This window comes from Poecilia formosa, unplaced genomic scaffold (genome assembly GCF_000485575.1).
Source record: "Poecilia formosa unplaced genomic scaffold, Poecilia_formosa-5.1.2 Scaffold83, whole genome shotgun sequence".
NCBI classification, from domain to species: Eukaryota; Metazoa; Chordata; class Actinopteri; order Cyprinodontiformes; family Poeciliidae; genus Poecilia; species Poecilia formosa.
Genome location: NW_006800022.1, coordinates 1,770,127 through 1,914,305, shown reverse-complemented (window position 1 = coordinate 1,914,305; position 144,179 = coordinate 1,770,127). Strand labels below are relative to the sequence as shown.

The window sequence follows — 144,179 nt, the reverse complement described above, 5'->3', positions numbered from 1 at the left end:
GCTTATTGTATTCCAGCATTTATTTCCCTTTAATTATCACCACTCTTCTTCAGTGTTCGGGCTGCATTGTGCTGGATTTATTTACTTGATATATTTGCCTATTTCTCAATCTGTTGCAACCTGGAAGCATTAAAAAAAAACTGAGAAGGAAACATTTTCTAAAAAAAAAAAATGCATAAACTGTTGAAATAATTTACTATAGCTTCCAAGTTAAAGTTCCTTGAGGTGTAAATATTTGCCAAGCAAAGCCCGTTCCTTTCAGTACCCTCTTAATTTGTATTCCTTTAAGATTTCAGCCTCTAAAGCGTTCCTGTTTATATGTTTCTCCTCTTTTTGTCATTTCTGCTCTATTAGAGCTTGCGTCTCATGCTGAAAAGTAAGTGCTTCACCAAAGCCATGCCTTTGGCTTGATGGATTGAACTTGCTGTGCGACACATGGAGGAATTCAGGTTTCTCTTGATTTTTGCCTTTTTTGACCTCACGGTTTCTCAAAAGCTTCCTGTCATGCTCCGAAATACAGTTTTTGAACAAGAAGAAGAAAAAAAGAGGCACATGAAGGGAGGTTTTTCGAGACCTAATATTTGGCGACGCAAACGATGCATTCGGGCGCTGCAGATTAAAGAAGGGAAACCTTTTGATCCGTTTTAGTCTGAGGTAAGCTGCTTCTTCTTCTGTGACTAAAGAAAGCATCTTTGATTTAACCTCCACTACCAACTATTCCCTTTGTGATTCTGGGAGAAAATCTTTGGTATCTCAAAGTACGTCGAGTGCTCATTTCAGGTTTCTTGGAGACCTTTTTGTGATTAAAACTTCCAGCGTCACGTCGAATTTGTCAGTGGTGCGTCGGAAATGTTGGCGACAAAGCTGAGAAATAAGGAGCTCAATCGGTGTTGGCGATGCCGCACGGTTCTGGTTCACTGAACATTTTGGAGGGGGGATATTTTAAAACGAAGCAGCAGAACGTTGTAGCGTTGAAACGATGTGATCAGATACTTACTGCTAGAAATGTCTGGGGGAAAAAAACAGCTTTGAACCATTATCTCTTCACATAGAAAACTCCAAACTCTGGCGCCGGGCCCCTGATCAATACGAAGTGACATCCATGTTGTCAGTGTTTTGCAGAGAGCCTGTCAGAAGCGCTGCCTCACCAGCACAGACGAGGTCACGTGACGCGCTGACTTGTGGCCAATTTGTCATCGCCAGAGTGACGGGGTCACAGGGCCGCGGCGTCCAACGGCCCACGCTCTCGCTTGTGCAGCTGGGATTGCCGAATGTCGCCTTGGTGAACACGAGTTCCTTGACAGGAAACAAGAAGCTGAATTTGCATGCTCTTTTTTTTTTTTTTTTTTTTTCCAACAGCAACAAGGCTTTGCTTCTACATGGATGTTTGGACAGGGAACTTGCGAGAGTTGGATCAAGTTCATCCGTTGTGAAATGTCCTGCTTGTGTTTAGGCTCCAATCTACAAAACATGACTTTATGCTTTGAACAAGTAATTGGGATGCAGTTGCTTCGTATTGAAACGGTAACATTGCCCGCATTGTCATTATAAATGTCTGCAAATCTTTGTCAATTTTGCTAATGTCAAATAAAAACACAATTTTGTACTTTCAGTTTCTGTAATTTTTTAGTGAAATGAAACACTAACACTTAATTTCTCCAAACCAGATTGAGTTTCTCATATTTCTCGTACCGTAGCTTGTTTTCCTTTCCGATTACTTTCTGCTCTCACCAGAGGAGAAATTGATATCAACAACATACGCATTTCTCCAGGTAGAGGAACTCCCCCCAATCACACTCCTTTTTCACTTTTTTTTTTTTTTTTCTTGCACGCAAAGTGTCCCTCTCAGCGTTAAAATGTGCCACTTCTAAGATTTATTTCATTCTGTCGGGATATTTTATACATAATTAGAATTTACAAGGGTTCCCTAACATTAATTATTTCTTTCTACAAGAGTGCGTTAAGTGGAGCTTAATTTTCTAATGAATGGGACTGAAATGGATTCAAAATTTAAAACAGCTTTTTAAGTCTTGTGAAGCAACAGAAAATGTGCAGTGTTTCAGAAGTGGCTTGGAGGATTAATTTCATCCAAATAAATTGATGTTTTCCTTTTTTGTTAACGGAGCTGCTGGAAAATTAGTTGTAGAGTTGCAGAAGACAGTTTTTTTTTTTTTTTTTCTTAAGCGTTAACTTCCGATGTCTGTCCAGGTTTTCACACCGGGGTGAATTCTCATCCAACTCCAAGAAACTTTGGCTCTCCAAAGGTCGCCCACCAACCTGCAACACATCAATTCCCACTCACACCTCCCCACTTAACCACCCAACCCCGTTTGTCCTCCTGATCTACTCATCTTGTTGCAAACGTCCATGCGGCAACCGTCTTCCCATGCGGTCAATTCTCTCTGCCGCCCAGGGAGGAAGTTGTCGTCTAAATTGTTATTGTCACCAGTCAGGAAGCCAAAAAACAACATATCCCAGGTCTGGTCAAAGTACCCCATGTAATGAACTTTGTCTGCTTATTCCTTTGTTTTTTGTTTTTTTGGGGGGGCTGTGAAGCTCAGTCGAGTTGTAGCAGAGAGGACAAATTGTTCCCTTTCCCAGAGAGAGGAGGTGGTTACTGCTAAGAATGTGGGATAAAACTTTTTTTCAAAGCACCTCATTTCGTCCCCGCTTTTCCTCTGGCATGAGCTATCCTTTGTAGGTATTATGCACTTGCGAGCCATAATGACCGAGGCATAAAACCTGCCTTTTTTGGAAGACGGATTGAGTATAATTAAGGTCCATTTATGAGGTGCTTCATTATTAAGCTTTTGTCTTCTTTCTGGCACTCCTGGAAACAACTTGATTGAAAAAAAATAAATAAAAAAAAAAAAATAAAAGCCAATGCCAAACTTACAGCGGCTGTGGATGGAGGTGCAATCAATAACGGGTGACACGTGTGAATGTTCACATTTCCATTTTTGATTTTTGAATTTTTTTTTTAAAGCAGTGTTTTGACACTTGCCTCGCTGTAATAAAGGTTAAGATGACTGATAGCACTTGGCGGCGATCGGAGTAAACATGTCCTCGGTGTCGTAAATATGATTACTTATTGATCAGTCGTGTATGGATAATGAGATTCAAAGTTGTTTTGATTGAGGCGCGTTAAGAGCTTACGGCATTAACAGTGACAGTGCATTAGGTGCTCCTCACGTTTGTTTTGGCTGCACATGCAGGATTCCAATTTTCTACTCAATGCATTCAGCATAGTGAGCTTCCTCCCATATTCCAGAAGACAATTCCACATGAGCAATCCTAAAAATTTTTTGGTGTGTTATCCTGAAGATACCATACCATACCATACCAACTTTATTTATAAAGCACTTTAAAACAACCACAGTTGATACAAAGTGCTGTACAATTTAAGAACACAACACAAGATGTGTACAATGAGGGCATGAAGGGATGGGCACGGTTGACAACAACCCTCAGGTTGACTGTGGCGTTTACATGAATCTCAAGTTGCCCAAACTGTGCCAAGAAATCCATCATCCTATTACGCTACAACCGGGAGCCTGAATTGGTGGCACCAGCAAGTGTTGATCATTGCTTTTGATTTTTAATGTCAAAATCTCTATATATTATTGAAATGTAGCAGCTGAAATAAGTCAGAGCAGGTAAATGATTTGCTGTTGGTAGATTTTGATGAGCCTGGACAAATTGTAGCCTCAGTTTCCAGTCGACAGCAGTGGCACCCAGCAGCCTTTCACTCATCTCAAACCAGTCTGGCCACTCTTCCTTTGATTTCAACAGGATTTTTTTATTTTTTTTTTACTCTTTTTTGTTTTAACTATTATTTTAGAAACAAAGTTGAGACGGTTTTGTGTGAAAATCCCGGTAGATCAACAGTTTCATGGCGCCAAGTGCCAGGCCACTTTCAAAGTCACTGAAATCCAGTTTCATTCTCATGCTGATGCGTGGTTTGAACTTGAACAAGTTGTCCTCAACATGTCTAGACATCATAATGTGTTGAGTTGTCGATATGTCATTGGTTATTTAGCTTCTTCTTTTTTTGTCCTCTCTCAAACAATCAAACTTGTAATAAAATGTCCAGGGTGTAAATTCAAGTTGTTGTTTTTATCTTTATCTTATTTACACAAGTTCTTCAACACTTTGCATGTTATACTTTTTATTTCATTCACTGAAGTTATTGAACTCACGTAAGGACTTTTAGTGCGTCTCTGCCGTTTGCATTCGATTAACAGAAAAAAGCCATCGTTCTTAAGAGACATTATTTGTGAACTTTAAGAACTCTTTAAAAAAATACATTTATGTTCTATTATTGACCAGCTTCCAACACCATTGCATAGATAATTAGTTTGAAAAAAAAAACTATATATATTTTAAAAATGTAGCCAAAGAAAACATTTATTTATTAGTTGTTTAACTTTGATTTTGTGACTAACATGAACCCACTATAAACAAATATGCAATTTTAATTAAAAAATAAATAAAAATAATCCTTATTGCGATGTTTGGATAGTGGATAGATGAATATGATGCAGGTCAGGAAGGTATTGAGTGTTTTTCAATTAAGGCTGACTGCTGTTGGACAAGGTGAGTTGTTGGAACAACAGCAATCAAAGCCACAACGTCATCATCCAAACTTCTCCTCATTGCTAAAAGGCATGTTAGTCTTTTGTGAACCTCTGAAGTTGAAGAAAGTAACAGAAGAGTCTCTCTCTCTCTCTCTCTCTCGTGGTTCTGGCAGTCATCCCCGCTGACTTCAAATGGGAAAAGTTTAGCCTCATTCAATGTCAGACAGTGAGAAATCAAATTGAAAATAATTGCCCACCTCAATTTTTTCAAGCTTTGATAGAAACAAGTCTTAATAGAAGTGTTTTGGGGTTTATCGGACGTCTCGCACCACTTACCCTCGACCCCAAACTAATCCCCAACAACAGATCAAAGCCTCCTAACGAAGCAGAACGTCCATCTTGTTGGATCTGTCTGAGGTTTACCACTGATGAACCTCTGAGAGGCAGCATACAGATAGATTTCAAGGCATGAGTGTCGTCTGACCTAATAGAATTAAACAAAAACTTAAGTGAAATCACACGACAGGGACAGGGAAATTCTTATAAATGCCCATCGTAACTTTCAGAACATGACAAACATGTGGAATTTCAAAATTTGAGTTCCTCATTGAAATGCATCGAGCTTTAAATGCCCAGGATCGCTTTCCAAAAATAGCAAAATGATGATCACCAAAAAAAAGAAAAAAGAAAAAAAAAAAAAACGCTGTAACTTACAGTTGGAATAATGAGCACAACACACAGGGGGGAAAAAAAGCCCAAATTTCTCGGCTGAACAGACTGAGAACCTCGCTGGAAGCAGAGTCATTTCCTTTCCGTTTTTCTCGAGATTTATGATTACCTGTATGAATACGTATTTCATCAGGAACTTTTTTTTCAGCTCATCAGAGCTTGGAAAAGGCCTTGATTTGTGACTGGCTGCGCATAATGACACCAGCGGAAGATGAAGTTGCATTATAGCTGTCTGCCGGGCTCGTTTGTCATCAAAATGGTGCCATTAACAAAATCTGGGCAGGTATCAGTCACCTGGCAAAGGCGCTTTCATTGTCCATGTGACGCTGGTGCATCTATGTCTGTCTGATGTGTTTGTGGTTCAAAACCAGGATGGAGTTCTGCTAGGTAAAAAAAAAAAAAAGAAATAAAATGAAGAGACAGACAAAGTGCTTGGGTCTTTAACTTCATAAAAACACACATTTTAAAACTGTAGCTCTGGTATTGATGTTCCTGGTTATGAAATCCCACTTCACCACATCACAAGAAAAAAAACACACGTTGTTCCTATCATTAATTAATGCCTCCCGCTGCATCTACCTCCACCTTTCTGCGGTATCCTTCAGGTGCTCGCTCAAAGTTGAAACACCGTGCATCTCTGAATAAATCATGCCGGCTTTAAAAAAGCGGGAGCAGCTCTCGTCGTTGCGCAATTTATCTTGCGCGGGGTAGCGGGGACGGCGGCACCGGATGGAATTATTCATGTAGCCATATGCGCCGGTTCTTTTCCTCCCCCAAGAAGACATCGGTATGATCTGTGCAGGTATCAGTCACTCGCTCGTGGCATTTTCATCTTCAGCGTGACAAGAGATTGTGTGGGTGTCACACCAGACTGATGCATTAGCAGCGATTGCAGCTGGGCTCCGGCACTCGCCAGCCAGTTTGGAAGGAGATCAATTTTAAGCAAATGCTCAATTTTTGTTTCCTTTAAGCTACAAAAGGCTCAAGGAGGTCGCCTTGTTGCCCGTGGAAATGTTGTGCCTGTAAATGCAGTGTGGTGGAAACGGCGTTTTGCATCAGTGTTGCTTCAAATGTGAGAATTCAGCTTTTTGTCCTTCATGAATTCTGACTTGAAGTGAGGCAGGTGAGGCCCGACGTGCGTTAAAGTTTGCGCCGGGCTCTTTGGCGACCTCCTGCGTGAATTGTCAGTGAATTTTTGGTTGGCCAGCAACTCTTTAGTTCCGTGTTTCCTCCAATTGGGAAGATGGAGAAGCCTTTGAAATTCCTTTGTTTCTGCACAGATGGACTTTGGTTGTGATGACTGAAACTTTGCATAGTTTTCCAAAAAGGTGGATAATCAAAGGTGTAAGGCTGTGTGTGTCAGAGGGAGACTTTTTAAGTTCTACTCTGATCGAGATAATCTAAAATTAGACCATTTCCATCAGTGTTCTTGCTTTAGTGTTTAATTTTTATTCTTTCTTTTCTCTCCACTTAGATTCTGTAGGTATAAAGAATTAAGTTACGTTAGGATTTCGACAGGTGAGTTAAGCAACTTAACAGTGTTCACTCTATTTTCCTGATTATCTATAGTTTTAGCCGCAGTTTCGAGTGTGTTAGTTAGCAGGGAGTTTGTTCTCCCTTTCAAATTATAAATAAAAAGAAAAAGAAAAACATTCTCGTATGCGTGTAATTTTGGGTTCTATCATTTTAGATTACGCAACCATTCCTTTAAAGGTTGTTGTAGTTGAAAGTCAGAAGAGCGAAACTCCTTTTTATTTCCTCCTTCACACACATTTATATCCCCATGTCGGATGCTTCATTACCAACAACGCAACCCAACACTGACAGCCGGGTTAGAGGCTGGTGTGATGCTTGTTGCACATGATGTAGCCTGGGGGCACTTAACTCAGGACATTTTTTTTCTTCTTTTTTTAAATATTGAAACATACATTCTCCCTTCAAACTACACAGCAACTCAGGTGGTATTGTGTCACCTGAGTGACATAATGCCACCTGATTATGTCACTTAAGAAAATCTCTTAAGAAAATCCCAGTCCAGGGATTTTCTTAAGAAATCACATGACAATTTCTGAACATTTTAAATGGGGAAAGGTCCTTTTTAAACCCAAGAGTCCAAAATGCCAGAATGTCTATTCAACCATCTAACTTGCTATACCATAGTGAGTCATAACACAGCATAATAAATGTTTTTTTTTTTTTACTCCTAATGAATGTGACTTGCACAAAATTCAGTTTCTCAGAAATTTTGAATATCACAGAAAATCAATACGCAACTTTTTATGTCTGAGTCCTTGGAGGGGGGCGTTAATGACCGTCTGCTGGAAGACCGTCAACGTAACAAATCTCTCCCATTATTTTGTAGGTCAAAAACATTTCTTTATTAAAGTGTTTTTGGTCTTGCATAATATCCGTATTTTCCGGCAGAACTGGATATTGGGTTTTCGTGAGCCATAAACCACGATAATCCCAGAAGACGCATTGCTCTTGCACCCACCAGTTCCTCACTGTGCCTCTCCGTAGCTCCAGGGTGCAAACCTGACACGTGGACTTGCCCGTCAGGGATAAGTGGATTGTCACCAGCCTCACTGTGGTGTAAAAACAGTGTGATGACCCGTCTCACACTGACCGAAGGACAGGAGTGTCAACAAAACCGCCTTTTTCTTAATCTGGCAACTAAGTATCACTGCGTCCCTGCTGTCATGCTGCCCATTCGCTTGTGTATTATTAACTAAAGATGTTTGCGTTTGATATAAAAAGAATCATTAGCATTTAATAATGTTTCAGGGAACACTGACTCACTCTGAGCAAAAACAAGCAGTTAGTGTAATTTCCTTATAAAATTGTTTACGTCTTCTGTTTTGTTTTTTCAGCCTGTGCTTGCAAAATGGATAATGAAGCATTTAAGCCAACAGAGGTTATCCAATCTGAGGAGGTAGATGACACACTAGGAGGAAAAAAAAAAAGTCTCTGTAATTTGATTACACGGTTCAAGTAAGTGGGACAAGACTTTTCGGGGTGATTAGAGGTGTTAATTTTGATGATTAGGACTTACTGCAAAGGGAAAACCTAATTTTGCTTCTCAGAAAATGTGAATGCTATGCAGCACCCATAAAAAAAAACACACACAGTCAATAACAGCCTTGTAAGAACTGTGAAGTAAAGTCTAATTTGGAGTTTCAAAATAAACCTTTAAGAACCAATAAAGAGATGTGCATCAGACTATTGGCCAGATGGATTAAAATTTTCTGACAACGTGACTCTTAGGTTTTCTTTACTTGTAAGCCGTAATCCTTTAATCCACAGAAATAAACACTTGAAATATATCACTCTGTTTGTCATTCATCAATGAGTCTCTGTTTTGGAACCTGGTCACTGAAATAATTCCATTTTTCATTTGTCTGATTTATTGAGATGTTCACAAGAGTGCCAGAAGGTAATGAAGTCGTGGCGCAGCATTAAATACCAACCAGGAAACCGGGGGTATTTCTAAACCATCTGCAGCAAAACTTAAGACCAAATGTTTTCTGCAGGACAGGTTGGTCCAGTTGCTGGAAATATGAGGAGAAAAGGAAAAGGTGTGAGCAGAAAAGCCAGTAGCACAAAACAAGCCAGACATGATGCAAAGAGGCCAGTGTAGAAATCGATGTGTTTCCTTTGCACTGGTCAATAATGACAAATGAGACTCTTTGATAACCATTTTCTTGTGTTTGTGTGTGTTTTTATCATTACTTCACAGCTCTGATGGCACCCACAGATCGGTGAGTGGAACTCTACTCACTGTAAAGTTAGCCAGAAAAGAAAACAAAGACTGCAACCGTTGTATTATTATTATTTTGTACCAGTCCCCAAGGGTCCTGCAGGTCCCTCCACTGCACACAGTGTGAAGCCCAAACATTTGTAACCATGCAAACTAAGCACTCAGAGTGTGTTTATCTTTTGATCAAACATTTGTCTAGAAAACTTTAAAAAAAAAAAAACACTAGGTAGAGTGAGCAACAGTTTTAGGATAGGACTAAAATCTGATTACATCCCAGCAGTAAGTTTCGGCAACAAATTGAGCTGCCAATAAGGTTACAATGCGTCAGTGTTCACAAACTGGCCCCTAAAAAGAAAAATGATGCTTCATTATTTATTTCCACCCTCGTTTCATCACCATTGCACCCCAGCATCTATGCTCTAAATACAGCTCCAGCTCTTTAGTCATGTGATGCACAACCTGGAACCGTCTAAGTTGCACTTGCCATTTGGCTGAAAGGAAGGGAACTCATCTATTTTCTGCTTGGAGTATGTCTGCATCCGGACATCCATCATAGCCGAGGCTATTGTCTGTGAACGAGCGTGTCTGTGTGCGTGCCGTTTTTTATTTTTTGTTGTTGTTGTTGTTGTGTGTGTGTGTGCGCGTGTGTGTGCTGTTGCCATCTTATCATCCCCCAACATCATAATATGGGCCAAAGCACATCCGTGAGTGTAATTGCACTTCTATCTGACTCCCCCGAAACCTCTTCCCTTCCATTCCCCCTGCTCGCTCGCAAGCACGGCGAAAGGCGCTGCCTCCACGCGTGTGTGCGTGCGCACGCGAGTGTGCCGCCAACTTTCTCTATGATGATATCACATCTGTGTCTGACATCTGTGTAATGGCAGTCTCCAGGCTGCGGGCATAGCGAGTGAGGTTCAGGGTGACACGGTGTCAGATATTTTATGGAGAGATCCCAACAAACAAAGAGAGAGATAGCGGCAGGCGGGAGATGGTGGGGGCGCAGTGGGGGGAGTTGGTGTCAGAGCATGAGTCAATGAGTAAGAAAAAGCAATCCCCTCACTTTATGCCGTGATTGGCAGATACATGACCGCTTTCCTAGCTGTCATTTTCCTGCGCCGCCTTCCTCTTCCTATCACACTGGGACTGACGTTGGCCCTTTGTAGGAAACTCTTCTGCATTATCATCACTAAAATGTACAACTGCAGCCGTTGAGCGGCGTGTGGCCATATCTCGCTTACGTATGCAGGCTTTCAGGATGCCACCTGGACAATCAACTGGTTCCAAAGACACTCGCGACGTGCAAATATGATATTCGAAAGGCGATAGCTTCATAAAGGGAAAAGTATTTAAGCTTTTATCCATTTCTGTCATAATAACACAGAAGCTGTAGAGATCCGGGAACACATCGACCTTGATAGATTTCATTTCTGCGGCATTCAAATCTCATTACTGCAGTTTCCCTTTTTCCACTGCGTTGCCCTTCAAAAATAACTAAACTTTAAAACTCTGGTATTTATTTATCGCAAAACTGTTTACAATGTTTCATATACCCCATTCTTCAAATTGACTGTCATGCAGGGAGTATCCGAGAAAGCATTGCACAGTGGTTCGCATTGTTTTTATTCATGTTCTGTTTAGTTATTATTGGTAACAGTTGCCACATGGTGTTATACAAAGTTGGATTCCAAAGATACAAACAGATTTAGTTTGAGTAGCTTTAAGAATCTGCTAAAGCAGGACTCCTGTTTAGCTAGCTGTTTGCCTTTAAATGCTTTCAGGTTTGTTTGTTTTTTTCCACTTAACATAAATTCGTAGATACTTCAAAGCGTGAGTTTTTCTTGCAGTTTTGTAAGTTACCCTCTCCAGTTCAATGTTACTCTGATTGACAGAGTTGAATTATTAAGAGACAGAAAACAAAGTTTACTGAAGTTCAGGTATTGACATTTTTATGAATTGTACTGGTTTCATCAGAAAAGAATCAGAATCATCTATGTTGGTCAAGATTGTGTGCGTAAACAAGAATTGTGACTTTGTTTTCAAAGGGTAACTGCACAAACATACTTTACAGGAAATATAAGATGAAAAGAACAATATGTACATAGATGTTTGTTTTGTTTTTTGTTTTTTTTATGAATAGATTGGGTGGTTTTCCGAGAGGTTTTGACTGGGCCATTTCCTAAGGATAACTCATCGCTCAAAGGCCACATCTCCATTTCCTTGTGAATAAAACTGCCAGATGGAGGACAACAGTCGCGTTGCGCTGCATGATAACGAGTGTGTACTTGAACGTCTGGGTGAATGTGTTTGAGTCGCTGAGAGAGATAAAGGGAGCACCCAAAGGAGACGGAGAATTTCGTCAAGCACGTCTGAATATCTTGATGTCTGCAGCAGAAAATGTGAGTCAAGAGAGAGATCTGTCTTGTCCATGACCTCCTTTAAGTAATTAACATCTAAAACTTCTACAGCACGTAGCGTGTAAGTGAAGGTATGTGCCTTTGACGTGAAGCCAAACACGTGATTGATGCTCTGCTTGTACTCACCGCTCGGAGAATGCATGCGGCCCTCCACTTGTCTTCAATGCAATTAGGTTAAATAATGATCCCACATAAATTCCCAGAGCAGGAAAAAGGCTCCCCTGCCCTTGTCGCCCCCTGATATATGGCTGAATCCTTCATGAATGGAGGCTAAGTAGAAGTTTGTTTCTGAACAGAGGGCAGAATTAGCAAAACAAAGAGCAAAGAAAATTGCTTAACAAACTGTACTGCATGTATCAGCACAAAAAAAAAGAAAGAAAGAAAATTGGCTCTTGGTCAATTTGACTCTTAACCAATTTTTATTTTTATCCCCTATTTGTACCAACGCATTCCCATTTCATCCTTTCCTATTGCTATTGTGACCCATAAACAAAGTACTGCACACCCATATACTTCAACCATGATGTAGAGGTTTAGATGTATTGTGTTTTTTATGAATTATTAGCATAAGCGGCTAAAAAAAAAGGAGCAAATTCCACATATAATTTAATGCATTCTGTACCATCTTTAAGCTTTACATAACCCTACTTTCACATTCAGGTCGTCTTAACCCAGTCGAAATGCCTAAATGCATTGACTACTCAGTAAAGTGGCCAGTGAGTTCAGGAGTTTAATACAGGCTTCGAAATATTTTATTATCTTAAAAGCACCACTTCAACACCTTTAAAATGACAATAAGTCATCATTCAGTCCAATTTTTTTTTTTTTTGTCAAAATAATAAAAGCACTACGTCAGTAAGTTGGTCCTGGTACCAACATTTTTATGAACTTGGTCTGTAACTTTGCAGGCTACAAATTTTGTATATCTGGTGTCAAATTTCTCTATTTTTCCATCAGGAAAACTTGTGAAAAATTACAATTAACTTTTAACGGATAAGTAATGAGTGTATTTTTTTGTGTTTTTACATTTAAGAAAAAAAAAAAAAACTCATAAAGGCATAAAAAAAAACACACCAAACATTATGATAGCATTAATGTGAATATTGCGTATTTAATGTTGCCCTAATGACATTTACCACAGCCCTAAATTTTGCCTCTGACAGGATGAGGCTGAAGCTCTAAATAACAGATTTAGAGATTTACTATTTGTACTTAAAGTGAGGTAACACAGCTTTGCATGGAGAAAAAGCATGCTTGTTTTTATATGTAAGCTCAATGTCGTTAGCTCTTTAATGCCTTCATTCCTATAAATTGGGTCACGTATGCGCGGACCTATAAATATTTATCCTTTTATCTATATCTGTTTCGCCCAGAAATAGAAATTAGGTGCTTTCAAAATTGAGAGCCCTGAGGTTGACGCTGTAGTTTGCCCAATGATTAATCCAGCTGCTTTGCTTGCAGAGGGGCACTTACAATTTATCCCCCCCCCCACCCCACACACACACACAACCCTCCATGAAAGGATTGCGATACAGGGAGAAGGTGATGAAGCGGGGAAAAAAGACAAAAAGAGACAGAAAGAGGGAGAGATAAAGCAGAAAAGAGAGATGGAGGACACGGAAAAAAAAGGGGTGGGGGCAGAGAGACAGAGTAGATGCTGTGATGAGGTCGGTTACCGTGGCAACAAGAGGAGCCGGCCTGTGATATATATTGTTCCCCATGAGAGAAGAGGAAGGGAGAGCAAGTTTAAGACGGAGGAGAGGAGGGGAAGAGACAAGGGGAGTTAGTGGGGCGGATTGAGGACAGAGTGCAGGACTATTGGGGAGGGGGAGCAAAAAAAATTATGGAAAAAATAGAAAGGAGAAAACAAGACATAAAAGGAGAGACTCACACTGGCTGAGAGGGATAGCTATTACTGGGACAGTAAAGGAGGGGGGTGGGGGGGAACTGGATTAAATAAGTCACGGTCTCTCCGGTACTTTATTTTCTGGACCGTTCATGTGATACAGCCTCATGCTGCCCCGGCTCATCCCTATTATGACAAATCTGTCTCGTTCCCGTATTATTAGGGAGAGCCGCTAGCTTAGCGGGACAGCATAAAATGAGTTGCAGGTTAATGCCCTCGCGCTGCACAAACACGCTCGCGCTTACACAAACCGACATGCGAGCGTACGCCGACGTAGACACGCCTGGCGGGATCAAGCGGACGGCTCCTAATTAGCGGTTTGTCTCTGAGCAGTGATATTAAAACGCCGGCGGAGAGACACCTTGCACTAAATTTAGCTGCGGACAAATGGGGATATCTGAGCCGCTCTGGTTTTAAGGCACATCAATAATGACCTTAAACGTCATCCGTTTCATTTGCTCCCTTGTCATGGTTTGCCAAAAATCGCAAGTTGACTAGTCAAGCATTTCTTCTTTTGTCTGTTAGCGAATTAACATATTCCGCCTTCACATCACAGCCACTTTCTCTTAAGATAGAAGATGAAGGGGTCGGATTTTATTTCAAGGTAATTGCGTGTTATCAGATGCATTTAACTGTGTCATCTGGAGGTGAATGGAGGACGGAGCTAGATGGAAAATGCATTTTAATGCATTTTTCCTTTCACCTTGTATTGCCCTCACTTGCGTATGTCATGCCTCACTATGTGGTCATCGGCTGAATTATTGAGCCTGCTCGACAGAACAGTGAATCCAAAAACAAAAAAAAAAAAATAAAAATAAAAATAACATTACATCACTCATTTGGAAACACACGAACTGCATAATAATCTTTTTTTTTTCCCTTGGGTGCAAACTCTCATCCGTAAATCATCAGTCACTATATTAGAATATAATGGAAGAATTGATTTATTAAAGCAATTCATTTTATAATCTGAATCCACAATATAGTTTAACTGTTTGATTATTTTTATTCAAATGAATGTAATAAAAGCTCCAAATTTGGGTTTTATGGAAACGATAATAACACAGAAAACCAATTAAAGTAAAGGATTTTAATGGAGAAAAGAAGATCCTTGCATTTCATAGTACATGAGAACCCAAGTTTCCTTAACACCTGCATTGTCTCCCATCATCCTCTTCATACCCCAATACTCCATTGACAACTAAGCCCAGGCAAGATGGCTGTCGCTATCCAAATGACTATCCAAACACAGATTATTATTACACTAATGTGGCCTTCTTATTTGTATGCTGGATGTAGTTTTGGTTTGATAAAGTCAGTCACACAGATGGTTTCTCCAGGTATACTTTTAGTAGAGCAATTCTATATTGGCACATGACGGCAGCCGTCCTCCCATATGAAATGTTGAAGACAGGACACATTGTCTCTTGCCCTCATTTTTAGCTTTGACCTTTTGTAGCTTACCCTCCTGATGGAGAATGTCAGATGCTGTCAAATGCCCAGCTGTCATGTTAGTAATTTCATAATTTTACAGGTTATGACTCGACCAAAGACATGTTAAAACATGAATGAATCATTCGTAGCTGAAGCCGTCTTGTCACACAACCTGTCTGATATGTGTTAACGGCCCTCTGTGACTGCTGCTACAAAGCCAGCTAACCTTTACATGTGTTAGCTGATGACGCTGTGACTAACTATCTTTTGATAGAGTAGTAAGAGAAAAGCTTCACCTCAATAGTCCGTGTCACCCCAGTCCTTTTTAGACCAACACACAAGTTAGCACGTAAGCGTTAGCTTGAATAGTTCTGTCAAAGTAGTGAGTTGTGTTAGTCTCCAGATGCTAGAAAAAAAAATGTATTGACAATATATAAAACAGATGATTTCACCTTCATTGTAGACATTACATTGTACAAATGAGGTTGAAAAGTGAAGTGAGCTAACCAGGCTTGACTTTCAAAATCTTTAAGACTAATATTAGACTGGGCCTACCAGGATTGGCCAATCTCAGTGTGTCATAAAATTGCTTCTGTAAATGTTCAGCATTTGGAGGGTCTGTTCAGATTCATCCTCAAGTCATATTTAAAAAAAGAAAATGGTCGTAAGAGCTGCTAAATATTTTTGAAAAAGTGATTAAGAAAAGTAACTTTATCCAGCTATCTGATATAAACCAAATTGCAATAAAGTGTATAACATCTTGAAACTGAGAAGAAGAGGCAAATCCCAGAAAGCCAAAGTGAGTCATGCATTTTGTAATGCCTACCAAACAAGGGCAAGAATGTGGGTCAGAAATATAACAGGATTCAACGATAGCCTCCGAGATGTGGCGTATCATCAATCAGCATGGTGCGGTATGAGCTGCCAGGAGATGCAACACGCCCGTTAGAATGCTAAAAAGCAAACAGAGAAAGTAAAAGATGCAAAAAAGAAAAGATGCATCAGTGCAATAAAGAACAGCTGGACAATATCGCCGAATGTCTGCAAAGCAACAAATTGATGCAAATGCTTGCGTCGTTTCCCTCTCATCTTTGAAGGAAAAACATTAAAATACTCTTTCCTCTTTCGTCTGTTTGTTTTTTGTTTTTGTTTTTTTCTCCCCTCTTGAACACAATTGCTTCTAGGCACAGAAATGACATGATTTATCATTTAATGACTGCTCAGGTTTGGCTCATTTAACTCCTCATCTGTATGGAAAACCTCTTGGTTAGCAATATCACCGCTCATATAATCCATCATCCGTGGCCTGAAAGATAGGCAGCCATTGCTGTGCAGCGCTGGTGCTGCTCTGGGCCATGCCTGAAATACGAACGAGTTTAAAACCTTTGGATCATCCCAGGAATATTTCATTAATTCATCTATTATCATTTTCTATATTGACTTTCGGACTGTACACTCAGTGCCCCCCCCATCCCCTCCCTCCATTTTCACTGATAATGTATGCATATGGCTTATCGGCGTATTTGCTTTAGGATATCTTCAAGCATGAAGTCTGGTGGAACTGCTCTTTTAGTGCAAAATATTAGAAGAAGTCCAAATGCTGCCCCCTGAACCTTATACCAGACCAAGAAATGGGAATTAAAAATCGAGAAACACAGTCCCTCCTTTTCCCAGGTCTCCTCTCCACCCAAAGGGACATGGGTGTTCCCACCAAAAATTTCAGTACAAATAGTTTGCTTATATCCTTGGATTACTTGTTAAATAAATCAGTACTCTTCAAAAGTTTAGCTTAATTGTTTTTGTCTTTGGAAATGAACAAACGCCCCTGCTCAGAATTCAATCAGGTACTTCAAGACATAAAAAAAAGTTTACACACCCACAAATCTCATTTTTTTTGTGCTTTAGCTAGGACTTTATGTTTTCCATCTCTTTTGTCTGCTCCATCATTCATTTCTTCCATAATGGCACCACGAGTGCAATTTTCACCCCTGCCTCCGAGGTCACGACTTCTCCCCTCCCGATGGATCACACCGTGGAATTATAAAGACGGTGTCACAACCTTCCTCGCCAAACCGTCAACAGTTGCAGGAGGAACATTAGTCAATATTAGCAGGAGGAACCTCAAACAAAATGCCGGCTGCCCTCGGCGGCTGGGTGCACAGGTAATGTCCGCCATTTAAAGAGAGTATAATGGTGGAAAAAAAGCTTGGTGTGACTGTCCCTCTCCATCCCGACCCTTTAAACACGTCCCCGTTGTGATTGCTTGATGCAAATGCAGAGCGCCATGCTCGTTTCACTTTGGTTTCCATTGCACTGAGCAAAGATTGGTTGGCTTGTCGGAATGGGAAATCGGCCTTTAATCATTTATGATGACCGTGTCTAAGTCGGGTATGCCCTGAAGTGGTCTGTCTCTCCGTCTGATGGTGACTTTCTGCTTCTGCCTATGACAGTCGGTGTCTTCCCTTGTTTCTCACAGTGTAGTTAACTCACAAGGGAATAAAAAAAAGAAGGATTCACCTGCGAACCATCCAAAATAACTGAGTTCTCTTCTTAAGGGAAGAGAATAATGCTTGAGCCGTGTCAACATGACAGCCAGAGAAGAAGGCGATGTGTAAACACCTTGACGCTGAACTTCTAGAGTCTGAACCGGCGAAATGCTACTTATGAGCAATCGGGGAGGAAAGCTTTAAGGCACTTTTCACTTTGGTTTCGTAAATGTTGCAGCCAGGTGTGAGCATGCTAAGCCTATTCGGCGAGGAGCTCTCTGCTTTCCTCTCAAGCCAAAATCAAAGCGGGAGTCGGGCAGGTGGGAAAGCTGGGATTGCGTGTGGAGCTTTTTAGATATCACATGCAAAAACCTTCCTTTTTGACAACAGGCGGAGAAGGAAACACACATCTGTTCTCTCCTCTGTCTTTTTCTCCTTCACACACACACATACACAGACTCAAATATTTCTGAAACAATAACTCGGTGGATGACATTGTTTTGCATGCCATTTGAGATTGTTTTCCTCCTGCCAAGTCAGACCGCCGTTTGACAATTTTCTATTTCCACATCTTTTTGTCTCCTCAATATTGACTTAGTTTTTTGTTTGTTTGTTTGTTTGTTTTGTTAACGCTGAAGCCACTGTCCTCTTTAACACGATGGCATTTCCATTACTGCGTTTTATCTTCCGTCTTCAGGAGCGGCGGCGCCGGAGATGGCGTGCCAGAAAGTGAGATCCTGGTGTGACTGGGAAGCCGAGATACTCCACCAGTCTGTGCGAATTTGAATGCCGGGCCGTAAGTGTTTCTCAGGATTTAAAATTAGATATATATATATATACGCTGATTCTTAAATGTTTGTGATACATTTTGGATTTTCTCTAATCCTCATTATTGCTTAGAGGAATAAGATCAAAACTAATCAGTAAAAAAAAAGTTAGTTTCTGCTAACTAAAAGTGTATATTTTTATCTTGTTTTGTTAATTTTCCACTTGCTGTACAATCTCTTGTTCTTCTTCTGACATAAAACCAGGTGAAATTGAATTTCAGAAAAAGAACATCTCATCAAGATATGAGCAAGGTGTTGGTGGTATGATGGTCTGTGGCTGCATCGCTGCTTTGGGACCTGGAAGACTTGGGGTACAAAACAGAACAACTATTTTTTTTTTCCAATGTATGAGCTCCCTGGGCAGTGAGGCCGACGACATCAACAAAACTGTTTGGTGAGAAACTCAAGGCTTTTTGCAGTGTGAACTTGGGCTTTCTTTTGAGTTAGTTCCAGGTCCCAAAGGAATCCAGTCAAAGGTTCAAGTACAATCAAAGACTCGTTTACACTCTCGATGTTGGGTTCATATGTCCACCTGTACTAGGCAGTAACAACACTATGAATAAAAGGCTGAAAAAAGCCACTGCTTCTATGATATCCATAACTCACGAAGGTGGTAATATCATGATTGGGATTTGACTTGCTGTACCTTGGCGCGTCGTCGATGGCGCGTATTTCCACGTACGTACAACAACTTGACCCGACGGAGGATATTAATTCCCTTCTGTCGCACTGTATTCCAAGCATTTTGTTACCACCAACTGGAAACGGTTCTCAATAATTTATCGCCAACTGATGGCTTGTCTGGGTTTTCTGCAGCCTAGTTTATGGAGACACCTTAGACTCAAGAGGTTTTCCTAGGTGAGAGAAAGGAAAGGGCAGTGGGAGGGCACGGGAATAAATAAGACGAGTAAGAGACGGTGTCAGTGAGACAGAGAGAATCTGTTGGAGGAGCAGAGAGAGGGAGGGAGAGACGGTGGGAAGGGAAGCAAGCTTCCTGTTCACAATGGAGCCCAGGGTCAATAAAGTGCAGTCTGGTTTGGAAGAACGAGCCCTGCTGCAATTTTTATGAGCGTTCCTTTCTGCCCAATCATAAGGGGGTGGCCTCTCATAACAGAAGGAAAACAACTAATCAATAATTGAGGAGAGCAGTAAACACCGTGTACACAGCAACTCTCCAAGGGAATTCCTTTGCTGTGAATATGTTTGCCTTGTGCATGCATGTCCATGCGTGCAGGTGTATTTATTTATTCATTTGTTTTCTTGCCCCATGCTGACAAACAAGGGATACTTTGTGGCGTAATGCAAGAAAAGTACAGTCTGTCATACTCTGTGGTACTATTTGGGCATCAGTCATTCCTATCAATCCGGCTGCTTTTTAAAGAGAACCCTTACTTGTACGAATAGCGTATTTAAAATTAATGCCAGCTCATACAGAGAAGAGTCCCAACCCTGACTCTCTTGGCATTTGGAAAAGCAGCTTGTTTGAGGAGTCTCAGAGCAAAGCCAGCCGAACAATTACATCAAGATCCAAATGAAATCCTTTGTCTACTTCGACTTGATGCGTTAAAGTCAGTTTGATGCGTGACACATCATATGTAGCTCTCGGGGCTCCCTAAGAACCTCCAAGGGCATTTCTACATTCTGCAACTTGCACAAGCTTCCATGTGGTAATGCAACATCCTTTCTTTTCCACATAATTATTTTGAAATGGATTACATTGTGTATGGAGCCATTTAAGCAGGATTCCAACCAGACGAATGAGAGAAATTTTGTTCAATGACAGACTGCGGAGAGCTTTTCATCCATCCTACATCTTTTGGTAAAGGTTCGTCTGGGTTTTATCTGTGGCAGCCTGTTGAACTTAAAAAAAAAAAAATCCTTTTATAGTGTCTTAAAGATAATGCTTCAGAGAGAGCGTTTGCCAAACTTTACCCATATTGAGCAACTAAAAGGTTGATGGTACTGTCCCTCAAGGCATTTTTTTTTTTTGGGGGGGGCAGGGGACTATAGAATCATGCAGTGCTAGCAATGCTTCTGAAGTCTCTGTGGATCTTTTACAATCAAAGCAAAAGCTGTGCTTGGATTCTCAGCATAGAGTTGGACTCTCACTGGTTATGTGATGTTGGTGATCTGAAGTGGTGGTGGTGGATGGGAGCCTGTCTAGTTTGGGCTTCTCCCAATCCCGTTTTTGCTTTGTGCTGGCAGTGACTTTTTTTTTTTTTATTGCATATTGAACCAATAACTTTCAATATGTTTCAGAAATCTTTTAAATTCTCATTGTAAATCATTCAGCTGTGCCAAACACATGGTTGGACTTTGCACCGCCTTTGAGGTGCAACTCCTCCTCAGAGTTTCACTTTCAAAGACTTGGAGCTTCTCTCAGAGCTGAGCAGCTAAACGACTTATCTCCTTCAGACTAGCCCGCAGCAATTAGCAAATACCTGGTGTGCCCTTCTGATCTAAGATAGAGCACAACAGCTTTGCTTTTATTTAAAGTCAACCTTATATGAGGTTCAAGTTAATGATAAGTTGTAAGTTGCAGCCCTTTGATTCCCATGATTTCTTAACACATATATAGTATGAATAGAGTACATATTCTGCAATGGGACACTTTTGAGGGTCAGTTAATGTATGCTGGACAACACACAAGTCAAGAGAGATGAACTATTTTGGTCTTTCGTAACGTTCTTAGTCTTTTCTCTGAATTTAATTACAGATATAAACGATTATTTCACTGCGATGCACCTGTGTATGGGTGGGCATGCACACAAAATGCTTGAAGGAACAAGCATTCTGGGTAACAACAGAAAAAAAATGGGAGTATTTAATTTATGTGTCATTGTTTGTGGGCAAGCTATAAAAGCTGTGGAGTCACAGCTTCGGGTCAGCTGAGCTTTGTTGGGGGGGGGATTAGTCGCCTATTGGCAAAGTCACAGCCTCAGAATCGCTTTACCCCCTCAGGCTTTTTTTTTTTTCCCCGCTGCATTGCAGAAACAGACACAGCGGCAGCAAGACGGTGTGTCTGTTTTGTTCAGGACCATTTCCGCTTGCACCCCTCTTTCTCAGCTCAGCGGTGCTGGTTTAAAACGCCTGCTGTATGTAAAGCTCCCCAACTCCATGTTTGCTGTATTTGTTTTGCAGTTTACATCATGTGCTGAATAGATTTTCCAAAAAAATAAAAAATCCACTTCTTGGAAAATAAACTGTGAAAATAGAGTTTTTGCACATTTTGACCTCCCAAAAGTATAAACTCATATGGTTTATTCACATATAATTCGCCAATTAATGGCAAACTAAAATAAATAAAAAAAAGAAACGGCACACAAATTGACAATGCCGGCATTTTCAAAACTAAAGATAGTTACTAGATGTGTCCAATTAACTCTACAGATAAAGCATTGCTAATGACCATGGCGACCTTTAGCGTATAAAACAAACACCTCTGCACAGAGGTCAGAGTTCAGTGTGTGGCGTAGTTGGTTAAAGTTCCATGGAAAGCATTCATGTGCACTCGCCGCCGAGTAGCTCACATGGTGTTTATGTGGAATAGGACCAGGAACTTGTCAATTAGCCGCCGAAAACAATCCCTCACTGCCGGTGGGGTTTTAGCAGCTAACTATGAGGGCAGAGCCAGTTGGAGGGAAATTGGACGCTCCGCTAGGCTGCATGATGATGTTCAGGTGCAGCGCAGAAATGCTCATTAATTCCTGGTACCTGCAGCTAGAGAGCATTCCTGATGAGGCCAACATTTGAGGCTTGTGCATGAAATTCCCTCATGTGAAAACAGGAGAGTTGTAATCTCTGTATGTGTGTTTGTATATTTGCTCATACTGACTGCTGCGCTCCAAAAAAAGTGGAGTTCTTCAAGTTTGTAAGGTTCTGCTTCACTGTCCCTGTTCTTGATTAACCGCAGTCATGGACTGTGTCCATTTATTGAGTGTTTTTTTTTTTTTTTAGTGGTAATAGAGCAACAATTTCAAACATCTCATATTCTGGCACACTTCATGCTAACCAACCAAACCACAATAACCCGGAACGCAATGGATTGTCCCAATGGACTCGACTGCTACCATCAGCTTGCAACTAACAAATATGCAAAAATGAAAGAATTGGAAAGGGTGCAAATACTTTCTTCACAACACAAGAGAACTTCAAAAAGACAAAAAAAATATACTATTTTATTTAATATTATTTAATTTATAGTGATATAAATTTGTTATAAAAGTATTACTGATTGCACTTTAAAAATGAGGTAACTTTATGTTATTAAAGCTAAAGTTTAATCAGTAATGATTTATTAGTTAATGTCAAGTTGTCATAACAACGGCATTTTGAATAATGTCAACTTTGTATTAAAAGTGTCATAATTTACCGAATGACACTTTATGACAACAGTCATAAATATTCATGAAGACTTATTCATGTTCATGACAGGTGTTATGTCATGTTTATGACAGTGTCATGACAGTCTTATTCAACCCCCTTCAAATAAAGTGTTACCCCTTTATAACTGTGGCTAGCAGTGTGTAGGATTACCGCCTCCTAGTGGTGACAGTGGTGCATCACAAACAGCTGCAGAGGGAAGCCATTTTTAATAAAGAAGGGTACTTTGACATGGACTAAGCTAATGTCCATCCATCCATCCATCCATCCATTTTCTAGACACCCTTGTCCCTAGTGGGGTCGGGAGGGTTGCTGGTGCCTACTAAGCTAATGTAAGCTAAATAATTTCTTTCTTAAAAATGTACCACATTGAAGTAAAGCCAACTATTGTGCTGTAAGTCTAGCTTGAGTTCTCCAGACTGTCAGTCTGGACTCTAGAGCAACTAAAGGTTTGACCGTCGTTTTGCAAGGGCTTTCTGCTACAATGGAGGCTTCAAGTCCCCCGAAGACTGAACAAGATCGCATCCCCACGCTGGCATAAATAAAGGTCACTGTGGCTGTTTGACACTGGAGGAAGCAATAGAGGCTCCAGGACAGCCTGATAAGAGGACAGCGTTGGGCCCTCAGAAGAAAGGTAAAGGTCACATTTGTGCTATTAAGAACCTGGCAGGGTCACGGGGGAGTGGCATCCATCCACATGAGACAAAAACACTGGTCCAGGTCTGATGGAGGAGGATTTTTATTTTTTTTGTATTTGGGGGTGGGGGGTCTTTTGCAAAAAAGGAAAAAAAAAAAAGGTGAAATGACTAGTAAAGTGCTTTTCTTATGTGCTTCAAGTGAGTTTTGCTTCCTGTGTTTTTCCCCTCATCTTTTTTTTAAACCCAGAGACGGAATGAGTGATGAGAGAAGAAAAAAAATGAATCCTCTCCCCTCCGTCTTCCTCTCACGCTGTTTTGGTAATCTATCTCATGCCGCACGGAGTGACTATACAAGGATGAATTAATTATGTTTCGGAAATGACTCATCTGCATGGAAACATAAAGTCAGCGAAGGGCAGCTGAAGTGGTAAAATACTTGAACTGTTCATAATCCATTAAACATGGGCATATCTGGGTGTGTTTGGTCAGAAATGTTTTTTTTTTTTTAATCATTCAAATTGAGAGGAGGCAGTTCCACTCTCCAGATTCGCTCAGTTGTTACATGTTTCAGCTCGTCAAGCGAACTTTAGTATGTGAGAGTCGTAGCTTGAGTAAAATGATCAAGGGAATAAAGCTCTCCACACAAACGTCTTGCATCTCCTCAGGATTTCATTTTCTGGTATTTAAATTTGCTTGATGATCTGGGAAAAAAAAAAAATGGTAGAAACCTGGGAATATTAAAGCTCTGTTTTTTTTATATTTATTCCTAGTGTTTGGATTGAACCTTTGTACCAAAGATGAGAATAAATCTACACAATTTAAGGAGTAAAAACAACTCTGCTTTTTTTTTTTCTCTCTCTCTCCTGCTAGTAAACACATTCTTGTTCCCACAGAGAGCTACTCATCCTTGTAAAGGTCTTCTACAGATGAGCCTAATTGCTGCTTGGCCATTTAACTCTGGGAACAGGACAGTGGCATGAAATATTAACAGAAGCTCTTGGGATGCAGGAAAAGCAGCCTAAGACAGTCGGGAGACATTTATAATTAAGCAAGTGAGGATTCAAGAAGCGCGTGCACACACACATACACGCACGCACGCACGCACGCACGCACACGCACACGCACGCACACACACACACACTCCCGTCTCTCTGTACCTTCTACCTTTTTCCGCTTCGTCTTTAAAACACTCAGAGGTGGGCATGGAACAACGCAAGGACACAAGTGTGTGTGAAGACGAAAAGCGCAGCAGGCAGAGCTGAAAAAAGCCAAACTGTACAGTCAGGAGTCATTAACGCCCCTCACGCTCCTCGGCGTGTGACGAGCCCCCGGCCTGCACAGACACAATAGAGGTCAAGGGTCATAAATTCTTTGAATGTTGTCCTCACTGACAGTTTAATGTGGCCCCGTGTCCTTTGTGCTCGCTGGGCTGTGATGCGGCAGCGGGGGCCTCCCTTCGGCCTCTTTGTTTTTTGTTTGCTTTTGGGGAGCTTGTGGGGGAAACGATCCATGCAGTCGACAAAGTTTATTCAACTTGAAGAGATTGCTATCATCTAAAGAAGAGGGACTTTAGGCACATTTGTCACGTTGCTGTATATGTCGCAGACAGAAATCTGGTTTGTGAGGTGTGTTTACCAGACGGTGCAAAGATAAAGTGCACAAAGAACAAAATGTTTTTATTATAAGCCATATCGATATAAAAGAAATCTGTTATAGGTACATCCAACATAGGGCTCTGGAAATAAAGTATGCATGTTTTCCTTTTACACTTTTATTTAAACAACATATTTCACTCCTTAAACGGTAAATCATTTAGTGAATTCTGCATTTTCTTTAGTTGTATTTAGAGTCTATTTGAGCTGCTGTTGCATTTCTGCGCCTCGCTCCAGCCTCCTCTGACACAAACGAGACGTTTTCCTCCACACGTTGGACATTTTCTCTTCCTTGAGCGGGTTGTAAACCCAGGAGATGTTGTTGCGTGAAAATCCAAGTTGTTCAGCGGTTTCGGGACGTACACAGACCAGCCTGTTTGGCGATAACAACCGCGAGCAAGCGGACGTTCTTGATTCAGCTCAGGTGGGGCTAATCCTCATGTACCGCCTGCCGTGAAGGTGGACGTCAACAGATGTGGCGGGAAAACACGAAACATTTCCTCCTTTTTCACTTAAGCTACATAACAATCAGAGGCAGAGGAGATATTTTCATGCAATGTGGCTTGAAAGTCCGGATAACAGTCACAGCTCAACTAGCAGAATAACAATATTTGCATTAGTATTTAAATAATTACCTTTTGTTGTTATAGGAGATCAAAACTACATGTAGACTTTGATTGTATTAATAATTCATGGTGACTTCCTCATAATCTGTAGATATTTTCTGACAGAAAAGAATCATGACAACGAGAAAAATAACTAAGGTGAAGTTATTTTGATTGGACGTTTGATATGCGACTGATTGATTAGCTACATAGCAGTGTAGCATAGCATAGCACAGCGCTGAATTCCAGCCTCTAAAGCTTCCACCAGTATTCCAGTTGACACGACAAATTCAATCCCACTTTCTGCGTTTAAACCCAAAGTCAGCCATGCATAAATTGTCTCATTTAAATTCTTTGTTTCATAAGCTGCCGAACTGTTTGTCCGAAAGCAGCAGAAAAATGCAATCCCTGGAGCAAAATGTAGCACGTGACAAAGGCCGCATTCCAAAATGGGAGCAGAAAACGTTCCAGGGGTTTGTAGTAAATGGAACATTTTACGTCACACTCTGAGCCACTTTGGATCACGAGCTTTAGCGACGGCTCCGGCGAATCCCTCCGCTCGGTAAGGAGGACTATCATCATTTCTGTTTTGTTGTCTGAGTGCAGATTATGCCTTTAAACTCCGCTGCCAACAGACTCGCTGCCTCTTGCAAAGTTTACGACTTATTTGAAAAGAGAAATCAATCCTGCAGAAAGGAGGCAAAAAAAAAATAAATAAATAAAAAAAAGGAAAAGAAATGAGCATTGTGCTGTACGTTCAGCCTGCGGGGCACAGAGCTGTGAAACACAACATATTAGCTTGTCAAAGTGGATGAAGTAATTTGTTTCTTTTTATTACAAGATTAAAGGCCTCGCAGTGGAGCTGTGCCGCACCTGTTCATGCTGCGCATGTTCATGTAGTTTGTATTTTTTATACGTAAATGTTATGCTGACATATGCGTGGACTTACTTCTGTGCCTACTGTCTGCTGCTTGCTCATTCTTGTGCAACTTCTCCAACTGTACACATGATTGATGGCGTACTTATTATACATAAAGAGAGAAACTGAAATCTATTCTCGCCCATTATGCGAGTGTAATGAAACTATATCTCCACAGGCTTTTGCGGACAGTTTACTCTCACTTCTCAGAGAGAGAGAGAGAGAGAGAGAGAGAGAAATAAAAATAATAAATAAAATGTATGTGCTGCTGAGATGAGCACATTCTGCATATTTACAGGAGGAACTCTGCAATATCTCTCAGGATTCCAGGGAACATTTCCTCCCCCACCTCCACCGTAACACACTCTTAGAAAACAATTCAACTCAATGGTGATGGGAAAAATATCGACGTTTTTATTCCGGAAACTGAGCGGTGAAGAACTCCTTTAGATTTCTTCTGGAGAATTTAACTCGTGTCTGCATAAATCAGCGATTCAGACGTTTCTGCTGAACTGATATTGAAACTTTTTTTTCTCTCACTTTTTGATTGTGAACAATATTGAACATTTCCTGCTTTAAATCAGTCCAGAATTGTTTGCAAAATATCCCAATACGTGTTTTAATGATGATTATTTTTTCCACGGATTTCATAAAATTCAGACTTTTCCATGTTTTTTTTTACCTGATAGTGGGAGGTCTTCCCTTTTCAGAGGATCTTTTTGGAGAGCTGCAGCTTCCACACCTGACAGCAGCCCCCTCCCTGGTTTGCTGGAGTTCATAAGGAGCTGCAGGACGACCAGTCAGTGCCTGATGTCCAACCGTCACATGCAGAAACAAGCCAAACTGTATAAGAACATCTTTTGACCTTAGTCAAAAGATGGAATTGCAAAAATAAAAATAAAAAAAACATTCACAATCTTTCACATTTTCAGCAACTTTCATGGCCTAATAAGGCCACCGATGCCGTCTGATGTCGTAACTCCCAAAAAAAGGATTTGCTGCACGCTGGGAAGTAATGGGGAGAAATATGAGGAATTTGACTGGTATGAAAAAAAAAAATGTCAGAATACACTGATTAGGATTTTAATTTGTTCGCAAATCCACGTCGGGGACAGGCGGCTCTCAGGAGGGGGTGTCATTCTGTTTGAATTGTAACAAAGCGGAAAAATAATTTCTGTTTAATCTGTTTTAAGGAAAAAAAACATTCTCAGAGTTAGATTTTTTTTTTTTCCATGTTAACCTGGGATTTGTTTTGCTTTCAGTCACACTGTGTGTGTGTGTGTGTGTGTGGGTGGGTGTTCGCACTTAAACTCTGCATTCGCACAAAGTCAAAGGACCAACTTTCCCCAAAGTTCTGACCCACTTCGCACACTGGTAAACATATTTATGAACATCTAACTTTTTGTATAATCAGCTCCCTGAGTTTCACCAGCTTAAGGTCATTTGCTTCGTTGCCCATCTCATTTCTATCTTGTAGAACAAAGCGGGTGATGAGAGGGACTGATTAGGGCCCTCGGTTGCCTGTGGTTGTGTGTGTGAGTGTCCTCATCAGTATTTGTGGACGGGAGCCTTCAAAACTTTTCCTTTTTTTTTTTTTTGTCTTTTTTTTGTTGTTTGGTGTGCATGTTCTCTCTTATGGACCTCTGAGCCTTGGGTTTGTGTCAGCCTTGGACCAGAAACATGAAATTTGCATTCTTTAATTAACATCCAAGCGTTCACTGGTGGTTGTAATTCCAAAGTCGAGCCGACGCCACTTTTGGAATCACAAAGGAAAAAAAAAAAAAAAAAAAGCAACAACCCTGGAGGGAGATTTTCTGTTTAAAGCGGTGAAGAGCTGGACTTGATTGGTTGACATTTGGCTATACGAGTCGACAATAAGAGTTAGAAGTGATTTTATTGGGAAGAAGAAAACAAAAAAGTCGACGTAGATGACTTGCCTTTAGGTTTTTTGTTTTGTTGGCGTCTGTTAAATGACGAAAAATAAAAGACTTGTCCTGCAGAATAAAGTGTCTCTGGTTTACAAAAAGTTGTTAGATTTGACTTGTATGCCTAAAACTGTGTGTGCTGTCAATCCTTAGTAATTACAAAAAGAGCTGGAGTTACTGCAGTTCCAATTTAATTTCCCGAGCTTTGATAAAATGCTGGCATTTCTGTCCTTTCTGTCCAGAAGAAAACAAAACTTTTTAATTGCAATTTTTAGTAGAAAAGCTTTTGACAAATGTGGACACTTCCAACCAGGACAAAAGTTATGTTTGTGTAATTTTTTTTTTTTTTTTTTCATACTCGAGTCGAGCCGTACTCAAAGTCGGTAGTTGGTAAGCTATGTAGCTTACCAACAAATGTACCAAAGATAATATAAAGAAGTTCAGGAAGTGTACAAAATCTGACAAATGTGGAAAAGTATCAATTATATTCTGCAAAACCTCTGCGCTCAGTGGAAAGTACTAACACAGAATCGTGGGTCAAAGTTGACATTTAGCATTTGTACTCGCTGTAACGGGCCTGAGATAAAAGGGTAAACTGGGATTATGGGATATGTGCGAGATCACGCTGATCGATGAACAGGTTGTAAATAACATTTTGAGGATAAAGCCCAGCGCCTTTAGATGGGAACAAGGGTTCTGTGCTACCACACTCTTCTACTTGTTTGCAAGAATGAAAACATCATCAAAACATTTTTTTCTTTCATTTCAAAATGTCCTCACCAGATTGTTTATGAAATATTGGTCTACGGAAACCACTAACAAGGTCAGGATAGCCAACACTGATTTTTTATTTTATTTTTTTTTTTACTTTCAAGAAAGCCACAAAAAAAAAAAAAAAAAAAAAAAAAGAGAACTAAAGTCATCCTGGAATTCCGCAAATGTGGATCTCATATTTGATGACAATGGCTTGAGGGTCCTGACCTTTGGCTGTTTCCATTTCTCCATCATGTTCCCTCTCAACCTCGGCCATTATAAACATGCCCATGGGACTGTGTGTGTTCCCACGGAGCTTATTACCATCATTCGTCTTCTGGGGTTCGCCTTTGGGGCCAAGTCAGCTCGGCATCGTCCGACATAATCAGCACGAGCGGATGTGACAGCATGAGCGCCTCATTTCCATTGGGTGACAGTTTGCTCAAGTAAATAACTTCCAGTGCAGTGGTCGGGACTCATTTGCTTTAGTTTTAATTTTAAATGGTCCCGTGGGAATGTAAATAAATTCTCACAGTGGCAATGGAAACAGCTAAACGTGGCGTCTTTTCATTTCTGCAGATTGAATCGGATTTTGTACTGTAATTCTAAGACCTTATGGGCCTCTGATACTTTCACTGACTTAATATGAGCATTCCCTGACGGTCATATTGTGCTAAACAATGGCTTTCTCTGCATGTGATTTGTAAAAGTCTTGCAAAAATGGAGGCAAGTGTCTTGCAAAAACGTTTTTGGAGCATTTGTTTGGACCTAAGACCCAAAATATGACTAACTGGAAAGCTGCAGTCTTCCTTTGGAGCCTCATTAGGAGGCATTCTAGCTGCCTGTGTCCCAAACCTCAAATTACCACCAAACAAGCTGGTAAAACTTTTTTTTTTTTTTAGCAATTTGCTTCAGTGTGAAGCCTTAAACCCAGAAACTCTCCAAATAAATAAGAGTGCAAAGTTATTTCGCATGCCATTTATTAGGCATCTGACACACAGAGATGTGAAAAAGTGTTTGCGTCCTTACAGACTTCTTCTGTTTTGGTTTCTTTCCGTGAAACGGATGCTGCTGGGTGGCATAGGGGTAAAGTGTGTGACCATCGCACAGAGGCTTCTGTCCTCTTTGCGATGGTCACCGGGTCGAGTCCTGGCCCCTTGACCTTTGCAGCATGACTTGCCCTTCTCGCACAACCCGCTTTCCTCTCACTTCACTGTCAAATAAAATCCACTAGAGCCAAAAATTAAAAAATAAACAGTTCTTCTGTCTCCTCTTTTGGGCTCACATTTCCAGCTTTTCCCACAAAACAGCATCGTTTTTCACCTTCTTAGTCGACTGACCTTACGAGAAAGTCGAGAAGGTTGAAGAAGCCTCTGGAGATGTTTCTTCAACTTGCTTCCGACTCCCCTGGCGGCGACTTCGCAGACGTACCATAACCCCCGTTTCGCTTCTCCTTGACCTTTTCATTTTGTCCTGCTTGACCCATACCTCCTCAGATCTACTCTTTATTAATTGACCTGCACCTTACAGTCTTGGGCTTTTTTCTTTTTCATTCTACCTTGGACTAATTTCTATTAAACCCGACTGGACCTACATATGCACCGTGTTTGATTTCAGCGCTGATAGTGATCCGTCATCTGGAGACTGGGGTGAAACTTGTCTCCTTGTTCAGGTTTTCCCTCGGCTTATGCTCTTCTTCTGCTCTCTGCCTTGTCTGTAAAATCAGGAAGCACTCTGGACGGAGCGTATTCCCACAAGGGGCCTGCAGATTCCAGCTCTAAGGCACTACTTGGCACAGCGTAGCGGTACATTGATATGTGGGTAGTAGCCTGCTGCTACTTTTCACTCATTTCACAGCGTGACAGTGATACAAAAGGCCACAATGAACTACTGTTCCATTGACAAAACCAGGCCAGTCTCTGCCCAGCTTGCTGGCTAATCTTTTTTTTACCAAAGAGTCTATTAGAATAAAGCAGTGTTCACTCTTTAAGGCATCTTTGATTATCACTTTTTTTTATTATATCCTGGTACAGAATGATACTCTGCTCTGTTGTTTATTGCTGGATCCACTCATTTGTTGACTTACAAGCATCATGAACAGAGAATGGCCATTTAAAATGTAAGACGACGTACCATAATCTTTTATTGCAGTACCATAATCTTGAACTGAACATTTTCGTTTTAAACCATTCTTGACTTCCTGTTCTTCTGGCATACAAGTACGACATGAGCGAGAACACCAAGTCTCTTAGCTAATCTTCAAAAATAGAAAAGGAACAGTCAGTTGATTTTCATACAAAAGAACCATTGAGAAACCAAGGATGATGATGTGGGAAAAGCACATCTTGTCCATAAAGTGTAAGAAATCGGATGAAACTAGAGAATATGTTGACCTAAAGTACATAAATACAACATTTAAATGTTGACTTTCATTGTTATTTTTAAATGTTTTAAGTAGGATAAAGATTTTAGCTTTGAAATTGGCCAAGTCTGTAAAAGGGATGTTTTTTTTTTCTTCTTTTTTGTAACAAAACGGAATCTCTAAAAATATACAATGCCTTAAAATAACATTATCTTTGTTGATATTTTTTCATTCATGAATTTGCAGTAAAAGAAAAAAAAATCAGAGTATGATTTTTTTTATTTATTTATTTTTTTAGCTAAAATGCCTTGTTCGCAAAAGCACAAACAATCAAAAAGGGGAAAAAAAAGGATTCAACAATTGAAGTTCCCCTCTCCTTGTTGTAAAGTGTGTTGCAACATCACGACAGAAACAAATCTTTCCACAGTAAACTGCTGTTGGCACTGAAGTTCCTTAATGGGCAAGTCTGCAGAGATCCAACTTGAAACCCCACTGCTTTTGCTGTTTTCGTTTGACACGTCTTCAGCAATTCCATTTTACTCAGGGGAATGGGCATTTAGAAGAACAATAAAACTAAAAGAAATAAGAATCTACAGCATACTTTGGTTGAAAGATGATGTTATCGGCATGCAACAAATAACATGTTTTAAACAACGAGCAGCCAGATCATCTCCACACACGCATCTTTCAGTGGCTTCAAAGCGAAAGCCGAGCAGTTTGTCTTCGCACAACTGCTGTTGTTCAACAGTAACTTGACACTCAAATCATTTGACAGGAAAAAAAAATGACAGTAAAGCTTTACCAAAATAAAAAAGCTTTAGAAATGAGTCGGTGGGAAAAAAAAAAAAAAGTTCAGTAAAAGAGATGAAAAATGGGGAGTAGTGTTTTGCGTGCGTGTGTGTGTGTGTGAGTGCGTGTGCGTGTTTATGACAAAGTGGGAGCAGCAGGGGAGATTGATGAGGAAGGGCAGAATCAGCCTCAGCATGGAGTGACGCACAACTCATGATGTAATATGTGCTCGCAGCTGATTCTAGCTTCAGGAGGCACAGAAAAGTCTGTGCGTCTTAATCCCCAAACATGTTTGAAGTTTCTCATGTCTGCTTTGGATTTTGTTAAAAAAAAAAAAAAAAAAATCCTTGTTAGCTCTAGGAGTTTTTGATGGGTGTGCTAAAAGTTAGCGTTAGCATTCGGCAATCCTGGTTTACGAAGCTGAGAAATGACATCAGACTTGAAATATTACCATTTATTATCATTATTCTCTTTGCGTTAAACTGTCAGCTGAATTCTTTGGTGTGTCTCTGGATCTCAAACGCTGGTTTATTCTGAGATTTGAAAGAACTGGAGTGTTCTGACAATGATCTGAACTGAATATGAGTCAGTGTAATGGAATATGAATTGGGCTTGTAATGAACAACAACAAGATCCACAGCAAATGAATTAGACCGTATCTCATTATGTTGTTGGTACATTTTCCATTTCTGAGTTACTGTTAAAGCATTGCGCCCGATGAGCTTTCATCCAAATGATATTTTGTTTCGTGTCTACACACCGCTAGTTTGCTACTTGAGTTTGGGTTGATTTATACGCCCATGCTAAGTGGCTTTAAAAGATGAGAGAAGTGGAAAAATCTGCCAAAGTCCAAATAAAAACTGTGATCTCTATGATGACAAAAATCTTCACAGGATCAAAGGAAAACAAAATATAAAGTAAGGGTCGAGTCTGCATTACTCTGGACGTCGTGCACCATTATTCTGTGTTTTTAAGCTCAGTTGGATCTGATGGTGTGGTTGTAATATCAAGGATAACAGACATTTTTATTGATTCTCACTTTTTTTCCCACACATATTTACTTTCTCTTGAGTCATCCATTCTTGTTTTACTTGTGGATACCTGTTATGCAAAAAAAAAAAAAAAAGTATTACACTTTTTGATTTTTTTAAATATTTTTTAATCTATAAGCTAATCTTTGATCTTTGCGTCTGTGCACAGCGATAACCGCCGGTTCTGAAGGTCAGAGCTTGGATTCAGGATTTCACAGTCCCCCAGTTGAGACGTAATCAATACTCGGAGGCATCGGCAGACTCCTGTCTGTAATTTTCCTTCGTCGCTTTTCAAATATATCATGCCTCCCCGGTGGCGATATGACTTAAAGAGAAAACTCAAATTGATGAAAGCTGTTTTTTCATCGCCGTCTTACACCGGCAGAGACTCTGATTAGCCGTTTGTATTGTAACACTGTCGTTTCTTACAAGTGCGAGGAAAACATTGCAAAGTGTTGGGCACTTACAAGTTATAGAGCCAAATAGTCGCACACAAAAAGAAAAAAATAACTCAGACAATAGTGATGCAACAGTAGTTATTACTTACACTTATTGTAGTCCATGTATTAAACACTGATTTCTGAATGAAACCAAACAATAACAAGCTGCTATCTTTGTGTATTCAATGGTCCTTGGATTTAATGGCTGAGATTCTAAAAGGCAAATCCTGTTACGCTTAGGATATTCAAGTCATAAAACATAAATAAATCGGGTTGTGCTTTTTCAAGCAGACAAATAAATATGAAAGACAGTTTTTGGAGTTTAATCTTGAGCTCATTCTGAGCAGAACAAGTTAACGTTTTGCAAGTGGAGCGGCATGAGTACTTCCCACAAGTCTTGCTTTTTCAGTTCTGAGTAATTTTGATTTCAGAATAATTAGCATGAGGTAACACAACTGAAAAGAGATCATAAAAAATAAAAAATAAAAATAAGCGCACCTTTTGGCTGGATTGCTATAAATGACAGCTGTCACTTGGCTGCATTGACATTCGTAGTCAAACTGTGGAGAATGGTAAAAAAAGAGAGAGAGAGAGAGAGAGAGAGAAGGATTTGCTAAAGGTTTTCAGTGGAAATCTAGAGGTAAAGCTTTTCAATCTGGGGATTTGGCCCGCAAAGCCTTTGGGTTTGGCACTTTGTAGGGGCCAGATTAAAAAGAGGGCCTGACTGAAGGAGGCCACTCTGCTTAAACATGTCTGTTATTTGACTTTGGCTCAACACGTCTCAGCTTTAAAGCCCAGGGCAAGCCTGCGCAGCTGACACCTTTCTCAAAAGCAAATGATTTTAGCGTTAAATAATTATCCTCAACCATGACGAAAAGGACTATTCCACACACAAATAATACAAAAAGTTTTGTTTTTTTTCAATGTAGGTACATGATACTAGAAGAAAAACACTCCTGGGAAAAAAAAGAAGTAATAATATGTATTCATAAAGTGCTTTTAAACTATGAATGGAAGATACTGTAGCTTGATGTTCACTCAAGGACACACGAAGGGTAGGGAGAATTGTTGTGTTAGACATGTCTGTCACCCCCCGTTTTTACACAATTACTGCTCCATTTTCCAGCTGTTGCTAGGATACCCAAATCCAGTAGCTTCATGAGGTCATCTCGCACACGTCTCATTCAGAAACAGATGCAACGAGCGCTTCTGAGTCAAAACTCCACTCCCCAAATCCCTGATGACAGGGTTTTTATTGACTATCTGTTAATCCCTGGTTATCACAGTCGAGGTAGATCAAAGTACTTGTCAGGAAGTTTTGCAAATTGGCAGGGATGTAACTAGAGGGGGCCAAAGGGGGCCTGAATGATCCTCAGAACAAAATGATAACTTTGAAGAAACTCGTTTGCAGAGTTTTCATCTATGAAAAAAATTTATATTTACAAAATAATCTCTTGATTTCTTTAAGTTGCTACCAGCATTCTGTGTCTTGCTTGTTGTGGCTAGCCATCCGATCAACCGTGGCTATAGGAAATATGAGAAGTTCACACCAAAAAGAGAAGCTAAATGCTGGATGCAGTTAGTTTCTCCCATCTAAAAGCAACTCAGAAGTTCTAAACAGCTAATGAAAGTTATTTTATGAACGTTTACAGTGATTTTTATTTATTTACTATACTTGGATTGCGATTTAACACGAAAACAAAAGCGTAAGTTGTTATAATAACTCATGTTTCTGGAGTTTTCATGTCATGTCTTCCTTGTTTCTTTGCTACACTCTCTACTCTTGAATGCTCAATCACTTAATCGTGCAAAGCTGTGCTCTTCAGAATAAAAGCCTCCGCCAGTAACAGTATAGGTGTCAGATAATCTGAAGTTTCATGCAGACAAAATTCAATCTTTTCAAACCAAACCAAGTCATTGACTACATAACCCTGTTTCTGCCTCCTGAACCCCGACTTTTTGCCTTTGCCTGCCTGAGTTTTATTACAGACTCTGATTTAATGTTTTTTGACCCTTGCCTGACTTCTGTCTCGTCTCCACCTGCCAGATTTCTGAAACTGTAAAACAGTGTATCCCACATCATCAAACCCAGACCGTTTCTTTGTCCACATCTCCCTTGGATTTTCCCCTTTACAGCTGCAGTAACCCCAGACAGGTTGGTCGTTGCCGTTCTGAACAACATCGTCCAACCGTGTCATATCTCAGCCGCTCACTCACCGATTTCTCCTTCGAGAAACGACCTGGCAAATGTTCCTGCAATAAAAACGACATTCTGTGTGTTACAGTATTTCCAGGTCAAAAGAAACCCAGCTTATTACAACGGTGAAGCGTCTGATGGAAACAGCTAGTTCTTTTCCCCACAAATGTTCAAGAACTCACTATGTACTTTCTGGAATTGTCATCTAAGCTTCCAATGGTTTGGTGGGTGCTTTCTGAAACTCTCAAGAAATTTAAACTGACACACACAAGTACAAGTTCATTTTTAAGAATCATACAAAGGTTATTTATTTATTTATTTATTTATATTTGTTAACCAACATGTCTACTCTAATGCCAGATGCTCCATACGATCTTTTTGAGGAGCAAAACTGCTCTGGCACCAGCTGTAGGCAACCAGCTTCTTCATATGGTTTGCCTGAAATGTTTGCAACACAAGACCACAAAAAAAAAGGAATAAATAAAAGAAAAAATCACTCACCAGCTTTAATCTCTAAATGTGTGTGCGGTCCTAAAAATCAGAACTCATTTAGGACGTGGTAATCTTGCAACCTTGTCATCAAGCTAAACTTTGAATATGTGCACATTGAGGCTTGATTAGTCTTTGTGATTGCAATTTGAAATGCTGTGATTCTGTCAGCCTTTTGATGTCTACAGGTGTAATGATATCACCTGCTCAGTACTTGCACGAACAGTCAGACTGCTCATTAAGACCGCGAACATATGGCTTGTCGCTGATTGCAGGAAGCACAGAAATTTCCTGCGCACGTAAAAAAAAAAAAAAAAAAAAACTTGAAGAAAATAAAAAATAAAATAAATGTTGGAAGAAGACTTCTCATCATCACAGTCCCGGTTTAATAGATTCCTTGTGTTGGTCAGCATGTGCTTTAATCAGTTAGTAGCACTTCATGTGCACCTTATGTGTACCCTTATTTCCTTTCATATCCTCTATAAAACTGAAGAAGTTCTTTGTACGGCTCCACAATAATCTCCTCTCAAGGAACATAAAAAATGGAGATAACAAAACCTGGCCATTGCCATAAATCATCCGCAGTTCTTTTACTGTCTGTGGTTATGGCTGTGAATGTCATAACAGTATTTGCATGAAAATGGCAAACAGTGAAATCAACTCGCAGACTGAAAATAGTTCTTTCTTTATTACAGTACTTTGACTCTGACCCTTTGGACCCTTTTTTTGACATGATAGCGAAGAACAAAGTTCATTTTTTATGTAAAACATCGGTCTGCTAAGTTCGTAGTTCACCATTAAAGTATTTTGAATATTACAATATTGATTTAGAGTTGATTGTGGTGAAAAAATGATTTTAAAATAAGAACTCTTAGGTGGCAGGAAAAAACTAAAGATGCTTTCTAGGGACAAACTCTTAGTTTTGAAAGGGATACCTTCATATGTTTTCACTTCAAAGTATATAAGTAAGCACTATAAGTCCTCCCACTGGCTTAATTTTGTAAAATTTGGCCTTGTTTTGTGAAAGGGTTGACAACCACCGTCAGATACATATACAAGAGAAAAGGTTAAAGAATAACCTAATGCTTAATGATGAACATGAAACGGAAACTCAAGAAAAGTATCTCATGGAAAGGTAGAAAGTAATCCCCTTTTTCACAAACTAAGAAGATAAGACCTGTTTAAAAGTAATCAGGTGACGTGATATGCTTCGACAGGATCTTGAAGACATTTTATGGGGTACATTACATTGTATTAGATGACGAGGAGAAAGGAGGAACGAAGGGGAAGGAAGCAAAAATGCAAGCGGCGGGTCGTAGAGCAATAACTTTCTCAGATTTATCAGAGAAAAACACACTTTGCGTTTTGTGTGAGTAATTCTTTCTGACTTCACTCACAGATTCATGCGCCAGATGGGAATTAATGCACAGGATGGCACGCTTGACATCATGCGGCATTTTTTTATTTATTTAGTTTTTTTTTTTACTAAACCCCACATTACCTGTATCGTCTAATTCTTCTGCTGTGTGCAGAAATCTTCCGTTTACGGAGGAAAATCATATTGAATATCAGGGAATATCCTCATGCAGATGCAATGCCTGCAGTAATAGCTTTGCAGTAAGACGCAGCAAAAGCAGCAGGCAAAAAGCCTGTTTAGGAAAAACCAGGAGAACAGTACAGTCATGCTTGCCTTCACGCTGAGATGAAAAGTTTTGTAAATTTGCTGCGAACTTGCAACAATACATGTTTGTCTTATTTAAAGACCTTTTTTAAGGATTGAAAGGCAAAACAAAAGAGCTAAGATCTTTTCCCAGATATGAACTTTCTGTCTTTTTTCATCCTTATCCTTCCCATTATTTTTATGTGGCCTTTTTTTTATGCAAAATACAAAAAAATCCAGTCATTTGTGCAGAACTTTTCCCACTGGACTTGAAATCATTACCATTACACGTCTTCTAAAACATAATTGTATTTTGTTCCATGCTCTCAATATCTCTTTGTTGTTGCGTTTTCAAGAAAATTTTGTTTTGTTCTGCTCTCTGGAGAGTTCAAGCGAGAGCACAACATGAAAACAATACAAAAAAGGGAAATGGAAAAAGGACAGTAAGTAATAAGAAAATTATTCTCCTTTATTACCAAATGTCACCAGAAAGGTTGTACTTGTTAAAGGGAGCATATTGGATTAGAATGTATTGTCATGTCTTTCTTGTCATCTGTCCCAAAACCAATTTGGTTCCCACTGACCATCAAAGACGTGCAAACAGAGAACAAGGATTTCCATGTCAACTGCAAATGAAAGAAAGCAATCATCTTAACCCATATATACATATATATATATATATTTAAAAAAAACATTTCCTCTCGGCGCCCTCTGAGGGAACGGATCTGTGCAGGCGTAGCAGTTACTGCTACTTTGTGCATGTGCGTGCGTATTGACCTCCTAAAAGCCCAATGGATTTGGGTATCTTGGGAAATTTCCTCCAAATTGGACTTTAAGCGGACATGAGGGTGCTTAATGAGGTGTTGATCAGGAGTACGGCACCGGCGCCCTCAGAAATGGGGGTGGGGGAGTGAAATAGTTTTCCAGCGTGGACGATATTTACACAGAGGATTATTCTGCCCTGGTCTCGTTTTGCCATGGCGATAAAGAGGTCAGGACCCCTGTGAGGTGAAAAATTAGACTTTGCAATGTTACGGATTAAATTAAAGCTCAAGATACTCGATTTGTGATCGAGATGTCGCACTAAATGTAAATTATGCGTCAAAACACCTGCTGTTTCTTGTTATATTCTGTATCAATTCACGATTGAATCGATGTTGCTTACATTTAAACATAGCAGATACGCTTGAGGTCAGGGGCTTATGTTAAAATCCACTACAGCATGCTCTCTACACCAATAGGAATAAGGCGGCGCCTCTACACCCATGTTGCTGTGACTCCTGAATGTTTGTGCTCCTGCAACAATTTCTGCCCTGCAGGTTTTCTCCATCAGGCACGGTCAGACGGGCGCCAGCGCTCACACCTGACCGCAATCTTCTCATCAGTCTGCTACGGGACAAAGAAAGCTGCCGGATGACCGTTCTTGGCCCGATGATCAACCTTTGAGGCACAGCCAAGCGTCAAGGGAATATTTACCTCTGAGACAAAGGAGCCTTCTGAAGAATACAACGCTTGTCTTTTGTTTTGTTGTTTTTTTGGGGGGGAAAAAAAAAGAACTAATTACTGGAAGCATCCCAGTCAAGCGCAGTCTTCTTCATCTATTGACTCAAAGAATGAAGAACAGCTTGATTGGACGATTTGAAATGAGCTGCTTCATTCTGATTGCACTCTCCACAGAGCTGCTCAGTTATCATGTGACTGTTCTGTTTGCTATTAAGCTATCGTCATGGAGCTTTAGATATGTGAAGCTGTTTTTTATGGTGAAAAATATTGTTTTTTTTATTTTGATGAATAACACTTTCTTGTTTGATCATCCTCTACGGTGTAATCTAGTAAACAATCCTGGGATTATGAGGTTCCGGCTTCCATGTGCTTCTGTGGTTGACCAATGGACAGACACACTGTTAATATTTTACCTATTCCCTGTTTGCTGCATCAGAAACAGATAAATTAAGATAAATACAACATGCAGTTCAAATTATTTAAGGGAATAAAGTCTTCCAGATCAACCTGATCCCATGTGGAAAATGTAATTGTCATCCTTTTTAAATGCCAGATAAATTGTGACAAGCGCTTTTTCAGTTCAGTTTCATTACTGCTAATGTCAAAAAATGACTAAAGTAGCACCTGAAAATAGACTCAAACATCTGAAACATTTAATCAGGTCAAAAAGCCATGAAACAGTAAAGAAAATCTATAAAGTATCAAGTCTTTTTTCCATCTCTATGTTCATTAGAAACGGTCTGATTTAAAATCTACTTTGATTTTGCAGCTTCTGTGTCTGAAATATTACACATCTGTTCTGTCAGCACAAGATTTAAAACAAATACTTATTCAGTGAATACAATCAGTGCCTACAGAAAAACGCCTTTAGTTTTTGGTTTTTTTGCTTCTTTTTTTTCCATGGTTATTTGGAAACTTCAAGGGGGACATTAGCGTCGCCAAAGCCATATTTTACTCCTTGGGGATTGAGATTCCATTCACTAATATTTAATCACGGATTCTGGCATGCGATCCTTTGATCTGTTATTTTTGCTCCGACAAAGAAATCTTGTTGGCATTCTGTAAAAGTGGCGAGGGACAGGATTAGCCTAGAAGTGAACCGGACTTCAGAGGCCCAGATGGCCAGTCTTGACCACTCAATCAGGCCATTCGGGGAAAATTGCCCGCGTCGAATGTAAGGGTGTCACATGCCTTTTTTTCCCCCTTCCATCAAAGTCCTGACATTCATTTCCACTCAATCTATGCCACTTTCCTTACTTTTTCCCTCTCCTTTTTCTGTTGTGCATTAAAGTCATTAAAGTCACTCTGTGTCTGGTCTCTCAAAGACAGTTGTTTGCTACAATTCGAGACTCTTCGCAGTGTCCAAGATGAAATAGGAAACAAAATGTTCCCAATTTTCCTCTGTCACCAATCCTGTTTCCCTTTCTGCCTTAGATTCATATCATACATGTCCGTCTCCTTCACACGCAGCGACTTGGATTTTAACATGCAAAGAAACATACTCACTTCTTTTGTGCACTGGGACGCAAGGGGTTGGTGTTGCTAACTCCATTGGGAAATCGTGGGATTGATTTTTGGCTGCAGTAATTGTGGTTTCATGCAGATGAAAATGTGTTAAAATACGGAGGCCTTGCGAACGAATTCGCAGTCGATACGAAAAGAAACGGTGTGTTTTATAGGGATTGTACAAAATGGATTGAGAAAAGTTCAGGTATTTATTTTGTAGAGAATCTGTAAAACTTGCCACAAATATGGTTTCACGCCAATTTGACTTATCTTGAGATATCTCAATAAACAGAGTTTCAGTTTCTAGACACAAATGGAGAAAGAAGTGACTCTCAGTTTCATGCCAAACTTTCTAGATTTTTAATCAGGAAAAAAATGATTTCAATCATACCTTTTCATTCCACTGACATCTACTTTGTCCATTACATGATATTAATAAAACACACTAAGGTTTGAGGTGGCCATGTGACAAAACATAGAAAATAATTATTTACTTTTGCAAGTTGCTGTATGCAATCTACATAAAACGACACTGCGAGCGCATCACCCAGGTTCAGGCGTTTCCTCATGCAAAATACGATCCGAAAGTACCAGAATGGACTTCTACACAGACTCCACTCACTCTGGGAGCCCAACAATTAGTTTGGCTGCAGCTCAACAATCCATTATGCGTGGACCGACCCCGGGGGCTGAAGCGCCCTTTTTTTTTTTTTTTTTTTTTTTCTTCTCCTCAGCAGTGGGCCTGTTTCCCACCGCCTGAGCTGAACTATGAAGCTGCAAGACTTCACAGAGGGGAGAAAGAGTGACTTCAAAGGTTGGGGATGATTGGCTAAGATCTATGCAGAGTGTGACACAGCGACACACACACACACACACACACAAGGTGCACATTTGTGGATTTAGATCTTCCACACCATGGAGCGGAAGAAGGAAATGCAGATAGTCTTCATTTATTTTCAGATGATTATGGATTACATCTCTGAATATTACAGATGTATGTTTAAAAACTCCCCAAATGCTTACATCTCTAAGGAGAAAAAAAGGTTTTGACTGGGCAAACTCATGTTTACAATTGTGATGGTAGGACATAAGGACAACGGGGGTTAAATAGCCAAACGCGTTGTGCAAATTGATGCATAAGGAGCAAGTGTACAAACTTAAACCTTTCAACTTAATGTTGTGAGGAAATGATCCGACACACAGTTACGTTCATGCTTTAAAATAAAGTGGCTACAGCTGCGATAAAGTCGGTCATGCAAATCATTTGAATAGTAAGATGAGTCCAGCAAAGCAAGAAAGCCGTTCAGGATGCTTTTCTTTGTAACTTACAGCTTTGTGCGTCTTTTCTCCTATGGTTTAGCTCAAGGTTTCAGCCATTAGAGATTACTGGGAAACACTGGAAAGCAGATAATCCATTTTGTTTGTTGTTGTTTTTTTTGTTTTTTTTTATCTGCGGATAAGTGCTAATCTCCCGAGGTAAAAACAATTTCACAGAAAAAAATATTTATAGATGTTACAGGGCCTCGCAGAAACAAATACCACTCATTTTTATTAAACGTTTTATCAGATTACAACCACAAATTTCAATCTATGTATGTATGTTCACTTGTTGCACCAACACAGAGTGCGACATTTCGCAGAGGAAGGAGAGTCGCACATGGATTTCTGACTGTTTTGCAAATCAAAAAATCAAAAAATTGTTGTCTGAAACATTCATGCATATAAATATTTATTTTATTTGCTTTTTTTTCTAAGGCTTTTCTTTAACTTCCCACCACCTCTGAGCCACTTATCTGTTGCTATGGAAGCAAAGAATCCCCACAGCATGATGCGACCGTCACCGTGTTTCACTATGGGGTTAATGTCAAGCATTTGCAAGCGTTTTGTCTTTTGCATTGGGTCCAAATCTTCATTTACTTCATTATTTTAGAAATGAAACCTTGATAAACAAATATATAAAAATGCTGAATATTTTTTTATTTTAAAAAGTGAAAAAAATCTTTAAAAATGATGCACAGAATGGTAAACGTGGACTGTGAGACTCTAAAGTTGCTTTGAATTGGCAAAGCTAAAAACAAATGCGTTCAAAGGTAAAACGTTTCAACATATGGAAATAAATTTTCCCCGTTGTATGAGACCGTAAAAAATCAATTTCTCCGTGCCTTGATGTTTTATTTGACTCGAGTTGAAGGGAGCAGGAATACCTTAGCAAAACGCCGCAGCAAGACTTTCTGCCAATGTGCTCCTTTCTTTTACTGGATTGCTGTAAACACTTTTAAGCAGCCTTTCTATTGCCTCCTGTCACCGTTTTGTTCAAGCTCGCCTTGGAGTCCTTTCAGAATCATTTGTTGCAGTCTCTTTGTATATTTTCTCTCTTTTTTTGTTCTGCGATATTTGAACCTTGGCACTGTGTTTTTGCTGAAAGCTGCTGATTGTTCTTTGCACGGGGTCACGGAGGTAAATCACACAAGAAGCAGAATTACATTATAGCTTATTTGGAGGCCACAAGGTTTCACGGGAGCCATCCATCAAATGTTTGAGGGGCTTTTGGAGCCCACGAGGAGAGGTGATTCTGCAAACACTGCATAGCGCACCCCAGGTAAATTCCGCTGAGCAAATCAGGAATGGATCACAAGCGCTCACCTCTCTGGAAACAGACATGGCCAGAAGGCAGGGAAAAGGTGGATCAAATAATCCAACCTGGTTTTGTTTTGTTTGTTTGTTTTTTTCCGGTAAGATGCAACTGCAGCTTTTCGGCATAGATAAACAATACTTAGAAAGCATTTTTATAACTCTGAAAGGTCCAAAATTAAGTATTGAAAGTACTTTTTTGTGAGTTTTTGAGCTTGTGGGCAAAAATGCTGATTTAAAAGGAAAGTTTCACTTTTTTTTTTGTTTTGTTTAGCTGATTATTATGAAAGCTACAGAAAATCAACCTTCCCTCTCTTTCAAAGCCGGAACATTAAAGGAATAGTTTACATTTTTGAAGTTTTCGCAATTAAAACAAAAAATATATATATCTTTGTATAAAAGTAAACAGATCAGAGTTTGTTCACAACACAGCGGTGATAGACTGACAGTAAACTAGCTTAAATATAATTACGTAAAAAGTAGATGATATATTAGTAGACATAAGAACTACAAACTCACAAAAACCAAACAACTTCTTTGTTGCTGTTTTGCAACGATAGGCAATTAATAACTTGTCACATTACTTTGTATTTCACTGAAAAAAAACATTCAAATGTTGGAGTTTGTACAGCAGCTCACCTACATTATAAACTGATGGGATTTGCTTAACAAACTCTTTAAGGCTTTACAGATCCCTTTTCAATTTTGTTCTTTTTTTCTTTTTTAACAGTTTTTCCTTCCACTTAATTCTCCAATATGCTCATATCCCTCTACGTGCGATTCATAAAGTCAAAATTTAGCTTAAACTATCTAAATGAATGACATTTTTTGATGACATTTTGATTTATTGAGATGATCTAATCTCAGCTTCAATCATCTTTAGGTGTACATTATTTTTTAACATAAAAATATGGAAAATAGAAGCATAATATTTGTGTTTGTATCATTAATCATTATGTTTTTGGTTATGTTTTACTTTTCTGTTAATGTTGATATCTAAGCACTGCAGTATCGCATTCTCTATTCTCCATCATCAGCACTTTTCACAAGCGCTTAATTGCAATCGCACAAACGTCTTGGCACACGCTGCCTTATAAGATTTGCATGGGCTGGCGACCTGCACGTACATTGCCTTTTAAAAGTTATGAAGACAGGCTTTTAGAGAGCCGCAACCCGAGCGGAAAGAGTGGAGCCTGGTGTTTGGGGGGGCTGCTTGTTAATTACGAGGTTTGTCCTCGACTGCACTCGCCTTTCCAGACGCTGTCTGAGCCATCCGCCCCGCCAGGCCCAGTCATGAGTGGCCTAATGGCACCCCGTGATACATGACACAGGAGTCGGCGTGCGTTTCACACTTTGGGCTGCTTTATGCCTCCGGATGGTTCTACATCATGTCCGGGGTGCGAGGCGCCAAGTTTAGCACATTTACAACTATTATCCCGTTCATCTCAATAAAAGTTTCAATTACGAGACGTAGATGGGACCTGATAAATGGGCCGTGCTGGTGAAATACTGTACTCATACACAGGCAACGGGAGGGAAGGAAGATGCAGAGGGCGAAGAGGGGAAAGTGATTCACATGGAATCGGGACACGATGACTGCGAGTTAGAATTTGTTCATTAGGCGGCGTGTTGCTGCTAGTCCTGAGACACATGTGGGCTAAAACCACTCGAAAAATTGAAGAAATATTATATATGTAAAGGTAGGATTTTGTGTTATGTGTCAGCTCAGGCAGATTCAAAATGAGCCACAAAACTCTCATCACTGATGTTGAAGAAAAAAAAGACATATCTATATGTTTCTGATTAGTTTTTTTTTTTAGCTCTATTGACCTTTATTTGATAGTTAATTGACAGGAAAGTGGGCAATGAGAGAAGGGGGAAGACATGCAGCAAAGGTCGCCAAGGCCGGGAATAGTACCTGCGACAGCTGCGTCGAGGACTAAGGCCTCCATATGTGGGTTGTGCTTAACCCCTGCGCCAACATAGCACACCCTCTGATGAGTTACTACTTAAATTTTGCATGAAAAGGTAAGAAAGCGGGGCTAATAAACCATGATTTTGACTGTTTCTTTTTGTTTTTTGTTAATGCTATAACAACTGCCCAGGTCATATCATGTGTTTTTGGTGTCTTTTATTGTGATAAATCAGCAGGTGTGTAAATAAAGCCAGTAATGTTTGGCACCCGCTTCCACTCAGTCCATCTGAGCATTCCCACAGCATGACGGTGCCACCACCATGTTTCACAGTGGAGATGTTGCGCTCAGGGCGATGAGGAGTGTTTCGCAAATCCCACTAAAAGTAGATTTTTAATCTTACCTGGCGTTTCCTTCAACAGTGGCTAAATCAATTCAGGTTCTCTGAATAATGTTTTAAGTACAGTTTTCCTGTACTTTACAAGAGAAAACAACACTTTGTATAACTATATCACTTAAAATACAAGTAAAATACACTAAAATGCAAGTACTTGCAGAGGAGGGGTTAGGGGTGTTGAGCACCTGCCCCTTTTGTTCCTTGCCCCCAAGTGCCCTTTTGGTCAATTTTTATTTTATTTTTATTTTATTATTATTTCCTAAACCCTCTGACACATAATAACATGTGCTAAAATTTGTATTATTATTAGTATTATTATTTTGTATTTTTCAAGAAAAACAACATAATAAGCCCTCCAGTCACCTTGTTACCTTTGACCTTTTGCCCATGACGCACATCACAGTTGCCTCTCGCGCAGTGAGATAAGGCGGCTAACTGCGGAGCTGAACGTAGCGAACGTTCCAGATTACTGAACAGGTTTAGGTGAATTAAAAATAAAGTTTTTGGTGAATAAAGTGGAGTAGACTTGCTACTTGTCAGATGACGGAAAACGTTGAAGTATTGTTTCTGCTTCAGCGGTTTAAGCAGAGAGGTAATGAAATACAACAGACACTGACAGGCCTCTGCGTCTGCCTTTCTCTGAAGAACTACTGAGCGGGAGGAGACAGCCAGGTGAGGAAAAACTGTTCTTATCTATCGATTCAGTATTTTTATCATACAGACATTAGGCTGTTGTTGTTGTGCTATTAGCTAGCTGCTAGCTAACGACTTTGCTAGCAAAGTAAGATAACTGAAAAGCTTCTTCCCTGTAATGACTGTATTCCCAGTCATTCTTCAGTATCGCTTATTCAATAAGGGCACATCGCCCGTCCAAAACCGATCATCTCCATAATGGATATATGTCCGATCTTCTAATTTCCTTTCCTGCATAATGTACATTGCATTTATTCTAGCGTTAGGTAAATGTATCTTGAAGGAGAATAGCACTTAAATAAAAGTCCAATAAGGATATTAATTCAGAATTAAAAATAACTCACTCATGATAGATATAATGTATGTAATAATCAATCAAGCTGTTCCTGTCCAATAAAAGTGTGTCATTAATGAAGGGGAGAAAAATCCAGACTTTAAGTAATATTATGTTGTGCTATGGACTCAAAAACATATTGGTTTAAACACAAGGGTAAATTATTGGTAGTGCGGTTTAATACAGTGTTCTGATCAGAATTCATTATGTTTTGCTTTTTTCAGTTCAAAGATGCCACGTAAAGAAAGACGTCAGAAACAAAAAAGAAAGGATCTGCTAGAAGCAGCCAAAAGTAGTGGAATGTTGACCAACTGGGTCAGAACGAGTACCACAGGTAAGAACAAAAAAATAAAAATAAAGGTTCTTACCATGATCAACATGCAGTTTTTGGTAGTGAACAATAATATTACAAGGCAGCTATTATGTTTTTATTATGTTGAGATGTACTAAGTCTGGTTGTATATCTCACAATTTGTAATTTATCATTGTTTATTAGACTCTGAAAGCTGTGGCTTTGTTAATATTCTGCCCTAAAATGCAGTTAGATGTGTCCTTTTTTTTGTATGAGCACCTGCATCTTTAATGGTCTCTACACGGCCCTGCTAAAATGGTTTAGAAAAAAGTTTTTAAAACCTTGGCAAAGCACATATCGAACATCCGCAGATAGGATTTGGTCCTCTTGCAGATGTCTCTTTTCCCCCAGAGACATGGAGGAGTGATATTTGATCTAAAAGAGGGATGTTAGCCAGGAGTAAACTTTAAAGAGCGTTGGCAAATGAGAATTTTGTGTCAACATGGTTTCCAAAGATAGAGCTTCAGATTCTGGTGTTAAACTTCAACAGCAAAAAAAGGAATCAAACGCAGAAGTTTATTCTGATATTATAATTTCCTCTGTCTCCTGTGATTTACAGTCGCACATATTTAAAACTAGAATTTCTTCGACTGAAAAAAAGAACGGCAATACATATGATTTCAACATCGAGACTCAATTCGGAGGTCGAGACACTAATGCGGCTTTTTACTCAACATTCCTGCAGCATTGTGTCACACTTCCTGTTCGCAAATGAGTAAAATGTCATGAATGCCTTTGCCAAAAGACGGGCCAAAGAAAAGAGCAGGAATCGAGTCCTGACAGGATTATTGGAAGAAGACGACGGTCTATAAACTCTGTCAACTTTTTAATGGGACTAAACCGCCTTTCTACGAATCCCTCTGTCGCGTCCTTTCACAGTCTTTCCCTCTTTTGAGCAAGTGGCCGCGCACTTCCAGGTCAGCTTCCTGGCCCATGCAACATGCACCAAACTCTTCCACGAGGGAGACGACAACTCCGGCATTATGAAAAGACGGTGGCCCCTGCTTTCATAGTGATGCTAATGGATTTCTACAGCTCTCCAAGCACAGAGACGTCCCTGTGGTCTTAATTCAAACAGAGAACATCAACAAGTTAGGGCTGGCCTTTAAAGAAAGGGAGAAGATGAGGTAAAAAAAAAAAAAAAAGTAGCTTAAGGGAGGCTGGAGAGTTGAATCAGACTATATTTTAGGGTAAAACAGTTTTAAAACCTTAGCTTAAGTTTTATAGGCTGAAAAAAACAACACTTTGGGGGCCTTTCCGCAAGTCTGTTTGGTTTATTGCAAACAAAACACAATGAAGAATATTCACACAGCTCTGTAAAAAGTGATTATACTCCTAAGATCTTGTTGGCCTCAGCTCTAAGTCTACGGAGAGCAACATGTTTTAAAAAGTTTTGCAGTATCTCTCGATTTGACTGGGCCATTCTACCATTCTACCACCTCAATCCAAACAACTCGATTTTTAGCTTCGGCTGTATGTTTGGAGTGGTTGTTGTGGTTGTCCTGGTTCAATGTTTGTGGATTCACCAGTTGATGAAGAATCTCTTTTGAATCTTATTTCCGGGAAATTTGCTTTTTGTAGCTCTCTTTTCCACAGAACACGTCTAAAACATTCAAAAGAGGATGCAGCTCGGGAAGCTGCAAGACGCAGGATACGTTGATTCATGAGACATTTACAAAAAAATAAATAAATAAAAAAATAAATCCCCTTTTGCTTTATTAATTTTTATATTGATAATATGTATATTAGAAGATCAACTCCCTCTCAGTTCTCCTCATGCTTGATCATCAGGTGGTGGTGATTCAGTGGCACACGTGTCGAGTCAAAGTGGATTTTCTCGTCCTCGCTACCGTCTGGCTTTCTGCGCAACTTTTGCTGCAAACAGCCTTTGATGTATGAAATTTATTTAAGATAAACTCAACCAGACATGCAATTTGCCCTTATATATGAGCAGCAGGGAAAATTCAGAGAAGACGCCTCATCGATGCTCGCGTCAACCGCTCACACACGAGCAGCAGCCGGATGCCTGCATGTTATATTTACACTGACTGCTGAAAATCGGAGTTGATGAGCACATTATCTAAATGTGAAAGATAGAACATGAGGTTTGTGTGTGCGTGCGTGCGTGCGTGTGTGTGTGTGCGTTGAGGGGGTTGCTTTTGCAGCCGTGCCCATGCGGTTTGCAGATAAAATTATTCGGCGCGAGTTGTTGATGTCTGCGATAATTGCGCGTTGCCGTGGCGACGGAGCCGCTGAGTATGTGGCCTTCTCTCCGAGTGGACATGGGAGAGATGGGAGACGGCGGAGGTGAGTTTAGAGCACAGGAGGACTCTGGGAATAAAACTTTGCACAGCTGTCTCTGTGATTGCACGTTATCGGGGTCGCTGCCTTCGGACAAACAACCGTGCAATGTGTGACTTTGAGATTGCACATTATTTCTTGCTCGCCTGGATGCGCTGTGCGTCACATGCTGATATGTGGGCTAATCCAGCGAAATACAACACAGAGTACGATTCACCCACATAATGAGGGTACAGTAGCAGGGAGGAGAGAACAGAAACAAGCGGCTGGCAGAGTCCGACTGTCTTCATTTGACATGGAGCTGAGTTGTATCCACTGGATTATATTAAATTTGACAGAATTCTGATGGTAAATTTGATACTAATTCAATTTGTGGCTTCATGGAAAATTCAAAAGAACAACAAGAAATCCATTTGAGACTTCTGGAAGTCTGACTCAACCTTGGGTACAATTTCCTGTTACGACAGTTCTGTGGGACAAAACCCAAGGAGTATATAATGGCTTTTTCAAAGATAGTCTAAATATCTGACCCAATTCATAAAGCTGAATGGGGGAATTATACAAAAGGAATGAATTCAAAGAAAGTTGTATTATTTTTAACATTTTGACATGAAATTGAAAATCCTTGATGAAATAAATTAAACTGTTTTCTGGTTTATGAGGTGGGTAAAACATCCATTGTGGGTAATATTTGGTTAGATGACTGGATAATTATGTTGTATGTCTGTTAAATCTCCTCATCACACTGTAATATTGAAAAAAAAAACACACAAATAGAATCAGAGCTCTTTTTTGATTGTAGGAAAAAACAAACTGTTAGGTCTGACATTGGCAGCAGATGTGAGCTCTTTGTACCTTCAAAGTGAAAATTATTTCCAAAGAGCCATTGTGATAGTTTGAATGTGAAACATGGAGAGCACAAAGGATTACCTTGAACACGAGACAACCCAGACACAGAGCGGCCCACGAGAGTATCGAGATCTGACCTGGAAATTAAGAATTATTGCCTGATAAACAAAACCCTTTAAAAAAAAAACAACTCTGATATTAATACTTTTGCAAAAGAAAAAAAAAAGCAGGTGGGAAACTGAAGGTTTAAAAATAGCAGTGTAGTCAGAAACTGAATGTGATATTTTTTTCAGAATAGTACATTGTTACTTTCTTTGTATAACCAAGAAAGTACTATTTACATTCTTATTTCCAACCTTAAGGCGTATGTCCTTTCCATTTCCACCCACTTCCCTGCTGATGCACAGAATTTCCTTATTCTGCATACAAAAATGTTTATGTGCATGTATTACAAGTGAAAGTGTTTCCAATGTTTGTACTTTTATATATTTTCTTTTAATCTTAGATCTGATCTTACACGCACAAGAAACCATAATAAGAGACAAGTGTAAATCCTTAGACTCCCAATTCCAAAGACAATGACACAGAAGACTCAGAAAGTTTCACAGCATAAAAGTGCTATTTGGACAAATTACATTTAAAACCAATGGATACACTTTCATTGTTATAATTGACTGGTGGTGTAAACCTTCGAGTTGTTTCTCCCTTTTTTCGAACGCTTTTCTGAGTGGATAACAAGTAGTTGCCATTGACATCAAAATCCCTGATTCATCTATTTCACCCAAAGAAGTGAAAGACATTGTAGAGCACTGAATGGAACATGAGTTTTAAATAAAAGAAAAATAAAGCGATACAGAATGGGAAGGGCAGAGGAATACGCCTCCGAGAGCAGTTGTTAGTTCAGAAGGCATCAATGGACTCTTCTTTGACTCTGGCAGTAAATTAAGGGGAAAGGCCCATTTTCCTCGGTGGGAGCCTTAACAGGAAAGCTCTCATGCATGGAACTGCGAGTCCTGATGGGGTTTTCAGCCTCAAACTGTCAAAACACTGAACTGTGGCAGACCTGGAGGGGGGTAACCTTTATTGGTGCATTGTAAATTGAACCAGGAAGAAAAGTACAGTACACGTGGAGAACATCTCTTAGGGAAAAACGAGATTTTGTGTTGCTTTTGGATGCTTCCACTTAAACCGTGGCGACATTGTTTCAATAAAAATGTTTTAAGGTGTGATATGACCGACTCCAAAAGTGAAATTTCACACAAAATTGTCTGGGTCTCTCACGGCATCTGGTGGCTGTGGATTTTCCCCGTCAGCCGGAGAACTGGAGACTAAAACCGGCGAGGACTCATTTGGGTGGAATATCAATTCAATGCTCAAATGCATTTCTGAAAGTGGAGGCAATTAACGGGCTAATTATCAGCACCGTGGAGAACATTCTAATCACCAGAAAAAAAAAAGAAAAAAAAGCTTAAGTGAAATAATGTCATCAACACAAGGCTGAGTGGTGAGCAGTGGAGGGAAAACGTTACCCTGCTGCAACCAGGACATGACCTTCTGTCTGAAACTTGAGGTGTTTTAGGTGGATTTTTATGTCTCCTTGTGACCCAAATAAAGAGCGACTTATTGATCTGTTCAGTCCTAAAAGTCACAAACAATGTGGACGATGTATAGCACAATTATAGCACAAAAGCTAATAAATAATGGTTTCTACTTTTGATCAAATCTGATCTTGGTGGTGATTACCATTTAGTTCATGGACTCGCAGCAACAGCACCCGGCGTCTCTCATTAACTGCGCCCATCTCTTTTGATCTTCCACCAGATGATACTGAGGCAAGGTGAAAAGTTTACTTGAGGGAGGAGACTGCATCTATTAAGGCTTTAATGAAAACACTTGACCATTTCAGGGGAGAAAACCAGCAGCAAACAGAGTAAAATAATATGTACCTGAAGGGAAAATGGAAAGTTTTACTTCCCTGTAGGATTAGTTCCGGTTCAAGGCTACGGAATATATACAGAGGCCTTATGCAAATTGGTCTCATGAGGACAAACAATGAATTATTGCATGTTTAAAGCCTGAAGCAATGCAGTTATGTATTCGTATATCTCGGCCGTTAAGTAGCTGCATTGGTATGGTCACACAGGGAGACATTTACCAAGCTCTTGGCACTATCCCATCCCATTCTGTTGTAAATTGAGTTAAGTTCGGAAGACTTGATCGTTTTTTGTTTTTTTTTACCATAATAAACCCTGGAGAAGTGGTTAAACATGAGCCCCAGTTTCACTACAGGGTGTCATCCATGTTCATTTCGGTTTGCGATCATGAATAACTAGAAATCGGATGTCAGCATACATCTCCGTATTATCTCATTATAAACCCTGTGTGAGTGACTCACTGCAGTTTCTCCAGATTGCATTCACTGTTCAAACATAATGTAAACCGATTAACGTGTGGGACGATTGAGACTAATGTCAAATGTTGGAGCAGTTCCCCACTACGACAATCTTAAGGTATGTTTAATGAAAATTCTTGCTAAGTGCAGGCATAACTTCTCGTAAGTATTATAGCATGGCATCAGTTGTTGTGACAATGTATACTGTGGGCTGGTGAGATGGTAAAGCATTAAACACAACAGCAAAAAAAGAAAAAAAAAAGACTAAAGAGATTCCAAGGTTGTGTAAAATACATGTTAATTGGCATACAGTGCTTTGCAAAAATATCAATCCTCCTTAAATGTTCCCACATTTTGTCACCTACATAGACGAGAGTAATCTGTATTCTTAGCATTTCATGTGGTACACCAGCATCAAGTAGAGCAGACAGAAATGTATGAAAAAAAGTGAAATCCACCTGAATTTTGCTCTTTTATAGTCTTCAACTGATGGTAGTGGAATATTGTTGAGTGCTGATCCCTAACAATGTCTTTTAGGTACTACAAATCTGGGCGTATGTAGTTGCTGCAATACCTTTAAATATTTTTTGACCCATGTACTATTTTATAATAAGCACACACTTTTATTGACTGCGAGGAACTGTGGTCATGTGTTCCAACATGACCACATTTTGAACACACTTTTGTGCTACTGTAATCGTTGCAGTAGCACAAAAGTGGCTCCAGACTAGAGCCGTGAGGAACTCCTCATGTGATCTGTGTTCACTTAAACTGTAAAGAAGGAATAGCATGTAAACAATGCCCCATGTTAAGAAGGGACTGTGGTCAGATAAAACTTTCTGACCCACTCTTGTGCCTCTAAAAACTCTCCATCTATCCCTCTGACCAAACGTGGTGGAGGCGGAATCGTGCTCTGGGTATCATTTCATTAGAATGGCCAAGATAGCTTTATAGAACTGATAGGAAAATGACTGAAGCTCTATACCTGGATGAAAATCAGTTAGTCTACACAAGATCTGTGACAGGAGAGGTTCCTCTTGTGGCAGGATGATCCTAATTGTGCATCCAGGCTACAAAATTAAATAGTTTACATCAAATCTAATTGGCAATTTTTAGTAACACCTGAATTTTGATGACACTCTTATGACTGTCCTTGGTGTAAGAAGAAAAGTCCTATAATCATGATGATCTTGCTACCTGGCTGCATCGGGAGACATACTAGTCTTAAATTCTCTGATTAGCTGCATCACTGACACACTGGATTGATTTCTTCTTGCAATTTAATATTTCGAACCTTCCTTATCTATCAGTTTCGTATCACCAACAAACCGCAGCGGTATTGTACAACCCCTCCCATCCCAACCCCTTCATTCCCTCTTCTGACAGATTTAGGCTTCATCTTCTTACAGTTCTTGCAGATAATTAAGCACTGGGGACACAATTATGTAGACAGGTACGTGAGTGCCTTTGAGTTAATTGACTGATTCAGAGAGGGGTAAGAGTACAGAATGATGTTATTTGCTTGGCTACCCATACTTGGTAGCAGAGGATGTCCGCGAGGGGACCATCATTTATCTTTTGACAGCACATGCGCTGACCTGTTGTGGTGCGGATAAGTAAACAAAAGTTAGAAACATTGAGGCAAACAGACATTAAACACCAGATTAAGAAAATAATCTTTATTAGGTTCAACCTTGGTCTGTGTTAAGTTGTTGTTTCCATGTGACGAAGTTTTTCGAGGCATCTTAAGCTTTTGTTTAAGATTGTTTTATCTACAGAAAAATTAAATCTCAAAAAGGACCCTAAATTTCATTTGACAGTATCTACATTTTTTTAAAGTAATTTTTGCTGGAAACTAAGTGTAGGTCTTCACAGAATAGCACAAGCTAGTCTGCCTTAGCACGGACAGCCCTCGGATCATTATTTACTGCATGTCACCGATTATTCTGTAATGCCCACGTGGACAGAGTCCTGATTATGTTTGGTTCTGAATATAGAATCGCATTTTAGTGGCATACCCTGTGATAAAGTACTTTCCCTTGTCGGGATCGATAGAATTATGCCAATAAATCTCGCAGATGAAATATGTCTGCTTTTCCTTGTGATTTTATTATAAATAAGCCCAGACTGAAGTCTGATGCTGCACTTTGTACATTTAAAGCATCGGCGAAGCTTGAACAGTGACAGAAATTGTCCACCCACAAGAGATAAAAAAATACAAAAATAAATAAACAAATCAGATATTTTTGATAGCAGTAGTGTCTACATCTGGAAATAAAGATACTTTTTTTTTCTATTCGTCTTGGTTAAACAGCAGTTGCATGCTAATTTAGCTTGACATGCACTCCGTGTTGTCTCCTAATGCTTGATAATATTGATTGTGAATTTTTAATAAGCCCAGATAAGAACAGTGTAAACAAACACAGTTTTCGGCAGTGGAAATACAATTACAAGTCCATCATGGAGCCCTCTTCCTTGTTTGTTTCTATCTACAAATCCCCAAGTCATTAGAAGACTGCAGGGAGGTTTGGAGAGTTGTGAGGGGAAGGGGGGGAAGATGCACTTTGTTTGACTAAAGTCGCTATCTGGGCTGCATATGAATAAGTCCCTTTCTATCCCGATCAGCATGCGACTTGGACGCCCCCAATGCTGTCTCATCAGCATTCAGACAAAGTGAGTCAGACACTTCCTCGTGAAGAAAACTGTCTGTAGCACTTAATGTCATTAAGAAGCTCACATCTGACTCAGAGTGGATGTTTTGCACGATGAGGATATGGCGCTGTTGGATTTTGTTTATTCCAAAAATCTTATTACGTCTCCGTCTCCGCGCTTATCGATACTGACGTATTGGCCGTCCACTATTTGGGATTGCATGAACAGCTAATTGTCATATTGTTGGCATGTGGACATATTGTTTATCTTTTCAGCTGGAGCGCGAGCCACAGTCACACACACACACACACACACACACACACACGCAATACACACGTTGTAAGGTTGGCTTCCCACTGTGGCACATTCGGCGTTTATGAGGTAAAACCAGTAGCCTTGCGCTTGTCTGATAATCGCATAAATTTATGCCTGTTACCACAATTTGGTAGTAATAAATCTGGCTTGCCATGATTTTTACTACCGTCTAGTCCAAAAATGGACAAATTTTTATATAAAATATGTACATTTTCACAATTTCTTGAATATGAAAGCATTTCTTATTTTTTTGTATTATTATTATTAGTGGTGGAACCCAATTAAAAAGTGTTTTAATCAAGTTAATTGCAGGGTATGTCATTAATTAATTGCAAGTAATCACACTTTAATCAAATCACGAATCCACAAAACAAACAACATTTTGATTTCAAAAATCCTCTTTGCTGCCAAATTGTTGAATAAATGCCCATGTGAGCTCAACAACAGGGATATTTATTGTTTTTAATCTTCCAGGTTATTCAACCATCTGATAGCCAGAATTAATTCAGCTCATGATGAAATTCTGATTGAGGGGAAGTACAAATAAGATTCCCTGCTTGCTTTGAACTTAGAAACTTCACAGAGAAAAGGGGCCAGCGTTGGGGACATTTCTAATGTGTTCTTTTTTTTTCATACCAGTTGTGTCAAGAACTTTGGCATTTTATTTCTTTACAGAAATCACGGTCTTGGCTTTTCTTAGTATTTTTTTTGAGGCCAAGTAAACAATAAGAGAACAGCCTCAAAGAATGAATGATGTTTCTAATCGAAAGGAGAAGAATGACTTCTGAATTAAAAAAAATGCACTCATGGACATGAAGGGCAGCATGTTCAAGACGGCCCTTATGGATTTTCTGACTCCGGCCTTTTGTTCATGTCTATAAGTTGTGGAAACTTTTGCGACTTCCCTCGGTACTTACCGCCTGAGGCTCTGGAGCAATCTCGCTGAGAATACCTGTGCAGCCTTGACATTTTCAAACAGTGTCTAAAAACCCGACTTATTTTGAACCTTGCTTTCAACTATTAAGCAATAGTAGTGTGTCTAAAATGTCTTTGAATCTTCTTTAAATGCTTTATTTTTTTTGTAGTCTTCATCTTGCCTTCAGCTCCACCTTTCCTTTTTTTTTTCTTCTTTCATTCAAAGCTATATGTTTAGGGTGGGACATTGTTTTTAGAGTTGAAGCTCCAACAGAAACTTAACCTCAGACTGTATTTCCCACAAAACACACAATTTGGACAGTAATGATTTTTTTTATTCCACCTAAATAAATAAAAAAGTTATTTTTATATGTTTTGAATTCGTTATAATCATAATCATCATATTACATATCTAACACAAATTCCTAATGAATCCATTTTGTCATTTCCATCTGTGTTTCAAACCTTTTGTTGAGATTTATATTCTGCCATTTTAACATCTTCTCTGCTTTACTTCCATCTTAGTTGATCACAATCTTTACACTCAGCCGACTCTTTTATTTCACATTCCATGTTGATTTACCTTTTTATATGTTTTGCAAAGCCCTCCGTTGTTGCAACTTGCAGTTTTTTGTCTCACAATTAGAACTCTACGATTTCATATTTTTTTACTTTATAGTTAATCTATTACATTTGTTCCTGTCCATTTATCCATAAATCAGTTTTTTACCCATCGCAACATTTCACATCTACTAATCAGATTGCAGGTGGTGAGTGCACTGACTGCAGGTTGGGTTTTATTTTTGCCTTGAGGGTCAGTTCTGAATGAAACATTTGCAATTCAAACTGTTTCGCTTTGATTACCTAAATATGTCAAAAAACACTCGGCACTTTCGAGTTTTAACGGGAAGCAACCAAAGGTGGTTGAACCTAATTTGAAGGCAGCACATGCGCTTTATATTTGTAACCTATATTAAACCCTTCCAGGGCCACGCTTCAGCTTGCACATTGACTGAACTGAATGAAAACCGGAGAATAAAACGATGCACCATAATCTCATTTTACGACTCGCATTACACTGCGCGTTTACAAGATTTAGCACTGAATTTTATTTCTGTCATGTAAAGCCTGTTCACCGGGGTCCAGGGGCATGACTTGGGGGGCTGGCATAAAGCTGCTCTGCATGTGCCTGTGGTTTTTATTCAGCTTATTTCTAAAGCCTCACACAGACGGTGATTATTTGCAGACCAAATATGATTACTTGGGAGAATGTGAACTTCTATGTAGCTTGAGGAAGTGCTGAATCATCTGTAATTGGATGTTTTTACTCCCAAGATTTGTGCATAAATCTGCCTCAATGTACTCCCAGAATGAGGTCGAAAGAGAGAGAGAGGGAGAGAGAGAGAGAGAAAGCTTACATTTGTATGGCTTACTTTTATTAACTATGCTAGGAGGGAAAAGAGAAGTGCTTCGTTATTTTCTACTTGTGTAATGGCTTTCCTAAATTTCAGCAAATGTTTGTCATTGACATTAATGTGCTGTTCTGCACCGGAGAGATTAACTTGGTTTTAACCCAATAAACCCCACAGGGTGACCTTACTCAGATATAGCCAGCACTATTTTCTGTTTTTTTTTTTTTTTTACTTTTCTGAAATGGTCTCTATTTATACATATATATCTAAATATAGAGAAATAGTCGGAAATGAGAGTTATGCCACCAAAATGAGGAAACAAAGTGAAAACTAAATGATTTATTGCGTTCACTTCATGTCGTATTTGCCTTTGTTGCCATTAGGGGCTTGCAAACTGGAGCCTGTTGTTAGTCATCTGGAGACGTGGGGGAAAAAAAATGCAAAGTATTTGATGATTCTGTTCTTACAAGCACCTCCATTTGCCCCTAGATCCAGTTAACTAGACGCGAGACAGAGGGGTCCCATGCAACACACAGGGGACTGGATATGATGGAAAGTGTATGTTGCAGAAATCAATGTTTTTTTTTTGCAAAACATCAAGAAAACCAAATTAGGTCCCTTGATGCTTATTCTTTGCTGCCATTGATACCGCTTGGATCAGAATGCTTCCAAAGTCCTGGGGCAAATGTAGATAGTAGATAGTAGATAGTTTGAGAAGCAACTGTTATCAGCAAACTCACTGTTGGACTAAATGGTGAAAGATTTCCAGCCACCTTTGCACATCAAATTTAAGGGATGTGAACAACTAGAAGATTGACATGTTTAATCTCAACCAGGCCCTTTCCATCGGGGGTTCCATGTTCCAAATGCAAGAAGCCATGTTACTCCCAGGGGTACTCCTACTTAGAGACATGCTAAGCTACTCTGGAAAATGAAATCAACATTTAAAGTTAGTGTGCATGTGGATTGGATTATTTTTCTGCTACTTTCTATTTGGTGGCTTCTAGAACGCCCTCTATTTAACTTGCAATTAAAAAATGTTTCACTTATTAGCTGGTTTAGCGTAAATGAATAAGCACATGGATTTGACAACTGTAAAAAAAAAATGCAGTAGATTCGCCCCTTTTCCAGACCTGACCAAAAAGAAAAATAAACAAAAAAAACTTCCAAGTTTTGCGTTGACAGGTTTGCACAAACAGCTAAGTTCTTCAGACACCGCCAGCTTTTTGCTCTATTTGAACTGCATTACAGAAACGCTAAACCTTCAGTGCCGGTTGTCACACCTTGCCAACTCACCCTAGTGTGTGACAGGGCTTGCTCTGCTTTTAGCAACCTCCTTTTTTTTTTTTTTTTTTTTCCAACTTCCTGAGTTTTCTTTACACACACACTTGAGTCAACAATTTGCAGGCTCTGCAAATGTGTACGAGCACAGAAGGGATACCATTTTGTCCTTGTAATCGGTTAGGGTCTCGTATTTCCTGAAATAGAATTTATATGCACCATTGCCTGCTGTTTTAGGAGCATCCAGTAAACATGGATTCAGAGCTTGGGAAACGGACAACTGGGAGCTACTGGACCAGAAAATCCACCTTACTGAAAGCTATTATTTCCTGTTTCTACTACTGTCAGAACTTCTTTTTTCTAGAATCGACTGTTTTATCACTTATAAGAAGATTTTTTTTTTTTTTGATATTCCCATCATATTTCAGTGGGCATGCAACAGTTTTCTCTCTGGTTCCTCAGTGTTCTTTCTTCCATCTGCTTCTCCTTTCCATTTTATCATGACACGTTATGGGTCACTGCAGTACTGCTACACTGAGCTGCCAACAAGCATATCATTTTCCATTAAGATCCCGCTCAATGGTTGCAGTGGCATTATTGGAAGAGCGAGCAGACAGAGAGTAATGGACCTCAAGTGATAGCTCTGTCAAATAGATAGTGGAGGAAAGAGCCCATACAGCCCTAATAGACCCAAGTCTCCCCGACTGGAAATTTGCTCAATTGTAACGCCGGGTCAGTCAGTCTTGGCTTGGACATCCTTGACCCTAACCTAAAACACTGAAGTGACTACTTCTTCTTTTTATTGGCTCAGTTTTAATATTTTTCTTATATCACATGATCTATATATTTAAAGGGATACAAATAAGACTCCCGCATGAGAAATTAATTTAGCTATAATTCTCTTGTGAGTTTTGTGCCTGCAGAGGATTTACACCACACCGTTACCTCAAGCTTGTCCACAGTATCCATCAGTGATTGATCCCATCCATCATCCCTTATGGGGGAAATCAGTTTTAATTTACATCTTGCTAGTCTTTTATTAGCCTGCCGTTGAGGCCACGGTAGTGTTTCATGGACTTGACACTGAAAGTGCAGAAATTAGCCCAGTGTTTCATTTTTGGCGAGAGTTCAGTTGACACATAATCTGAAAATTTGGAATGTATGAAAAAGTTTTTTTTAAAAAAAACACAGAGGCGCGAAAACAAAAGAGATATCTATACACACAAAAGGAAAAGAAAAAACACCCCATAATAGACAAAACAAAAGGCGAGAGAGCAAAAAACCAAAAAACGGAACTCATTTTTACGGAAAAGAAAAATGAAGAGCATAAATATATTGGGGCTCTTTGCAGGAACAAAAAATATAACATAGCTGAACACATAGGCACGGGGGCGAGGAGTACTTTCTATGGAGAAAGAAAAACAAAGGAATCTGTCAATGTCTCCTTTAAGGAAAGAATCACAGCTTGCCACAGAACCTGGGGAATTTTCCACAGGAAAGAGGGAAAAAAATAATGGTAACCATCGCTCAAGATTTTTACATTAACTTAAAATGAAGCCCATGACTCTGACAGAGCTCTTGTTTTTTGACGAAGCCTGCATGTCAGTTATTCTTGCGTATTTCTTGCTGAGGTGGACTGCTGCGATTCCAGAAGCAATGAAATAGATTAAACATTTCAGTTTGTTCTAATTACAGAAACACAGAATCAGAAATTAGATACTGATGCTCAACAGTCTTGTTGACCATCAGTATCAATTCAAAAATACCTTATTAATCTCCAAAGGGAAATTTAATATCGTTGTACCTAATATTCAGGATTTTTTTTTTTTTTTTATAAGTTGTAGATCCACAATTTCAGCACTCACCTCAGTCATCACATGTTTTGAATGAACTGCAAACGTTCACTCATCCTACAAGTTGTGACCCAGTCGAGTATAAGTGACAATGATTTTAGGTTACAGTTTGATCCATTATGCATTTGTCTGAGTGTGGCACATGGAGCGTGTAAAGAAAGTGGGGTATGATGTGGAAAGAGCGAGTGAGCACACATAGGACAAACGGGGCTGTAATTAACAGCGAGGATTTGAAGACATGCAGTCATACCCTAATTACCGAAAAACACCATTGATCAAACGGACACGCACACATGCTGCGTGGGTCTATATGTATAAAACACACACACACAAACACACACGCAGAGGGCACTCACTCTGCTTAGTGAAAAAGAAATGAGTCTGGGACAAATGGATCGACAGCATCTGCTTCTCAGTGTCAGGCGGCAGCCGGGTACTAATTACAAATGCCAGAAGACACAAAACCGTGGCAAAGGTCCTCTGCAAACTCCCCTCCTCTGTTCTTCTCTTTTTTTTCCTCTTTTCTTTTTTTTTTTTCCTTTCTGCCTTCATGCTTCAGGGGTAAACAAGCAGGAAAGTCCAGTAGCGAGAAGAAAACGTTCTATGTGAAGCAATTCTTGCCATCGCTTGTGTGTGTGCGTGTGTGTGCGTGTGCGTTGTGTTCATTGAATCATAGCCAATAGGCTTTTTATTACACAGTCAGTCTTCAACGTCTCAGATGGAAGCCATCGTGTTTGGAAGCATGTGGGGGAGGGATTTACCAAATCGTAAACAGAAACTTCACCGGCCATGTCGTTCGTACCGAGTCGGACTCCCTTCTGAGCTTCAGAACTGCCCTAATTATTTTTTGGCATAGATTCAACAAGGAGTCTGACATATTCTTTTTTATTACATATTGAATTCAAAGTATTGCACTTCTGCTGCAGATTTGGTAACTGCAAATCTCTAATGCACATCTCTGGTGCCACCATTTAGCTTTATTAGATCGAGATCTGGTGAGTGTGGAAGGCATTGGAGTACAAAAGGACACATTGCTATGTTTTAGAACCTTGGTGGAATGTTTCATTTTCCACATAGAAGAAGCCATTTTCCATTGTGGTCTTTGTGCTTGGAAATTTGCATGATCTTCTTCTATATGCATGGTTCTCACGGGGTTATCTGGCTTCCTCCCATGGTCTAAAAATGTGGCTGTTGGGTTAATCAGTTGCTCTAAATTGCCCTTAGGTATTATTGTTTGTGGTCATGGTTATTTGTCTTTGTCAACCTGTCCAGGGTGACAGGTTGACAGTCCAGTAGCCATTGGACTTCTCGTCCAATGGCTACTGGAGATCGGTACCAGGACCCCCACACCCCTACACACACCCACAACCCTGCACAGATAAATAAGCATTGTCAATGGAGATTAAATCATTTATTTTTATTTTTGAAATTCTCCTTGCTGTAAAAGTTTCACTCTTTGAGACCTCGGAAACCTTGTGTTGTTTGAAGTCGCGCAACGAAACACCACTTCCAAATTTACTGATCTCACCTCAGAAAGCAGGTGCGTTCGTTTTGAATAATTGTTGTGTAAATTACATGTTCATTATTCCCGATATCCCAGGAGATAAGCAATCATCCACGATACCCTCTGTGTTCACTTGCTGTTTAATTTGATGCAAGCCATTTATCAACCAGCTGTTTCCAATGAGGCCTACGATTAAGTACCTGCGGTAATAAATGAGACTTTATCATTCATGAGAAGAATTGTGTGGCGAGGGGAAAACGCTGACTGCAAGGTAGATTAATTATAGGTCAAAAGAAAAGTCAAGATCATGAAGAAATTATTGAGGTCAATCAAGCATGAAAGAGAAATTAGAGAGAGGTTGTGTATTTTTAAACAAAACTGAAATATATTCTCTTGACAAGCTCATTTTGACTATTGGACAATTTGTAGGTACAACTTGCATTTTGGAACAGTAAGAATCTATTTTTTGGTGATAAGAAAGCGTATTAGATTTAGAGCTTTGCAAAAGAGTTACTTGAACATTTTGGTCTATCATGTAAACTCACAATAAAATAAAATATATAGAAGTTGGAAGTTACATAACAAAGCAATTGACTGATGCTTTGTATGTTCAGTCAAAAATGACGGAATCAAATTGTTGCTCCTCTTCTTGTGACTTAAATGGAATCTGTGTACACAACACCAGCAGATGTTTCTTAAACAGATACATGTGAGATGACCTTGTGAATAAGCTTCAAGAACACAGAGGAATGCCAAACGCCAGCTAAGTAAAATTATGCATGGATCTAAGAACCATTGGGAAATATTCTGACAGATTCAATGTACTGTGAATACATTAAGACCCAGCTTAAGTCTGATGAGGTGCAATAGGAATGTGAAAACACGCGACCAAGAAATCAGGTGTTAAAGGGACGACAGATTTCACTATGGTGTCAATAGAGATCTGCAACCAAACGCCTTAGGCAATCCAGTGTGGAGGGGAAACTGAGCTGTCAACTTATCACTGCCTGTTGGCAAGTTGAGCTGATAGCATGAAAGAATGCCAGATGGGAGTGGTGCACCCAATCACCACAAAGGACAGAGGGTCCTTTCCATGACTCTGTGCCCACTCAGGCAGAGCTTTACTGGCATGCTAAGGTTAGGGATACTGTTAAATTGTACAAACCTGTGGCTGTGAATCAGTTATATTTACACTGAGCAACTGACAGGTGAATTTAGACCAATCAGAACATGGCTTAGGTGATTGCAGGAGCAAAACACCTCTGGGAGGATTTTGGTAAATCTCTACCCCACTGGGTTTTTTTGGTTTCACTTTGACATAGGCCAACTGGCATGTAGAGCGAATATGTGCTGACATTGGCTATAGAGAGTGAACATTTTTCTTGACAAGTACTTCCACTGACTCACTTAAGGTCCTTCACCGTTAGTGTAATGTGAAACTAATTTGCTTTTGTTTTCCTGACATCCAGAAGGAGACCAAGTTTGAGGTTTAAAAGCAGTGTGCCATGCCTCTCGATTGTAGATTGCCTTTTGAAACTATGCACCGTCTCAAAAGGCACTGTCTCCGTGTTCAAGACCGTAACTCAGTACATTGTCAGTTATGAGTGGTCAACTGTAAGCTTTAGGTAGAATAATTTAAGAATTGTTACGTGTTAATGGCTCACATGCACTCAGGAGACCAGTCAAAATTAATGTTTATTACAAAAATAGTGAATGTCTTTGGTTCAGGGTGGAACTGGAAACCAGGAGCTACACAAAGTCAGAGGTGAGAGGAGGAAGTGAACATGATGTATAACAGAGCTTACTGAGGATTATTGTCAGGGAGAGGTGCGTGGAATGTGGCCGATGGTCTTCCTGGTCTTAAACGGCGGTGGGCTGTATGAGCAGGGTTGTAGGTGTTCTTGGCTTCTGACCTTATCCTCCTTTTTACAGGTGTGACCGATCTGTTGAGTTGGAGCACAGAGTGTTTAAACCTGGCCGTTTCCATCTTTGGGGTTACCTTCGGTGTCCACTCTGCCTCCTGTGGGCCTCAGTTCCACTCATACACATTTGAGTTTGTCCTTTGCGCCTCAACATTTCCATATGCACTCAAACGCATCCAAGCATTACGCCACTGATTTTTACAATATTCATTTGTAAAATTTGTTATCATGACAGGCCTAATCCCACCTGACATGATTTTCAGCTTTCCCAAGGAGAGTACTGTAGTCATCCTGAAAGAAACCCATTTATTTTAATCAGTCAAGCCATAAACTAAATGCAACTTATTCAAAAAAAAAAAAAAAAAAAAAAAAAAAAAAAAAAAAAAAAGAAAGAAAAGTTCGGATTGCTTAATCCACATGTTCAGATTCAGGATGCCTGGAACTTTATGGCTGGCTACATTCTGGAAGAAACATGAACATTAGAGGAAAACTGAACAGGAACGACTGAAAACAATGGGGTATAACAGTTCCTGTTGCATGGAGAAACTGGGTCTTGGAGGGGGAAGGTAAACAGTCCTGGTCACAATCTAGTAGGGTGTTTGTTGGGGAATGTAGACCTAGTACCGGAGGACTTGTGAGAGGATGGGATGAGAGTTGGCAAGAGGTTGCAGAGTTGCAGTGAAGATTAAAAGTGGACAATGGCTTCCAGGAAAAAAAAAATAGTTGTAGCATCAAAATTTAGACTCCGTTCCTCTAAAGACAGGCAAAGACACACCCAGGGTGACAGAACATTAGGTGAAAAAAGATCATCCAGCAGCTCCTTAAATCCTCCAAAGTTAATGAGTTGATTGAAGCCAGGTGTGGAAGTTGCAATCAGGTAGCCACACCAAAGAGTCTCACAAGAACACACACATCCCAAACAGGATTCTGACATCATATATTTTTTTTCCCATTTATGTCTAGTGACTTGGCATTGATAGGTTTGTGTTGGTTGTAACTAACCTGCTTGCTTGATGTAACAGAACAAATAATCCCTTGTCGAGGGGATGGGAAAATTAATTCTGATCAGTCCAGATTTTTTCAAAAAAATAAGCTAATTTTTTGATGGAACTATCATTTGTATTTCGCTGACACACATTTTTTTAAGTTAACCATGTGCATAAAAAGAACAGCTTGTAATACATTCATCTCTGAAATGCATATTACCAGAGTAATTCAACCAAAATCTGTTCAGCCATTGTTTTAGTTAACCTGGGAGAAGGAGCAATATGTTCTTGCCATCAGTGGGATGAGTCAAAGCGAAACCCCAATTTCATCTTCTCGGTTTTATTTCCACGCTGAAGTTCTAATAAGTCAAACTGATGGACTCATTTTCATTGCGGTAATAGAAAAATAAAAAGATCTTTTACGGCTTCTCTGAACTTTACAACCTTCTTTCATATCTTCCTGGAGTGAAATATCAGTGGACTGTGCTGTGTCTCATTGAGGTGAGCTGCACGGTGAAGTGGAAACAACTTGATCGAGGGGTGACTTTTGCCATTAAAAAAAAAAAATAAAATAAGCTGCAGTCTTGATAACGTTCTAAAAAACAGGCAGTTTGGAAGAGTGATGATTAAAATTTGAACAGAGATGCAAAAGGCAGAGCAGTAGTGGGAGAAAAATAATTGGAGCAGGGAGCAATGGGTCATATGCAGTGACTAATTCACCCGGCAACCAAAATTTTTCACCTACGTTTAGACTGATGTTGATTATAAATGTAGTTCAAAGATGCATGAATCCTTAAGAAGGTTCTTGATGAGAAACCTTGATTAACTGGTTTGAAAAAAAAAATCAAGGGACTTCAGGTTATAGTAGCATTTAAATAAAGATTTCTATTTTTTCCTCCACATAACATGAACAAAACGATATTACTCAAGACATTTACATTAAGATATTAAACCCTGCAAAGAAAAACTAAACATTCTTACCCATTTTTTAACCCTAACCCCTTTTGGAAGATAGGCAAGTGAAAGGCACTTTTTGTTTAAGAATTTTCTTTGATTTGTCTTTTTATATCTGGAAAAACCTGGCAATGTAATGTCTGAATTATATTAGACTGTTAACAGGCCTTGACATGTCACCATAGTAGTAAGATTGTTACCTGTTGTATTGCAGTTATGACAGTTATGGCCTTTGTACTCCAATGTCGTTGTAGTTGGAGTTGAAAGTCGTCTTAAAAATGTTAAACATTTCTTTAAAATTGTTTATTTTGACCACAGATGCTATTTGATCACTGACATTACCATTGCTGCAGGCAAACCTGGACATTTTATGTCCATGTATCCTGCAATTACTGACATGAAAGGGCTTTGGACGCCCCATGCATCGCTGTTCAAAGGTGAGCCATTCACAGTTTGACATCAGGAGGTTATTACAGATCCAAACCGGAGCACAGCAGCCAACAGCTATGAATTTAAAGAAGGTAATATGAGATAAATGATGATTAATCCAGGAAACATTACTGCAAAAATCATATATAAATCGATACAATGATCTTAAAATCCCAGACATTTCTCTTGTTCTTAAAAAACAAACTGCCAGAAAAAAATGAAATGTTTAGTACTTTTCATTAAATAGCTGAAAACAACCTCGGGTCATAAACTGGAGTATAAAGAATCCATGTAATTTGAATTTATGTACCTGTATAATAAATCTCAGAGTTGCTTCTAATTCCAACATTAAACTCCTATTGAAAACACAAAAGCTGACTTAAGCCAGGCTAATGTGAGTAGGGAAAAGAGGCCTTGCCTCTGTGAGTATCCATAATTCATTTTCCAGTTTTACTACACATAGCAGTGCACATTGTATTATGGAGTAAGCAGCGTGCTCATGAATGATTGACAAGCTACCAGCTTCAACATGGCCAAACACAAGGATAGCATGGCGTTGCATAAGCATGGAGAACACAACTTTGCTCTTTATCCCGAGGCAATGTGAATGCCTTCGGTTTGGTTGAGAAAGAAATAAAATAGTTGACACCGCTACACAATTTATGCTTTAGAGATTCCTGTTGCGATTTGTAGGTGTTTGTAGTTTGGTTGTTGTTTAGTTTTTTGTATTTTTTTATTTTTTATTTTTATTTTTTTTGAGATTTTGTCACTGATGGAGTTCCATACAATTCATTCCTTTGTGTTGAAATTCTCCAGCATTCTGCTTTCGTGTATTGTTTTAGATTCGTATTCAAACATTAGTTTTGTTCTCTTGTGCTTGGTTTTATCTCCTCTTAATTTGATTTTATTTTGTAACTCGTCAGAATATCTTGTTCCTGCACTGCATTTCCTGATTAGTGACACCTGTTTCTCATCCACCAGGAAGTGAGTGTTTCTTGTTCCTCACTGGATGATGTGCCGTGCATTTGAGATTCCAAATTATTATTTTATGGTTTTCATTGATGTGAGTACATAACCTTTTTTGTGTGCATCATTACATTTTTTTTACTGCCTTTTCATCGCTGACTGTTGAAACTTCATATTGGACTTCAAGCATCATGGATTACAAGCCTTCCCACTCTTCTTCCAGACTTGAACTTAAAATGAAATACAAACTGAGGACTTTGGACCACGGAGGAACAGTCCAATTTTCACTTTGGCCCTGGTAAGACATTATATTTGAGGCAGAAACATATTTCAAATGCTTTTGTGGCTTTAGGAACGCCTTAGAACTAATGGCCATATCTTGACTGGAATGTTTCACACCAGTTAGGGAGACTTAATGATGCAATGCACAATTTACAAACCCGTGTTGCCTATGCGACACCACCAATATGAGAACTCTTGGTCACACTAAAATTATTTTGAAAATATTGTTTTCTTAATAATTCCTTACTGTAGCTTGATGTTAACCCTCTACATAACTAATTTTTTTGAGATGGTTAGATGGACATTACCATTAATTTTTATTAACAGCTTCTCCGTGTCGTTCCCACATTGCTTGAAGTTTGACGTGAACGTGTTCTCGCCTTACACTACTTGTGCTGATGGAAGCGCTTTAACAATCCTTTCCACACTCTTTTTCCAAGCTGCTCGTTTCAACCCCACAGCCCCCCCTCAGGTAGGTCCTTAATACCTTCACTGTCTCTCGTTACAGATGATTTTATGCCGTTATGTTCTGCCGGTGGGAGGGTTTCTGTGGAGCAATTCTTCTCAAAGGATTCCCACTCGTTCACATGATGTGTTTCAACACAGTGTTTGAGATGGGAATTGCCCTGCGATGTGATGTACGGCGGTCATAGAGCAGCTGGTGAAGCCTCACTATGTGTGAGTACAGTACATGGTGAATGTTGGAAGTTTTTCTTTTTTTTTTTCCCTGTAGATAATAATTTGAGTCTGCTTTTGATTGAAATTTGAGTCAAAGTGGTAACTCTAGATAATGCTTTTTTGTTTTCGAGTGAGCAGAACTAAGCTTGAACAGTAACTGTGGATAATTAAGGCAGGGGGAAAGAAAAAAAAAAGAAAAAATCAAATTGTGTTCCTCACAAATGGATCTTTTGGCACGTGAGGCTACAGGCCGCTGTGTTTGGTGGGTGGGCCAGCATTGTTCATTCATGATAAATGAGCATTACGCCTGAGCAGCTCTGAACCGAATGAACATGCGTAGAAAATGGTTTGCTGGCTCCAATAGTTGTGTTCTGCCAGGGAAACAAATAAGACTAAAGAGGCGACGCACTAGTTGGAGCATATCGTGATTTGTTTTGATGCTAAAAGCCATTTTTGTGAGGCTCCCATTTGTTCACCGTGAAGATGCTCTTGTTGCATCAACAGTTACTCCTTAAAGTTTTCCTTTAAAAAAAAAAACAGCACTTTTTAAACAACTGGCTTTTCCCTCCTCCTTCCTTCTCCCCCTCTCACTGTGTTATATGCAGCTAAGCACGCATTCAGTGAAATGAAGTCGTATATGAATATATATTTTTGAGATGTAATAAAATATTCCTTGCATGCATCTCTTGATGATGTACAATAATAGCAAACAGGTTGTGTGTTCTTATTTATATTTCATTAGGTTTTGTCACTTTAATGGATTTTATGTCACTACAGTGTATGGCAAAAATATGTATGCCATTTGAATTATGTTGACATTTTGTTGCAAATTTTAATCTATTCAAATCCATTCAAGTTTGTGACAAAAGTATATGTGGAGGTTTTCTGCTTCTTTAAGGAATTACATCATGTTGGCACGGACTCATCTGATAGATTTACAGCTAATGGAAGAACTTTATGCAACCTTACAATCTGTAATGGGAATTTTCTAAAACAGCTTTTTTTTTTTAATTAATACAAAGACTGACAAAACGAACAACTTAAAACTATAAAAAAGTCTTGCAGCAGGTTTTGTTATCACTACCCATATAGTATACAAGCAGTGGTTTAAACTGATCCAAGTTCACAGGCCTTGTCCTGCTGAAGGCTTTGTTGTTACACAGCAAAAAAATAAATAAAAGAAGCATGAAAGTGGGTCAAACTTGCCAAGGCAAAACCAATTTCACTGTAAGATTCAACAAAGAGCAAACAATTGATTTCAAATTCAGTTATCCTTTCTTTTTTTTCCCGTTGCGTGGATCTCGAGCCGTGACAGTACATGCTAAGTTAAGAGATCACAAGATGATTCAACAAAGCAACGGGACAATCCTGAGCTGTAACCACTGGACATAGAAATTCTTCTACAGAAGCCATTTTAACCCAAAGCAATTCAGTTTAACCCCTGAGGAAGATGCTTTTTTTTTTCAGCTTTTCTGTCAAACAAATCGTTATATGCATTTCCCATTAAAAAAAAAAAAAGTGTTAACATTGTAAGTCAGTTACTGGATTTGTGAATTTAAAAATGGGTGATGATGCAGAATAATAATTTAAGCAAACATTGCACCTACAGATGAATATTATACTAATAAAAACACAGTTACATACAATCTGAAATTTCATTATGTTTTTTTTTCCCCTCTGTTGAATTGTATTTTTGAGTGTTAATAGTCAGAAACATACACTGTAAAAGGAAAACTGAGTGGAAAGCAAGATGCCAACACTGGGAGATCGAAAACATGTACATTTCCTTTGAAAAGCAACAGATTTCCGTTAAATGTACACTTAAACTTTCAAAAATCTGATTTCAAATTAATTCGTTTATTAGTGAAAAGCAGCAGTCTAAAGCAACCAGTAATTGCTCCCCTTGGGGTTTTAATAATTACTGATGATTAATCAACTTTTTTTGGACTTTTTATTTAAGCTGGATTCAATTAGCAAGCCAAACCCCTCCAGGCCAGATGACTGCCATTCCTTTATAATCAATAAATCACTTAATAGGAGTCAAACTCAAACCAGGGTGGCCTAGTCAAACTCAAGAATTGAATCTGAAACTGATCTAGGTGCTGCTGTATGACCGTAACGGGCATTTGAGAAGAAGATAACCAAATCAGAAATCCTCCAATCCGGCTGTAATAATAAAACGCCACCACCACAGTAGGCACAAAATTACCCGCAGCGCATTATGAATCTCATTCGCAGTTCTGATAAATGCTTGATGGTGGCAGTTACTGCAAATGTTGGCCAAACCGTTTATTAGGTTTAGGGAGCAATATGACCGGTCTGGTTTCCAAAGCTGTTTTTAATACACAAGATGAGCGTTTGAAAAATGAATTTTGTATTCATTATTTTTCGAGATTTTCTTTGAGGGTCTAGCAGCCCTAATTTAACTGGAAATGGGGAGAGAGAAAGGAAAAGCTTGTCACAAATTTCAGGACAATGGCATACAGCGAAACGGTCTTTCCGCACTGTTGCAAAAGCTGCTAATAATCAAAGCTAGCCGATGAGTTTGATACGCTGGTTGGCTAAACGTTAAAGAAAACACTCTGCTACAAATGACATGTTCCATCTGTAATCTTGTTTAAAGGTTTCATTCTGTCCATCTGGCCGTCCAAGCCTGGCCCTTTCTCTGATTACTTCAGGTACACGTTTGTCACATTGTTCAGAGTTTATCTTTTGTTGTTGATGTAGCTCGATCAGGTTTTTTTCCACATAGAGGTTTCAAAGTGCAGACACCTTCATAGTACTTGCATTGTAATGCTGAACGGCTTTTTTTCGCCCCATTTTGCTGAACAGTCTTTACAATGGGGGGAAACAAAAGGCTTCCCTGAAGCTATACAACCTTATAGTTTCTTCGAATATATAATCTTTTCTTTTGAGATGTACTTTCTTTGTGCGAGACAGCGAAGACATGGAGTCGTGCTGAGATGTCTCGCTATAGCGTCTCTTCTACAATGCAGAGATCATCTTTGAGATCACTGATATTTTCACGGATTGATGGCACTACATTTCTTTTTTTTTCTTTCATCTTTACGCATTCCTATTAGTTGTTATCCAAGAAATGGAAGGGATTAAATAAATTAACTGAACAAACACTGAAAAAGCAGAAATCTTACCATGTATTTTTGCTGCAACACAAAACTATCTTACAAGTACATTTTCATGTAAATAATATATCCACAAATAAAAAATGTAGCACTCTTTACAGTTGGTAGACATGCCTTACAACAATATGGCGCTGCAACGGAACGGCAGCTTGTGAAATGGAGGAACTGTCACACCCCAATCCAACACTTGTAATCAAATGCATGAGATTTTCAACCAAGCTTAAGGTTTAGCAGGCATCTTTGGTGCTTTGTTCTGCAGGACGGGAGCAGTGACAAATCTGGGGGTACAGCAAGAATCAATAAAGTCATTTACAATGGCGGAACCATCATTGTTCCACGCTCAAGGATGTTTGAGTCAATAAGGTCCAGGAGGTTGGTGACCAAACTCAATCATCCCTTCCGTGATACTTCAAACGGGCACTGGAGCTCATCATTCAGCAGGATTCATTTCCTGGTGCGATGCGCCCCATTTCTTTAGTCGGTCTGAAAGCCAGTCAGACTCGGACGAAGGAGATTGGTGCAGAGCGCGTCAGAAGAGTAGCAGAGTGTGTGGATTTAACAAGCGGGAGTTTGAGTGTCTTCAACACCTCTCATAATCAGTTGCTGGAGAAGCAAGAGGTTGACGATATCACACCTACATGGCGTCTTTTTCTTATACTCAACACTGGAATATTGAAATACAGATTTTTTTTTTCCTTTTATGATACTCAAATTCAGATTCTCTAAAGGGTTAATATTAGATAAAGATACTGAGATAAAGTACTAAGTAATTCCCGTAAGCTAGCCACACTTGAGTTTCACCTCTGCTCCATATTCTCTTTTTTTGTGCATGGGTTTATGACCATTGGGGACCTAAAGCCATAGAAATGGCTTTGTGTGTCATTGAATTAGTTTAGCCTGGGACAAATGTGGTGGTCTATGAAATCTTTTAACCTATTTTATGTCAACAGACAAGTTTGCAGTGATGTTTGGTCAGTAAAGCTGACCGCAGTTGTCATGATTTAATAAGAGGCGTTGCTTTTCTTTACATTGTGTCCAGTTGATTTGGATAGGCTTTTTTTTTTTTTTTTTTGACATTTCAAAATCAGGGTATTTGTGCTTCTAATTTGCAACAGTTTAATAGAATGGAGGAAAAAATTCTGAACCCTCCAGCTTGGACCTAACTAAGACCACTTTACCACTGCCGCACATATTAATTTTTCTGAGTTGAAAAGGCTTCCCTGCCTTGCCTGGGGCCCATGTTGGTCTTCTAGGGCCATCCACCCACTACTAGAAAGCAGCAGGGCTGTGACCTGTTGAATAGACAGTTTAGCTGACAGTAGTTCAAAGGTGAGAGGGCAACAAGCTGGAGCTGCAACCGGTTGCTCTGGGCTATGTGTCGAGGGAGGAAAGCTGGAAAAGGACACCAAAGGCCCACATTAATGGAGCGGCTCATCATTTTGTAATGCGTTTCAGTGCTCCATTTTTGTTCCTTTAAAAAAAAAAAAAATAATAAAAAAATAAATAGAAGTACTGGACTTTCTACACTTTCATTTGAAACCCAGAAGAAACTCTGTCCTGTAACTTTATGTTGATGAAGCAGGTTTAGAGGTTACAACCAGACCTTTGACTTTTAATAATTAGTCAGATACGTTACCAGTTAATGGTTTGGTTTTGACTTGCCTCATGGCAGCAGCTATGTAGAGAAACTCGATGTAAAAAGTGGTCGAGTAATGCAGACTGTGCCACTAACGAGCTGTGTGTAGGAGGAAATTGGAGCACTGGCCTTTGTGCTGTCAGATTTTTCTGTCTTTTAAGTGTCTAGTTCCCACTGTATGTGCTTCCTTCATTCACACAGTCGTCTTCTGTGTTTTGCTCTGGTCAAGTCGTCTGTCAGGCAGGCACAGAGGTCCCCGAGCTCGTCCAGAGTAAACACCAGCCAGGTGTCTCCGGTTCATTACTTTGTCATAGGGAAGCATGGGCCTCCAACACGAGCCATTAAACCTAAGACCAGTTGAATCTTCTCGGCTTATGGTCTTTTTAAAAAAAATTATTTATTTTGGAAAAGGAACAGTTTCACAACTCTGGACTCTAGTAAATGCTTTTAGTGTTTGGAAATCTTTTTAAAATAATGGAGACCACTTCCAAATGGTGCCTGCTTCAAAAAATCTGTTTGTCAGTAGTGGCACTCCTATTTTGTTTTTTTTTTAAAGAAATACTTTGAAACGGTGATTGGGCAAGTGTGTTTTCCTTTATTTGTGACCTTCTTGATGTGTCTCTGATGCATTTCAGGAGTAATTACAGTTGCCTGGGCCATCCGAGGAAGATTTACCACAATTAAATGTATTCTCGATTTATAGTTAATGGCTCCCTCTGTGGTTTTAAAATGGCTTTACCTTCGCCAGACCGATGGATGTTAATGACTTTTCTTTCCTGATCTTGAATCATGTTTAGATTAGGGAATGGATGGTGTGTTAATTTTTAAGATGTCTCCACCATATGTAGTCTCAGGTTTTATTTAGGTAATTTCCTGATTCTATTGGTCTGGGCAATCAGGCCTTTGACTGACTTATGAGGTTGAACTCACCTTTAACTGATTAAACACATTTAATTAAAGATTTAACAATGGGTGTGTTACTTTTTCACAGTTTGAAATAAATTTATTGCTTCTTGTTTTTACTTTAGCCATCTAAGTCTGCTAAAATTTCTTGAGACATTTTCGTGGGGAGGAAAAAAAAGCAAGGTGTTGGTCCGACTAAAGAATTAATATTTTAGGTTAAATTTACAACTTGTTTAACACACTTAATGACACATGTAAACATAAAACATTGATGTAGTCTTTGCTAATCTGCCCACTCTTTGGGATTGATCGCCTTCGCTGGCGCTGAAGTGACACCAGATAAATTTCATCCATACAGAAGAAAGGAGAGATTATTTGTTTACTGCATTGCACCACGTAATTTCCCCACATCCTAAATGACCACCAAGGTATGACAAATGTTTTTTTGTTTTTTTGTTTTTTTTAAATATATATAATTTGCTTAATTTGTGTTAATATGTGTTTGTACAAAGCCACTCGATTGGCTCCATCGCCCCGAACAACAAACCCCTTTACTCATTTGCCGGTTTGTCACGCATGCCAACAGGCCCCGAATCGATTGCGTCTTTTAATTGAAAATAGATGGAGATGTTTGTATGCAGATTTGCTGGACCTCTGGCCCTGTTCGTCCTGCTGGTGAAGATTGCAGGTGTGTTCCCCGGCAAACGCGAACGCGTGTCAGCGTTGCCAAGCCGCCGAGCGCGTTTCTGAGGGGAAAAGGGCGTCGATGCCAGGAGCAACCCGGAGCACGACGTCATTAGTCAAATGTGGAATGTTTAATCACGCTTCAGCTTGATTATTGATTTGCGATTAGTACTCAACTATTTAAAGAGAAGGCTTGAATGGAATCTGGGAATTCGGACGACAGCGTCCGTTCATCACCCATGAACAACCTTGAGTTATTTATTTATTTATTTAAAATTCAAATGTGAACTTTATTCAGATTTATTTTACACACAGTAATAAATCTCAGGCATTTCTTTGCTTTTCATGACTTTTTTCATCCAATAAAAACCCAAAATTCAGTTTTAGAAAGTTACAGGAGTAATTAAGAGAGGATTTTTAATACAGAAATGTGTTGGGATGACTACTGACATGAATGTTATTTTAGGAGAGAATCATCCACAAACTGTATTGATGGAAAGTTATGTGGAAGGAAAAAATGTGGTAGAAAAACACTCACAAGCAACTGGAATGATTTCAGTTTTGAGAGGATTGTGAAAAAAGTTTTTTATTTCAAAATGATGATCATGTCTTTGGTTAGAGAGGCATCAGACTAAACTACTAAAAGCAATACAGTTACTGGATTGAACCTTATAGAAACCTAGAGTAATACGGCATCAAACATTTTTAATTAATGTTTAAAATTGTATAGCGTCTGTGAAGTTTTCACTCTATGCTTGGAGTAGAAACGGTGATCTAAACAAAGTCTTTTTGAAATGATCCTTGCAGTTTTTTTTTGTTTTTTTTCTTTCACACGTATGTCACGGAGAAATGTTCAAGCTCATTTTCGTCTTTCCGTCTCTATACAGAAAGTTGAAGACACGAAGAGATTAAATTCAAGATCTGCCAGGAATCGATCCCTGGCTGCCGCGCGCCGTCAAAGTCGGCTGTCGTCTTACATACCGCTGCGCAGCACGTCCGCCTGTCACCGCTGCACCGAGGCAGTAATTATTGTGTTTGACATTTTGCATTTCTCCGTGACACCTTCAGTTTTCTCATTAATGTTTAAGCTTTAATGGGGAATTCAGCACAATGTTATACACCATCAGCATCCCGGTGAGGCTAAACCAGCTGGGCCTTTTTTTTTTATGTGAAAACGGCACAGGTCTGCTTAATTGCTCTCTCAACAGGTGTCAAGCTAAATGCGTGTTTTTAGGATGTGCCTGAACAAGTCGGGGTGTCTTTACCTGTTAAAGCTCCAAATTGGAACTTGTCACATGATGAGTCTTGCGACGTCAGAGACAACAACATCTTCTTCTTCAAAGTAAGTCAAGGTGACATGGTTCTCTTGTCAAAGATTGTTTTTTTCTCCCCCTTTAAAAAAAAAACATGGCATAAAGTAAATTAGTACTTACGGAGAAAAGGGACTTTTCAGTGACAAATATAAACCGTCCACCGTTCTCAACTCTGTTCCATCTATTAGTCTTTAGCTACACTTCACTGAGGTCGGTTTGCCTGCTTAATCTCGCTCGCGTTTTTTTTTTCTTTTTTTGAATTTATTAATATGAAAGCACATTTATTATTTCACAATGTAACCTTGAGATGAGTAAGAGGACTATTCAGACACAAGATGGATTACCGAAGGTTTATTTCGCTCAAAGCGTCCATCAGCATCGTAGGCCTGTGGAGAACAATGACGGGTTTGGTCGTCATTGAATCTTGTGGATAAGTACAACATTTTTAAAAAAATATTTTCAGTTATAGCTAGTAAAGAGCCACTTGACCCTTTGCGGTGTAATTGTGGATCAAAATGTCTGTGACTGGATCATAGATTTACTTTTTTTTTTTTTTTAAGTTAGATTGCAAGTTGTCTTCAAATAATTTTATTTTTTTGGTCGGCATTCCCGTTGCAGAGCACAAAGTTTCATCAGCTTTATCCCCTCCAGAGAAAACGCGATGTTCATGGATGAGTCAATTGAGAGACAAGGGCACAGAGATTGAAATTGCACTTGAGGCCACGCGTGCCATCTGATGCGGTTCCTAACGAACGCACTGGCCAGGCAGGAGTTCTGCTTTCGGTAACCTGGGGTCTCTGCTGCCACGGCATTTTGAGGCGCTGACCAGGGAGAAAAATGATGCGCTCTGTAATTTCACTGATATTTAGCAAGGTCATGAGTCGAGTCAGCTAAACGGGCATTTGTCAGGATGACTATCTGTCGTTTGGGCTGACGTGATGAAGCGGTTTCTTGACCGTGAATCCGTCACTTTGTCGCTGCGGTGTTTGTGCCTCGCACACGACAGCTATCACAGCTGTCCCACATCACTGGATGTCTCAGCCTTGAAGCGTTTCCCATAAATGTCATTTCAGAGTCTTTTTTTTTGTCTTTTTATTTGAAACATTGTTTCAATTATTTAAAGTTTGCAGGTGTTCTTTTCTCCATAAAGCGTCTGCAGTGTGTATAAAACCAGACATCTTAACATAAACTGACCTAGGATTGGCTGGAGTTTCAAGATTCAAGTGAGATCAGAAACGGGAATATCTTTTATATGGTGTGATATTAGTGCCAAAATTGAGATTGTCGAGTGGGATTTGCTAAAGCAACCTGGGTTTCCATTAGTCACAACCCAGACTTAAGGCCAACATTTATTGAAGCTGATAATTTTTGAAAAATTATACATTTTGCTTCTCCTTAGCTGTTATCCAGGATTATCAAAACTAACCTAAATAAAAACTTGCGTGCGCTTTATGTACAGGATTTTTAATTTGAGTTTTAAACTGAGTCCACATTTTCACGATATTGCACTTGCATGCTTTCTAAATATTACATATGCAGCATGCAGCCTAATTACAAATACTCTACATAACTGAAATACTCTTTGTGGGGAAAAAAAAATAAACATGATGTAAGAAATAAAATTATTGCATGCTGAGAAAATGCTATGCCCCAGATCTTGGCAATTGCTACAGGAGAAATGCATTTTTCTCATTTATCATCTCGCTCCCGCTTTATGTAATTCTAACAAGCTGCTTTTTTTCCTTTTGAAGTTTTTCAATTAGTTCCTTAATTGTTTTTTATTCAGCTTCGTTTTCAGTATAGTTGATTTATTTTTTGTTTAAGAAGTCTTGGTCCAAATGACTTTGTAGTGTGGGACTTTTTTTCACACCTGCGATTAAGGACCCACACATGGAAGCAGAAAAAATAAAATAAAATGAAAAATGCTGCATCGACATCTCCTCTGACTTCAATTGCTGCAACGCAAGCATTAACATCTTCGAAATGTCCAATGACCGCTTGTCTCCAAAGACAAATGTCCAGCCTCGATTCTTCTATTTTGTTTTTTGTTTGCGCAATCGATAACAATTTAGAGGTGCTGTCACTGAGACCAATAAAAATCAATGACAGAAGTACATTTTAGATGTTGAACCTCCTGTTAGAACCGAGAGCCGGAGTTGCATGCAGTACTTTGCATCCCCTTGGTGCTCCTCACCTTTTTTGTATGGGGATTGCCCAAATTAAAACAGAAATATATTTTATTTCTGTCTAACTTGATTGAAAGGAGTTCAATCTCCTCATGGGCTGAGTGTTTTCAGCTTGTCAAAATAGATTTTCGATCACTTAAAGCCTGATTCGTAACTCTTATAAAGATAAAGAAGGCTGCTTCTGTTCTGTTTTACTCCAAAGGAGGATTCTTCTTAAAAATCAAGGAAATTATGGCTAACTCTGAACTTCTTCATGAGTCTGCTTTACAACAACGGTTCGAGGCTTTATCAAAGTCTCTTTAAGACAGATAGGAAAATTAAATCCTTCCTGATTTCCCGTAAATCTAAAATCTCATGCTTTTATTTAATAACGAACATTTTTAGTCTGGATTGCAACTTTTCTCTACTTTTTTGCCATTGCAATGTAACGTTTTTCAAGGCATGCAGCTACAGCTATGATGCAAACACAAATTTCTTTTGATGTGCTTTTGATATGCACAAAGCTTTCATATTTAAAGGTAACATAGTTAATTGTGCTATAAAATGACTGTCCCTGCAAAATAGATGATGCCATTTCATTTAACAATGACTTTTTGACATTAACAATATTTTTTTTGTGATATTGCATATAAATGAGATGCATTTCGAATGCTTCGCAATGATTTTTGCTTTCTGCCGTCACACAAAAACCCCACAGAGGTTACACCAAGCAGAGATGGTCATCTGGGAACAAGATGATAATTGATGACAATGAGTTGCACGACGGAGGCAAAAAAAAAAAAAAATCAGTCACAGTGTGACAGCGGACCAGCTGCGCGTCGGCTTCCCGATATAAAAAGAGCCGTTTATTTCCACCAGCGGGACTGAATGAGCGAGATAGGCACAGAGACGGGAGGCGTGGCTGGAGAAGCACGATGGCAAATCCACTAGTCTGCTTTCTGCCCCGCTTCCCCATCTGGGCTTTACACGCTGCAGCTGGCGGAGTTGATCAAAGCACGTTTTTGTCATACAGCATGTTTTAGCAAGTGAATGCTAACAAAGGGATTATGAGCCAATCGATCTGTAACTCAACAGTGGTGTATTGTGCACTTCTATGGCAGTGATATGGGTTTGTTACTAAGACATTTTTGGTCTTTGGTCTAAATTTAATTGGGAACATTTATCAATGTTCTCCATTTAGTTTGACTTGGAGATATTGTACTGAAGGAACAGAAAATCATAGGAATGTAGTTTATTTTATGGAGACCTATATAATTCTAAATTGATTCCAAAAAATAAATGCAAGCCAAATGTTTTTTTTTTTCTTCTTTTTGAAGGTTTTGCTTTTATCTATTATTCAGCATTTCTGAGTGCAAACATTTACCTTTGTAGTAGGAACTTCAGCCAATTACGTCTGCAACCTAAAGTGCAGAAAATTCAGCTACCCAGTGGGGTGCCTGATTATGCCAGTCACTTTTTTTTTTTTTTTTTTTTGCTAAATGTCAAGGTCCACAAAATGAATATTCATGAAATGAACCAAAATATGAACGACGCCCAACTTGAAATTGATCCCTCTTCTAAGAACTCCTCAGTGGTGATGTATTGAGGTCAAACGCAATAAAATCCAATGGAATGAAAGTTTTAAAAATATACTGAAGAGACATGGAAGTTTTCGGTTCTCTGTAAAACCACTTTTAGTCCCAAACAAAAGGCCCTACACTCGCCAGCAAAAACACTCCAGCTCCTTGAATTTCCATCATGTGGGATCGGTTACGCAAAGACCTGAAAAAAGAACCCTTTTCATTCACTGGACTCATTTGGGAGAGATGGAACAATGTTGTTAATGCACCGGTGTAGAATTGGAGCAATTAAAGAGACCAGATATGTGAGGGATTCATTTATAAAGTATTTGTTTAGTTCGCTTGAATCCAACTTTGGTTTATTTGCCTAGAAAGTCCGGTTCGTTTGGGGAGGCACAATCGAACTCTGTGGACCAGAAAAGCAAATTCAAGGGGGAAAGTTTTTTTCAAAGCGTCCCTCCCCCGCCCCCCAAGGCCTTTGGCTCGTTTGAGAAGGTCCGGTGTGAAAGTGGACCACAACTTTTGCGATTCTGGTCTCCAATTGAACCGACTCCATCGAACAACCTGGTAGTTGTTTTCACACCAGGTTGTGTGAAAACTTCTGCTTGAAAACTTGAAGTTTTTGAAGTTTTCTGCACTTCAAGCAGAAAACTTGTTTTTATTAGATTTCATATAGACTAATTCAATCACTAGAATAACTGGTACATTGTTGCTTTACTCTGCATTCTACGTAGAGGTAGGTTATGTGGTTTGTAGATGACATTTCTACACATCGCACGCTCTACAACAAAACGCAAAAAAAAAAAAAACGTGTTATCCAATCAGAAGCCCACTCCCGTTCGACACGTGTTGACATGTGACTTGCTCACCTCTGATTAACAGTAGCCTTTAAGTGGAACCATCTAAAAGCTCAGCATTCAGTGACCGCAGCTTTTATATTTAATTCCTCCACAAGGGTGGGCTCCATGGGAACGTTAATGCAATCAGCTGTGTGCTTCCACTGCACACAAGAACCTTTTGCCACAAGATAATCCCCCTCGTGTGTGTGTGTGTGTGTGTGTGTGTGTGTGTGTGTGTGTGTTTTCTCTTTCTTTCTTTCTTTCTTTCTTGCTGTCAGTGGAGTGATGGCAATTACAGGCCTAAGGGTGCCAGGCAGGTGGCCTTTGAGTTTTAAATCGGTCAGGCAGTCTTCAGAGGCCATTTAACCCAACTTACCTGACTTCTTCCATTCTTCCTACCATGGAAGTACTTTATGGAAAGTGGGTGGGGGAAGAAAAAAAAAAATAACTGCCCAATATTTTGCATAGCCATAGATATTCTGCATCTACTGCAAATCTGTCTGGCATAAAATCGAACACCAGCAGATTCTTCTGTACAGCTCTGATGCGCAAATGTATATTATGCGAAATGTATCTTTGTACTGGCTGAGGTGCTGTTTTCTTTTTTTTTTTTCTCTCCCATTTCGGGAAATCAAATTAAACTCAGAGAAATCCTGACAAGGGAAGCTAAAGCAGAAACATATTTCCTTTAATTGCATGGCTGTGTTCAAACCCTCGAAAGTTGCGCAGGTTTCAGCACAGTCCGAAAGGCGTGGAAAAGGTGCTGTTTATGTGATATAATACAACACATAAACAAAATTGATTGGGATTTCTGCACACCTAAAACAAAATAGATGTTTTGGAAAATAAGAATCCAGGAAACGCAATCCCTCCTTACGCATACATTAACTCTACAATGTAGATACTGAATAAATGCAGTTTGTATGTGGAGGAAATAAATGTAAAAATGATCTAATTAATATATCAGAAAATGTGTGTGTGCTGCTTAATCTTAATGATTAATGGAAGTAAAATCTTTTACTTTTTAGGGGGAGATTCTGAGGCCAGTTAAACTGCTTTCATCTGGAAAAAGTGTATTTTTTTTTTTTATTTCTTCATAAAACTAACCCAAAAAGGAGGAGGGGGAAAAAAAAATAAGAACACAGACTCAGAAAGCAATATGCGTCTGTGTTGTTGTTTTCCCGACTGCAAACTAGCACCTGCTACCTTTCACCCTGACTTTTCAGCGTGAACCTTGTGTGTACCGAGTTTTCTGGGCGAGGATCTACATAACCTCTCCTGAGTGTGTGGATGGAAATGCGTACCACCTGGCCCGTCTCTTATTTTACATTTATATACAATGTCTTAACAGTATCTGCAGCAGGAAAAAAAAAATAAATATATATATATATGAATTAATTGCCCTAAAGATGTTTTTTGACTTGTACAAGACCAAATATTGGATGTTTTTCACCAATGTATCCTATAAGTCCATGCAGTCAAAGATGGCTTTAGTGCTGGCAATTATTTTCTACATTTCAGTTAACCATGAGTTCAGTGTAGGAGGCAAAGCTATTAAATATTCAGTTGTTTTTTTTTACACGTATCGTATAGTAACTTGTCAAATCCATAGGGGTGAATATCCACAAATCAATTAGTCGGTTGTTACTGGTTCAATACTGCGGCGCCTGTGTTTCACATAAGCAGCGATTCCAAGTAATTGTCTGTAAATCCATGGGCTACTCCCCTGCACAGAACTGCTACTTCCAAATGCGCGATCAATTTTTCTTTTCACGGCCGACGTTGTGCGACCTGGAAACGAACACGAGCCGTTAAGAGCAGCAGGCCTTAAGCTGAAGCCAGTGAAGCCCAGAACAAACGTCGCCTGACAAGCACTCACCGCTGCTCGGGATGATTAAATGCCGAGTGTGCATACCATAACCTGAAAGCAACTCAGAGAAGTGTGCTATGTACTTTTTAATAACCACCAAACTACTTTTAAGTTAAGCTTTCTGAAACTGAATCGGAATAATTCATGTTTATAGTTCAGCACTTAAAATTCCAAGATAAATTCACACGTCCCCACATTATGAAGTACTCCACACACACTGTTCATGTTTCTTTTATAATTAAGTCCTACAATGATTGCTAGTAAAGCTTGATTTGGTATCATTGTGTAGCTTTTTTCAATTTGATTTGTCATGTTTACCTTGATACTGAAGTCATGAAGTGTTTCTAATTAATCCCAAATAAATTTAAGCCAACATTCATTCCAAAGCATCAGAGGGATATACTTATCAAAAAGCGACTAAAGAACAAAGGAGTCACCAGGTATGTAGGTATTCACTACATAATTCAGTTTAGACGTTCAAGTGTAGAGAACATGGAATAGGACAGCTCTCAAAATGATGAAAAGGTGGTAAGAAAACTGCTTAAGGATAAGTTTTTTTTAATTTTACTATTTTTTTAATTTTTATCAAAGTTACATTTATCAGTGGCTTTTGACAATTCTATTTCGTTGTCAAGCATGCAAAAAGAATTTTGATTTCGAACTGCAGAGTGGTATTTTAAGTTTGACATATTTTATTTGACTTTAACATCAGAAGACAACTTAGTTAAGTTCAGAATCTCTTGTTTTTAACATTTGCAACAGATTTTTAAAATGTACAAAACGTGCTATATTAATTTTATTTTTGCATATATAATGAATGCTTGCCCCACATGTTTTTAGCTCCTTTGATGTCATAGTCGTTCAACTCACTTCGACATCGTTGTGTAAAATGTTTCTTAAAACTTGCTTGAAAATATGTTAATCAAAAACAATCATCTCATCATTACTTCTCATGTCTAATCTTTGTCTGAGAAATGCTCTGTAGACACTTTAAGTGGTTTGTGTCTCCCCATTTAACTGGCCAGTCAAGCACAATGGTACCAGCCTCATTAAAGCAGGTATTGGTACATTTGGCAGCGTGGACTGGAGCCAAGTCCTGCGGGAAAACGAAATCTGCATTTCCATAAAGCTTCTTAGCGGACGTTCCACCGTGCTTCAGAATAACTCTAGAGAAAACAATTCCTTAAACACATGTAGGCCAATCTAATGAGCCGTACACGGCTTTGACCCCAGCTGTATGTTCATTTGCATGCCTTCCCTTTAGGGAGATGTACACTGATTCGCTACCATCTGACCTTCAGCAGCGGCAAATCACTCTGACATGTTGCTGAGGTATTGCTGGGTAAACATCACTTGTTCTGAACTTCCCGGGTGCAGGTCTTCTCAGTACATGGCATTACAATGACATGGCGCTCTGTTCCCATTAACCCCTGTCTGCAAACACGGCTGTGTGGCGGCGGATGAGGGGAGGCTGCTTCGCATTTGCATCGCAGGTTGGGCGACTAGGACTTTGAGCCAGATTGAGCATGATGAATGTTAATCAATGATACAGTACGTCCCGCACTGGCCTAATGCGCCCGCCTGTCGGGTCTTGCTCTTTTCTCCAAACGCGGTTTGGCTTCTTCCGTTCATCCTGCATTCAGGTGCGTCGGCATGCATTGTTAAGTTTGCATGCACGGAACTCGTTTGTGTAGCTGTGAGAAGCTTTGTAGGAAGATGTATTTAATAAAAGGGAAAACGAATGCGTCAATATGGTTTCGTGTATTGAGCCGCTTGCTCGGCTACTTTACAAAAAGGCAAGAAAAGTTAAGTGGTCAGGATTCGTTTGAAATATTTTCTTCTGTAATTCTGTTATAAGATGGGATTTATTGACCCAAAGTTAATTGGAGCTAATGGATTATGATCCAAAATAAAATCTGATCCTGGAAGATTGAATACTCATAAATCTGTGTTAATTTAATCGCACCTTTTATACATGTACTTCTATTCACTAAATGCCAAAATACTAACCTTTAAGTCTTTTGGAGAGATTATCATTAAGATGATTATGTTACGGCCTTATAGGCATTTGACATTCAAATGGATTTTTATACATTATTTAATAGAATGTCTACTAAAAAAAATCTACACTTTTATTTAAAGTGGACTTCAAACGTGCTCCTTCATTGTGTGTTATGAAAAGAAAAAAATCCCCCTAAATTTCAGGAGGAGAATTGTTAACGTCCTCAAATGCAATACCTTGCAAGAACACGGCCTTGCTTAAAGTTAATGTAATCTATTGTGTCAATTTCAGCTAAACAAAGTAGAGAATCATCTTTCAAGCCAGCGTGTCGGTGGAAACGGACACACTGATGAAACGGTGTGAAATGTGTGGCTTCGTTGTGGTCCCTCTAGTTCCCCTCCCCCCCCCCTGTGTTCGTCATGCAGGCCGATGTGACATGACTAAATGAGATTTGACATGTTTGAACAGGGCATAAGAGACGAGCTGTGAAACTGGCCCGATGGTCGCCGGCGCCTGGGTCAAATAATGAGGGGTTATTCAATTGCCTCTCATTAGCGGTAACTACAGCTGCCAGTGGTCGGAGGTTTTGCAGACAGAGTATAATAGTTACAATTGATTTAAATACATTTTCTAGCCTTAGAAGTCCACAGACTTAAATTTTTAAATGGAAACTTTCTAAAACTTTCTCCTTGCCACCGACACAATACTTTGGGGATCATCGACATGGGGTCTACCTTTACATGTGACGCAAAGTTAGGGACCCGAAGGAATTGCAGTATCCGAAGATAGAAGAGCTTGGTTCTGGAGTCGCCATTGGCAGATGGAACATGTAGGTTTCTCCTCTGCACACAGCTGGGGAGCCGGAGCAAGGCCTGGCCATCTTGGAAAGAACTCAGCCAGCCAGCAGAGGTGACTGGCAGCTCCAAGGGAGTTTTCTTTTCCTGCCTAGCAGCATAAACATTTTATAAGTTTTACTTTTTTTTTTTTCTCCTTTTCACATAACCCTGACCACTTCTGAGAAATTATGTTGGGAGACAGCAGGTCCCAGAGCTTTAAATGGTACAAAGTCAACTGACATTCAGTCTTGGATCAGAAGTCAAATGCATCACTAGCATTTTATGTCAGTGTAAATTAATGCGTCTCTCTGGGTTTGCCTCTCACAAAGACATTTTAGGAAACAACTGACCAAAAGAGAGCGGTTCTACAAGCCAGAACAACACAGGTGTGCGCGCCATGCATGAGTAAACAAACAAGCCACTCAAATAACAGATTTGATCTTTGTCTTTGTGACTAAACCGACCTAAACCAGTAAACTTAATGCAGTTCTGCAGACTTAAAATTTGATTTAACAGGATATTGAGTTATGAATTGCAGTTTGAAAATGATTGCCGGGTTTCCGAAGTGAAGTGTATGTCAAGAAAAGGACGTTTATGAGCGTTGTTGAGCAAAAGGTCCAAAATTATTGCTGTACATTTGTTGCCATTAGACTGCTTTACAGGCAGCTGATGGTTGTGTATCTGCAAAACAGACTAAATAGTTGATCTCCAAGGATGACACAATGTCTTTGAATGCAGTTTAAATAGTCCAAACATTTAAGTTAAATATCCCCAGTTGTTGCCTTGGCACTTAATCAATATCCCTGCTTGTCTCTTCACAATACAACTCCATGCCTCTGGATGTTTCGCCCACTCCAGCCGTGAAGGCAATCAATTCACGCACATTGACTAAGTGCAATGGATAATACGAGAATCTGACAAATCAAACTTTAATCTTGTGTCCTGGCAAGAAGCAGATGCGTGAAGCTCTGTTGGTAGACAAACGGGGAAAATGAGGCTGTTTTCTGAGTCCCTTCATTATTTAATTGAGGATCATAAGAAAAAGTCTTTAGATTAAATCATAAACCACTATGTACTGAGAGACTGAACCAAGAGGTAAAATTGGAGGGAATTTCTAGGAATCATTTGAACATTCGGTTAATTGTGTGCTGTATGTAATAACTCGTCTTTAAACATCTCACTGTGTAAATTCTGTTGCGATTGTAATGAGCCAAAACTCTGTTTGAAATACAAATGAAAAGTTTATGCATTTCCGTTTTATCTTGGCATTTTCTTTTTTAAAGGGAGGTTTACTTTGCAACCTTTTTTTAGTAAAATGTACTAATGATTTTTCTTTCACTCATAATTTTGTCCCATTGCAACAGTGCAAAGTGACCAACAAGGTGAAGTGATTCCACCAGTCACGCCACATAACGAAGCTTGTTAGAGTCCAGTAAAACAAGCTGAGGCACAGCACAACATTGATTCATGTCTTTTCATCTATGAAGCGGAAGTAAAAGGTTATTAAGTCATAAAACAGTTTTCAATTGATTGCCCCCCCAAGAGCGGACACGGGTCATCGGAAAGCAAACGCGCCCAAGCTGAGATTTTATTTAGCTTGCTGTTAACTTCAGCACATGCCGGATTGTAATCCTATCTGCGGAAGAGTAATTTGATGCGATCTTGTCAAGAGAACTTGTACACACACTCGAGTCCGGACAGTATAGAAAATCCCCTGCGGGTTTCTTTGCTTCAACACAAGCACTTTGTTTCTGCTCGTTTTTTTTTTTTTTTGTTTTTTTTATCTGGTTCAGGGAACGACCGAGGCCGATGGAGATGGAAATCTCCCCTCTTTGTTTGACATTTCCATCTATATAAAGGCAGGTACAGGGAGCCCTTGGCAGGGGCGGGAATGATGCTGTATTGATGTTTTCTCCAAGTGGTTAAATGTTGCTATAAGTTTAGCTGTCACTTCACAAACGGAATAAGAAATTCTGTTAAGATGAGCCAGCCCTGGCAGCTTGGGCGACTGAAAGAGAATACATACATAGGAAATAAGGAAAATGTGCTTGTGAGCATGCCGAGAGCATTATTGCATTACCTTGAGCTGTGTCTGGACCCTGTGCATCGCTATGCGAGTGGAAAAAAACAATACATCAACAAAACANTAAAGGGTTAATATTAGATAAAGATACTGAGATAAAGTACTAAGAAATTCCCGTAAGCTAGCCACACTTGAGTTTCACCTCTGCTCCATATTCTCTTTTTTTGTGCATGGGTTTATGACCATTGGGGACCTAAAGCCATAGAAATGGCTTTGTGTGTCATTGAATTAGTTTAGCCTGGGACAAATGTGGTGGTCTATGAAATCTTTTAACCTATTTTATGTCAACAGACAAGTTTGCAGTGATGTTTGGTCAGTAAAGCTGACCGCAGTTGTCATGATTTAATAAGAGGCGTTGCTTTTCTTTACATTGTGTCCAGTTGATTTGGATAGGCTTTTTTTTTTTTTTTTTTGACATTTCAAAATCAGGGTATTTGTGCTTCTAATTTGCAACAGTTTAATAGAATGGAGGAAAAAATTCTGAACCCTCCAGCTTGGACCTAACTAAGACCACTTTACCACTGCCGCACATATTAATTTTTCTGAGTTGAAAAGGCTTCCCTGCCTTGCCTGGGGCCCATGTTGGTCTTCTTGGGCCATCCACCCACTACTAGAAAGCAGCAGGGCTGTGACCTGTTGAATAGACAGTTTAGCTGACAGTAGTTCAAAGGTGAGAGGGCAACAAGCTGGAGCTGCAACCGGTTGCTCTGGGCTATGTGTCGAGGGAGGAAAGCTGGAAAAGGACACCAAAGGCCCACATTAATGGAGCGGCTCATCATTTTGTAATGCGTTTCAGTGCTCCATTTTTGTTCCTTTAAAAAAAAAAAAAATAATAAAAAAATAAATAGAAGTACTGGACTTTCTACACTTTCATTTGAAACCCAGAAGAAACTCTGTCCTGTAACTTTATGTTGATGAAGCAGGTTTAGAGGTTACAACCAGACCTTTGACTTTTAATAATTGGTCAGATACGTTACCAGTTAATGGTTTGGTTTTGACTTGCCTCATGGCAGCAGCTATGTAGAGAAACTCGATGTAAAAAGTGGTCGAGTAATGCAGACTGTGCCACTAACGAGCTGTGTGTAGGAGGAAATTGGAGCACTGGCCTTTGTGCTGTCAGATTTTTCTGTCTTTTAAGTGTCTAGTTCCCACTGTATGTGCTTCCTTCATTCACACAGTCGTCTTCTGTGTTTTTGCTCTGGTCAAGTCGTCTGTCAGGCAGGCACAGAGGTCCCCGAGCTCGTCCAGAGTAAACACCAGCCAGGTGTCTCCGGTTCATTACTTTGTCATAGGGAAGCATGGGCCTCCAACACGAGCCATTAAACCTAAGACCAGTTGAATCTTCTCGGCTTATGGTCTTTTTAAAAAAAATTATTTATTTTGGAAAAGGAACAGTTTCACAACTCTGGACTCTAGTAAATGCTTTTAGTGTTTGGAAATCTTTTTAAAATTATGGAGACCACTTCCAAATGGTGCCTGCTTCAAAAAATCTGTTTGTCAGTAGTGGCACTCCTATTTTGTTTTTTTTTTAAAGAAATACTTTGAAACGGTGATTGGGCAAGTGTGTTTTCCTTTATTTGTGACCTTCTTGATGTGTCTCTGATGCGTTTCAGGAGTAATTACAGTTGCCTGGGCCATCCGAGGAAGATTTACCACAATTAAATGTATTCTCGATTTATAGTTAATGGCTCCCTCTGTGGTTTTAAAATGGCTTTACCTTCGCCAGACCGATGGATGTTAATGACTTTTGTTTCCTGATCTTGAATCATGTTTAGATTAGGGAATGGATGGTGTGTTAATTTTTAAGATGTCTCCACCATATGTAGTCTCAGGTTTTATTTAGGTAATTTCCTGATTCTATTGGTCTGGGCAATCAGGCCTTTGACTGACTTATGAGGTTGAACTCACCTTTAACTGATTAAACACATTTAATTAAAGATTTAACAATGGGTGTGTTACTTTTTCACAGTTTGAAATAAATTTATTGCTTCTTGTTTTTACTTTAGCCATCTAAGTCTGCTAAAATTTCTTGAGACATTTTCGTGGGGAGGAAAAAAAAGCAAGGTGTTGGTCCGACTAAAGAATTAATATTTTAGGTTAAATTTACAACTTGTTTAACACACTTAATGACACATGTAAACATAAAACATTGATGTAGTCTTTGCTAATCTGCCCACTCTTTGGGATTGATCGCCTTCGCTGGCGCTGAAGTGACACCAGATAAATTTCATCCATACAGAAGAAAGGAGAGATTATTTGTTTACTGCATTGCACCACGTAATTTCCCCACATCCTAAATGACCACCAAGGTATGACAAATGTTTTTTTGTTTTTTTGTTTTTTTTAAATATATATAATTTGCTTAATTTGTGTTAATATGTGTTTGTACAAAGCCACTCGATTGGCTCCATCGCCCCGAACAACAAACCCCTTTACTCATTTGCCGGTTTGTCACGCATGCCAACAGGCCCCGAATCGATTGCGTCTTTTAATTGAAAATAGATGGAGATGTTTGTATGCAGATTTGCTGGACCTCTGGCCCTGTTCGTCCTGCTGGTGAAGATTGCAGGTGTGTTCCCCGGCAAACGCGAACGCGTGTCAGCGTTGCCAAGCCGCCGAGCGCGTTTCTGAGGGGAAAAGGGCGTCGATGCCAGGAGCAACCCGGAGCACGACGTCATTAGTCAAATGTGGAATGTTTAATCACGCTTCAGCTTGATTATTGATTTGCGATTAGTACTCAACTATTTAAAGAGAAGGCTTGAATGGAATCTGGGAATTCGGACGACAGCGTCCGTTCATCACCCATGAACAACCTTGAGTTATTTATTTATTTATTTAAAATTCAAATGTGAACTTTATTCAGATTTATTTTACACACAGTAATAAATCTCAGGCATTTCTTTGCTTTTCATGACTTTTTTCATCCAATAAAAACCCAAAATTCAGTTTTAGAAAGTTACAGGAGTAATTAAGAGAGGATTTTTAATACAGAAATGTGTTGGGATGACTACTGACATGAATGTTATTTTAGGAGAGAATCATCCACAAACTGTATTGATGGAAAGTTATGTGGAAGGAAAAAATGTGGTAGAAAAACACTCACAAGCAACTGGAATGATTTCAGTTTTGAGAGGATTGTGAAAAAAGTTTTTTATTTCAAAATGATGATCATGTCTTTGGTTAGAGAGGCATCAGACTAAACTACTAAAAGCAATACAGTTACTGGATTGAACCTTATAGAAACCTAGAGTAATACGGCATCAAACATTTTTAATTAATGTTTAAAATTGTATAGCGTCTGTGAAGTTTTCACTCTATGCTTGGAGTAGAAACGGTGATCTAAACAAAGTCTTTTTGAAATGATCCTTGCAGTTTTTTTTTGTTTTTTTTCTTTCACACGTATGTCACGGAGAAATGTTCAAGCTCATTTTCGTCTTTCCGTCTCTATACAGAAAGTTGAAGACACGAAGAGATTAAATTCAAGATCTGCCAGGAATCGATCCCTGGCTGCCGCGCGCCGTCAAAGTCGGCTGTCGTCTTACATACCGCTGCGCAGCACGTCCGCCTGTCACCGCTGCACCGAGGCAGTAATTATTGTGTTTGACATTTTGCATTTCTCCGTGACACCTTCAGTTTTCTCATTAATGTTTAAGCTTTAATGGGGAATTCAGCACAATGTTATACACCATCAGCATCCCGGTGAGGCTAAACCAGCTGGGCCTTTTTTTTTTATGTGAAAACGGCACAGGTCTGCTTAATTGCTCTCTCAACAGGTGTCAAGCTAAATGCGTGTTTTTAGGATGTGCCTGAACAAGTCGGGGTGTCTTTACCTGTTAAAGCTCCAAATTGGAACTTGTCACATGATGAGTCTTGCGACGTCAGAGACAACAACATCTTCTTCTTCAAAGTAAGTCAAGGTGACATGGTTCTCTTGTCAAAGATTGTTTTTTTCTCCCCCTTTAAAAAAAAAACATGGCATAAAGTAAATTAGTACTTACGGAGAAAAGGGACTTTTCAGTGACAAATATAAACCGTCCACCGTTCTCAACTCTGTTCCATCTATTAGTCTTTAGCTACACTTCACTGAGGTCGGTTTGCCTGCTTAATCTCGCTCGCGTTTTTTTTTTCTTTTTTTGAATTTATTAATATGAAAGCACATTTATTATTTCACAATGTAACCTTGAGATGAGTAAGAGGACTATTCAGACACAAGATGGATTACCGAAGGTTTATTTCGCTCAAAGCGTCCATCAGCATCGTAGGCCTGTGGAGAACAATGACGGGTTTGGTCGTCATTGAATCTTGTGGATAAGTACAACATTTTTAAAAAAATATTTTCAGTTATAGCTAGTAAAGAGCCACTTGACCCTTTGCGGTGTAATTGTGGATCAAAATGTCTGTGACTGGATCATAGATTTACTTTTTTTTTTTTTTTAAGTTAGATTGCAAGTTGTCTTCAAATAATTTTATTTTTTTGGTCGGCATTCCCGTTGCAGAGCACAAAGTTTCATCAGCTTTATCCCCTCCAGAGAAAACGCGATGTTCATGGATGAGTCAATTGAGAGACAAGGGCACAGAGATTGAAATTGCACTTGAGGCCACGCGTGCCATCTGATGCGGTTCCTAACGAACGCACTGGCCAGGCAGGAGTTCTGCTTTCGGTAACCTGGGGTCTCTGCTGCCACGGCATTTTGAGGCGCTGACCAGGGAGAAAAATGATGCGCTCTGTAATTTCACTGATATTTAGCAAGGTCATGAGTCGAGTCAGCTAAACGGGCATTTGTCAGGATGACTATCTGTCGTTTGGGCTGACGTGATGAAGCGGTTTCTTGACCGTGAATCCGTCACTTTGTCGCTGCGGTGTTTGTGCCTCGCACACGACAGCTATCACAGCTGTCCCACATCACTGGATGTCTCAGCCTTGAAGCGTTTCCCATAAATGTCATTTCAGAGTCTTTTTTTTTGTCTTTTTATTTGAAACATTGTTTCAATTATTTAAAGTTTGCAGGTGTTCTTTTCTCCATAAAGCGTCTGCAGTGTGTATAAAACCAGACATCTTAACATAAACTGACCTAGGATTGGCTGGAGTTTCAAGATTCAAGTGAGATCAGAAACGGGAATATCTTTTATATGGTGTGATATTAGTGCCAAAATTGAGATTGTCGAGTGGGATTTGCTAAAGCAACCTGGGTTTCCATTAGTCACAACCCAGACTTAAGGCCAACATTTATTGAAGCTGATAATTTTTGAAAAATTATACATTTTGCTTCTCCTTAGCTGTTATCCAGGATTATCAAAACTAACCTAAATAAAAACTTGCGTGCGCTTTATGTACAGGATTTTTAATTTGAGTTTTAAACTGAGTCCACATTTTCACGATATTGCACTTGCATGCTTTCTAAATATTACATATGCAGCATGCAGCCTAATTACAAATACTCTACATAACTGAAATACTCTTTGTGGGGAAAAAAAAATAAACATGATGTAAGAAATAAAATTATTGCATGCTGAGAAAATGCTATGCCCCAGATCTTGGCAATTGCTACAGGAGAAATGCATTTTTCTCATTTATCATCTCGCTCCCGCTTTATGTAATTCTAACAAGCTGCTTTTTTTCCTTTTGAAGTTTTTCAATTAGTTCCTTAATTGTTTTTTATTCAGCTTCGTTTTCAGTATAGTTGATTTATTTTTTGTTTAAGAAGTCTTGGTCCAAATGACTTTGTAGTGTGGGACTTTTTTTCACACCTGCGATTAAGGACCCACACATGGAAGCAGAAAAAATAAAATAAAATGAAAAATGCTGCATCGACATCTCCTCTGACTTCAATTGCTGCAACGCAAGCATTAACATCTTCGAAATGTCCAATGACCGCTTGTCTCCAAAGACAAATGTCCAGCCTCGATTCTTCTATTTTGTTTTTTGTTTGCGCAATCGATAACAATTTAGAGGTGCTGTCACTGAGACCAATAAAAATCAATGACAGAAGTACATTTTAGATGTTGAACCTCCTGTTAGAACCGAGAGCCGGAGTTGCATGCAGTACTTTGCATCCCCTTGGTGCTCCTCACCTTTTTTGTATGGGGATTGCCCAAATTAAAACAGAAATATATTTTATTTCTGTCTAACTTGATTGAAAGGAGTTCAATCTCCTCATGGGCTGAGTGTTTTCAGCTTGTCAAAATAGATTTTCGATCACTTAAAGCCTGATTCGTAACTCTTATAAAGATAAAGAAGGCTGCTTCTGTTCTGTTTTACTCCAAAGGAGGATTCTTCTTAAAAATCAAGGAAATTATGGCTAACTCTGAACTTCTTCATGAGTCTGCTTTACAACAACGGTTCGAGGCTTTATCAAAGTCTCTTTAAGACAGATAGGAAAATTAAATCCTTCCTGATTTCCCGTAAATCTAAAATCTCATGCTTTTATTTAATAACGAACATTTTTAGTCTGGATTGCAACTTTTCTCTACTTTTTTGCCATTGCAATGTAACGTTTTTCAAGGCATGCAGCTACAGCTATGATGCAAACACAAATTTCTTTTGATGTGCTTTTGATATGCACAAAGCTTTCATATTTAAAGGTAACATAGTTAATTGTGCTATAAAATGACTGTCCCTGCAAAATAGATGATGCCATTTCATTTAACAATGACTTTTTGACATTAACAATATTTTTTTTGTGATATTGCATATAAATGAGATGCATTTCGAATGCTTCGCAATGATTTTTGCTTTCTGCCGTCACACAAAAACCCCACAGAGGTTACACCAAGCAGAGATGGTCATCTGGGAACAAGATGATAATTGATGACAATGAGTTGCACGACGGAGGCAAAAAAAAAAAAAAATCAGTCACAGTGTGACAGCGGACCAGCTGCGCGTCGGCTTCCCGATATAAAAAGAGCCGTTTATTTCCACCAGCGGGACTGAATGAGCGAGATAGGCACAGAGACGGGAGGCGTGGCTGGAGAAGCACGATGGCAAATCCACTAGTCTGCTTTCTGCCCCGCTTCCCCATCTGGGCTTTACACGCTGCAGCTGGCGGAGTTGATCAAAGCACGTTTTTGTCATACAGCATGTTTTAGCAAGTGAATGCTAACAAAGGGATTATGAGCCAATCGATCTGTAACTCAACAGTGGTGTATTGTGCACTTCTATGGCAGTGATATGGGTTTGTTACTAAGACATTTTTGGTCTTTGGTCTAAATTTAATTGGGAACATTTATCAATGTTCTCCATTTAGTTTGACTTGGAGATATTGTACTGAAGGAACAGAAAATCATAGGAATGTAGTTTATTTTATGGAGACCTATATAATTCTAAATTGATTCCAAAAAATAAATGCAAGCCAAATGTTTTTTTTTTTCTTCTTTTTGAAGGTTTTGCTTTTATCTATTATTCAGCATTTCTGAGTGCAAACATTTACCTTTGTAGTAGGAACTTCAGCCAATTACGTCTGCAACCTAAAGTGCAGAAAATTCAGCTACCCAGTGGGGTGCCTGATTATGCCAGTCACTTTTTTTTTTTTTTTTTTTTGCTAAATGTCAAGGTCCACAAAATGAATATTCATGAAATGAACCAAAATATGAACGACGCCCAACTTGAAATTGATCCCTCTTCTAAGAACTCCTCAGTGGTGATGTATTGAGGTCAAACGCAATAAAATCCAATGGAATGAAAGTTTTAAAAATATACTGAAGAGACATGGAAGTTTTCGGTTCTCTGTAAAACCACTTTTAGTCCCAAACAAAAGGCCCTACACTCGCCAGCAAAAACACTCCAGCTCCTTGAATTTCCATCATGTGGGATCGGTTACGCAAAGACCTGAAAAAAGAACCCTTTTCATTCACTGGACTCATTTGGGAGAGATGGAACAATGTTGTTAATGCACCGGTGTAGAATTGGAGCAATTAAAGAGACCAGATATGTGAGGGATTCATTTATAAAGTATTTGTTTAGTTCGCTTGAATCCAACTTTGGTTTATTTGCCTAGAAAGTCCGGTTCGTTTGGGGAGGCACAATCGAACTCTGTGGACCAGAAAAGCAAATTCAAGGGGGAAAGTTTTTTTCAAAGCGTCCCTCCCCCGCCCCCCAAGGCCTTTGGCTCGTTTGAGAAGGTCCGGTGTGAAAGTGGACCACAACTTTTGCGATTCTGGTCTCCAATTGAACCGACTCCATCGAACAACCTGGTAGTTGTTTTCACACCAGGTTGTGTGAAAACTTCTGCTTGAAAACTTGAAGTTTTTGAAGTTTTCTGCACTTCAAGCAGAAAACTTGTTTTTATTAGATTTCATATAGACTAATTCAATCACTAGAATAACTGGTACATTGTTGCTTTACTCTGCATTCTACGTAGAGGTAGGTTATGTGGTTTGTAGATGACATTTCTACACATCGCACGCTCTACAACAAAACGCAAAAAAAAAAAAAACGTGTTATCCAATCAGAAGCCCACTCCCGTTCGACACGTGTTGACATGTGACTTGCTCACCTCTGATTAACAGTAGCCTTTAAGTGGAACCATCTAAAAGCTCAGCATTCAGTGACCGCAGCTTTTATATTTAATTCCTCCACAAGGGTGGGCTCCATGGGAACGTTAATGCAATCAGCTGTGTGCTTCCACTGCACACAAGAACCTTTTGCCACAAGATAATCCCCCTCGTGTGTGTGTGTGTGTGTGTGTGTGTGTGTGTGTGTGTGTGTTTTCTCTTTCTTTCTTTCTTTCTTTCTTGCTGTCAGTGGAGTGATGGCAATTACAGGCCTAAGGGTGCCAGGCAGGTGGCCTTTGAGTTTTAAATCGGTCAGGCAGTCTTCAGAGGCCATTTAACCCAACTTACCTGACTTCTTCCATTCTTCCTACCATGGAAGTACTTTATGGAAAGTGGGTGGGGGAAGAAAAAAAAAAATAACTGCCCAATATTTTGCATAGCCATAGATATTCTGCATCTACTGCAAATCTGTCTGGCATAAAATCGAACACCAGCAGATTCTTCTGTACAGCTCTGATGCGCAAATGTATATTATGCGAAATGTATCTTTGTACTGGCTGAGGTGCTGTTTTCTTTTTTTTTTTTCTCTCCCATTTCGGGAAATCAAATTAAACTCAGAGAAATCCTGACAAGGGAAGCTAAAGCAGAAACATATTTCCTTTAATTGCATGGCTGTGTTCAAACCCTCGAAAGTTGCGCAGGTTTCAGCACAGTCCGAAAGGCGTGGAAAAGGTGCTGTTTATGTGATATAATACAACACATAAACAAAATTGATTGGGATTTCTGCACACCTAAAACAAAATAGATGTTTTGGAAAATAAGAATCCAGGAAACGCAATCCCTCCTTACGCATACATTAACTCTACAATGTAGATACTGAATAAATGCAGTTTGTATGTGGAGGAAATAAATGTAAAAATGATCTAATTAATATATCAGAAAATGTGTGTGTGCTGCTTAATCTTAATGATTAATGGAAGTAAAATCTTTTACTTTTTAGGGGGAGATTCTGAGGCCAGTTAAACTGCTTTCATCTGGAAAAAGTGTATTTTTTTTTTTTATTTCTTCATAAAACTAACCCAAAAAGGAGGAGGGGGAAAAAAAAATAAGAACACAGACTCAGAAAGCAATATGCGTCTGTGTTGTTGTTTTCCCGACTGCAAACTAGCACCTGCTACCTTTCACCCTGACTTTTCAGCGTGAACCTTGTGTGTACCGAGTTTTCTGGGCGAGGATCTACATAACCTCTCCTGAGTGTGTGGATGGAAATGCGTACCACCTGGCCCGTCTCTTATTTTACATTTATATACAATGTCTTAACAGTATCTGCAGCAGGAAAAAAAAAATAAATATATATATATATGAATTAATTGCCCTAAAGATGTTTTTTGACTTGTACAAGACCAAATATTGGATGTTTTTCACCAATGTATCCTATAAGTCCATGCAGTCAAAGATGGCTTTAGTGCTGGCAATTATTTTCTACATTTCAGTTAACCATGAGTTCAGTGTAGGAGGCAAAGCTATTAAATATTCAGTTGTTTTTTTTTACACGTATCGTATAGTAACTTGTCAAATCCATAGGGGTGAATATCCACAAATCAATTAGTCGGTTGTTACTGGTTCAATACTGCGGCGCCTGTGTTTCACATAAGCAGCGATTCCAAGTAATTGTCTGTAAATCCATGGGCTACTCCCCTGCACAGAACTGCTACTTCCAAATGCGCGATCAATTTTTCTTTTCACGGCCGACGTTGTGCGACCTGGAAACGAACACGAGCCGTTAAGAGCAGCAGGCCTTAAGCTGAAGCCAGTGAAGCCCAGAACAAACGTCGCCTGACAAGCACTCACCGCTGCTCGGGATGATTAAATGCCGAGTGTGCATACCATAACCTGAAAGCAACTCAGAGAAGTGTGCTATGTACTTTTTAATAACCACCAAACTACTTTTAAGTTAAGCTTTCTGAAACTGAATCGGAATAATTCATGTTTATAGTTCAGCACTTAAAATTCCAAGATAAATTCACACGTCCCCACATTATGAAGTACTCCACACACACTGTTCATGTTTCTTTTATAATTAAGTCCTACAATGATTGCTAGTAAAGCTTGATTTGGTATCATTGTGTAGCTTTTTTCAATTTGATTTGTCATGTTTACCTTGATACTGAAGTCATGAAGTGTTTCTAATTAATCCCAAATAAATTTAAGCCAACATTCATTCCAAAGCATCAGAGGGATATACTTATCAAAAAGCGACTAAAGAACAAAGGAGTCACCAGGTATGTAGGTATTCACTACATAATTCAGTTTAGACGTTCAAGTGTAGAGAACATGGAATAGGACAGCTCTCAAAATGATGAAAAGGTGGTAAGAAAACTGCTTAAGGATAAGTTTTTTTTAATTTTACTATTTTTTTAATTTTTATCAAAGTTACATTTATCAGTGGCTTTTGACAATTCTATTTCGTTGTCAAGCATGCAAAAAGAATTTTGATTTCGAACTGCAGAGTGGTATTTTAAGTTTGACATATTTTATTTGACTTTAACATCAGAAGACAACTTAGTTAAGTTCAGAATCTCTTGTTTTTAACATTTGCAACAGATTTTTAAAATGTACAAAACGTGCTATATTAATTTTATTTTTGCATATATAATGAATGCTTGCCCCACATGTTTTTAGCTCCTTTGATGTCATAGTCGTTCAACTCACTTCGACATCGTTGTGTAAAATGTTTCTTAAAACTTGCTTGAAAATATGTTAATCAAAAACAATCATCTCATCATTACTTCTCATGTCTAATCTTTGTCTGAGAAATGCTCTGTAGACACTTTAAGTGGTTTGTGTCTCCCCATTTAACTGGCCAGTCAAGCACAATGGTACCAGCCTCATTAAAGCAGGTATTGGTACATTTGGCAGCGTGGACTGGAGCCAAGTCCTGCGGGAAAACGAAATCTGCATTTCCATAAAGCTTCTTAGCGGACGTTCCACCGTGCTTCAGAATAACTCTAGAGAAAACAATTCCTTAAACACATGTAGGCCAATCTAATGAGCCGTACACGGCTTTGACCCCAGCTGTATGTTCATTTGCATGCCTTCCCTTTAGGGAGATGTACACTGATTCGCTACCATCTGACCTTCAGCAGCGGCAAATCACTCTGACATGTTGCTGAGGTATTGCTGGGTAAACATCACTTGTTCTGAACTTCCCGGGTGCAGGTCTTCTCAGTACATGGCATTACAATGACATGGCGCTCTGTTCCCATTAACCCCTGTCTGCAAACACGGCTGTGTGGCGGCGGATGAGGGGAGGCTGCTTCGCATTTGCATCGCAGGTTGGGCGACTAGGACTTTGAGCCAGATTGAGCATGATGAATGTTAATCAATGATACAGTACGTCCCGCACTGGCCTAATGCGCCCGCCTGTCGGGTCTTGCTCTTTTCTCCAAACGCGGTTTGGCTTCTTCCGTTCATCCTGCATTCAGGTGCGTCGGCATGCATTGTTAAGTTTGCATGCACGGAACTCGTTTGTGTAGCTGTGAGAAGCTTTGTAGGAAGATGTATTTAATAAAAGGGAAAACGAATGCGTCAATATGGTTTCGTGTATTGAGCCGCTTGCTCGGCTACTTTACAAAAAGGCAAGAAAAGTTAAGTGGTCAGGATTCGTTTGAAATATTTTCTTCTGTAATTCTGTTATAAGATGGGATTTATTGACCCAAAGTTAATTGGAGCTAATGGATTATGATCCAAAATAAAATCTGATCCTGGAAGATTGAATACTCATAAATCTGTGTTAATTTAATCGCACCTTTTATACATGTACTTCTATTCACTAAATGCCAAAATACTAACCTTTAAGTCTTTTGGAGAAATTGTCATTAAGATGATTATGTTACGGCCTTATAGGCATTTGACATTCAAATGGATTTTTATACATTATTTAATAGAATATCTACTAAAAAAAATCTACACTTTTATTTAAAGTGGACTTCAAACGTGCTCCTTCATTGTGTGTTATGAAAAGAAAAAAATCCCCCTAAATTTCAGGAGGAGAATTGTTAACGTCCTCAAATGCAATACCTTGCAAGAACACGGCCTTGCTTAAAGTTAATGTAATCTATTGTGTCAATTTCAGCTAAACAAAGTAGAGAATCATCTTTCAAGCCAGCGTGTCGGTGGAAACGGACACACTGATGAAACGGTGTGAAATGTGTGGCTTCGTTGTGGTCCCTCTAGTTCCCCTCCCCCCCCCCTGTGTTCGTCATGCAGGCCGATGTGACATGACTAAATGAGATTTGACATGTTTGAACAGGGCATAAGAGACGAGCTGTGAAACTGGCCCGATGGTCGCCGGCGCCTGGGTCAAATAATGAGGGGTTATTCAATTGCCTCTCATTAGCGGTAACTACAGCTGCCAGTGGTCGGAGGTTTTGCAGACAGAGTATAATAGTTACAATTGATTTAAATACATTTTCTAGCCTTAGAAGTCCACAGACTTAAATTTTTAAATGGAAACTTTCTAAAACTTTCTCCTTGCCACCGACACAATACTTTGGGGATCATCGACATGGGGTCTACCTTTACATGTGACGCAAAGTTAGGGACCCGAAGGAATTGCAGTATCCGAAGATAGAAGAGCTTGGTTCTGGAGTCGCCATTGGCAGATGGAACATGTAGGTTTCTCCTCTGCACACAGCTGGGGAGCCGGAGCAAGGCCTGGCCATCTTGGAAAGAACTCAGCCAGCCAGCAGAGGTGACTGGCAGCTCCAAGGGAGTTTTCTTTTCCTGCCTAGCAGCATAAACATTTTATAAGTTTTACTTTTTTTTTTTTCTCCTTTTCACATAACCCTGACCACTTCTGAGAAATTATGTTGGGAGACAGCAGGTCCCAGAGCTTTAAATGGTACAAAGTCAACTGACATTCAGTCTTGGATCAGAAGTCAAATGCATCACTAGCATTTTATGTCAGTGTAAATTAATGCGTCTCTCTGGGTTTGCCTCTCACAAAGACATTTTAGGAAACAACTGACCAAAAGAGAGCGGTTCTACAAGCCAGAACAACACAGGTGTGCGCGCCATGCATGAGTAAACAAACAAGCCACTCAAATAACAGATTTGATCTTTGTCTTTGTGACTAAACCGACCTAAACCAGTAAACTTAATGCAGTTCTGCAGACTTAAAATTTGATTTAACAGGATATTGAGTTATGAATTGCAGTTTGAAAATGATTGCCGGGTTTCCGAAGTGAAGTGTATGTCAAGAAAAGGACGTTTATGAGCGTTGTTGAGCAAAAGGTCCAAAATTATTGCTGTACATTTGTTGCCATTAGACTGCTTTACAGGCAGCTGATGGTTGTGTATCTGCAAAACAGACTAAATAGTTGATCTCCAAGGATGACACAATGTCTTTGAATGCAGTTTAAATAGTCCAAACATTTAAGTTAAATATCCCCAGTTGTTGCCTTGGCACTTAATCAATATCCCTGCTTGTCTCTTCACAATACAACTCCATGCCTCTGGATGTTTCGCCCACTCCAGCCGTGAAGGCAATCAATTCACGCACATTGACTAAGTGCAATGGATAATACGAGAATCTGACAAATCAAACTTTAATCTTGTGTCCTGGCAAGAAGCAGATGCGTGAAGCTCTGTTAGTAGACAAACGGGGAAAATGAGGCTGTTTTCTGAGTCCCTTCATTATTTAATTGAGGATCATAAGAAAAAGTCTTTAGATTAAATCATAAACCACTATGTACTGAGAGACTGAACCAAGAGGTAAAATTAGAGGGAATTTCTAGGAATCATTTGAACATTCGGTTAATTGTGTGCTGTATGTAATAACTCGTCTTTAAACATCTCGCTGTGTAAATTCTGTTGCGATTGTAATGAGCCAAAACTCTGTTTGAAATACAAATGAAAAGTTTACGCATTTCCGTTTTATCTTGGCATTTTCTTTTTTAAAGGGAGGTTTACTTTGCAACCTTTTTTTAGTAAAATGTACTAATGATTTTTCTTTCACTCATAATTTTGTCCCATTGCAACAGTGCAAAGTGACCAACAAGGTGAAGTGATTCCACCAGTCACGCCACATAACGAAGCTTGTTAGAGTCCAGTAAAACAAGCTGAGGCACAGCACAACATTGATTCATGTCTTTTCATCTATGAAACGGAAGTAAAAGGTTATTAAGTCATAAAACAGTTTTCAATTGATTGCCCCCCCAAGAGCGGACACGGGTCATCGGAAAGCAAACGCGCCCAAGCTGAGATTTTATTTAGCTTGCTGTTAGCTTCAGCACATGCCGGATTGTAATCCTATCTGCGGAAGAGTAATTTGATGCGATCTTGTCAAGAGAACTTGTACACACACTCGAGTCCGGACAGTATAGAAAATCCCCTGCGGGTTTCTTTGCTTCAACACAAGCACTTTGTTTCTGCTCGTTTTTTTTTTTTTTTGTTTTTTTTATCTGGTTCAGGGAACGACCGAGGCCGATGGAGATGGAAATCTCCCCTCTTTGTTTGACATTTCCATCTATATAAAGGCAGGTACAGGGAGCCCTTGGCAGGGGCGGGAATGATGCTGTATTGATGTTTTCTCCAAGTGGTTAAATGTTGCTATAAGTTTAGCTGTCACTTCACAAACGGAATAAGAAATTCTGTTAAGATGAGCCAGCCCTGGCAGCTTGGGCGACTGAAAGAGAATACATACATAGGAAATAAGGAAAATGTGCTTGTGAGCATGCCGAGAGCATTATTGCATTACCTTGAGCTGTGTCTGGACCCTGTGCATCGCTATGCGAGTGGAAAAAAACAATACATCAACAAAACATTTCCCCTATTCACTGTTCCTTGGAAAAGTATTCGTACCTCTTAAACTTCCTTGCCCATTCTCTCTATAAAAGCTCAAAGGAAGGAGATGTTTGAGTGGCACATTTCGAGTCCTGGTTCTGACACTCAGTTGAATTTTGATTTGGACTTTGACTGTTCCATTGATGTTTTCCTCAAATACTACCCTGTAGGTATGGTTTAGAGTGCATACTGAGGAAATCAAAAACAAACATCTGATGAGTCAATCACTGCAAATATTGGTTTTCACGTAATGTTGCAGAAGTTCAGCATTGGACAAAATAGCTTCATGCCAACATCTAAGAAAAATCCTGTTCATCAGGTTAGCAAGCCTTGTTGCAATAACCAAAGAAACAAATATGAATATGTTTAATTTCAATGAAGTATTTAAATACTCTGAGAGTAGGAAGAAACGTTTTCTATGGCGACGCTATTAGGTTGTTTTAGCGATGCCAGTTGTGTGGAGTTTAAACTGAGCTTGACCAGAGTTTGAACTCACTAGGGAAACTTTGGCAGAGACGTGGCCTGAAGTGGAGAGCATCATTACCTTATGCTAAAATGGGCAGACTCTGCACTTTTGACATAAAGTTGATGGGGGAGGGCTTCACTGCGCCTAGCTCTATGACAAAGACAAAAGGATGTACTTAATCATCTGTGCCTGAGTAAGACCACAGATTAATTTTACTCAGGTTTTATTCACATCAAGTTGCGTTTCTTTCTTTCTGGTTTCTTGGAAGTCCCTATGAGGCTTCACATGTGTTTTTTAAAATTCTTCATCCAAGTGAAGGATTTTATTGAACAGTGAGTCAAAGTGGAGACTTGTCTTACATTTGACGATGGGATTAAGGCAATTGTATTTCGGTGCTTAAGAGTAGTGTATGCCATGCTTTTCAGTTTCTATATGTAAAATATTTAGATTTTTTTTAAAAATCCTTTTGTATCCCATTTCACAATTACCTGCTATTGATAGTCTTGTACACGAGAACCCTTGTAAAACCTATTGAACGGAAGCTAATTATAGAGTAAACTTATCCCTAAATATTACCCAACTTTTGAACATGGTGAGAGACGACTTGTAAACTAAAAAGTAAAAAAAAGAACCCTACATCTTCGCGCAGTGGTGTGCGTTTTCTTTTCATCTCAGTCTTTGGGTTCGCTCGAGTCTTCCTCTTCCCTTTGAAAATACATTATGGAACTTGGTGCTGTGGCAGCTGCCCAGGACACAATCAAAGGGAAAATGCACATCAACCCTCATGTGTACCGTGCTCTCTTATTATAAGCATGAGAATCTGCTCTTAGAGATACACACTTCTGTCGGGGCTTGTGATTATGTGTCAGCGGGAGCGGGGCAGTCAGGAGGAGGAGCGTGGCTGTTATCTTCACGGCTCAACAAGAACTAGATGGAGGAGAGGGAACATCTTAAAAACTCTCGCCAGGACTCTCCGCGATAAGAAAAGGACGCTGTATTTGGCGGGCATTGTGTAATGGGAAATTGCAGCAGGATTGTCACAAAAAAGAGAGTACAAACTCCCCTGCAATTTACTTGCCTGATGAGGAATCATTGTAAACTATCTGTTAAACACACAAAGTGACCACAGCCGTGTAGGCTAATGTATTCGGCACGTCTGATGTTTCTAGTCCTAAACATGCCCTTGCGCTCCTTCAGCGTTGCTGCGCGTTTACTGTGTTCTTGCTTTGAGATCGAATCTATGATTCAACACATGCATTCATAATGGAAGGGGGAAAAAAATATAAAAAATCGAATTTTTCTTAACCGAGGCTTGACTTGATGACATTGCCACGGCTTGTTGGCTTTACATTGCATAACGGGAAATCTGCTTTTTTTGATGAGCAGAGGAAAAAATATGTTGTCCACACTTCACACTTTGGTACATTTATTGATTGGTGCGTCGGGGCAAGTATCCAATGATGTCTTGGTAAATAAAGTGTGCTAGCTTGACGCAAAACCCCAGCAGTGGAATATGCACACCCCGACAGGACTGTGAAAAAGTATTTGCTCTCCTACAGATTTCTTCCATTTAGATAGAAAATTGCTGATGTTGCCCAGCTTGACGTCTTGCTACTTCGGTGAGTTTAAGTTGACGCACATTCTCCTTCAGGATTTATAGTTTTAACTTCCTGCAAGTAAAGTTTAAGATGTTTCTTTTGTAATCTTATGAATGAATCATTGATGCAATCTTAGAGTAGCAAAGTTTATCAAGTTTGAAAGTGAAAATTAGTTTGGAAAATCTTTTTTTTTTTAAAACCTACTGCATGACTTTTTGCCTTCATCGACGACGTTTGCCCTCTAATTTAAAGGGCTTCGTTAGTTTAGAACACCATCGCATCAGGTTGATAAATTGTACTCGAAACAGTCACACAGATGGGGGCCACTATGGTCACTAATGGGGCTGTTTAAATTCATATTTTTGTTTTGACCACGACTCCAATGCACACTTGTGAGAAACGCATCTGGTTATGAAATGAATAAATAGCCGCCTTGCTGTTAACGCCACATTTGCCACACCTGTTACAGGCGTGGGAACACATTTTGACTCCCAATCCTGCTAAGCGTCTATTTCGGCTCGAAAGCGTCTCTATTTGAGTTGAATCCCAGCACCCATCTTCACAGTGTGAGTTTTGAGCTTAGTCCCACATTCCGCCAGTCAGCTGGGTATCGCTCCCCGTCGATGTAAACATTTGAACGCTCGGCTGCTCCCACTTCTTGGCTAGAGTGCTCCGAAGACTCCAAGCTGACAACGCTGTGAATAAACAAACAGGAAGCCTCTGCCACGCCGTAGCATGCCCAGTCGGAGAAACGCCGCGCTGGATTTACGTCGCGCTTCCAGGTCTTGGCGTTGCTGACGGCTCAATTCAAACAAAAAGCGCACCTCGGCATGTAGTGTCACACAGCTGATGTTGGCACAATGCATCTTTCCATGTCAGTTCAGAGTGTTTTCCTCTGAAAGGTGGCTTAAGTTGCATCATTGTTGTTCTTTAACATCCTGATGAGATTTAGATGTTAAATTTGACAGAGCAACTCACACAATATTTTGACCAAACACTGAGGAGAAATTATAAATTATTGCTGCTAATGATCAATTTCTGCCATTTAAGATCAGGAAAGAAAAACTGTGCAAACTGCTTAAATTATAAATGCAATGTGCAGACATACGCTCCAGTTATTTTTAGGAATTGGGTTTACCTAGATGCTAATGGAAAATGAAATTATCAGACAGAAAATGAAATGGGAGCAGTCCTATGTGAGAAGTGAGTAAATTTTTTTTATCCTTTTCAGAAATTGATTTGTCTTTTTGCGTCACTGATTTTTTTGTTTTGTTTTTTTTTTGTGCATTTGTTGGGACTCTGAGTACAGTCAGTAATTTGTTTGGGTATATGTTCCAACTGACTTATTGTGCAATATTCAAAATGTTGTTTTCAAGCCACTCAAACTCTGCTAGCCTTAAAAAGCCTCCCTTTGCTAATGCTACACTCCTATTTAACAGAAATAAAAATTAGTCGATGCTGCAGCCCAGCATTGTGGTTAAGATGTTTGTGAATAATGAAAAGAGCAGATATTGATCCATTTAATTAAGCAAAATGTGAACATAACCATCTATTGTGACAAAAATACACATTAAATCATCAGCCAAGGAAAATTAGTTTTTAGTCAGTTGCTGTTTTATGAATATTTGCCTGGTGAAATTTGGGATTAATTAAAAATAAATTAACGCTGTAGACTTGTATGTTTTCATATCCTTTCGTTTTTATTTTACCCATTTGTAAAAACTGTCATGACTTCATGACAGTATAACATAAATTAGATTTAAAAAAAAAAAAAAAAAAAAAAGAATAAAGTCCACGGCTGAGAAATGACCAGTCAGGACCAAACTTATTCAGCATTTTAATTCAAATATAAATAAATATTTCTCAACTCTGTGTATGGGTTTTCAATTTAAACAATTTTTTTTTACAGGTAAAATGTGATGTAAACAGGACTCTGTTTTTTACTGTACAACTTTGAATTTCAGAGGATCTTCGATGCATCACATCTTTCGATTTGCAGTTATGCATCATAAATACTGTTTAGTTCTCATAGCCATAACTCAAAATGCCTGAATTTCACCCTCACCCAGTATAACTTAAAATTTCAAATACTTTTAAGAGCCATATAGACAAAAAAAAAAAAAAGCAGTAATAAGCTTTTGGTGAGTCCAAAGTAAACATCAATGAACCCTTCATCACATTCGCCCACCGTCAGTGCAGACCAGCAGACCAGAAGCTTTCAGCACACACATCTGCACATCCGTGTCAACAGTCCCCTGTAAAAAGCCTATCCACATGCTACTGTTTGCTCAAAAGATTGAATCATTACCGTTAGGCTTCAGACGGTTGAACCCCAAATAAGACGCAGTGGCATAATATCACACTGTTCCAAAAAAATACAAATAAAAAAACCCCTAACTGATACACTTGTGGTGAGGTGAAATGGAAGAACCACCACCAACATGTCAGACCGACTGAGCTGAACACATTTAAAACGGGGGGCTGCAATCATGTGCTATTGAGTTTCTGTTGTGCATCTAATTACAAATTACATTCCAGGCAAGGTGACGACTTTGGCCCAGACTGCAGCTGAATCGGACTGTCGGCGGGTCGACGTCTCCATTTGCTCTGTTCTCTGGCAGCTGGTCTTCCATGCAAAAGTCTCATTCTCTGATTTGACGGAAAGTGCAGTGAATGTGCACTTTGTACAGGAATTATCCCGAGTCAGTCAGACATGGAAATAAATTTGGGGGTTGGGGGGACTTCTCAGTTCATTGTTAATGAAGAATAAAGCAGCTCCAGAACCCCTGTTGATTGGCATTTTATGTTTACAGTTATTTGGGATGTTATTTTTATAAGTCTTGTATTTTTTTTTTCCAAATTAGAATAACAAACCTTAAGCATATTAATTGTTCGTTGCAACATACATCTCTGTTGCCGCCCTGTATTCCTTTAGGAACACCAAGGACCCGTTAAATCATCTGTCTTTCTGTTGGGGAAACTAATATTTTTTGCAAATATTTTGGATCACTTGGGTCATTTTATTCACAGCCACAACTTTACAAGGTGCTCTGAAGAAGAGTACGATGCCATAAATTGTCTCTTTATTGTCAAGTTTTAATCAGTTTCGTAACAGGGAGCCTTTTACGAGGCCGTAAATGAAAATCAAACTGTTGATAAACTCTGCAGTGTTACAAAAAAACCCCAATAAAAATCAATAACTGCCCCAAGCCTGTCCACATTTTCCATGACATTGGATTGCTTCCTTTCACCGAGATGCGTATATTTAAGGATTTCTGCATTTTTGTTTATGAATTGCTATTGTTTTCTGTCTAGGAAATTACAAAACATCAACATGTTCTGCAGAATGCTGTCACTTTTTCCTTCATGTGATCCGTCTTCACACCAGTAGCCACGGGAAACGACAGCATCCCATACTGTGCTGTTCCGCAAGTCGAACTGTGCGCGTCCTAATCGCCGTTTCGGCTAAATGATGCTTTAATTGTAGCAACGGTGGCTGCAGCAGAACTAAGCTCCTTGGGAGAGCTATTTGGATTGCGTCTGTTTTTGCGGCCCTATTATATGAAGAGAGGCGATCAATGAGGTGGCCTAATGGTGAAGCTGGTGTAGTGGGAGCCCCTGGTATATGAATATTACAGAAATGTAGCTCAGAGTCTGAGGCGCTCTGTAGCAAAGCCCTTCAACGAACTGCGTGGCAGCCGTAGTTCTCCTTAAAAACCAAAACCACCCAGGATCATTTTCTAAAGTTTATTGAATAAAATATTCTGTCACGGTAAAAACACATGGATCGTAAATAGCTATATCATCTAAGTGGAGTCGACGGTGATGGTGTTAAAACTAATAAAAACATAAAGGAAAAATCTTTCTTTTTTAACTTTTTGTTCTTTCAGATTGCAACAAATGGCATGTTGCATGCAAAAACCATTTGCTTGCAGGTGATGGCTGTGAATGGCTCATCATAATAATGCTATGAAATGAATTGTAGCCGTTTTGTCATACATGCTGAGTTGTCAAAAAATAATCTGCAGGGCAGCTGCTGTCATTTACCAGACAGTAGCCCACCTAGCATTTAGTAAAGATTTTATATAACTTAAATATCCGTCCTAGATTCTCCTCACAAACAGCCCTGTTTACAAAAACAACCCTTAAAACTGTTGCACATTATGTGATGGCTGGACCCCCCTCTACTAAGAGTCCAAGACAACTGACCCAGTTCTTTTTTCTTTTTTTTTCCCCAGTCAGCGGTTGTGAGTGTCATTATCCACAAATAGAAAAATCATTGAACAGTGATGAACCTTCCCAGGTGTGGCGGCCCCAACACAATTACTCCACAACCAGATGCTTCAACCAGGGAGTCAAAATAGAACCCGGAGCAGCATTTTAAAGCACTGAAGGCCTCAGTTAAGGTCGACACGATTCAACAATACAGAATAGAGAGAGGCAATGCATTCCAAAAACCCTTCAAAGCCCCGTCTCACATTGATAAAAACGGCTTGATAACTCACAAGAATTTTGGCAAAACATTCTGTGGATTGATGAGACTAAAGTGCATCGTTGTGCTTTCTGTTACATCCAGCACAAAATGACCACAGGCAAACTGCCAAACTTTATTGTCGCGGTGTGATTGTCTGATACCGCTCCGCTACTTCTCCATCAAGGCCTTAATTGACAAAGCCTTGAACTCGGCTCTGACCCGAAAGTCCTGACGGAGATTCTTCAGCCGCGTTTGTGACCTTAAGTTCAAACACCTCTCGGTTACGAAGCAGAAAAAAAAATGGCTACCGAGCGAAGTAAGAAGTCGAATATTCCGAGATTCTGTTTTCTCTCTTCAAAGCGACGCTGTTCAAGCAAGCCGATTGTTGCTGCTCTGTGTGTGTGGGTTGTTGTTTTTTTCCCCACTATAATGAGAAGGTGTTGACTGTTCTCTGAGAGCATTCGCTGAGCCAATGGAGGCCCAAGTCTTGAGTGCAGCCACATTACCCTGTTTTCCTTTCGAGACGCCTACATACATCAGGATGATCCATCTCCAGAGTCATTAACAAAATCACTTTAGTGCGGTTCTGACAAGCCTCAGTGATTGCGGCTAATGAACTTACCACATCGCAGATAAATCAAGGCTAAGCAAAAGAGGAAGTTCACACGAGGCTTAACAAAAAAAAAGAAATTGGCAAACCACAAAGCCCGTCTTTTAAAAATCAAATCGGTAAAGAAACCCACTTTCGCAGAAAAATATTTCCATTTGCAAAATCATGCTTGGATTCTCTTTACAAAAAGAAAAAAAGTCGACTCCATCTATTGTAATTTGCTCACTCAATTTAATGATATTTCTTGCTCGGTTTCTTAGAAACCATATGTTTCTGTGGAATGGCTCTAAGATGCGTCCCTCCAGCGTCTCCAGCCTAATTTACATCTGTCACGGAACTGACAGCGGAGAAAAATGCTTCTGAACATTGGGATGGTTGTGAGCGCCGCGTGTTGGTTTAATAAACTCTCACCGCGAACGCCCTCGGCAAACATACGTAAGCCTTTTTTTTTTTTTTTTTTGTGCATAAGTCGAGCGGGTCACGCGACGTCTTTCTGATGTGATTTATCTCATCCTGGAATCCTGTTCGCCATTAGCATTCCGCGTCGTCAGCGTCTCTGTTGTGCGCCCGATTGCGGCGGCAGGTATCCTTAAAGTACAGCGTCGGTGTGGAACGGCCAAAGCGTTTTTCGCCCGATGAAGACAGCCAGTTGGAGAGGATCGCCCCGACTGTCTCCTTAATACCTCCACAGATATTTGATTCATAAGCTCATGCAAATTTTATGCCGCGCTTCCTTTCCTCCCTCATCTATATTTCAAATCAGCCCTCCCCTGCTGGCTGGGTGAAGCGTGTATAAGTTTGTTCATGATAAATGATTTGTGTGGCATTTAGAGGATTTTTTTTATTTCTTTTTTGTAGCAACGTGTGACTGGGCTGTTTCACCGCAGCTTTGATTTCCATCCACTTTTTTTTATTTTTTATTTGAAGACGGCAAATGAGTCACCGTGTGCCAGAGATACTGTAGAGAAATGTGCGGTTAAGGACCTGGAAAGATGTGAGGGTTGCAAGGTGAAAAGCAGGGCCACAACTGAAGATGGCTCATTAAAACAAAGTTGAGGAAGCGAAACAGAATGGAAATCATTATCCGGCGAGAGCGTGGAGTCTCGGTAGAAGCTCGAAAACATCCCTGAAAACATGCAGTGGTTTTAAATAACGGCAGTACAACATCAATAGCGAGATCAATCCCTATGTTTGGTTTGAAATTTACTCGTGAGCGTTGTAGAGCGATGGAACACCCAGAGACCAAACGTCATGGCTTTGATGCTGCCGTTTTGTGACTGGATCACAAACCAAATCAGAGGTGTGTGTAGTTGCATATGGTGTGAATTGAGAAAGTTGATGTTGGTGGAGAAAAAGATTTTCTACTCGGGGAAACTAAATTCAAGACGATAACCACAAACACACCAGTAAGGGAACACCTTTTTGGTTCTGGACCAACAAGGATAACATAACGGAGTAGGAAACTGGTGGAGTGACATCAGACACACTCTATAAGGTGGAATAAAAGAGTAACTCTGTAATGTGGTCCAATTGTCTTGGTGCATATCTACAAATTCAGGATTCTAGAAATTGTTTGACCCCTTCGGAGACTGATTTGGGGAAATTCTCAACTAATTCGCAACTAAATATTACTTCAGGGATGTGTAAGAAATCAAAAATGTCCAGTGTTTTTGTCTGAAGTTGGATTGTTGTTTTCATGTTTTTATTTGGAAAAGGACACGTTTTCCCAATAGATGTGGTTGTACTGATGCAAAAACTAAGGATTTTGCTACACTGACTTTTTTTTTTTTGTTTTTTTTTTACAAATCTACTTGCTGTTTTAGAACAAATTTGCTGAAAGACCTCATGAGAACATGATGGGGAAAGTTTTGACTTTGTAAATATTACATTTCAGGCTGCTTTCATCCTGTGAATAGCTAATTACATCCTTACTAGTTTTTTTTTTTTATCCCTTTTTGTTCTTTTTAGCTGTGACTTTCTGCAGACTAGCAGTTCTGTTTCTTCTTTACTCAGTCAGCTGTTAAATATGGAGGAATTGATGGCGTTTCTCTCTTCGTCCCAACATAACCCTTTCATGTACTCTCATTCCTGCACAAAAAATAAGTCTTGCAAAACTGAACTGACTGCTGCATTTCAAAACAACTCCTTAATGAGCAAATGTTCTCATTCTGATCTAAACACAACCAAAGAAAACTTCTCGTAGAGCTGACTTTTGATGTGTTCTTGGTGCAGTCTGGACTCTTTCATGCTGTAGTGTTGGATTTCAGAAAATTAGAGAAGAAAAACTTCACACCATGTCTTAATATTCTTCCCTATATATCAACACACCAGTTACTTACCAACATGGTTCATGTAGTGAACACGAAATAAGAAGAAATTAAAATCAAAATGTGCCCAATTTCCACATATTTTAACTCATGTTAGGCATGTTTTTAGAAAATCCAGCAAAATTGTTTCTGGTTCCACTTTATGATTCTACATAATTGAAGATGGATATTTCAATTCTGCTGAATAACAACAAAATGTGCATCCTTTTGTTTCGCCAATTAAATACAGCACACCTCTGGTTTATCAAATTTGTGTCCAAAATAAACAAAAATTATGGCGACACGTGATCCCTTTTCCTTTTTACCTAACAAAGCCGGAGCCCGCAGCGTATGCTGGCAGCCGAGAGATCCATCTCCCTGCTTGCATTTCAAACAGAATTTGTCCGGCGCACAAAGGCCCGGTCCAAAAAAATCGCAGCCTAATGAGACACAAAGGATTTTAGCACAGCTAGCGAGAACACATCAGACTTGTAAAGCAGACGCTTTGAAGATCTTTCCCTTCTCTTCCGCCTCCGCTCCAAGCCTGGCTGTCCCCGCCGCCACCTTCCCCACAGCATGGCCGCAAGTTCTGCAATTTGCTGATTTGGTGGAGGAACAGCAGGGAACGGAATCGATTTCTAACAGATATTGCCAGGAATGGAACCGTTTGTCACCTCTGACCTTTATATGAATGACGTGGAGAAATAAAAAAAAAAGATGAAATCGATCTGAAAATCAATGAGTCGGTTAAAAAAAGCTATTGTGAAACTTTCTTACTTAAATCTTGTAACAATTTAAAGTACACCCGGTAAGGGTTTATATTTTTCTAAGGCCTTTACATAAAACAAAACAAAAATAAACTAGATAACATGACTATATCCTGGTTATTATACCACAATAAAATATACAGTTAAGTACAAGTAGGTAAAATTGGTGTTTAAAAAAAAGTAATAAGTTGGGATAATGCATCATGTTAGTACATACAGAAGACAAAAAGAAACATGCCTTAAGCTACGTTGAGGTTAAACAGTGTGATAACCTCTTGTCACCAAATTGGTTGCATAATATTCTGAAAAATCAACATGAAATACCTAAAATCAAGACTTACAGTTGAAAAAAAATATATATATATTTTAAATATAGCTAAAAACGTTACAAAAGTCCATCTCATTGAAGTTGCATTAAACAAAAATGTCTTGTGATCTTTAAATCGGCTTAATATTACTCCACCACATGAGCTGATTTCCCATCTTTTGTTCAAGTTAATTGAATTACGACTGGACAACTCATATGCTACTTTAACCTCATGTTACCGAGGATTAGCTTTGCTGAATCAAATGGGTCTAAATATAAAACGGACGATGTGAACTCCCAGACAGATGGCTAACGGTCCGTGTACTTGCTTACTTTGCTCACACAAAGATAGCTTGAACTGTTTGTCTTTTTTAGAAACGCATAGAAACAAAAGCAATGGGGAAAAAAAAAAAAGTAAGTTGGGCCTTTGCTAATTATCAAGGTAACGCTATTTTAAAACTGCAGTTGTGTGGCTAAGAGCAAATTCAGTAGCATACGTGTATATATAGCAGCTATTAAAAAGCTATAAAAAATGTCAAACGAGCTACGCTAGAGAAGTTTATTTTCAAAGGTTTTCAAAAATTAGGCGAGTAAATAAGTAATATGTGTTTAAGCATTCATCTCATTAGGAAAACAATCACTTCAGTCACTGAATTTCGCTGCACAAACACAATCTATTGGCGGGGCATGAGTTGTAGGAATAACTGACTTTCTGCTGGTTCTTGTTGAGTATTTGTTTTGATATGATTGTCAGTATGTAGCTTTTTATATGTTGCCGTTTCTGGCATTTTTCCAGTATTTTATTAGGTCATTCCTATCCCAATTGGTCGTTTCTGTTGTAATTTCTGGGAGAAATACTGACTATGCCCGACAACTACAACGTACACTTGAAATTAAGTCCAATTGGTTATCGTCGGCCCCCTGCCACTCATTCTCGTACTCTTGATTCCCTCGCTTTGGCTTTAATCAATATTTCCTGTGTGTGTAGCCACAGGCCTTATTGTGGACATAATGAGCATGGGTGAAAATGGAAGGAGGGCAAATCTTTCAGCAAAGAGAGCCAACTGGAAACCGGTGGTGCGACAATGAAGGAACAGGAGGGGGGAAATGTCTATGGAGGGGGGGGGTAAATAAAAAAATCGACAGCTCCACAAGTTGTTCCCGAGAGAGAGAGGCTTCCCTCACTTCAAAAACACAGCTGCAGTCTTTGTTTCGAGCTCTCGTTTCACAAGTCTCATGGAAATTTCACAGCTGAGGCATTCATTTCTACGCGCCTGGAAGAGAGAAAGCAATCGGCAGCGAGGGAGTCGACGAGGAGAAGAAGAAGAGGAGACAGCAGGGTAGCGAAGACGAGTGCAGAAAGTCCAAGCGGCGCGTCATTATTCATGCATGGCAAGATGCTGACCCATTTGTTCCAAGGATTTTCAGGCGCCCTGATCATGTTTTTGCATCAGTAATTGATTTTTGTTCTTTGAGGAGGAAGTCCAGGCTGCGTGTTTGACTTGATTTAGAGGATTAAATACCTCAAGACGACAAAAATCCCGTTCTTCCCCATCGTCTTGTTCTGATATCTCTGGGATTAAGCAGTTAGTATGACTTGGTCCCGTTCTCCCGCCCGCAAATATTACACAAAGTTTCTCCAAATTCATCTCCGGCTGAGATCGTCAGCAGGGCTAAATTCTGTGTTATTACCTAACAAAGTACATCATCGGTCCTCCTACCTTTCCCGCTCTGAAGCCGGCTAAACTCAGAATCCCTAATTGGTTCCCTAGCCTGGTTTCACCTCAAAAGGCTTAGCATCATTACTGCTAAAAAGAGGAGCGAGAAGGAAGAAGAAGGAGCAAGATTCCTTACAATTATTTGTCCCCTGGTTAGCAGGGCCCGCAAAAAAAAAAGTAAAAAAAAGAACTAAGGGGGAAATTCAGATAGGAGAGGAATATCTATAAGACCCTATGTTTTCTTTTTTTTTTTTTTTTTTTTTTGTCATGCAAATGTTCCAGTGTCACTTCAGTGGTTGCGAAGGGAGAGCCTCGCAGCGACGGGTGTAGCTGGGGCGGCGAAGAAAAACGGCGTCGCATTTTCGTGCTGGAATAAAGATTTCCTTTCATGCCGCAACAACGGGAAAGTTAGTGAGACAAACTGAGACACCGGGACCTGTTTAGAGTCATCTACCTGCTCACCAAACACATCGCCTGTTGCAGTGCTTGAACTTTGAACTTTTTTTTGTTGTTGTTGTTTTTTTCCATGTTACACAAACTTTTTGCTTCATTGTGATTGAATGTGACAGAAATGCTTTTCTGCAGCAGAGACAAGTAAGCTAGTGACACAACCGCCTTTTAATCATAAAACCAGCGCTGCAGTACAAAAGAAGGCTCTCCTCTCAATCCATTTCAGATTGGGATATTTTGCAAAGGACAGGCAAGAATTTTAGTCTCTACATTAGCCAAACTTGTAGAAACATACGCTTTTGTAAATTCTTGACTGAATTTTGATAAATATGCACACCACACTTTGTAAAACATTTACTTGCATCATAAAGTTTTGTTTTTTTTTTGTCCCATAATTACAGGTACTGCTTCCTCCCCCCCCTCAATTTGTCATGACAGATCTGCTAAATGTTCTCCTTTCTCAAGCTTCCAATTAGTATTCGCACGAGCAAGCGTAAAACTCGTACATCCTTAGCCGGCGCGATGATGCTTCAAGTGTGTTCTCCGCTCCATTTCACCTGACAGATCATCCGCCGTTCCTGTTGTTTACCTGTGATGCATGTGGTCATTTAAGTTAGTTTCATTTCCAAACAGTGCGCTACGAATCAGCAATTCATACAAATTACGGCGCTTTTGCTTTCCATTTGTGAGCTCATTGCAGGTTTAGCTGAATATAATTAAACATAAAGCAGCCGGCTAGATCTGTACTTTCTATTCTACCTAATCTATATTTTAGCAAAGGGCGGCAACTCGCATGGGTGTTGACAGAGCTTTAAACGTTTTCACCAAGCTCAAGAATATACAAAAAGTTGTAAGCAACACTGAGTTCTGTTTGAGTCTGAACAATTATACCGTCTCCTGACCTCAATTTATGGGGAAAAAAATTGTAAGAATTTTAGAAAATATGTGACAAGTACCACCAGCTTTTCTACTCAGTTCATTGTTCTCGTCAAGTATTTTCGAGGTTTGCAAAATAACAAGCAATGGCTGGTGAGGGCGCCCATCGACAATAGCGAGAAGGCCTTGAGAAAAGAAAACGATGTGGAGGTGCAAAAGAAAAAAAAAGACTTGGCTGAATTCAAAGATTATCGAGACAAAACGACACTTGAAGAAACAGGTGTGGAAACAAATCAGAGGCAACTTTGAGTATTTTGGTTTCTTTCTATCGCCATCTCAGGAGAATGATGATGTGGAGCCAATTTTCTTTTAAGTTATTTTTGATATACAGCGTTTTCATGACAACAGAAGGTGAAATGGTAACTTGTTTGTGCTATAAATGGCACCGTGTGCCTGAAAACCTGTAATACACCCCATTTAAGTGATTTCTGGGGATTAGTTGTCAGACAGTTGCAAAGCATGTGTTGAGTGGACAAGGCTGAGCAGCGACTCCGCTCCCCAACAGCAGGTGTGTGCATGTTTTAGATTGGTCCCTGCTGTAACGCGGCTGAGTAACGACTGCAGAACTTCATGACATACTGCAGAGATGCATCGGAGTCCTTGTACTGAGTCATTCCTTTGATTCAGGTGTGTTAAACCAGGGGAACGTCTAACTTATGCAGGACGCTGGCTTTTAAAGACTGGAGCTGGTCATCCCTGAAATAGGCCGACTCGAAAAGGACAAAAGTAAATCCTGCTTCATTCAAGCTACGCATTTGTAGAATGGGGACACATTTATAAGCAAGTCTGGAGCAGTGAAAACTGGAATGCAACCAAAATGTAAGAGGGTGCACAAGCTTTTCCATTGAAATAAAAAAAAAAAAAAAATGATGGAATAGGAAAACAAAACTGCACATTTTTGCCATGGTTTTGATGGATTTTGTAGGTTTCTGATGGGATAATTTACAACTTGTGTGCCATTTAACGTTCATTCTGATTTAATCAGGGAGAACACATGTTTTCTCTTACAAAAGCATATGTGATAAAAATGTCTGAAGTGGTGCAATTAGTCATTTTACTTTTCAAAGGTGATGGCATTCGATGGACGTGAAGGAAAATGAAAAACACCCTTCTGCAAGCAGAATGTCGGGCATCTGATTAAAACGGCGTTCCCCCGAGGACACAATCAGTCCCTTCAATGAGACTGACAGATGCAGCGTACTGCATCAAACATCATGTGCAGAGTTGAATGAACGCCAAACGGGAGCGACAGCTAATGCCCACAATGGACGGAAGCGACCAAAACGAAGACCGGAGGCTTCATGTGTAGTTTTTCCAAACCCCGATTTGTAATGTGCTTCAAGGAATAATCGGGTCCTCTTTAACTCGTGTTGACATGTACTTATCAAAGTTATCACGAACGTCAAACAAGTTCATTTCCATGACCGAGGACGTGGAATTTTAATTCACAGCAAATCAGGGATTTGTTTCTATTCTAATTTACCTTAAAAGGTAAATGTAGATGGGGAAAAAAATGAGCAAGCCTACTTTTCAGGTCATTATTATTTTATGTATTATTGAAAATGGTGGTAAGATGTGTAGCGGTCTGTAAAAATAAGAAGTTTTTCTTTTGTCGCTAGAACTAAATAGTTTAAGTGACCAAGGAGGAAAATGGGAACATAAGTGAAATCACCACTGTGTTGAAATCTCAAAACACAGTAGAAGGAAATCAAATACTCCAGAAATCAATGTTTTTGTTTTTTTTTTTTTTAGGCAATAGCCTTTCAGCTGGAGGCTGTCATCAGCACACTTAATGAACAATGGCATTAAAAACACCTGAAGAAGCCAGGAAGAAAATAGGCCAATCAACTGACAACAGATGTTAACCTTCTCAGACAATTACTTATTTGACAGAGCTAAGGAAAATGAGAAAAGAATACAAACCAATTACAATAGAAGCAAATAAAAAATACTTGAACACATTTGCGTTGCTTTAGATTCTCAAGAATTACTCTTGGAGACTTCTGTTGGAGGCAGAAACTTGATTTGTACTTTTATTTGACAATAACTTAATTATAACATATGCAAGCGTTTTTGGACTTGATCATCTAATAGATTTTAGTAGCAACACTCTGTTGCCTTCTTATGCAAACAAGAAGGCTCAAAGGAGGAGAGTACCGTAGTTAAGAAATATAAAATATCTACTTCATGAAGTCAGTAAGACCATTAGAAATCCTCTCTGCCTCTGTGTAATGTGTACTCTGCTAAGGAAATTAATTTAACATACATAGCTCTGTATATTAAGCACCAAATATGGCCTTCCAGTGTTTTTGCTGGGGGTAATTTCCACACAGCGAGACATCTTCAGCAGCACTTTCGGAGTGTTTCTCATTAGTAGAAGGCAGACATAAGATGTCTCGGGGTGCCACGGATAACCAGGACAAATGCTCAAGACTCCACACCGAAAATTACGGGTTATTTGGAGATTTGGTCAGGGATCACTTCCAGGGTGGACTATCCACTCTGCAGGATGTCACACTGCATTGTTCGGAGCAGCTGTCACACTGTGATGGCACACCATTATATTCGTGTTCAAGATCTCTTTAAGTGTGGCGAAGAGTTCTATGTACACTCCAGTGGAGAAAAAAAAAAAACGAAAAGTTTTTATTAAATCGGTTTTGAGCCCTAAGAGGATTTTTTTCCCCCTCCACCCCCCACTATGATAGAGAAAATGGGGTCTAAACTCTTATGTGGGAAGTCAGCACCTCTGCTGCTTTAAAGTCTTTAAACGTTGTAGCAAAATCGTATTTGGAACGGGTTCAACTTCACACAACTTCTCGTTTTAGAATTATTGAGTAAACATTACAAATACATCAATCTGCATTTATCAAATTTGCAAACTTAAGCCTCGCATCCAGCTGTAATTGACCTTGTGTTCAAACCCCTTAAACATTCTGAATTTCATTCGTCATCCACAGCTTGACAGGAAAACACCACACACACGCACACACACTCACAGCAGCCAACTAACCATTGCTGTTTAACAAAGTGGAAAAAACCCCACATGATTGCCTGCTCATGAAATATACATATTCCAATTTGCAGAGATTTACCTGCATTTGAATGTTCAGCTTGTCAGGAGTTAAGCTTCAAAGAGGAAAAATAAGAAGCAGTTCATTGGAAAAACTTCATCTAAAATTAAACGGTTTGGATCAAATCTGGCTTTTTATTTTATTTTATTTTAGTTTTTTGTTCGGCATTCACATTGTAATGACTTGCTGATGGCAAATGTGGCAGGATTGTGGACATGCAAAAGCAAGGCGTTGGACATTTGTTGGGACGACTGCATCTCCCATCATTCATAGTAACACTGGGGATTCTGCTGAAATTATGAAATAACTCAATATTTACTTGATTAAATTAGAAATCTACCTAGCCAATTTAGCTTTAAGTAGCATGTTGGTAGTTTAAGTACAGGGTTTAGCGTGTAAATGTTTTGATCACTTTAAGGTTGCTTAGTAACGCAAATGTGTATCTGATATTTACATTTTCTTAATGAATACATCATGTATTTGGACCACTCTGTCTTCCCCTGACCTGAGTCGAAAGACAATATTTGTGTCTTGATGGCAACGGATATTTACCAAGACTGTTTCAGTCTCTGCAGGCCCTGCGTGAAGCCATTTTCACAACATGGAGCAATTTTCCCTCCAGCACACTAGAAGCACTTGCATAATCAATGTCTAAGCAAATCTCTGAATTGATCAACAAAAGCAACAGGGCTACTTACTGAGTTAAACCTCCAACTAGACGCTGCTGCAGCAGAAAAAAAATCATGGTTCTACAAAGTGTTAATTCACTCAAGACGAATAGAAAATAGATTTGGACACCATATTACACTTTATAATTTTACACCACTGTGGGCTTGTGCGTACCATATAATAAAATGTGAATCACTGTGGAAATATTAAATGGACTTGGACATTTTTACCAAACAATTTCTGCAAAACAATATTAATAAACTTTGAAGTTTAGGCCATAAACTTGCAAGAGAGCACACCAAAACAATTCACTGAGTTTTTTATTTTTCCATTTTTTCCCCCGCTTTCATTCGGCCCAGTTATGAGTCGCTCCAGAAGTCGAGTAATTTGCCGGCGAAACCGTTCCAAGAAAGCATCACGACTGAAAGTGCGCCACAAAACGCATAATTGGCATTATGAATGTGCCGCGAATGAATCGCCCCGCCGCCAAGAGAAAAGATGGCCCTCGCTCTCTGAGGCTCAAGCAGTAATTTATGGTGTTAATCCAGTGTGTCACTGTGAAATTTGTGTTCTGCCCTGTAATCACAGGCGCTGACAAATCTCATCTAAAAGGGTGTTTATCTTATCACCTTAATCAACAGATATATGATGTGTTTATCCGCGCGGCCTCGTAACTCCCATGCATTCATTTTTGCCCTCCATGTTCATAAAAAAAAAACACACACACACACATAAAGCACTTTTAATCTCCCACTGTCCAGAACGTGGTTTCCTGGTGCGCGGCGCCGGATTCAACCGGATAACGGCGATCCACTACGATTAAAACACAAGATCGCCTTCCCATCGGAGTATCCTTTTTCTTTCCCCCCCTCCCTCCTTCCTTCGCCGCCCGTCATTCTCATCTCATCTCCTCTATGCCCGGGCAGTCACATATTCTTTGAAGGAGAGATTTAATTGGATCTCCTCAGAAGGTGCTGTCGGATTAACCAAGCAGAAAAACAGAGTTTGGCTGGTCATGCTTTCCATCTGGGTCCTCAGATTGCTTCCGACAGACAGTGATCCCAATAATCCTGCCGAAACATGATAAAGGGGGCAGAGATATTGGATCAAAAGCATATATGCATTTTGATCGGGCTTTGAAGGCTCCCCGCTGCAAGGCGATGACGAGATAAGCTCGCCGTAATTATATGTGGCCTTGACATTAAACATTAAATTGAAGGGGACGGGATGGTTAGGAAATTTTTCCATTGTCCATTTGTATTACAGTACCTGTTTCAGTCAGTCTGGGGGAAAAAAATAAATAATAAATAAAAATAGAAATCTGCTTTAAGACTTTCATCATTTATCCGTCTCTCCAAACCGTTGCTGTTTGCCACATCTTCACATCTTTAATGCTTAACTGTGGAGATAATTGAAAGTTTTTTGGGGGTTTTCTTGACTGAAAAGGAAAAAAATGAAAATAGAGAACAAGCTCTAAGCAATCTTAAAGCCACTAACTATATAAGCTCCACTTTGGCAGGTTCAGTTGAAACACAGCCACTACAGCAACAGCTTGTTTGCAATTTAGGATTGTTGGACTGACAACGGCATTCTCCCATCTGAGCCGAGCCGCAAGACTATAATTAGAGGGAATTACGATAAACTTAATGGAAAAACTCACACTTTCTTGCCTTCCTGTGGAAGATTCATTAGGAAAACGTTCAACGCAAATTTCAAAATGCAGCAAACAGAAACCGTTATCAACCCCAAAAGTAAAGTTTCACTTTCATTTCTATTGGAATAGTTTAACTAGTGTGACAGTTTTTTTCCCCCACTGAAATGTTTTTGTCAGGATTCAGAGTTGCTTTGGTTTTTGCTTTCTCTTGGTTTCACATGTTTGGTCTTTTTTTTGTTATTTGGACTCATTCTCATCTATTCTTTTTCTGTTGATCTTGCTTGCGTTTTGATGAGGCTTTCCTTAGCTGTTGAATAGCTTATGTGTTGGGCTTTTGTGTTAGTTTCCTGTGTTTGTCTATTCCTACATTATATTTTCTATCTGTACTTCTCTGGGCAAATAAGTCTTTTTTTTTTTTATCCCCTTCGTTAAAAATTAAAAAAAAACCATCCCCGTTGGTTTCCTGCACTTTGGTCAGTAAAACAAACCATGATAGATCTCAAGTTTTTTTTTTTTGTTTGTTTTTTTTTTTCCCCAAAAAATAAAATATGAAGCTCGCCAACATCCATTGGGCACCGTAGACTTTGAATTTGAGGACGTACTTTTATAATGGCTTAAGCGAACCAAATTGAATCTCATTCAGCCCCAATGGCTAAAGGTATTTTTTCCCCAAACGTGTTCACTTCAGGAGAACGCTCTACAGTCTCCTCACATGCCTCCTGTCACAAAGAACTAAAGCCCTTCTGGACCAACAGCTTTCCTGTCACACCTTAACAATCTCACCTTGCACTTCAGTCATGGACCTTGAGGACAGCTTCAACAACACCTTCAGCTACATCATGAAACACTTAGACTTCTCCCGCTTGTCTGTCAGTCTCTCTCTATCTCTTTCGTTGGAGTTTCTGTGGGAGACATAAAGCTTAAAAGGACCAGTGTTTCTATCACTCTCAAGGCTGAAGTTTTGTTCCAGACTTAGACAATTTGGGCTTTTTTCATTTTCCTTCTCATTATGCACATTGAGTATTTCGACAGATGTTAGAAGGATGCAAGTCCCGACAACTCTGCAGTTGTGGAACAAGACGAATGGAGTAGATGCAGAGAGCTGGCAAAATTACGTCATAGGGCTTTGTGTGAAAAGAGAACGTCGTCTGAATCGAACACAACGCGATAAAAGGCACACAACAATTTCTCGGATGTTGGTTGATCGCTGGAAATGGAGACTGGACAAAAGTAACAAAATCTCCAGTGAAGCTTGTGTGATAATGAACAAGATGTTTAGTCAAAACAACAGCAACAAAAAGACTTCAAGTGAGGAGACAACGAAACATGCCTCTATTAGGACATTTTGCAACCAACCACTTTGCACACTCGGCAGATGTCATCTCTTTCTTGGTGGGGAACATGACTAAGAACATCGCTCTTGAGAAATTCCTCATTTATTGTCGTTTTATACGTTTTCTTGAATCTGTAGTGAAGCAAAGATTTTCTCCACAGCTCTCTGTTGAGGCAGCACCATCAGTTAGTGAGTCAAAGAACCTGAATGGACTGATAGACCGGGTTTCACGGGGATTCCTCTGAGGCGTCGGAAGCTGATAGGAGGAATTCTCCACAAGCAACTCGACAGCAGACCACAATGCACTCCCTCTGCACAACATTATCACACACTTAGCACTGCATGACAGACCAGAAGTAAATACATCAGTTTACCACGCGGTAACATTGCAAATGGGAAAAAATAAAAATAAAAAATGAACAACTTCCAAAGCTGACTGACTGAGGTAGAGGCTGGCTCGGACTGGCTGTGGGAAATTAACTGGCTAAATAAAGAGAACAGAGCTGGCAGGAGGAGCAAGGCCTCGGTTTGAAAGTATGCTAATTAGCCTCGACTGAAGTCGAGCAAAAATTGGACAGAAATGTACCGATCATCACTAATGACTTTTGTGCCTGTAAAAACTCCACAGTCACTGCCCCTTGAACATCTATTCAATAATTATGATACAGGATCACGCAAAATTCAAACCTGGCTTGACCTCTTAGTATTCATGATAAAGTGGAGATGAACAATCACTCAAAATTACAGAATTAAAAAGTTTAACAAACATCCAACTTACCTTTGATTTTGCTCTAATGATGAGAACACCGCTTCTTTTCTTCAATGCTATTTGAATGCTATTGTGCTAACGCTAGGCTAGGCAGTCTAAGGGTTTGTTACAGCAAAGTACTCAAGTGAGAACTAGAGAACAAGAAAAATGAAGAAATTAGCCAAAAATATATCAATTTTTATGAGGGGAAATGTCCGTTTGTTGGTTTTGTTACCACAATCTCAACACGTACTTGGGTTATGCAGAACAATAATGACTGGAGGCACGAAAGATTACGTACCAATGGCTCAAAATCCGCAAAATGAATTTATCGCAGTAGGTCAGTCAAAGTTTGGACTTGTATTATATTGAGAGGCTGTGGCATGACTTAAAACAGGCTTCCAAACCTCCCAGTGTGGCTAAATGAAAGTAATCATCCAAAGAAAAGTGGACAAAATTCCTGTAGTTGTCAAAATCTGGGCTGGACTTTAGAAAGGGTTTATGGGGCAGTAACCCAGGGCGCCAGGTTTTGGGAGCGCCTGAAATATTATTTTTTTAAATGAATTGTATGTCTGTTTGGGACCAACGTGGAGCAGTTTTGTGTGGGACATTTCAAACTTGCTGATGTTTAGCTCTACCTAATAAAGTACCTTTATCTTTGTTTTGTTTTCCTCTGTTTTTCTGGACAGGGCACCCGAAACTGCTGGCCCTCATCCTTCTAAATCCGGCCCTGGTCAATGGCGGCACCGGGATACCAAACCAAGTTCCCACACTCGTCCTCAATGCCCCTAATGACAAACCAGCACAGTACACACTGAAAGTCTAAAACGTGTCGCGCAATATGGATTCACTGGGTGGTTTTTATTTATACTTGCTGGGTCTCCATGGAGACCAGAGTTAAATCCGTTATCAACCCGACTTCATTTTGACCACATTCATTAGCTAAAGAAATGTCTCCCGTTCATCCCATTAAATTTGATGACAGCGCATCCAGGAGGAGCATATGCTTTACTTCAGAGGATACTCACCTCTTATTTAAGTCATTAAATTTTCCTAGAGGTGATTAATTACTACCTCAAGGTTAAACTGCCATCAGGGAGAACAACTTTAACTGTATGCCTACCACTGTGTATTTGAATTAAAGGTCTTGGATGAAGTTATCAGGAAAAACTTGAAGGTCAAAGCAGTTAAATATGGTAATGTTCATCAGAAATGAAAGGATTTTATTTTATGTACCTCTTGTCGTACGTCCTCCTATTGATGAGATTTAAACTGTGTTCAATTTCATATTCAGCATCTGTTTTTTTCTACTTAATGGCTTTACTTTTGGAGAAGTTAAATTAGTTTGTTCCAGCGCTTTTGTCACCAAATGAACTTCCTGCTTGCAAAATTAAAACAATATAAAAACGACACCATTACTGGGAAACCAAAACAATTCGGAGGCTCTTTTTGGAAAATGCATTTGTCACTCCGTCAAAGAGAAAAAAATAAAAAATAAAAAATCTGGTATGTAATTTAGCAACCAGGAGGAAGGAAGTAAAAGGATGCAGAGGTTGGGTTTATTGTGCATGTTTCATTCTGAATACTCTTATCAGATGAGCACACGGAGCACCGGCAGGTTAAAACTATTCCAGGAACATTCCAACGTGCCTTACGTGTTCCTGGAAAGCTTCCGTTTCGACTGGGAAGTTCTGCAGAAACTTGGCATAGATGTGATTGGCTGGTCAAAAAGCAAGGACTCCAGTTTTAGTCATACCCTTGTGCAATATGGCATACGTCTTTTCTCAGTTTCTCGACACTAATGTCATCTCTGCAGAGACTTTGACGGGGACAGTAGATAAATCAACTGAAGGGCCAAATCTCTCAGGTACTTTGTTATACTTTTCGTAGATGATTTTTTTTTTCCCTCCAGAAATCCTTTCCAGTTTTCTCCACTGTACATGCTTTTGTTTTTTTCTCTTTTCTTTAACCTTTCACATACTTTGTCAAACATCATTCCAGCTCTGAAAATTAAGATCCCTCTAAGGCTTCACTTATGCATAAACTTGCCCATGGACAATTTAAGCCAATTCAGTCACCAGTGATACAGTAATAAATTATCGCCAATTAAGCCGTAGACTTCGCAGTAGATTTTATGACTGCTTGCGATAAAAACTAAGATAAGATGGAGCTTATTAAAACAGGGAGGAGAAAGGTTGGTCTAGTGAGATTAGTGTGGGTGCACTAATAGTTATATATATTTATAGTCAGCATTTTTGTCATGATTTTCATACATAAAACATAGCAACGTATTTCAAACGGCCATTTTAAAATGTGCAAATTTGTAGATTTAAGCTGGAATTTAATACCTTCATGCTCAAGACTTGCTCATTATCCAATTGAAGTTTGAGGTTGTAATGTGAAAAAAAAAAAAAAAAAAAACATGTAGATGATATTAAGTCATGGTTGGACAAATGGGAAGTAAAGCAGCCCAAACGAGGACAAGACACCAGATCACAAACTGAAAGAAAAAAGGAACTTGAATAACTTCTTCTCTTTTTGTCTTTGTTTTTTTGTTTTTTTGTGCTTCAAATAAATGTTGAAGCCACCTGGGGTTGATTGTGTGGCTATTGATTTATTTTTCTGTTTTTCTGCTTTCAGGGCTACAAGCTCCATTTGAAAAGAAGGATTTTTGTTATTGTTGGACGCACGGTGCCCCTTAGGATGTCCTTAAGAGAGGAACAGCACAAGGTAGGGCAATAAACAACAACGCTGTTATTGTGCCATTTAGCATTATGACCGATCATCAATCAACCAACATGGTCTCCGAACTCTTCCAGAAGTAGTCGAGTGTTTTTTGTTTGTTTTTTTTTTTTGCACTGATTACCGTACTCGGCTCTAGATAAGAGTCTAGATCAGGTTATTTGCTCAATCACACCATGGCCTAATGCTAATTATTTTGTAATTGCACTGGTAAAATAAATAACAATTAAATCGCGCCATCACAGATCGTGCATATTAATTTCTCCTTTTGCACCTAGGCATGCGTGTGCATTTGCTAAAGGTTCTATTAAGTGCTTAAAGGTTGTTTGATATAAATAATGCATGGCAAAGATCTCACTGCCCCCCCAGGATGTTATGGTAATTTTAATCAGGGGAAAAGTATGTGTTGCATGAAAAATGTTTTCACTCCCCCTTCCCTCCCACCACCCTCCTTCTCCTAGTCTGTACTTGTTGTATGTGCTGGTTATTAAAGTGATCATGATTCCAAATGAGACTATAGATTACAAATATCGTAGACAAATGTCTGCTGACGGTGATACCTCACCCCACTGCTGTGATTAAGCAGTCCCCTTCTGGCAGGGATTACAAACTGCCTGCATTATTGTAATTCCAACAATCACATATGGTTTATGGCCTGGTTCTCTAAACAGTGGGCAAAGGAAAATAAAGCAAAAAAAAAAAAAAAAAAACGGCATGCGTGGCTGTTTCTGGTTAACACCAGCAGTAAGAGGGGAGATTTTTTTGATTAAGCTAAGCCGCCTCGGCAAACCTTAAACATGTCATGTGGATTAAGGTGATCAGAGGGAAGTGAGTTGTGTTTTTACCAGCCTCTTGGCCAGCAGATTTACATATGTCCTCATGTGGACAAGGCTGACTGAGGTCTTATTTATTACAGTGGTGTACCACCCCAAAGGGAGTGAAGAAAGAAGCAATACTATACTTTACTCTCTACTGCTGCATTAGTCTTTGAATGAATCATTTTGATTAGGGATGCCCTCATCTGTTGTTTCGCATTGGATGAAAAATATTGGTAATGAATATGTAATCTCTACAAATTCAGGTACTTGGCATTCAAACGTGAAACAATGTAAAGCTAGAGCATAACTTTGATCACCAGAAGATCCTCACTACATGTGATCATGATGCATCCAGGAACAAGTCTCCTCATTGGTCGTTTTGTCCCGAACCCTTAAAAAGTCTGAACTACTTGCATCTAAAATTAGGGCCTTAAAATTTCTTATAATTATTTTAAAATGTAAGTTGGTCTTAAATATGTTACTCACAGGACTTAAATATTGTCCTGGAGGGACTATTTAACGAATGTCGTGTATTTATTTATTTATTTTTTCATCATGGAAACAGTTTGAGTTACTTAAAAGTACCAGCATTGCATTGTGGAACTTGAGACAGTTCAGGCTAGTGCTAACTAGCTGCTAATATGCCCTTACTAGATAGCTACTTTTTTTTTTTTACGTCTATCATGACTAAATGCACATTTCTGACCTGTTGCCTGGACGACGCTCATCTTTGTCATTGGCTCACTTCTGGGTGGATGTTCAACACAGTCATGGTTCTCCGTTATCCTTTTCCCATAATGTGTCAAATATGCACCAATTAGTGGGGCGCATATGTTGCCATGGTTTCAGTAAAACCAGAAGCATTTAAAGCAGAGTTTATGACACTATTGTAGTAAGGGTTAAACATCTTGTCCTGGTGCACAGATTCTCAAGCTGTTTCTTAGACTGTGTATAAGCTGCTGCCTTAAGATCCAAGATGGCACCTTGAATGGCTGTGTTCGCTCTTTGTGATGTTTTTTGGCATTTCCACTGTACTTTGTACACTACAGTCATTTTCACAAGAGATTAACTCCTAAGTATTTTTCTCCCATTTTCATCGATTAAGACAGCTTTTCTCAGATCCTGATTTGAAGATCTCTTGTTGTTCTGGGAGTTACGTGCGATGAGGAAACACGCGGCGGGAAATAAAAACAGCGTTTGGTATTTTGAACTCCAAACTGCTCGGTGGCGCTACGCTACCCAGTCGATTAATGGGGAAATCTTGACATACATCATGCAAGCTGCAGTGAACGGCAGCAGAACACATCTGGAGTAAAAGCCATTACGCCATCCATCACAGCTTTCCATCACCCACATAATGGGATGCTAATTAACCTTTTCATAAATGAAGATGTACGGCCAATTAGCGCTTTGGATCTTTGGATTGGTGCAGATCGCTGATCACTGAAAGCTGATGGACGTCTGGTATTCAAGAACAAAAAAGTACTTTTCTTTTGTCATGCACTAATACAAGGATTACCCTTTTCCCCCAGTGGTGTATATTGCAACATTACAAGTCAAACACCTAGATTTTAAGCAAACTACATGGATTGATGTACTGGATAACTGAAGAGGGTTTTAAGAAATATTGGCATTTTAGTTTTACCCACTGAGTACTGAAGTTATATAAAAAGAGGTTTGAGGTCAAAAGAATGTTAAGCTGCATAAACAGCATTAATTGGGTCACGTTTGAAGGCGCTGGATTGTCTTTAAGGGGGCTCAGAGTAAATGGGGCTGAACAAAAATGCAGCTTTTTGTCAAAGGCAAACTTTAACTACTAAAACGCAAAGAAAAGTTTGTAGTTGCAATATGGATGTAGCTGTGTCAGTTGTATTCTGCACTTCAAAGTGATGCAATGCGCTTTAAAAACCTATGCAAGCTTTGAAAAAAGAAAATGTATTTTTCATATATACCAAGCTGCTACCAGCCTGCAGTAGCCAGAGGAGACCCAAATGTAATAGCAGTCCGCTTTGCTGTAAAGCAGCCCAAGGCTCAGCCTCATGTATGCATCGCCCCCCCCCCGGCCCTGCTCCGCACTTTGATCTATGTGACCGTTTCTCATGTCTGCAAGGACGCAAGGACCAGAAAGATCCCACAGGGGGACGGATGGCTGAACTGTAGTTGGAAAGAAGGGAAAGCAAAACACAGGGGTTTTAATGCCGCGCAGCGGGTGGCGGCAGCTCGTCTTCGCTGCTGTCCCTAATCGGCTCATGAAGTTGCACTATTTGTGAATGGCGCCGACGACGGAGGCTACTTGGCCGACCGTCTCCGCCATCTGCCACGGCCGACGCTGCCAGATTGCCGACGCTAGTCCCCGGGTCTTCTCCACGTGTCCGCGCTTTCTCTCGGAGGCGAGGTCCACACCCAATTAGTTGCCACTTTTGATATTAAAAGCAAGATTAGCCCCCCGTTGTTTTTCAAAAGGAATCGGCTCATGTAGTAAATCCACTACTGCTGCTGTTCTTTGTAATGCATTTTGTGGCATAATTTATAACAGATTTAAGTCATTGGATTAAATGACTTAAATCATTTGATATGATTATCAAATGATATGATAAATGAAATGAGAAATATTTTTGATTCATTTAATTACTGTTTTTTTTTTAAATGTGTAGAAATAATATATGCAAATTTTTTTAAACACCTGTAAAGACTAGGACTGATTTTATGGCGGATTAAGATGGAACCTTTCTGAATGCTGCAGAAACTTTTTCAAGTTTATAAAACTATTAGCCAGGCATTCCTCTAGGTTTATTCATATATAAATAAATCACCCTGTCGTATACAATTTTTTTTTTTTTTTTACTTAAACAAGAATTAAATGAAACACAGGGCAACTATGTGTCCATAAAGACATATTACAAAGGCAAGTGTTCAGGGTCGCATCATAAGCTGAAACCTGTAAACATAGGCAACTTTTTCTTCATTTAAAAGGACTCAGGCAAGCTTTAGAAAAAAATTCAACGTGCGTCCTTTCCAAAACAAACACACAGTTATCCTATGTTAATAGGAAGTCTTCCAGACGTGCTCGGTGTATTAGAGATAAGTCATTGTTTTAAATGCCTCTAGACATTCCTATTTAAAGCGAGAAGCAGATTTAACTTCCTCGCTCTCCAAACACAATTGGCTAATTATGAGAAAAAGCTCGTCTGATTCGAATTTAACTCATTCAGATTCCTCCGGATTTGCATTCTTATTCCTTTTTTTTTTTTCACTGCAACAAGCCCCAGTTTAATTTGTATGTTTATCGGCACACAACAAATGCTGGATATTGAGTGAGTAATGATGTAGTGGGGAAGAATGGGATTTACAGTGTATTCAGAATAAAAAACCATGATGAAGTCAGTCGTTTGAAGAATAGATTGTTTTGGGGATGTTACAGCAGACGCATTCCCAAAACAAATTCGCCCTGCAGGAACCTCCATCTATTCTCCAAATGAGCCTTTCATTACATCTAATATAACGACTTATAAAGGAGCTCATACCTCTGAAAATGTTGGCAAGCTTTTGTCTCTCGCAGTTCGGCAAGAGCCAAAAGGCAACCTTGTTGTGCCACAACCATAAAACGTGTGTGTGTGTGTGTGTGTGTAGGTGTGTGTGTGTGTGTGTGTGTATTGCGCAGGTTAAATTATATTGTGAATGAGATTACTTAAAAATAGGTAATCCTCTTTTTTTTTCTGGAGAGTAGCTAAATAGCTAGAAGTGACTGGTTTTATTAAAACAATATTTTCTCATTTTTTTAATAATATTAATACCTACAGAAGATATATCACTGACACATTTTCGTCCTCAATTTGAGCCATGATGACTAAATGTACACTCGACTCATACAGTCTGAGCAAAACCAAAGTCTTTGGCTATTAATTAAAAGTTTCCTACGTGCTTTGTGAAAAGTGAAATGCCTTTTTAAAACTACTTTGGTTACATTCAATTACAAGGAATTAAGGGTTTTATTTAAAAAAAAAGTTTTAATAAAAGTGGGATTAGCATAACTTTACTATAAGGCAATGTACATATCTTCACTGGGGCACCAATAACTTTATAAGATAATTGCAACTTCTTAACAAGCTTAAAGGCTATAATGCCCAAAATCGAGGTTTAGACCTTTTCCTATTGCAGCTCTAGAGCCAAGTAATGGCCAGCACATCACTTTGGTAGAGGGGAAAACATTTGCCAGCAGATAGAGGCATAGTTTCACAGGAACAATCTGTTAGATCAAGGTTTACTGTATCATTAATTGTTAACAAGATAAATGTAGAAAAAAAAAATGCAACAGAAATGTCGCCGATGGATGAGCAGCCTGGAATGTGGCCTAGTCAGCAGATCCGCTGCTCTTATTGCCTTCGTTTCTGCTTAGCTTTGAAACAACCAATTTATGATTATATTAGCCATATGCTTGTGAGACGCCTTTTTTACGGTGGCTTGCAAAAATCCTTGCATACCGCTGGAACTTTTTCCCCGTTGTTTTGTCACAGCCGCAAACTTTGGACGCCATCTGTTCTGGGTAGGCCTCCGACGACGTCGGCGCCGAGGAACACAGCGGATAGTTTAGGGAAGTTGAGGTTCGAAAATGACCAAGTTGGCTCAGAGAAACTCTCGGTCTAGTGAACTCAAGGTCTTACCCAAGAGTCCTAAAATCCGAAGTATACGAGGTTACAAATTAGAAAGCTTTTTTAATGCTTACTTAGCAACGAGTCAATCCCGACAACAATATGGACCTGTTCAACCCTCTTGAAACCGTTTTGAAATAAAATAAATAAAAAATATGGACATCTTTATGTATCTGGAACGGTCTCCCTCTAAGTAACATCTCATTACTTACGCTTGATTTTACACCTTAACAAGATAAGTGTTTAATCAGCGCTCAGATTAAGTGCAGCTACTCAGCGAGGGCCATTTTCAGCCCGGAAGTCATATCACATGGAAGTAATTGTGTGATAAAAGCTTTAAGTAGCTTTATCTCCCCGGAAGACATTTCTAATTTTTTTTTTTTTTTGGCACTAAACTGTTGGCTCTGTTGCATCTTTAAAGCTGCCCGAGAGAGCTCGAAGGATGACAATAGCACAATTCTCCTAGATCGCTTCCACACCTGTCGATCTAACTCAGGGGTCCCCAAAGTTTTTCCTGCGAGGGCCACATGACTGTTCCCTCTCCTGGTCGGGGGCCGGTCTTAGTTTTTCGAGAAAGAAACCTTAGAAAAGTTTTGTTGACGGGGGGGCAGTGAAACTGTTTGTTTGTGGGCGGGTGGGGAGGGAGGGGGGGGAGGGTTGGATTACTGCCGACGACATATTCGCGTTTGTAGATAGATTTTTACCCAGAATGCAAATGGAAAAAAACCGTGAGCGAAATGGTGACTGGTACTGACTAGTATATATTCCATTGAGGGAAACTAAGTTTCATATCTGCTCAAGAGCCCCCCTGGTGGTTGAAGAAAAATCCACATATATATGAAAAAAAACACTGAATGCTCTCTGGTATTGTTCAGGGGGCCGAACCAAATGAGGAGGCGGGCCGGATCTGGCCCACGGGCCGTAGTTTGGGGACCCCTGATCTAACTGGTTCATCCTTTTCTGTGGGGAAATTTTTTTTTTTTTTTAAATCCTCAACCTGCACCACCTCTTCCATTTTTGTTCCCTCGCATCTTTTGACGCTCCTCTTCACTTGAGGCTGACCGGCTGGTTATCAGAGTCTGGACTCCTACCAATGGGACCGGTATCTCCGTCCAGTCCGGTTCCATTAAACACTTTCCAGAGGCCTGACAAAGTCTGCTCTCCCGCCTCCAAGCCCGTCAGTCATTTTTAGTTTGTCTGGCTTTCTGTCGGTAAATAGCTTCGATTTTCTGTCTCCACTTCTTTGAGTTTTTCTATCACTGTCGGTCTGTCAGTCAGACCGAAATGGAGATCAAGAAGAGAGGAAGAAATTATGGCTCGTTCTGATGCCCGTGTTCATCCGGTGAGCACCAGGGATGTGCGTTTTCCCCGCTGTTCTTTCACCTACAGCAATCATTTATCTCGTTGCGCAACAGTCTTGTCCAGTCACTTAAAATACTACAGAAAAATTCAATTAATTGAATTAAAAACATATTTTTCATTAATTAGATGCACCTTTTAAGGATTAGGGAATCTCTGCTTGCATCCAAGTTGCCTATTACTTGTTTCAAGGCTTTTTGAAGCTGACCAGTTTATTAAAAGGAAGAAGAAAAAAAAAAGACCCATGAGGAAAGAAAAGCAATAAAGGTCATTGTTCTGCTCTTGTTAGCAGCCTGGATGTGTTGTTAACCATGTGGCGTTACGGTAAATTGAGACTAAAGGAGGTGTTCACCTCCACATGATCACGGACTCGCCTAAAAAATCTGACATCACATGTGCTGCAGCGCTACTCAAACATCTTGTTAATTGGACCGTGACTCTCTAGGTGACAAGAGTCTGGCTTTGGACTTGAAGATTCGAATTGCACCCAACAGTGGGAGCGACCTGTAAAAAGTTTGATTTTCCCCTCGCAAAGAATAAAACGTAACCTTGTACTTTAGGAGCCCTGTCTCCGTGTGCGTCTGAGAACAGATGGCAGCGGTTTGAGATTAAAACATCGGCTCCAGGTGATGAATGTGAACCAGGCCTGGCTGCTGTTTTTCATGCAACAAGAAGAAAACAGTGTAGTTCATCTAAACACGGAGGCATATATATTGACTATTTTTTTTCTTTGTTGAATGCCTTTATGGGATACAGTCACTATACAGTTACACCTTTTAGAGTCTTGTGCTGAGGAGTTGGTCCTAGTCCAGGTTTTTGCTTCTGCAGCTCCACAGAGAAACAACCAATTCCTGCTGAAGAAGCTGGTTCAGTGCAGTGGCCAAGTTAATCGTGGAAAGTTGAGTGAAAGGAAAGACTGTGGTCAACGAAATGGGCACAAATAACGAGGGCAACTGCAGCCTGGAGTTTTTGCAAAGCAAAAACATTTTGAAAGTTTGGTTGCTTTCTTTGTTTTAAATCCTCCTGAACCTTAAGGGTATTTTTTTGGGCTGTAGGATAATAAAAACTAAAGGGCTGTTGCCGATTTTCATAAGTACTACATGACCAAAAGTCCTTACTTTACCTTAAACTTGCAGACCCAACAGTTTCGCTCGCAACCGTTTCGGCTCCTACTTCTCTTCTTAAATCTAAAAGAAGCAGCCGGCGCGTTTATTTATCTTTACTTGCGTTTCTGTATCCACTGACTTGTATAATCCTGCGGATCTCTCTTCCTCTCCGCCGCCGCAAATCCCCAAAGTCAAGTGTAAAGTGAGATCAGGAAACCGAATCATTAATCAACATTAAACACCATCTTCTCTGCACTTCAGTGATGATTTTGTCTGGGTCGTTGGTGATCATGTAATTACACAGTCTTGTGCGTCAACTTTTCGGAATGATTTACACTGCAGGGTTCGTCTGGGCACATTAATCATCCGCGTGTTAATAGGTTCCGGTGCCGCCGCCTCCTTTAGGGCCCAGGGTGAACAGAAGAAGATACCAAAGTGCTCAAACTTAATGTCGAGCCTTCATATGCCATTACTCACTGAAGAGTTTGTTGTCGGACCTGAGCGGTGATTGTGAGCGGAATGAGAAACGGAATCCGAGCCTCTTTAATGTTTCCAACAAAATAACCGAAACGAGAAAAACAAATGCAAACATGTTTCGTTTTTTTTAAGGCATTGAGAAAGTTCAAGTTTACTTTTAGTGACAGGGATTCATTTTAATTACCATAAAATATTATTTTTTTAATCCACAAACGGAGCATCGGATCCCAATATGAAATAAACATGTTATGCTCATGCTTTGATCCAGCTTGTATAAAGAAATAAAAGATGACAGTTTCTGGTTGACAACTCGGTTCCCATGAATTGGTGATTGCCTTCAGCTAATGAGTGCAACTGAGAGTCAGAATGACTGCATTAAAGATGTGAATGCTTTGTGAATAACTAGTTTCAAAGTGATATACTTGGCTTTGTGTGTGTGTGTGTGTGTGTGTGTGTGTGCGTGTGTGTGTGTCAACTAAAATTGGACTTCAGTTTCTTATTAATGAGACCCAATGGATTTCCTGTGTTTGGTCCGATTTTACACTTGCTGAGCGCTGTATTTTCTCTGTCTACACTGCCTTGCAAATGTGTTTATTCTCCTTTAAACAAGCAGACTGCTTTACTGCCTTCAGCAGAGAAGTAGTCAAGTCTGATAGTAACTCTGCAGGAGCTGTACAGGTGAACAGCTCAGGTGGTGGAATTGGCAACTCGGATCTGTTTCAATGTTTAAATAGAGCAAAAAGGTCAACCTCGCCATTTTCTTCCTGTGCAAGTCCACTCAATTCTCATCTCCCTTCAGGTCTCAAGCTGGTATTTTTCCAATTCAGCTTGATTTATCAAGTTGAATTTCAGCCAAGTCAATCAGCGAGTCGAAGGAGACTTTGTGAATAATTACGTCAATTTTCTACACTATTTTAAAATTGTCTATCTATAAGTAGTTTGGTAATGACATTGTTGGACTAGCATTAACGGCCATCTAGTTCGGTTTCACACTTTTCTTTTCGCCGCGGGGGATGATTTGGTCGAACAGGCGCGTTACACACATCAGCCAAATCAATTGGGTAAACTTGAACAAAGCCCACACCTTCAGAAAACGATCGTTTCTCAATAGCCAAGCCTCCAGACCCTGTATGCAAAGCGAAGAGTTGAACATGAGGCTGTGTTTTACCATGCTGCTACGCAGTTGGTAGAGACCCAAAGCCTTAACCACGTGTAATCGCAGTAAAACCTGGTTTTAAAAGGTTCTCATTTGGGCTGATTTGACGAATACAAATCATCTTTCAGTTACTAGATTTTTATTCCCCTGAAAGTAGTTAAGTTGGGCTCATATGCTTGATACCAGCGTTTTATATTTACCACAGCAGTTAGATGTTAAAGTAAAGATAATTTTCTGCAACATAAAAAAATAGTCCTTTGAGACATGTTGTTGTGGATATGCTTTTAACTAGACAGAAGGGTTGGGGTTAGTGCTGAGTGGGTTACTTACTGCCTAAATTAAGCAAATAATCTCATGTAGACATGCTGGAGAGGGAAAGCAAACAGAAAAGGGAGCATTTGAAACAAACCAATCAACCGAACAATAAGTGAATTCAAAATATGTTAGCAATGAGTGAGCAATACTAACTCAACACCGAACGTCTCTTTTGTCCTTGAGACAATAGGAAAATACAGCACACCCTGGATTATCCCGTCAACAAAGACTGAAAATGGCAAGGCCTCTCTCCATCTTCTTCATTTCGTCTCTCCAGCTCGCTCAGACGGAAAACTCCCCACAGAGTCCTGGGCAGAGGCATAAAGCAAAGCAACATCTCGGTGAACATTAGAGTCCCACTGGCCTATGTCATGGCCAATGGAGGAAGCTCATCCATCTTGTTAGCCTCCACATCTGCCATAAATAGATGAAAGTAAGAGTTTTCCTTTTATTCCAAGCGTCGTCTTCATTTCGCTTCATTCGCCATGAACACTTCGGCGAATCTGTCTCAGTCGGTATGTTCTCGTTGTGTGCGTTGGGCTGTTGGCCACATTATTGACCTCTGGAGTATAGCGTAGGTTAGTCAAAACTGATTATAGCTCAACCACATGGCATGAGAACCCAGACCTCTGACTTGCTACAAAGTATGCCGACCTCATTTATCAAATAAAAAAATAGAACAAAACTCAATTTCTCCACTGAGATGCATTGTTCTGTTCTATGTGCAGCATTTGACTCATCTTAATCTGTTTTGTATGAATTGTTTTATAACTAGACGGGAAAAAATGTTGGATTATGTAAATGCTGCATGTGACGGATATAATTAGCTGCAACTGAGTCCTAGATGGTGGTGAATTACTTCCAGTTTGACCTTCGCTAAAGTTTAGATTTTCAGAATTCATTATCATTTATGCTACTAATAAAAAATCAGATATTGTTGTCCAGCCCAGTGAGTTCATCCATTTATTACACATTTATTACTAACATAAAAATTTACTTCTACTGGAATGTATTGATATCACGTATTATTTAAAAAAACAAACAAAAGCAAAAAAAAAAAACACTGTTGCTGTATTTGGAAAAGTTTTTCCAAATATTTTTAGCGATAGATAATATTTAGAGCTGCAACCTGCAGCTCTATCAGGCATCACATTTCTTATTATTTTAAATTCTTTGGTGAAGCTCTGCTAATTCAAACATTCTTTAACCTTATGTATGAACTTTAAGGTGAACTTTAAGTAAATGGAGCTGCACCCTCAAAAAGTGGCTATTGAACTTGAATAAACGGAATCATATTTCCGATTACTGAATCCGAAGGTGCAAACTGGGAATGATTTGCGACCAGATAAACGGCCGTGACGTTTTATTTTGAGCAACGCTATAAGCACACAGTTGCAGAAATGCTTTGTGGCTTTAGACCAAGACCTCTTGACAGTTTGTGGGCAGGTATCAGAGTGAGATGCTAAGTGGTGTGAGCACGCATCACTGTGCTGTCACAGAGCGCTTGGCAGGCATCCAACTTGATATGTCAACTGGTCAGAAGGATCAGCCGTGGTAACGGGACAAAGACAGGAGGGGGGATTTAAAAAGACGACAACAAGAGGTATTAAGAGGTTGAAAAGGGGGAACAAAGAAAGCGTCCGCTGTTTTGTAGCTTAGCCGGCAACCTGAATGTTCAGAGGCCTGCGGGGAAGCACAGATCATCGAACGCCTGCCTGCAGCCTGAAGAAGGACCGCCTATGAGCCGCAGTCTTTGAAGTGCAACCATTCCGGTGAAGGATTAGAGAGCTGATCGCTTAATTTGAAGCAGCACATACTGGATTTTACAAAGAAGTCAAAGACAAACACCCATCCACCCACACACAAACACCATCCGCACTGAAGGAGCAGATGCTGCGTCTGCAGCTCATTGGTAACGCCGGGGTTGGCAGCTCTGCACATTAGTGGGAAAATAATGGCGTCAATATGACATGAAATATCAGTGCGTGATGAGGGGAGTTCATGTATCACACTGGAAAGACAGTTTCAGTCATGAAATTTGCATGTTATTAAACTCTGTAAAGCAAATTGATGGCGGCATCAATTTACAAAACAATCCTCAGTTTCCCATTTCCCTATTTTTTATTTTTTTTTTCAGAAATTGGTCAGTAAAAATAGATATTTGCATCAATATGACAATATTGTGAGGTTTTATTCAACATTATACACATACCAAAGAGCATCTTATGAAATTATTAATATAATATGGTTTATGTGAAGTAGTATTTAAATTTTTTAGTGAGCATATATCATACATTTTACAACGTCTCATTTTTAGTTCCAACAAGGGTAACATTAGCTGAAATTAAGAAATATATTTAAAAGTCCCTGTAATTTGGTATAGACGTATACGATAATTACTACCTAACAAATGTACCATTAGCATCATCTCCAGTTCAAACTACTTTAAATTCACAAACAGAATATCGACATGGTAATTTCTCTAATAATAAAGAGGAAGTCAGGATACATTTTGTTTGAAGACAGACACCCTCAAAAATGGATTTAAATCATAAATACATACATAAATTCTGGTAGCCTGGACATGTCTTTGCTCCAGTTCTGACCAGCATTGTTACTCTGAGGGCAAAAGCAGGCATTAACACAGATTTTTCACTATTTAGCCCATTTTATCTTGGCAGATCATGCAGTGGTTCTGCAGGTCTCACTGTTTTCCACATGAGGTCTGTATTTCACCTGCAGGGTTTTAATTCTATAGTGGCTACAAAAAAAGTTTTTCTGAGTTCATTTACCGAACTACTCAGTTTTTCTGCAGTTTTCCCACAACATTTGACCCTCAAAATAATGGTACTTGTGATGGAACTGAAATAAAAACAGAAGCTGCAGTGAAACACTGATTCATTTATTATTTTACTCAAGGAAACGGCTCTTGTGCACAGTAGTTTGCATTATACTGCAGATCGACACTCATCTCTATATGGTCCCGTCTTTTTTTTTTTAAAGCTTTTATGTTGCTAAAAAGTGGTTTTAAACTTCCTCGTGCAATGAAAAGCGTTATTGCATTTTTTTTTTTGTTTCATATTTTGAAAGATTAAAGGGTTTTATAGTTGTATGGGAGTGTTTGGCCTTTAAGACTGGATTAATACACACCTCATTACCTTCCTGTCAATAACCTTCAGCTGGAGAAAGAAAAAAAAAAAGCCTCCATTCTAAATGAGAGCGCAGTCACGGAATGCCAACACGTTTTTTTAATTTTCCATGAAAAATCAAGACTAAAGCTGAGGCTTGGTAATTAGGTGTGCCGTCGTATTTGGTTACCAACTCTAAAATTTCAAGGTTCTCTTAATGAGAATTTTCTCTTTCGCTTTCACACTTCTTGAGTGGAAATAAAGTATAATGAGAAATACAAGAACATTGATTTTTATGCAATCAGAGCTGTGAAAGATCAGATTCAGGAAGATGGATGTGATGCACCAACTGTTTCATCCAATGCTAATGGTGCGTAATAGAAATGGTCTGCTCTCAAACATTGTTTTAACGCGTAGAACCGTTTCATTTTGTTAGGAAGCCTGAGGTAAGTTAGAATTTAAACAGCTCAAAAGTAACGTGAATGAGTTAGTATTTTGTGAAAGACTTGAACATTTACATAAAAATCAGGATTTACCCAAATGTGTCTACAAACTTTAATCCAAGGCCGATTAAACAATTTAGGATTTTAGGAAGCAAAATACGACTTTTATGGAAGTTTTTGGGCAGAATAACTTCCTAAAAGAACTGTATTATTTTGTTTATTGAGTTTGCACAAAAAAAACAAAAAAAAACATAAGCAGCTTTTCATAAGCCCGCAAGATTTGCCCCAAACTTGAAGGTCATACAACTAACCTTTAGTTGATGGGTTTAATTATTACTAAAGGCAACATTATTTCTGTCTGCATCATTTTGAGCAGTTTCTGTGGCCAATCGGACTCAAAACCAATGTCACCAGAGCTGGAAAGGTTAATCTTCACAAAGGGTTGGACAGTGGTGCTGACCAGATGGACTCTGGAGTGTGCTGCCCTGCTATTTGTCATACTAAGCCTTTCCTTTAGACAAGGCAACTGGACACCTTGATCCGCTTAAATTAACTGTCAACATGAATGCAGCGCTGGCCGAGGAGAGGGGGGAGAAGGAAAAAAAAATAAATATAAAAAAGGAAGTAAGGATAAAACTCCCACCATGCTCTGCAACTGAAGTCAGCTTGACAGAAAGGTCGAAACTGTGTGGACCACAGGGGCAGAGACAGCGAGCAGAGATGAGTTTGAGATCCATAACAAACTCTGAAAGGGCTATCAACCTACTGAACTTGACCTTAGCCCCCACAATAGATACAATTTTCAGGGGAAAAAAAAAAAAAAAAGAAAAGCCACATCTGTGCCTGCCGGCGAGCCAACGGAAGGCAGTAATTTCCAAAACAAGAGGAGCCGATATAAGCCTACAAGAGGGCAGATTGCTTATGAAAATGTTAAGGCAGACAGCAGTTGGGGAGCCATATTTTAATTAGAGATGGAGTCTTTGACAGCTCGTGAACAGGAAAGCTACAGCAGGCTCCGGCAGGTGGTGTTTTCATACATAATTTTAAGAAGACAATTAACCGAGGCTAAAATCACACGCGGCATAAACAAGACACAGGTCCACATGTGGCTCTCCGGCGACGCAAACAAACCACTTAGCCACGGTGTTTGAAATCCACCGAGAATCGTAAAGAAAAGAAAAAAAAAAAGAAAAAAATTACGTTTTCCTTTATTTTCATAGATGACATTTGTAGCCGTTATGCCACACCGAACGAAGCAAACCACCACTGAAAGTTGCACCTTTTTAAATCTGCTGCCTTTACTTTTAGCTTTACCAATTAAGATGCAAGATTTTAGTTTACTAAATGATAGCCGTTTGCCTGATATATTGTTAAACCTAAAACAAAAAGTGTAAATTTTCTATTTGGGAGTGTTTGCAGGTTTCGAGAGCATCGCTGCTGCTTTAAAAATTTGAACTCAAGACCAACCTGTAACATTTCAATAAAAAAAAACATACAATCATTTAGATTGGACATCCCACTGAACTACATGCAATCCAAGTTGTGAAAGTGAAATATGTGCCTTGAGTTGGGAGGATCTCTATGGTGATTTATGCAGTGAGGAGGAGGAGGTCAGGAGAAAGGCTGCAGCAGCTTTGAGCGAGCTCCACTGTCCGTCGCATAACTCTGTTTTACTCATGAGGATTTTACTGCGCTACATGTATGTAGCTGTCGAAGTGGAAATTTGAGAACAACTCAAATGCTATATGAGTTTTTTAAAATGTATGTTTAATTCATAAAATCTAACGCTGTAGGTTGTGGCTAAAGGGGTAAGTTGAAAATCCCCTGATGGCATTTATGGAAGGCAATTCCTTTTCTGGCTCAATTTCAGAGAAATAAAGAAGAATAAATTGTATTTGGCCACTATATAACTTACTGGGATTTATTTATTATTTTTTTTAGGTCTTTCAAAGTTGACACATACAATTAATTTAAAAAGATTAATGCACTAGTTTTACAAAAACAACTTTCATAATCAGTATTATGAAGATTTGGAAAGACTGTATTTAGAATAAAAGTTTAAATGACTTTGAAGTTGGACTAATATTTAAATAATACAGTATACATTCCCTTTTAGTCACTTGTTGGGACAATCCTGGTGTGGTGTGAACGCTACCGGAAGCTGGATTTGGACCCTAGTTGATTTTTAACCAGTACAAGTCATGGTCACGTTCAGGTATTTGTTTTCTTCTTCTTTCATCCCAAATTCCAATCCTGCCCCAAACCCGGCTTCTGATGGAACTGTGTTTGTTGGGTGAGGGGAAACTCTCAGCCGTCACTTCACCCTTTATGTTTTCAGTGAAACTGTTCTCCCCACCCTTGTACTTTCACATGCATTTGATATTTTCTTGTTGCTGCTGCCTCTTTTTTTTCTTTTTTTTTTTTTTTGAGAAGAAAACAATCAGTTCTGTGATTACCACGAGAAAGTTCCAGACGGTGCCTTCACTGCCGTAATGAGCAACGCCTGCCTGTTTGAATGGATGCGACTCGAAATGCATTTCAAAACGACTTCACTTTGTATTTTTTTTGCTTCTTTTTTTTTTTTCTGGCCATAAAATGCAACGATGCACACACACTTTTTACTGCATCGTTTCTTCCTGCGCAGTGTAATCACCCAACGGGCCTGTACCCATTTGAACTTCTCTTTCAAGAAAATCACGCCGACAATTATTAGGCGAATCACATATCGCACAAATGCCTTTTAGGCTGTAGTTGAACGGTAATGTTTTGTGTGCTGGACCGCAGCTAATTGTTTTTGAAACTAAGTTTTATCAATTAGGGATTATAGGATTGATTAATAGGCAACTGTTTGCATGCGGCATAATCAACCAACCAAGGATCTCTCCCCGAGTGTCTTCGCTGCTTTAAAGTTACTAAAAAATGATTTACAAGAAAATGATTCATGACAAAAAAAAACAACAAAAAGAGCACTCTGGCTTCAGGGTGAGGGTTTATATTTCTCTAAATGACTTTCCATTCCTTTAATCTGCTCAGTATTACAAAAAATAAAATGTAAAGATGTTGTTGAACTTAGGCAGGGCTTACAAGCAGCAAAGTATCTCAAGGCTTTTGGTTTTTTTTTTCTGCAAGTTACAATTCTTGCCGTGCGACGCCTGCGACTACAGGGCAAATTAAGATGTTTGGAAATATTCACAGTGATGGAAAGCAAACTCAAAGTTGTATATTGTTTCCAAAAGTTATTTCCTTTCTTTCTTTTCATTTTGCTTAGCCTTGAATTCAGCCTTGTCCTTGTACGGCTCTGTGCCGAGCACACAGGGTAAATTCAACTTACAGAACCTTCTATGAAGTATTTGCTCCACTTGTACCTCCTTTTTTCCCTCCTCACTCGTTCGCTCAACCAATTTAACAAACCCTGGTAATTATTAGCTGCAGAGATCCACAGTTTATGCTCACGTTAGCCTAAACTTAAAGCGAAAGCAACAAAAGAATGGTTTAG

The 144,179-nt window shown here is 39.5% G+C and overlaps 3 long non-coding RNA genes across 3 annotated transcripts; 2 read left to right on the top strand and 1 right to left on the bottom strand.

Moving 5' to 3' along the window:
• The first annotated feature begins 16,800 nt into the window (after nucleotides 1-16,800).
• On the top strand, nucleotides 16,801-40,016 carry LOC107836777 (uncharacterized). Its single transcript, XR_001662732.1, has 3 exons — nucleotides 16,801-16,979; nucleotides 18,001-18,099; nucleotides 39,293-40,016. It is a non-coding gene; the product is annotated as an uncharacterized LOC107836777 (long non-coding RNA).
• Nucleotides 40,017-64,451: 24,435 nt separating this feature from the next.
• Nucleotides 64,452-65,472, bottom strand: LOC107836778 (uncharacterized). Its single transcript, XR_001662734.1, has 2 exons — nucleotides 65,316-65,472; nucleotides 64,452-64,989 (listed from the first exon to the last, which is right to left on the bottom strand). It is a non-coding gene; the product is annotated as an uncharacterized LOC107836778 (long non-coding RNA).
• Nucleotides 65,473-67,984: 2,512 nt separating this feature from the next.
• LOC107836772 (uncharacterized) lies at nucleotides 67,985-127,276 on the top strand. Its single transcript, XR_001662725.1, has 5 exons — nucleotides 67,985-68,130; nucleotides 68,257-68,331; nucleotides 68,824-68,993; nucleotides 125,180-126,357; nucleotides 127,131-127,276. It is a non-coding gene; the product is annotated as an uncharacterized LOC107836772 (long non-coding RNA).
• Nucleotides 127,277-144,179: the final 16,903 nt, after the last annotated feature.